Source organism: Crocodylus siamensis, chromosome 6 (assembly GCF_052110815.1).
Source record: "Crocodylus siamensis isolate JL-2025a chromosome 6, ASM5211081v1, whole genome shotgun sequence".
Classification (NCBI taxonomy): domain Eukaryota; kingdom Metazoa; phylum Chordata; order Crocodylia; family Crocodylidae; genus Crocodylus; species Crocodylus siamensis.
Window position 1 is genome coordinate 277,422 of NC_143400.1, and position 127,110 is coordinate 404,531.

The 127,110-nt window shown below is 66.8% G+C and overlaps 17 protein-coding genes across 45 annotated transcripts; 8 read left to right on the top strand and 9 right to left on the bottom strand.

Annotated features, from left to right (window-relative positions):
* Nucleotides 1-279: 279 nt before the first annotated feature.
* Nucleotides 280-3,881, bottom strand: GPR4 (G protein-coupled receptor 4). 4 transcript variants are annotated; one of them, XM_090056205.1, is made up of 3 exons: nucleotides 3,332-3,779; nucleotides 2,233-2,359; nucleotides 280-1,706 (listed from the first exon to the last, which is right to left on the bottom strand). In XM_090056205.1, exon 3 carries the CDS (start codon nucleotides 1,640-1,642, stop codon nucleotides 587-589), a length of 1,056 nt encoding a protein of 351 aa, XP_089912331.1. In that variant the 5' UTR covers nucleotides 1,643-1,706; nucleotides 2,233-2,359; nucleotides 3,332-3,779; the 3' UTR covers nucleotides 280-586. The 4 variants fall into 4 exon arrangements, with proteins under 4 accessions (XP_089912331.1, XP_089912334.1, XP_089912330.1 ...); XM_090056208.1 differs by lacking the exons at nucleotides 2,233-2,359; nucleotides 3,332-3,779 and adding an exon at nucleotides 3,858-3,881; XM_090056204.1 differs by lacking the exon at nucleotides 2,233-2,359.
* A 380-nt stretch (nucleotides 3,882-4,261) lies between these two features.
* On the bottom strand, nucleotides 4,262-9,759 carry EML2 (EMAP like 2). Of its 5 annotated transcripts, none has more exons than XM_090056075.1 (19): nucleotides 9,426-9,759; nucleotides 9,227-9,350; nucleotides 8,590-8,618; nucleotides 8,392-8,521; nucleotides 8,144-8,293; nucleotides 7,757-7,826; nucleotides 7,580-7,690; nucleotides 7,383-7,478; nucleotides 7,177-7,311; nucleotides 6,979-7,078; nucleotides 6,745-6,899; nucleotides 6,161-6,586; nucleotides 6,004-6,071; nucleotides 5,792-5,880; nucleotides 5,604-5,701; nucleotides 5,422-5,509; nucleotides 5,241-5,336; nucleotides 4,824-4,954; nucleotides 4,262-4,745 (listed from the first exon to the last, which is right to left on the bottom strand). In XM_090056075.1, exons 1-19 carry the CDS (start codon nucleotides 9,580-9,582, stop codon nucleotides 4,620-4,622), a joined length of 2,379 nt encoding a protein of 792 aa, XP_089912201.1. In that variant the 5' UTR covers nucleotides 9,583-9,759; the 3' UTR covers nucleotides 4,262-4,619. The 5 variants fall into 5 exon arrangements, with proteins under 5 accessions (XP_089912201.1, XP_089912202.1, XP_089912204.1 ...); XM_090056076.1 differs by having other exon boundaries at nucleotides 6,161-6,292; nucleotides 6,461-6,586; nucleotides 9,227-9,752; XM_090056078.1 differs by lacking the exons at nucleotides 9,227-9,350; nucleotides 9,426-9,759 and adding an exon at nucleotides 8,906-9,028 and having other exon boundaries at nucleotides 6,161-6,292; nucleotides 6,461-6,586.
* A 3,037-nt stretch (nucleotides 9,760-12,796) lies between these two features.
* Nucleotides 12,797-17,837, top strand: GIPR (gastric inhibitory polypeptide receptor). Of its 3 annotated transcripts, XM_090056151.1 has the most exons (14): nucleotides 12,797-14,525; nucleotides 14,608-14,713; nucleotides 14,779-14,878; nucleotides 15,394-15,501; nucleotides 15,625-15,746; nucleotides 15,848-15,951; nucleotides 16,188-16,341; nucleotides 16,427-16,583; nucleotides 16,658-16,718; nucleotides 16,801-16,870; nucleotides 17,024-17,112; nucleotides 17,202-17,337; nucleotides 17,416-17,457; nucleotides 17,534-17,837. In XM_090056151.1, exons 1-14 carry the CDS (start codon nucleotides 14,428-14,430, stop codon nucleotides 17,714-17,716), a joined length of 1,530 nt encoding a protein of 509 aa, XP_089912277.1. In that variant the 5' UTR covers nucleotides 12,797-14,427; the 3' UTR covers nucleotides 17,717-17,837. The 3 variants fall into 3 exon arrangements, 2 of the variants coding, with proteins under 2 accessions (XP_089912277.1, XP_089912276.1); XM_090056150.1 differs by having other exon boundaries at nucleotides 15,394-15,746; XR_016443360.1 differs by lacking the exons at nucleotides 17,024-17,112; nucleotides 17,534-17,837 and having other exon boundaries at nucleotides 15,394-15,951; nucleotides 17,416-17,456.
* FBXO46 (F-box protein 46) lies at nucleotides 17,439-22,721 on the top strand. 3 transcript variants are annotated; one of them, XM_090056138.1, is made up of 2 exons: nucleotides 17,439-17,457; nucleotides 20,281-22,721. In XM_090056138.1, exon 2 carries the CDS (start codon nucleotides 20,334-20,336, stop codon nucleotides 22,137-22,139), a length of 1,806 nt encoding a protein of 601 aa, XP_089912264.1. In that variant the 5' UTR covers nucleotides 17,439-17,457; nucleotides 20,281-20,333; the 3' UTR covers nucleotides 22,140-22,721. The 3 variants fall into 3 exon arrangements, with proteins under 3 accessions (XP_089912264.1, XP_089912263.1, XP_089912262.1); XM_090056137.1 differs by lacking the exon at nucleotides 17,439-17,457 and adding an exon at nucleotides 18,045-18,131; XM_090056136.1 differs by lacking the exon at nucleotides 17,439-17,457 and adding an exon at nucleotides 19,558-19,768.
* Nucleotides 22,722-22,834: 113 nt separating this feature from the next.
* On the top strand, nucleotides 22,835-25,479 carry QPCTL (glutaminyl-peptide cyclotransferase like). Its single transcript, XM_090056199.1, has 7 exons — nucleotides 22,835-23,531; nucleotides 23,705-23,845; nucleotides 23,950-24,237; nucleotides 24,328-24,486; nucleotides 24,593-24,692; nucleotides 24,824-24,940; nucleotides 25,088-25,479. The coding sequence occupies exons 1-7, from the start codon at nucleotides 23,325-23,327 to the stop codon at nucleotides 25,231-25,233; spliced, it is 1,158 nt and encodes a 385-aa protein (XP_089912325.1). The 5' UTR covers nucleotides 22,835-23,324; the 3' UTR covers nucleotides 25,234-25,479.
* MEIOSIN (meiosis initiator) lies at nucleotides 25,367-34,128 on the top strand. Of its 10 annotated transcripts, none has more exons than XM_090056107.1 (14): nucleotides 25,367-25,491; nucleotides 26,474-26,556; nucleotides 27,069-27,159; nucleotides 28,748-28,847; nucleotides 30,218-30,343; nucleotides 30,661-30,813; nucleotides 31,032-31,155; nucleotides 31,300-31,409; nucleotides 31,565-31,708; nucleotides 31,983-32,059; nucleotides 32,251-32,358; nucleotides 32,569-32,870; nucleotides 33,360-33,449; nucleotides 33,641-34,128. In XM_090056107.1, the coding sequence occupies exons 2-14, from the start codon at nucleotides 26,474-26,476 to the stop codon at nucleotides 33,810-33,812; spliced, it is 1,680 nt and encodes a 559-aa protein (XP_089912233.1). In that variant the 5' UTR covers nucleotides 25,367-25,491; the 3' UTR covers nucleotides 33,813-34,128. The 10 variants fall into 10 exon arrangements, with proteins under 10 accessions (XP_089912233.1, XP_089912231.1, XP_089912232.1 ...); XM_090056105.1 differs by lacking the exon at nucleotides 25,367-25,491 and adding an exon at nucleotides 25,605-25,793; XM_090056106.1 differs by lacking the exon at nucleotides 25,367-25,491 and adding an exon at nucleotides 26,253-26,273.
* Nucleotides 34,129-34,281: 153 nt separating this feature from the next.
* SIX5 (SIX homeobox 5) lies at nucleotides 34,282-38,955 on the bottom strand. Its single transcript, XM_090056140.1, has 3 exons — nucleotides 38,011-38,955; nucleotides 36,543-37,423; nucleotides 34,282-36,434 (listed from the first exon to the last, which is right to left on the bottom strand). The coding sequence occupies exons 1-3, from the start codon at nucleotides 38,640-38,642 to the stop codon at nucleotides 35,890-35,892; spliced, it is 2,058 nt and encodes a 685-aa protein (XP_089912266.1). The 5' UTR covers nucleotides 38,643-38,955; the 3' UTR covers nucleotides 34,282-35,889.
* On the top strand, nucleotides 38,955-43,147 carry DMPK (DM1 protein kinase). Of its 4 annotated transcripts, XM_090056164.1 has the most exons (14): nucleotides 38,955-39,561; nucleotides 40,051-40,142; nucleotides 40,403-40,486; nucleotides 40,570-40,665; nucleotides 40,737-40,885; nucleotides 40,948-41,041; nucleotides 41,132-41,338; nucleotides 41,417-41,662; nucleotides 41,757-41,842; nucleotides 41,923-42,025; nucleotides 42,116-42,216; nucleotides 42,306-42,382; nucleotides 42,560-42,628; nucleotides 42,741-43,147. In XM_090056164.1, the coding sequence occupies exons 1-14, from the start codon at nucleotides 39,402-39,404 to the stop codon at nucleotides 42,746-42,748; spliced, it is 1,572 nt and encodes a 523-aa protein (XP_089912290.1). In that variant the 5' UTR covers nucleotides 38,955-39,401; the 3' UTR covers nucleotides 42,749-43,147. The 4 variants fall into 4 exon arrangements, with proteins under 4 accessions (XP_089912290.1, XP_089912292.1, XP_089912291.1 ...); XM_090056166.1 differs by lacking the exon at nucleotides 42,560-42,628; XM_090056165.1 differs by lacking the exons at nucleotides 42,306-42,382; nucleotides 42,560-42,628.
* A 133-nt stretch (nucleotides 43,148-43,280) lies between these two features.
* Nucleotides 43,281-45,900, bottom strand: DMWD (DM1 locus, WD repeat containing). The gene is made up of 4 exons (XM_090056145.1): nucleotides 45,530-45,900; nucleotides 45,266-45,448; nucleotides 44,002-45,168; nucleotides 43,281-43,772 (listed from the first exon to the last, which is right to left on the bottom strand). Exons 1-4 carry the CDS (start codon nucleotides 45,836-45,838, stop codon nucleotides 43,725-43,727), a joined length of 1,707 nt encoding a protein of 568 aa, XP_089912271.1. The 5' UTR covers nucleotides 45,839-45,900; the 3' UTR covers nucleotides 43,281-43,724.
* A 399-nt stretch (nucleotides 45,901-46,299) lies between these two features.
* On the bottom strand, nucleotides 46,300-60,478 carry SYMPK (symplekin scaffold protein). Of its 2 annotated transcripts, none has more exons than XM_090056067.1 (27): nucleotides 60,347-60,478; nucleotides 59,899-60,054; nucleotides 59,448-59,513; nucleotides 59,140-59,193; nucleotides 58,825-58,898; nucleotides 55,784-55,910; nucleotides 55,237-55,486; nucleotides 54,751-54,921; nucleotides 54,083-54,319; nucleotides 53,695-53,849; nucleotides 53,395-53,545; nucleotides 52,939-53,146; nucleotides 52,658-52,808; nucleotides 52,174-52,403; nucleotides 51,912-51,993; nucleotides 51,724-51,837; nucleotides 49,387-49,534; nucleotides 49,083-49,243; nucleotides 48,638-48,746; nucleotides 48,325-48,425; nucleotides 47,948-48,038; nucleotides 47,748-47,849; nucleotides 47,426-47,613; nucleotides 47,084-47,260; nucleotides 46,921-47,007; nucleotides 46,558-46,839; nucleotides 46,300-46,471 (listed from the first exon to the last, which is right to left on the bottom strand). In XM_090056067.1, exons 2-27 carry the CDS (start codon nucleotides 60,010-60,012, stop codon nucleotides 46,343-46,345), a joined length of 3,759 nt encoding a protein of 1,252 aa, XP_089912193.1. In that variant the 5' UTR covers nucleotides 60,013-60,054; nucleotides 60,347-60,478; the 3' UTR covers nucleotides 46,300-46,342. The 2 variants fall into 2 exon arrangements, with proteins under 2 accessions (XP_089912193.1, XP_089912194.1); XM_090056068.1 differs by having other exon boundaries at nucleotides 59,899-60,051; nucleotides 60,347-60,473.
* Nucleotides 60,479-71,443: 10,965 nt separating this feature from the next.
* On the bottom strand, nucleotides 71,444-80,256 carry FOXA3 (forkhead box A3). Its single transcript, XM_090056193.1, has 2 exons — nucleotides 79,971-80,256; nucleotides 71,444-73,256 (listed from the first exon to the last, which is right to left on the bottom strand). Exons 1-2 carry the CDS (start codon nucleotides 80,040-80,042, stop codon nucleotides 72,069-72,071), a joined length of 1,260 nt encoding a protein of 419 aa, XP_089912319.1. The 5' UTR covers nucleotides 80,043-80,256; the 3' UTR covers nucleotides 71,444-72,068.
* A 2,012-nt stretch (nucleotides 80,257-82,268) lies between these two features.
* On the bottom strand, nucleotides 82,269-84,364 carry IRF2BP1 (interferon regulatory factor 2 binding protein 1). The gene is given in 2 exon segments (XM_090056152.1): nucleotides 82,269-82,826; nucleotides 82,828-84,364. Coding segments are annotated over 2 exon segments (1,635 nt in total). The 5' UTR covers nucleotides 84,093-84,364; the 3' UTR covers nucleotides 82,269-82,456.
* Nucleotides 84,365-85,625: 1,261 nt separating this feature from the next.
* Nucleotides 85,626-99,484, top strand: NOVA2 (NOVA alternative splicing regulator 2). Of its 3 annotated transcripts, XM_090056171.1 has the most exons (5): nucleotides 85,626-87,234; nucleotides 87,384-87,474; nucleotides 92,023-92,166; nucleotides 95,329-95,495; nucleotides 96,792-99,484. In XM_090056171.1, the coding sequence occupies exons 2-5, from the start codon at nucleotides 87,444-87,446 to the stop codon at nucleotides 97,803-97,805; spliced, it is 1,356 nt and encodes a 451-aa protein (XP_089912297.1). In that variant the 5' UTR covers nucleotides 85,626-87,234; nucleotides 87,384-87,443; the 3' UTR covers nucleotides 97,806-99,484. The 3 variants fall into 3 exon arrangements, with proteins under 3 accessions (XP_089912297.1, XP_089912298.1, XP_089912296.1); XM_090056172.1 differs by lacking the exons at nucleotides 85,626-87,234; nucleotides 87,384-87,474 and adding an exon at nucleotides 87,496-88,419; XM_090056170.1 differs by lacking the exons at nucleotides 85,626-87,234; nucleotides 87,384-87,474 and adding an exon at nucleotides 88,571-88,773.
* Nucleotides 99,485-101,820: 2,336 nt separating this feature from the next.
* NANOS2 (nanos C2HC-type zinc finger 2) lies at nucleotides 101,821-106,675 on the top strand. 2 transcript variants are annotated; one of them, XM_090056247.1, is made up of 5 exons: nucleotides 101,821-102,829; nucleotides 103,373-103,521; nucleotides 103,912-104,075; nucleotides 104,297-104,330; nucleotides 104,564-106,675. In XM_090056247.1, exon 5 carries the CDS (start codon nucleotides 105,971-105,973, stop codon nucleotides 106,424-106,426), a length of 456 nt encoding a protein of 151 aa, XP_089912373.1. In that variant the 5' UTR covers nucleotides 101,821-102,829; nucleotides 103,373-103,521; nucleotides 103,912-104,075; nucleotides 104,297-104,330; nucleotides 104,564-105,970; the 3' UTR covers nucleotides 106,427-106,675. The 2 variants fall into 2 exon arrangements, with proteins under 2 accessions (XP_089912373.1, XP_089912375.1); XM_090056249.1 differs by lacking the exons at nucleotides 101,821-102,829; nucleotides 103,373-103,521 and having other exon boundaries at nucleotides 103,544-103,942; nucleotides 104,018-104,075.
* A 788-nt stretch (nucleotides 106,676-107,463) lies between these two features.
* CCDC61 (coiled-coil domain containing 61) lies at nucleotides 107,464-113,023 on the top strand. Of its 2 annotated transcripts, none has more exons than XM_090056153.1 (14): nucleotides 107,464-107,568; nucleotides 108,192-108,361; nucleotides 108,479-108,594; nucleotides 109,218-109,384; nucleotides 109,494-109,658; nucleotides 109,861-110,017; nucleotides 110,346-110,428; nucleotides 110,598-110,779; nucleotides 110,877-110,955; nucleotides 111,074-111,186; nucleotides 111,373-111,451; nucleotides 111,665-111,731; nucleotides 112,204-112,267; nucleotides 112,440-113,023. In XM_090056153.1, exons 1-14 carry the CDS (start codon nucleotides 107,483-107,485, stop codon nucleotides 112,535-112,537), a joined length of 1,626 nt encoding a protein of 541 aa, XP_089912279.1. In that variant the 5' UTR covers nucleotides 107,464-107,482; the 3' UTR covers nucleotides 112,538-113,023. The 2 variants fall into 2 exon arrangements, with proteins under 2 accessions (XP_089912279.1, XP_089912281.1); XM_090056155.1 differs by having other exon boundaries at nucleotides 108,512-108,594.
* A 1,524-nt stretch (nucleotides 113,024-114,547) lies between these two features.
* SNRPD2 (small nuclear ribonucleoprotein D2 polypeptide) lies at nucleotides 114,548-115,453 on the bottom strand. Its single transcript, XM_090056256.1, has 3 exons — nucleotides 115,317-115,453; nucleotides 114,966-115,145; nucleotides 114,548-114,871 (listed from the first exon to the last, which is right to left on the bottom strand). Coding segments are annotated over exons 1-3 (357 nt in total). The 5' UTR covers nucleotides 115,319-115,453; the 3' UTR covers nucleotides 114,548-114,696.
* Nucleotides 115,454-120,371: 4,918 nt separating this feature from the next.
* LOC149860283 (forkhead box protein E1-like) lies at nucleotides 120,372-121,272 on the bottom strand. Its single transcript, XM_090055421.1, has one exon. It carries the CDS (start codon nucleotides 121,095-121,097, stop codon nucleotides 120,372-120,374), a length of 726 nt encoding a protein of 241 aa, XP_089911547.1. The 5' UTR covers nucleotides 121,098-121,272.
* Nucleotides 121,273-127,110: the final 5,838 nt, after the last annotated feature.

The following is a 127,110-nucleotide window of genomic DNA, read 5'->3' on the forward strand; positions in this document are numbered from 1 at the left end:
TGGGGGTCCTGCCTCCCCCCAGCACCAAAAGCTGTGGCCAGGGCAGTACCACAAGATGAGGCGCGTGCCGCACCCCTGGCAGGGGGGGACCACGCAGCCCCCAGCCCCGGCTGGTGTCACAGCGGCCTGGCGCAGCACCCACTGCTTGCGGCACTGGCGCCAGCCCAGACCCCCCCCGGCACCCACATCACGAGGCTGAGACTGGGGGGGGTCACAGCTGCTTTATTCATGGGGGGTGCTGGGGTTCTCCAGCTCTGTTCCCTGCACCTGGCAGCCCCCCCCGCCCCCGACATACCCACGAGCACAACAGGGCACTGGCCACCCCTGTCCCCGCACTGGATTACGGGGTGGGCAGAGCGCTGGCCCCCCCTCACCGCACCCAGGTGTCTGGGACACACACGCACAACCCAGTGGTATAGGATACACTCCCAGGGACATGCACATGTGCACATGCACACTACCACATACACACACAACACGGTACTGCGCCCACACACGTGCTCAGAGACACTTGCACAGCTCACTTACATGCAGGCCCCCCCGCAGAACCAGGCATGCCCGCCCGGCCCCCCCTCGTCTGCATCCCTCACGCCTCGGGGGCGGGGGGCACCAGGACGTGCAGCTGGAGCTCCAGGTCGTCGCCCAGCGCGGGGGCTGGCGCGGGGGCGCCCGCCCTCTTGCCCGCTGCCGGCGTGTCCAGCGCGAGCCAGGCGCTGGCCAGGCCGCGGCGGAGGCCGAGCAGGGCCTGGGCCACGTCGTGCCGCGCGCCCTCGTGGGCCAGGCAGTAGAGCACGGGGTCGGCCAGGCAGTTGAGGCTGGTGACAGCCAAGGCGCCGTGGTAGGCGGCAAAGACGCGCTCCTCGAAGCCGCAGTCGCAGGGCCGGCGCAGGGACATGGCGCTGCGGCCCAGCAGCGCGGCGTGGTAGGGCGCGAAGCAGACCAGCGCGATGAGCACCAGGCTGCGCGCCAGGCGCCGGATCTTGGCCTTCTCCTGCTGCTCCGTGGCCACGTTGGCGCCCACGGCCCGCAGGATGCCGCGGTAGCACAGCAGCATCACGGCCCAGGGCACCAGGAAGCCGAGCACGGCGCGGTACAGGTTGAGCCAGGCCAGCCAGGCCTCCATGGGGTAGCTCTCGAAGCAGAAGGTGCGGTTGCGGCGGTCGCGGAAGAGCTCGTCGTGGAAGAGCGGCGCCGCGTTGGCGCCCAGCTCCAGGGCCCAGACGCCGGCGCTGACGGCCACGGCCGTGCGCACGCGGCGCAGGCGGGCGAAGCGCAGCGGGTGGGCCACGGCCACGTAGCGGTCCAGCGAGACGCAGCACAGGAAGGCCACGCTCACGTAGATGTTGGTGTAGAGGACGAAGCCGAAGAGCTTGCAGGCGCCGGGGCCGTGGCTCCAGTCGTCGTGGCGCAGGAAGTAGTCGGCCCAGGGCGGCAGCGCGGCCGCGTACAGCAGGTCGGCCACCGACAGGTTCAGCAGGTAGACGCCCAGCTCGTTGCCCTGCCGCACCTGGCGGCAGGCGGCCCACAGCGCTGCGCCGTTGGCCGGCAGCCCCAGCACCAGCACCGCGATGTACAGCGCCGGCGGGACGAGCTGGTCCAGCTGCGAGCCCACGTCGCAGCGCGGCTCGCTGCGGTTGCACATCCCGGCGCCCGGGCCGGGCCGGGGTCACAGCGCAGGCCGGGGGGCGCCCATGGGGTGCGAGGTCCTGGGGGGCACGGGGAGCGGGTCAGAGGGGGTGCGCGCCCCCTGCTATGCCGGGCCGGACCTAGCCCGCACAGGGCTGCTGTGCTCACACCCCCCGCCCCCGCCACGCGGCTCGCACCAGCACACGGGCCCCGGGCCCCCATGCGCATGTGGGCCACGTTAACACGTGTGCTCACACATGGAACCGGGGGGGGCCTCCAGCTCAGGCCCCTGCGTTCACATACCCACAAGGACACGCAGGTGCTCACGCCTGCCCCAACAGCCGCCCATGCCCCTCAGCCCTGGAGAGCCCCCCCCCAGCACGTGCACTCACATGCGTGCTCCCACCTTGCCCCTCCATGCGCCCCACATCCGGACATGCCTTGGGCACGTGTGCACTCACCCCCCGCCTCGCACTTGTGCCCGCAGCCCATCTCCGCCACGCGCTTCCCCCTGCCCTGGGGCCTCCCAGCTGCCCCCCCACCTGCTGGTGCCCCTCACTCCCACCCTGCACCCCCGGGCCCCAGCTGAAGGAGTAAATGCCTTGCCTGAAGTGGGGGGCAGAACCCAGGCAACCGGGCGCTCCTGGCAAGGGGGGAGGGGGGAGGGGGGCCCGGGGGGGGCATGCCGACCTGGACACCCGGGTGCGCTGCTGGCTCCAGGAGGAGGAGGAGCCTAGTGGGTACAACGGGGGGGCGGGTCTGGGATCCCAGATGTCTGGGCTCTCGCTTCCAGACTTGAGGGGGAGGAGGGGGCTGGGGGGGGGCTGGCAGGCACCCAGGCGGGCGGTTGCCGTAGGGACATGGGGGGAGGCAGGGGTGACCTTTGCAGGCCCCAATCCCTGGGCACCCCCCGCCAGGCACCAAAGGACACGGGCCAGGCACATGGCTCACGTGTGCACACCAGGCTCACACGCGTGTGCACACGGGGGGGGGAATGGCATCTGGAGCTCCTGGGCCATGGAAAATTCCACGCTGGGGGTGGGAGGTGGGGGCCCCCGGGGGCGGGGGGGGACGCAGGCGTCGGGGAGACTGAACCGGGCGTGAGGATGGGGTCACCCCAGGACAGGCCCATGGCGAAGGGGGCGATGGCCGCCCCCGCAGAGGGGACCTGGGCATCGGGCTCCGGCCCCCCGGTCAGCTGGGGAGTTCCCAGAGCTGGGGGGGCCCGGGGGTCTGGGCTGCAGCAGCGGGGGGGGGGCGGGGGGGCAGAGAACTGGCCCTCCAGCCTGGCCGGTGCCCCTCACCCCCACCCGCGGCCCCGCCAAGGAGAGGGGCAGAGCAGGTAGCAGATGAGTCGGAGCCCCCCGCCCCCGCCCCCGCCGCAGCCCCCTTCCGCCCCTCCGGCCGGATTCGCTGCAATGAGATTACCCGGGCTGGCCCCGCCGCCCCCCTGCTGCCGGGGCAGACGGAGCCGAGACAGCCCCACCCCCATCAGGGCCCCCCAGCCCAGCTGTGCCCCCCACTCCAGACCCCCAGACCGGCCCCCCCACCGTGCTGGTGCCCCCCACTCCAGACCCCGGCCCCCGCCCCCGCCCCCCTGCCCTGCCGGTGGCCCCCACTCCAGACCCCGGCCCCGGCCGCCAGGTGCCCCTCACTCCTGCCCCGCAGCCCCCTGCCCCCCAGCGCTGCCGGTGCCCCCACCGACCTGCAGCTCGTGCCCCGCGGGGGGCGGCGGCGCGGGGCTCCCCACGCCCGGGCTGGCGGGGGCTGCGGCGCGGCCGGGCGCGCGGGGAGGGGCCGAGGCGGGGACAGCCCGGGGGGGCTCCCGCCCCCACCGCCCGGGCCCGTCTCCCCCAGGTGCTGCCCCCGCGCTGGGCCACGCCAGGCGCCTGCGGGGGGGGCCGGGAGCGGGGGGCCGCCTTTCTGCCCCCCGCTCCCGATCCGCAACCCCCAGATCGGGGCGTCTCCAGCCTCGTCCCCCATTTGCCCCGGGGCGGCAATACCCCGCCCCAGCCCCGGTAATTGCCCCCTAGCCTGGGGCTGGGCGCCCCCCCGCCGGGAGCCATCCGGGGGCACGGGAAGGGTTGGCCGGGGGGGCGGGCAGCGTTAACGCGGGTCCCCAGAGTTAACCCCCTCCTTGCTGGAGGGCCAGGACCCCTACCCCGCAACGCAGCCTGGCCCCGCCCCACAGGGAGAGGGGGCGTGGCTATGCAAACGAGCTTGAACGGGACCTGCTTGCGGCCGCGGGAACTGGCACCCCCAGCTTGGCGAGGGGGAGACCCCCGGGCACCCCCCGGCACCGGGGGGCGAGCTCGGCTCTAACCACCGGACCCCGCTGCGCCGTGCCCTGGGGCCCCGGCCGCGGCTGTGCTCGGCGCTGCACGGGGCAGCGCTGCCGCTCCGGGATTGGGCGCCGCCGGCTCCGCCCCCTGTGCCGCCCGCCAGCCAATCTCAGCCGGCGCGCCGGGCGGCTCCGCCAATCCCCTGCCCCGGGGCTGCGGCCACGACCCGAGTCCCGCGTGGGGCTCTGGCCGCGGCGGCCCCGGACTCCTCCGTCGCCCCCTGGTCCCGTGGGGGTTACCGCTCCCCAGAGGGGCTCGGGGGATCCGGACACACTCACGCACAGGCCTCCGGGCTCACGCACGTGCTTTATTGGGTGGGGGGGACCCCGCACCCTCTTTGGAAAGGCAGGGCTGCACCCCCCGCAGTGCAAATACAATCAGCTGGAGACAGCAAGCCCCCCCAGGGGGCTGGGATCAATGGCACCCCCCAGGTGCACCCCTGGGGACACGCCGGGCAAGGGGGGCAGCAGGCTCGCACCCCCGTGCCTCAGCTTCCCCCCGTTCCCCATTGCTCGCAGGCAGCAGGGGAAGCGTGCCCCACCCCGGGTGCGGGGCAGGGCCCTGCCTGGGGTCGTCTCCCCCCGAAGTGCTGCAGCCCCCCCGTGCAGCCTCAAGCGCATCCAGCACAGCTCTGCTACCCCGGTGCAGCCCCTAGACGAGGCGCCACTGCAGGACGCTGGTGTCGCAGCCGCCGGCCGAGAGCAGCCCCCGGTCCCCGGGCAGGAAGGCAACGTTGGTGACGTGGCTGCTGTGCCCCCCCGCCGCGTGGCTGGAGGCCTGCGGGGACACGGGGGTCGTGAGGGTCACGGGGGCGCACCGAGGGACGGGGCGGGCTCAGCGGGGGGCGGGGCTCACCCGGGGCTGGCAGCAGGGGTAGCGGAAGAGGCGCACGGTGCCGAAGTCGTCGGCCGAGGCGAGCACGGCGCCGTCCCGGGAGCGGCTCACGGCGTTGATGTCGGTGCCGTCCGCGCCCTCGGGCCAGATCCCTGCGGGCAGGGGGTGAGCGCGGGCCGGCCCCGCCCCCGGCCCCGCCCGTACCGAGCACGCCGAAGCCCAGCACGCAGGTGACCGTGGCCCCGCCCCCGCCCGTACCGAGCACGCCGAAGCCCAGCACGCAGGTGACCGTGGCCCCGCCCCCGGCCCGGCCCGGCCCCGGCCCCGGCCCCGCCCGTACCGAGCACGCCGAAGCCCAGCATGCAGGTGACCGTGGCCCCGCCCCCGGCCCCGCCCGGCCCCGCCCGGCCCCGCCCCCGGCCCCGGCCCCGCCCGTACCGAGCACGCCGAAGCCCAGCACGCAGGTGACCGTGGCCCAGTCCCGGTTCCGCACCGCGTCGGCGCTCGTGATCTGGCGGCAGGTCGCGGGGTCCCCTGGGGGGAGGGGAGGGGAGGGGCGGGGGGTTCAGAGCGGGCCCAGGAGCCCCCCCGCCCCCCCGGCCCGGGCCCGGGCACGCACAGTACAGGATCTCGTAGTCGCCCGAGTTGGTGACGAAGCAGCCGCCGTCGGTCGCCCAGTCCAGGTGCGTGATGAAGCTGGAGTGGCCCTGGGGGGGGGGGGGGAGCGGGTGAGGGGGGCATGTCCTGCCCCCGGCCCCGCCCCCGGGGGCGGGGGGCCCAGAGCCCCCCGGAGCCACCTACCGAGCACCTGCCCACGCGGCTGTAGCGGCGCCCGCCCTCGGCCACGGCGTAGACGTACACGAAGTTGTCGTGGGAGCCCACGGCCAGGTACGCGCCGTCTGGGGGCGGGGGGGCGGGCAGTGACCACCGCAGCGGCGCCCCTCACCCGCCCGCCGCCCCCGCCCCCCGGGGCGCCCGCCGCCCCCTACCCGGCGAGTAGCTGACGACCGAGATGGGCTCGTTCCCGTCCGTGTGGAGGGTCACCAGGTCGCGCGTGTCCGTGTCCAGCACCAGCCACCTAGAGAGACAGCGTGACCGGCCCCTCCCGCCCTCCGGGCAGCGTGGGGGGGCCTTCCTCCCCAAGGGATCCCCCCTCCAGAGCTCGGGGGCCAGCAGCGCCAGCGGCCCCCAGCCCCCTTACCTGCCGGTCATCGTGCCCACGGCCACCACAGCGCCATCGGGGTGGAAGCCGACCGAGCGGCCCGGGTCCTGGCGGCAGAGGGCGGGGGTCCATGGGCGCCGGCCGCCCCCGCCCCGCCCCTGCCCCCGCCCCCGCCCCGCCCCGCCCCGCCCCTCACCTCGATGGTCTTGCTCCAGAGGGGCTGGTGGGTGGTCGCGCACCAGAGATGCGCTTGCTTGTCCTGGCCGCAGGTCAGGAACTGGTCCCGGCTGGGGTGGGCGGCCAAGCCCCACAGCTCCTCGGTGTGGCCCTGAGGAGAGGGCGTGAGCCCCCGCTGCGCCCCCACGGCAGGGAGAGCCCAGGGCCGCTTCGGGCAACGGGGAGCTCCGCGGCCGCGGAAGGAGCGCGGGGCCAGGCTGTCCGCACGCCCAGGCCCCCCGCGGCAGGGTGCAGACCCCCGCCCCGAGCTCGGCCTCACCTGCACCAGGAGCGTGAAGCCGGCGGCCAGCGAGCCGAGCAGCACGGAGTTGCGGGTCGTGCCCACGAACAGGGTGTCCCCGCGGCCCTCGGCGATGGTGCGCACCGGCCCGAAGGCCTCGGGCACCTGCGGGGGGCGCGGGGGAACTGAGGCACGGAGGAGCCGGCGGGGGCGCTGCGGCCGCCGCGGGGGAGCAGACAGCGGCGCTGCCCCCCCGCTCGAGCCCGGCGGCCCGCAGCCCCCGCAAGCGCCCCGCACCGCCGGGCGTGCGGCCCCCGGCGCACCTGGCTCTCCTGCAGGCGCTGGTAGTCGCGGCCCCAGAGCACGACGCGCCGGTCGCGGCCGCCCCCGGACACGGTGGTGCCGTCGCGCCGGACGCAGAGACCGAAGACGCCGCCGTCGTGGGCCCCCGGCACCGCCTGGCTGATGCGGTTCCCGCCTGCGGCACCCCCGTCAGCCCGGCCGGCCCCGCTCCCGGCGGCGGACGCGGCTGGGCCCCGCCCCCCCCCCGCACTGACCTTTGCCCCAGACGTAGAGGTTGCCCCCGGAGTCCCCGGTCACCACGTCGCCGTTCTCGGTGAAGGCCACGCACAGCACGTACTTGGGCTTCTCGTGCTTCTGCGGGGGGGCTGCAGTGGGCCCCGGAGCCCGGCCCGGCCCCCCGCCCCCTTCTGGACCCCGGCTTGCGGCGGCCCAGCCCCCGACGGAGCCCCCACCTCGAAGATGCCCTGGCGCTTGCTGAGCGCGGCGCCCTCCAGGCCCCAGAAGTGGACGTGGCCGCGGCCGCAGGTGACGAGCAGCGCCGGGTCCGTGGGGTGGAAGGTGGCGGCCAGCACCGCCTCGCTGGAGCACTGCGGGGGCTGCGGGTCAGCGCGGCGGCCGGGCGGGGCGGGGCGGGGCGGGGCGGGGGGCGGCGGCTCACCTTGACCTCGGCCACCTTGTGCTCGCGCTGCCAGTCCCACACCGACAGCCCGTGCTCGCTCGCCTCGTCCACGGCGCACAGCAGCGCCCCGCCGTTCTGCGGGGGGGGGGGGGCGGTCACGGGGGCCGCGGGGAGACCCCGCCGCACCCGCGCTCCCACGAGGGGCGGGGCCGACGCCAGGGGAGCGGGGCTCTTACCGCCTTGGAGAAGCCCACGCAGGACACGGCGCGCTCGAAGGGCCCCGGGCCCAGCACGTGCAGCGTGTGCAGACTCACAGAGTCCCAGACCCGCACGTGCGGGGGCAGCGCCTGCGGAGGGGGGCGTCAGTGCGGGGCAGCTCCTCTCCACCCCCCCCCCCGCACAACCGCCCTCACCTTGCCGTCCTTGGAGGTGCCGGCCACCTGCCCGGTCGCTATGGTTACCATGTCGGGGTGCACCGCCAGGCTGGGGGAGGAGCAGGATCAGGCAGGAAGTGTCCCCCCAGCACACAGCCTTATCCTTGTGGGGGGCAAGGACTTCCTCCTCCCCACGGGCGCAGGCCCGATCCCGGGCATAGGGGGGCTCAAGGGCCCGATCCGTGGGGGCAGGAGACATTCCCCCTCCAGGGGGCAGAGGCCCCGATCGATCCGGGGGGGCAGGTACCCCCCTCCAGGGGGCTCTGGGCCCGATGCCCGGGTCCAGGGTGGGGGCCTGACGCTGGCCCCGTGCAGGGCTACGGGGTAGAGGGCCTCCCCCTGGCAGGCCCCCCCGGCCGCGCTCACCACTTGATGTCGTCGCTGTGGCCCAGGTAGTGGCGCTGGCGCCGCTCCTCCACGCTGTACAGCACGGCCACGGCCGCCACGAAGTACACGACCTCGCCCGTGGGCAGCAGGAAGAGGTTGGCCCGGCAGTCGCGGCCCCGGTAGCCGTAGCTCGAGGCGCGGGTCAAGGAAAGCGTGGGGGGCCCGCGGGAAGCGGAGCAGGGAAACTGAGGCCCGGCCCCCCGGCCCCCGGGTCGCGCGCAGGATACACCCAGTCCAGCCTGGGGCGGCGCGCGGGGGGGTCCAGGCGCGCGTCCAGGCTGTAGGAGCCCGCGGCGGCGTCGGGCACGAGCATGGGCACGGGCCGGCCCCGCAGCAGCATCTTCACGTAGCCGTCCTCTGCGTGTGCACGGGTCAGCCCCCGCCGCCCCCCCGCGCCCCCCCGCCGCCCGTGCCCCCGCACTCACCGGCGCTGAACGTGGCCTCGCGGGGTTTGCTGCGGGTGGGAGGGGGGCGGGTTAGAGGCGGAGACGGGAGGCAGCCCCCCGCCCCGAGATATAGCCCCCAGACACCAGCACAACCCCCCCGCAGCCAGAGCAGGCGCTGCGGCAGGGAAAGGGTTAACCCCCCAGGTGTTCTCCCCCCGCTGCCAGGGGTGCAACAGCTGGCCCCGCCCCCCCCGCCGTCACTCCGGGCGGGGGCAGTTGCAACCCCGGCACCCGCCGGGGGGAAGCGGGGCGGCCCCGGGCGAGTGCTCGGCGTCGCAGGGCCGGGGGGTGTTACCTGGGGGCCCCCCCGGGACCCGCTGCCTTGCTCATGGCGGCGATCGGGCACTTCCCGGACACCGGCTCCGGCTCCTCCCCGGGGCGGGCGCAGCCCCCCCGCCCCGGCTCCCCTCGGAGCCCCGCCCCGGCCCAACCTGGGGGCCGCCCCGCATCCCGGCGCGGCGGGAGGAGAGAGGTGCCCCCTGGCGGCGCATCCCTGTCTTGCCCCGGAGCCGCCCGGCGCCCCCTAGCGGCGGCAGGGGCACAGCAGGGCCGGGGGAGGCGCGGACATAGAGCCCCGCCCCCTGGGCCACACACCGCCGGGGCGCCGCAGCCTCACCTCCTGCCGGGCGCGGGGGGGGGCTCCTTCTTAGGCGAGGACGGGGACGTGGAGCAGCGCCTGGGGGGGCCCGGCCCGTTGCTGGGCGCGGCGCGGCCCGGCGGCCCCTTGGGCAGCGCCCACCCTGCGGGGGAGGGCGTCAGCGCGGGCCCCCGGGGCACGGGCAGCCCGGCCCCGCCCGGCGGCTCCCGCCCCGTACCGCGCGGCCCCGCCCGGCGGGGGGGGCCGGGCCCGGGCTCCTCGCAGGCCGCCAGGCGCCGCAGCGCGGCCGCCAGCGCCGCCTTCAGCACGTGCAGCTCCTCGTCCTGCAGCCGCAGCCGCTGCTCCAGCGCCGCCACCCGCTCCTCCAGCGCCATCGCCCTGCGGGCCGCCGCGCTCAGGCCCGGGCAGCCGCGCCCCGGGCCCCGCTCCGGCCCCGAGCACCGCCAGGCATGTGCCCCCCGCACCCAGGCACCTACCTCAGCGCCTCGGGGACCCCCAGCAGCCAGCACCCCGGCGTGTGGGAGCTCCCGAGCACCCAGGGACCCGCAGGATCCGGCACTCCCCCCCTCCCGGACCGAGAGATGCTCCCAGGCTCCGGGCACCCCCTGCATCCAGGCACCACCCCCCAGCAGCCAGCACCACCCAATATCTGCCCCCAGCACCCAGGGACCCCTCCAAGGACCGGGGGACCCAACTCGGCGCCCCAGGAACCCCCCAGAATCCGACCACCCTCCGCCGGGTGCCTGGCTGCAGTCAGGGGGCCCCCCAACTCCAGCGCCCGCAGGGACGCCGGGATGCGGCCCCCGTGCGGGGCGCCGGGGGCCGGCCCGGGGCACCCGCCCCCCCAGCACCAGTGCCGGGGTCTCCAGGGACCTCTGCCTCGCCAGACCCCCGCCCCGCCCCGAGCCCAGCAGGTGGGGGCGGGGTTTGTATTTCAATGAGCTCCGGTATGTAGATGACCCCGGGGATGATGTACATGCGGGGGGGCCCGAGCCTGCCCTGGAGGGATGAGGGGCCCGATCCGGGCTGGCTCTGCCCTCGATGCCCCCCTTCCCCCGACGGGGCGGCCTGGAGAGGATGTTTCAGCAGGAAGGGGTGGGAGGCGAAGCCCCGGCACCCCCCCGGCTGAGGACAGGTGGGAGAGGGAAGAGTCTGCCCTTGACCTACCTCCGGCCGGCCCCGCCCTCCCCGGACACACCCCGTCTGGCCCCGCCCTGCCACACCCCAACTGACCACGCCCCTCCCCAGCAGTCACTCAGCCAATCCGCTGCTGCCATCCCAAACTCCACTCTGACCCCCCAGTACCCCGCAGGGGGCACGCCTCCCGACCCCCCCTTTGGTCACGCCCTACCACCCCACTGCCCCCTGCCCTCGGGCACTGCGCCCCCCCGCCCTCCAGGGCCGGGGGCTCTAGGGTCGGGGGGCTGGCGCTGCCCTGCAGCCCCCCGGGCTGTGCCCCCCACGACCCCCCAGAGCCGGCCCCCCGAGCCCCCGGGCGGGCACCCACCTGCGGCGCCGTTGCGGGTGGGTGCGGGGCCGGTGCCCGCGCGCGGCTCCAGCCTCTGCAGCAGCCGCGTCCGCCCGCTCCTCCCCCCGCGCCGCCTCCTGCCGCAGCCCCGCAGCGCCCGGCACCGCGCCAGCCCCGCAGCGCGCCCCGCGGCCCCGCACCGCCCGGCGGGCCCTGCACGCGGGGCCTGGGGCTGGACTGCGGGGCACAGGGGGCCTGGCGCCTGCCCCCCGGGGCCAGGCGGGCCCGTGACGTCACTGCCAGTGGAGGGAGCTGGGCTGTGACGTCACTGCCAGGGCACAGGGGCCATGCTGTGACATCGCTGCGGGGGAGGGGTATGCTATGACATCACTGCCAGGGTGCAGGGGTCGTGCTGTGCCCACTCTGGGGGGAAAGGGGTTTGCTATGACATCACTTGCAGGGCAGAGGGGTCACACTCTGACATCACTGCTGCTGCGTTGGGGGAGGATGAACTGTGACGTCACTGGGGGGCTGCGCTGTGACCACACGCAGCCGCGGGGAAAAGAGCTGAGCCCCACTCGCTCCTCCCGTCTTCTGCTCCGCCCACTCCAGCCTGACTCCTCCCCAAGGGGCGGCGCTTCCTGCCCCTCAGTGGCTGGGGGCCGTTACCTCGGGACAGCTCCTCGCGTGTCCGTTCTGTGACCCCGCCCCCTCCCTCAAGCCCCGCCCCTCCCCCCAGCGCTGGCAGCCCCAGTGGGGGGCGGCTCCTCCGGGGGACCGAGCTCCGGGCCCGGGGCAGGTCCGAGATCCCCTGGGCCGCCCTCCCCAGAGCCGGCTGCACCTCAGCCCGGCGCAGCCCCAGGGCCCGGGCGGGGGCGGGCCCGGGGGCGGCAGCGGAGCGGGAGCGAGGGGAGCGGCCAGGCTGGGGGGCCCCGCCCCGGCCGGTCCAGCCGTCCCTGCCTCCCGTCGCCATGGCAACCACGCCCTGCATCGCCCGCCCAATGCCCCCCAGCCCCGGAGGGCAAGGCCAGGTGTGGATTGGAGCGTCGCTGCCGAAGCTCCGCCCGCCCCGCCCTCCCGATTAAGGCGGGGAATCAGGGATTCGGGGGCGGAGCGAAGAGCTCGGGGGCGGGGCCGGGGCCGGCTCATACGACCCCCCGCGGGTTGGCGGGCGGGCCCGTGCCCCCTCCTGGCCCCGGGACTGGGGGTGGGTCTGGGCGGGGGGCGAGAAGGCCCCGCAGCTCGTGCGGACCCGGACCCGGACCCGGACCGGGCGGGGCGGGGCGGGGCCGCGTGTCCCTGCCCGGGTCCCACGGGTGTCCGGTCCGTGTGGCCGTGGGAGGGGCTGGGCGCGCCCCCTCGGCTGTCACAACTCCTCCGAGGACAGCCCGCCGTGCCCTGCGCTCCCCCTCCGGGGGGGTGCGTTTGTGCACGTGTGTGTGTGCGCAGATGTGTGCACGTGAGTGCGTACCCGGCCGGCGTCACGTGTGCGTGCGTGTGCCGAGCCTTCTCCGCGCTTCTCGCTCTACATGTGACTCACCCCCGCCCCCCCATTACCAGGGAGCCCCGGGGCAACCTGTGCACCCGGGGGGGCGGGGACAGAAGCGCCCCCCCGCCCCGCCAGGCTGCCCGCGGGGTTGCACCGGGCCCGGGGAGCGGGAGCTGCCCCTGCCGGGGCCACCGCGGGCGCCGTGCGTTGCGGGATGGTCCTGGAGCAGCTCCGGCGCTACCACGGGGGGGCCGCCCCTCCCCCCGCGGCTGCCGTGCGCGGGGCCGCGTGGGCGCGTGTCACCCCGCTCCGAGCTGCAAATAGACCCGGAGCGGAGCCGAGCGCCGGCGGGTCCCAGGGGGGCTCCTGTTTACTGCGCCGCGGCCCCCGGGGAGCCTGTGACTCACGGGGGGGGGCTGCGGCGGGGGTCCATGCCCCGCGGTGCGCCTCAGTCCCGAACCGCAGCCCCTGGCCCCCCGGCTCTGCCAGTGCCCCGCACCCCCCAGGTCCAAGGGGTGTCGGGCGGGGGCACCACAGCGGCTGTGCATGTTTCTATGTGTCCTAGATCCTCTACTGCTCGCTGCCAAGGGGATTCCCCCTCCTGGACGAGGCCCCCAGCAGCTTTCTCCTGAAGTCTACCACCTATGCAGCTGGCAGGGAGCTGGGGATCTCAGCGCCTGGGGGGCAATGCCACCCCCCACCCAGGGGATGTTTGTCGGGGTCTCCCAGCACTTTGGTGCAGGCGATTCTCAGCTTCTGGGGTCTTTATGGCACTGTTCCCATGCACTGTGTAGCATGCCCCGCAGTCCGTCTGGCCACAAAATGGTGAACCAGCCACGAGGATACTCCCTAGTGAATGTGGAGCATCTGTGTGACTGGTTCACATTGTGCCTTACATCAGACCTGCCCCTCGCACCCTGTGAAAACCCCTGGGTGGGGGGGGCCTGGGGCAGCCCAGCGGTCCCAGTTCAGCCCCAGTTGGTGCGTGACTGGGCCTGCCCCTGGCCAAGATTCAGGGGGCTCTGGGTGCAGCTGTTACCCCTCACCAGACTTCCTGGTGGTTTGGGATAAGGGGGGGGGGGCTAGCACCTGGCCCCTGTACTGCCCTGCCTACGGGAGCCGACGTGCCTGGCACTGAGGCCGGCCTTGGCCCAGGTTGTCCCCGGGGAGGAGCTGCCCTGCCTGGTTCCTCCTGGCAACACCGAGGGCACCAGGAGGGGACATCGATTGCGGCCTGGCGCAGGGCCCACGGGCTCCACCTCCCCCAACCCAGGGTTCCTGCCTGAGTTTCACCAGGATGCTCTGAGGGGCAGAGCCGGGCCGGGATCACAGCCCACGGGGCATTGCAGATGGGGTGAGGGGGGTCTTCTCAGCTCTCTCACCGCCCCCCACTCAGGGCTCGGGGGCGGGTCCAGCCGCCCTAGCCCCGCCCCCAGGGCGCCCCCGCCCCGCCCGGCGCTTTAAATCGGGGTGTCGGCGGCTGGGACCCAGACGTCGGGGGAGCCGGGCTGAGCGGCCCCGCTGCGTCGGTCCTCCCAGGGGCTCCGTGCGCCGGATCCGGCCGGGGAAGGTACCGGCCCAGGGGAGCGGCCGGCGCTGGACGCGGGGCCGATGCAGCTGAGTCTGGGGGAAACCCGGGGTCCGAGGTGTGGCTGGGGGCATCGCCGGCCCAGGGAGGACCTGGATCCCGCGTGGGGGGCGGAGCGGGTGTCCTATGGGGCCCCCCAGCCCCTGACAGGAGCTCAAGCTGAAAGGGTTGCTGCTGGGGGAGGCAGCCCACCCCGTGCAGACAGCAGGTGAGACCCCCCCGGGCAGCACGGCACTAGGTAGGACCGGTAGTCACAGGTAAACTGAGGCACGGGGAGAGGGGGGGCTCCGTGACTGCCCCGGGTCCTGGCTGCCCTCCCTGGGGGGCGGCTCGGGGGTTCCCCCTCCCTGGGCCTGTCTGTTGGGGCCGAAATGGGGGCGCGACCCCCCAAGAGCTGCCGGGGGGGCGGGGCGGGAGGGGGTTGAGGGTTACAGAGGAGAGGGGGCAGCTGGGCATGGGACCCAGGCGTCCGGGCCCCCTGCCCCGCGCTGCTGGGGGGGCTCTGGGCTGCACCCCGCTCCGTGGGGGGCTGGGCTTGCCCCGGGGGGAGCTGACACCTGCCCGGGCCCCAGGCGCCCCCCCCACCCGGCCCGGGCGCTGTGGCAACGGGTGACGTCACTGCCGGGCCAGGCCTCGCTCCTTGCTCCCTGGAGGGCTGGGAGCGGGGGAACAACATGGGGGGGATCCCCATCCTCAGCAGCGATGGGGGGGTGGGGGGCTTCGCTTCCTGTCCCAAAGCGGGTCCTGGCCCCCGCGCCGCGTCCCGCAGCAGGTAAAGCCTCCCCCGCCCCACGGGGGGTTGGGGGTCCCTGGGGCAGGTTCTCCAGACCCCTGACCCCCCCGACTCCTCCCAGGCTGCCATGGAGGGGGCCCCCGCGCCCCGCCGGCCCCCGCGCCCCTGAGCCCGCCGGCATGCGGCCGCCCGTGGCCCTGGTCCTGCTGTGGGCCGCCCTCGTGGAGGTGAGACCGCCCCCCACCCCCCCGCGCTGCTCCCTCCACGGCCCCCCCTGACTTGCCCCCCCCAGGCCGGCGAGCTGGAGCGGTCGGCGGCGGACACGGTGGTGGCGTGGCGGGAGTACCGGCAGGAGTGCGAGCGGCGCCTGCGGGACCAGCCCCCGGCCCTGGGTGAGTCCCCCCGCCCCGCCGCGGCTCGGTCTGGCCGCCGAGCCGTGTCTACACTGCCCGCGAGGGGCCGCGGTGTGCCCCTGCCCCTCCCCCTCCGGGGCAACGGCCAGCGTGCGACACACGTGTGGGTGCAAGGGCCGGCGTGCGCGAGCGCCAGGTGCGTGCGCACGTGGGCAGGGCGCTGTGGACACACCAGTCTCATTGCACGCCTGGCAGCTCTCTGCAACCAGGCTTCGCACGCACGCGTGTGCCCTGCTCGAGCACGGGGGCCACGGGCGGGTTGGCGCTCCCACGAGCACGTCCCAGGAGAGTCCGAGGCAGGGCTGCGGGAGCGCTGGGACCCAGGCCCACCTCACACCTGGCGGCTCGTGCGTGGTTCACGCACGCTCCCTGCGTGTGGCAGGTCTGGCCCGCCGGCCCCTCGCTCGCACGCGGGCACGCAGGTGGCGCGGCCGCCAAGGCCTGTGCAAGGCTCTCGTGGGCCAGCTCACACACGTGTGCCCCCTGCCCCGCAGGGCTCGTGTGCAACCGCACGTTTGATATGTACGCCTGCTGGGACGACGCCACGCCCAACACGACGGCCCGGGCGCCCTGCCCCTGGTACCTGCCCTGGCACCACCACGGTAGGGTCGCAAACGCTAGGGCCATGCGGGCCCCTTCCACGCCCCCCGGGGGGCCGGTTCCGTGCCGCCCCACGCGTGCCAGGGAGCCCACGACAACACACGCGTGTGCCCTGCTCTCCGCAGTGCGCGCCGGATCCGTGCTGCGCCGCTGCGGCCCCGACGGGCGCTGGGTGGCGGAGCCGGGGGGGCCGCCCTGGCACGACAACGCGCAGTGCGAAGCCCCCGCCCCCGAGCTGCCCCTGCAGGTCAGTGCCGGCCGCTCGGACGCCTGGATGTCCGCCGGGCGCCGGGGTGTGCGTGTGCTCGGGGGGGCCTCGTGCTGGCGCCGCTGACCCGCCTCCCCCAGCACCAGGCCTGGCTGCTGGAGCGCGGGCGCCTCGTCTACACCGCGGGCTACTCGCTGTCGCTGGCCGCGCTGCTCCTGGCGCTGCTGCCGCTGCTCGCCTGCAGGTGGGCCCCGATCCCGCCCCCCGGGGCCCCGATCCTGCCCTGGAGACGGGGCGGCGGGAGCCAAGCGCGACGCCGCTGTGCGGGGGAGTCGAGCCTGCCTCGGAGGGCGGCTGGGATGGGGCGGTCGAGTCAGCAAACCCGAGGGCCCCGATCCCGCCCGAGAGAAGGGCTCGACTAGGCTGTGGGCTGCAGGCGGGCCCGAGCGGGACCCTGACCCCCCGCCCCCCGCCCCGCAGGCGGCTCCGCTGCACCCGCAACCGCATCCACGCGCAGCTCTTCGGCTCCTTCGTGCTCCGCGCCGGCGCCGTCCTGGCCCGCGACGCGCTGCTGCGGCGCCTCCTGGCGCGCCCCGCGCCGCCCCCGGGCGCCCCCCCCGCGCTGCCGGGCCAGGTGCCGTCGGGCGGGGGGGGCGCGGCGATCTTCCCCGGACAGTGCCCTGGGGGTCCCGCCCGCCGGTAACGCCCCGCCCGCGCAGGCCGTGGCCGGCTGCCGCCTGGCGCAGGTGCTGACCCAGTACGGGGTGGGCGCCAACCACTGCTGGCTGCTGGCCGAGGGGCTGCACCTCCACGCGCTGCTGGCGCTGCGGGGCGCCGAGGACGCCCGCCTGCCCGCCTACCTGCTGCTGGGCTGGGGTGAGTGCCGCGGCGGGCGGCGTCTGCACCAGGGCGCCCGCGCCCCCAGCCCGCACTCACCGCCGCCCCCGCAGGGACCCCGCTGCTGTTCGTGGGCCCCTGGGCCGTGGTGCGGTACCTCTACGAGAACACGCAGTGAGTGGGGGGGGCGGGCCGGGTCGTGCCCCCCGTGCCCGGGCGGGGCCGGGGGGGCAGTGACGCGGGGTCTGCGGGGCAGGTGCTGGGAGCGGATCGACAACCGCGCGCACTGGTGGATCGTGCGCTGCCCCCTCCTGCTGGCCGTGCTGGTGAGCCGGGGGGGATTGGGGGCGCGGGGAGGGCGGGTGGCGGGCGAGGTGGGTCGGGTCTGACTGGGCCGACAAGGGGGAGGGGGTAACTGGGACCAGCGAGGGGGGACGAGGCTGTCCGGGGGCGGCCCGGCTGCCCCCCCGCCCCCCCAGGTGAACTTCGTGCTGTTCGTGCGCATCCTGCGGGTGCTCGGGGCCAAGCTGCGGGCGCCGCACGGGCGCTGCCCCGACTACAAGCTGCGGTGGGTCCCGGTGCGGGGGGCCGCGCCGCGCCGCGCCGCCCCACGCCGCGCCGCGCCGCGCCCCGCGGCTGACCCCCCGCCCCCCCCAGGCTGGCCCGCTCGACGCTGACGCTGGTGCCGCTGCTCGGCAGCCACGAGCTGCTCTTCGCGCTCCTGCCCGAGGAGCCGCGCGGGCCCCTGCGCTTCGCGCGCCTCTTCCTGCACCTCTTCCTGAGCTCCTTCCAGGTGGGCGGGGCCGCCGGGCGGGGCGGGGCGGGGCGGGGCGGGGCCGGCCGGCTCTGACCCCGCCCCGCTCGCCCCCAGGGGCTGCTCGTCAGCGTCCTCTACTGCTTCCTCAACAAGGAGGTGGGTGCGCGCGGGGTTAACCCCTCAGCTGCCGGGGCCGGGGGCTGCCCCCCCGCTCACGGCCCGTCGCCCCCAGGTGCAGGCCGAGCTGCGGCGGCAGCTGCAGCGGTGCCAGCTGGGCCGGAGCCTGCGGCGGGCGCGGGGCCGGCGCCGCGGCCCCGGGGCCCTGGCCCGGCAGCGGCCCGCGGCGGGCGAGGAGGAGCCGGTGCCCGGCGCCGGGGGCCCGCCGGGGGCCGAGCTCTCCGAGAGCACGTGCTAGCACTGGCCGGGCCCCTGCCCCCTGCCCCGGGGCGGCTCCGTGCCCCCTCGGCCAGGCCCGCCCGCCCGCCCGGGGGGCGCCGTGTGCTGCGTTGCATTCATTAAACGCTCCGTTGAACCCTGCCCGTGTCCGTGTGCTGGCGGCACGGCGCTGTCTACACCAGGGCAGCCCCCGCTTCCCCACGGGTCTCCCCCTCCCAGCTCTGGGGCCGCAGTGGGGGTACTGGTAGTGGCGGGGGTGGATCTGGGACACACACACGTGTGTCTGGGCACCCCCTTTGCTGGGACTGCAACTCCCAGGACGCCCCGCGCCGGCCGGAGGGGGCGTGGCTGGGGCTGCGCGGGCGCGGGGCGGCCGGGAGGCGGAGCTGCGGCTGCTGCGGGGGGAGGGCGGCAGCGCCTGGCACCTGCCCGGGGTAAGCGCGGGGGGAAGGGTTAAGGGTGCAGGGGCGGGGGGTCCTGGGGCCCTGCCACCCCACTGCTGCCTGTGCAGGGGGGTCACACGGACCCCGGCAGGTGCCCGCGGGGGCTGCCAGGGTCCATGCCCACGAGCCCAAGTGTTGCCTCGACGAGGGGGGCAGAGCCGGACCCCCGGGTTTCGCCCGCCGCTCCAGGGGCCACAGCTACCGCTGCTCCGTGCCTCAGTTTCCCCAGGTGCCCCCAGGCCCGTCTCCTTCGGCGGGGGGGCAGGGAGTGGGGGGGCGTGGCTTGCCCCAGGAGGGGGCGGGGCAGAGCTCGGGGAATCTGCCCCCGGGCCAATGGCAGGGGCTGGAGCGGGGCTGCGCGCCCATTGGCTGTGGGGCGGGAAGCTGCTTTGCATAACAATTGGGGGGTGGGAAATTCTTTGGTAAATGTCAAACGTGGGGGCTGGGGTGTAGGCTGCAGCCGGGGGGCAGACACGGTTCTTTGGGTGAATCTGATACCTTTTATTAGACAAACTAAATAGTTGGAAAGCTCCCCCCACCCTTGTGCCCACAAGAAACATGGCTGCCAGGCACCTACTTTTCCTTATAGCTCCCCATCCGTGTGCCCGCAGCAAACATGCCTGCTCTGACTTCAGGCACCTATCCTTCCTATAGCTCCCTTGTTCTCGGTGCCCACAACAAACATGGCTGCCCTAACGTTGGGCATCTGCCCTTCCAAAGCTTCCTTGTCCATGTGCCCACAACAAACATGGCTGCCTCTGCTTCTGTAGCCCTTGTAGCTGGCTCCGTGACCCCTCAGTCCCCACCTGCCCCGCGTGAGCGGACCCGGGCACCACACTGCCCGCCCGGGCCCAAGGGGGCTGCTCGGCCGTGCCGAGCCCTGCGCAGCCCTGGGCGTACGGGGCTGCTCCCAGTGCAGGGCGCTGGTCCGGGCCCCGTTCCCGCCTGCGGGGACCTGCCCCAGGAAGCTTGCAGCCGCCCGCGAGCTCCGGCCTGGGTCAGTGCCAGGCCTGGGGGTGCCCCCCGCGATCCTGCTGCCCCCCCGGGCCTGGCATGCCCCCGGTATGGCGGGGAGCTGGGGGAGGTCTCCGCGCGCGACCCCTTTAAACGCGGCCGTCCTTCCCCCGGCGCTAGGGACCGTCTCGCGGTGCCAACCCCGCTGCAAAGCGGAGCGCTGCGGGGAGCCGTTCTTGCCACTCCCCACCCCAAAGCCGCCCCCTCCCTTGGTGTCCACGCCCCGCCGGGAGGTGCAGCGGCCCCGGGCCGGGCCGGGCCGGGAACCCCCGCCCGGTCCCGGGGTGGGAACATCGCCCGGTCCCTGCCGCAGCCGCCAGCAGGCCTGGGCTCCGCTGTCATCCATATATGGGCATGCCCCAAACGCGGCCTCCTGATTGGCTGCCAGCCCCATGCATCTGTCTGTCAACAAATGGCCGTGGCGGGCGGGGGCCCCCGCGATCGAGCCCCTGGCGGGAGGGCGCCGCCGGCCCGGCCCTGCGCGCGCGGCCCCTTTAAGCCCCCCCCGCCAGCTGGGGGGGGGCAGGGGCCTCCCCCGTCCGGCGCCCCCACTCGCCTCCCGCCCCGCCCCGCCCGCTGCGACCTGTGCCGGGCTGGGGGCGCCGCACCCCCCGGTAAGGCACTGCGGGGGGGGGGCCCGCGGGCATCGCAGGGGGTCGCGGGGGGGGGAGCGAGACCCCCCCAAGGCCTGGCCCCGAGCCCAGGCCCGGGCAGCCGGCGGAGGTGCCCACCTATTGCACAGGCGGGGAGCCCCGTGATGTGCCCCAGGCAGGGGGCAGCCATGCCCGGGGGGGGGGGGCTGGAGTGCAGAGGGCCGTGCCCACCCCCTGGTGCACGGCTTCTCGGTGGGGAGACTGAGGCGGGGGAGGAGAGGCTGCAGGGAGCACAGCTGGGGCACCCCCATGGTGGGCGGGGCTGGGGGGGCAGGCAGCCCCATTTCTGACCCCAGGGTCTGTTTAGCTGCAGGGCAGGATCCAGGGGGACTTGCCCCAAACCTGCCCAAGTCGCAGAGTGCCCCGGGGAGCTGGGCCGTGGGCCCGACACCTGGATCCAGGGCTCTGTCCTCGCCGGAGCGGCCCGGACTCGCCCCTGTGCTGCGCTCACCCTTGGTGCCTCCCTCCCGCAGGCTGTGAGGACCCTGTCAGAGCCATGAGCTGAGCGGACCCCCCCACGTGCACCATGGACCCCAGCGCCTTCCCCCACATCCAGCTGTGGTGCCCCCGGCCCTTCGGCACCTACTCGCAGAACAAGTCGTGCCAGGCAGCTCCGGCCCGCAGAGCCTTCTGCCGCGCCAAGGAGGACGGGGCAGAGGCCGAGGCCTGCTCGGAGAACACCCCGCCGGCGCCCGCGCCCCCACCCGGCTCCCCAGGGGCCGGCCCGGTGGAGGAGGGCCGGGTGCTGCTGGACACGTGGTACGTCATCAAGCCAGGCAACACCAAGGAGAAGATCGCCTTCTTCGTGGCGCACCAGTGCAGCAGCAGCCGCGCAAGCACCATGAAGGTCAAAGGCCACTGGGGCAGCGACAGCTCCAAAGCCAAGCGCCGGCGCCGCTCCCATGACCCCAGCAAGGCCAAGGCCACGGAGGCCGCGTGCCCGGAGCCGCCGCCCCCACCGCCGCCTCCCGAGCCCAGCACCGCTGACACCGACCTGCTCTCGGTGGCTGAGATGGTGGCGCTGGTGGAGCAGCGGGCGGCTCTGGCCCTGCAGAGCTGCCCGCGGGCCTGCCCGCCCGGCGCGCCCGGCCCCATGGTCTTCGTGGCATCGGAGCAGGAGGCAGGCGGCGCGGAGCGGCGGGCGAGCACCGACTGCCGGCGTGTGGCGGAGGCTGTGGCGCGGCTCGAGTCGCGCGAGCGGGAGCGGCAGAACGGCTGCGGCCCCGGCGAGGTGCGCATCGCCTTCCGCATCTCCAGCACCCGCGACCCCCGCGCTGTCCCGGATCCGGGCGCTGGCGCCCGCCCCAGCTGCATGTTCGTGGGTTGCGGTGCGCCAGCTGCCCGCGCCAAGGACAAGATCACCTGTGACCTCTACCAGCTCATCAGCCCCTCCCGCGACGCACTGCCCACCAATGTGGACTTCCTGCTGGCCACCGCCGCCGCCTCCCCCAAGGCCGAGGGGCCGCTGGAGGCAGCCAGTGGGGATGCAGGCGGGCGTGAAGCCCCCCCGGGGCCCGGCAAGGCGGAGCTGGGCGCGGGCGAGAAGTCGGCGGGCCGGGACTGCATGGCCGGCTTCCACGTGGACGTCGTGGTGACAGGCGTGGTGGACGAGTGCGTGTTCTTTGGCAAGGACAGCACCAAGAACATGAAGGAGGAGACCGTGTGCCTGGTGGCGGGGCCCGAGGTGCTGGGCGAGGACCCGCCGCCCGGCCAGCTCTTCTTTCTGCACCCGCCTGAGGACACACGGGCGCCCGAAGCGGGCGGCACAGACGGGGCCCCGGAGCGCAGCGGCGGTGCCGGCGCCCCCGACCCGGCGCCCCCCGGCGACCCCTCGCTGTGCCGCCTCTACCGCCACGTCTCGCACGACTTCCTGGAGATCCGCTTCAAGATCCAGCGCCTGCTGGAGCCGCGGCAGTACATGCTGCTGCTGCCTGAGCACGTCATGGTGAAGATCTTCGCCTACCTGCCCACACGGTCGCTGGCCGCGCTCAAGTGCTCCTGCCACTACTTCAAGTCACTGATCGAGACCTTCGGCATCCAGGCCACGGACTCGCGCTGGACCCGCGACCCGCTGTACCGCGACGACCCCTGCAAGCAGTGCCGCAAGCGCTACGAGAAGGGCGACGTCTCGCTGTGCCGCTGGCACCCCAAGCCCTACCACCACGACCTGCCTTACGGACGCTCCTACTGGATGTGCTGCCGCCGCCCCGACAAGGAGGCGCCCGGCTGCCGCGTGGGGCTGCACGACAACCACTGGGTGCAGCCCTGCCTGGCGCGGGACCGGGACCGGGACCGGGACCGTGGGGGCGGGCGCCGCGAGGATGCCAGGTGAGGGGCGGGGTGGGGCTGGGCCAGGCCCCACCCCCCACAGCTGACATGACTTGGGGGGGTTATTGCCCCCTCCCCCTTTTGGGGTTTTTTTTGCCTGTGTTTGATGTTGAGATTTGGGGGTGCAGAGGAGTGGGTGCAGCAGGGGGTGCTGGAGGAAGGACCGCACCTGCCCCTCCCAGTGCCTGGGGGCAGCCCCAGCTCTTGGGCAGGGTCAGGACCCTCAGAAGGGCTCAGCTGGGCACGACCCTCCCTTGGGGGTGGGGGCCGGCTCCCCCGTCCCTCCCCAAGACCCTCACCAAAGACCCCCATCTCCGTCCCCCCGGCGAGGACACCTGGGTTCTTCCCTTCTCTCACAGCCGCTCCCCAGTGGCTTATGGGGGGCCCTCAGCTCCCAGCCACCACCACCACCACAAGTGGCCTTGACCCCAGCCCGGCCTCCCCATGCCCAGCTCGTGCCCCACAGCACGCCCATCAGACCCTGGGCCTGCAGCCCCTCCCATATTTATATGCCTGTCTTCGTGCATGTGTGACATTGCAAACGACTGTTGAGTGGGGAAAAACGATTAAAGAGAGGAAAAACTGAGGCGGCACACTCGTACCTTCCTCACCACGGTGGTGATCACCCCCTTCCCCGGGAACACGTGCAGGTCACTGGCAGGGCCACCCGGGGAAGAGAGGGGCACAAGCCGGGTGGACGGGCCAGGCCCTGCTGAGGCTCCCAAGCCGCCGGGCAGCAGCTCAGGCTCTCTGCAGCCAGGCAGCTGCAGCCCTGGGCAGTCTGCGTCTCCCACAGCGCGCCGCCCCGGCTCCGGCCGGTGCCGCCTCGGCCTACTCACAGCTCCGTTACACCCCAGAGGTGGCTGCACCTACCCGGGGGGCCCGGAACGAGGCGGGGAGGAGCCTGGAGCTATTTCTGGGGTGACGTGTCCCGAGTGCCCCGCCCTCAGTGGCCGTGTCCCGGTTCGGCTCCGCCCCTGCGGGAAGCCACCCAATCAGAGCCCGTAGCGTCTCATCATTGTCTGACGCCCCATCTAATCGCGTCCCTACGGGCGGGCTCAGCCTGGCGCCCCGCCCCTTCCTGCCGTGAGTAGGCGTGGCTATGTAGCGCCCCGTGCAGCACTGCTCGTTGGGGGTGTGGCTCCGCCGGGCCCCGCCCCCCGGGGCGTGGCCGCTGCCCGGCCGCACCATGCGGAAAGGCTCACGCCGGGCGCGGGCTCGCGGTCCCGATCCGGGCCCCGATCCCGGCCTCGCGCTGCCCCGCGGGCCCCGGCGCCGCTTCTCGCTGCTGCTGGCGCTGGGGCTGCTGCTGGCGCTGGGGCTGGCGGGGGTCGCGCTGCTCTGGGCGCCCGGCGGGGACCGGGACCGGGACCGCCCGCTGCCGCCCGCCGCCCCGGTGAGCGGGGAGCACGTGGGGGAGGTCCTGCGGGTGTGGGCCCAGGGGGCGGGGTGCAGGGTGCACATCCAGGGGGTGCAGGGGGAGCCCCGGGGGGGTGCAGGGTGGTCCCCGGGGGCGTGGGGCCCAGGCCGGGCAGCGCCCCCAGTTCCGTGACACAGCGGGGCCCACAGCCGGCCCCACGGACCCTGCCCAGCGCAGAGCTGCGGCGCGTGGCCGCCCTCGTGGACCTGCAGCGCCTCTGGACCGACTTCCTGACACCGCTGCTGGTGGAGCGCACCCCAGGCAGCCCCGGCAGCCGGCGTGCGCGGCAGGTGGGCACGGGTCTGGGCCCATGGGTGCAAGAGCGCTGCGGCCAGGGGCCGCAGGGCTGGGGGGGGGTCCTCTGTGACGCCGTACCCTGACACCCTCCCCCTAGCACATCGTGGACAGCCTGCGGGCGCGGGCGGCCGGGTGGCACGTGGAGCTGGACGCCTTTGAGGCGCGCACGCCGCGTGGCCGCCTGCCCTTCACCAACGTGGTGGCCACGCTGGACGCGGGCGCGGGGCAGCGCCTGGCCCTGGCCTGCCACTACGACTCCAAGGTGCTGGCGCCGGATGCCCACGGCCGCCGCTTCGTGGGCGCCACCGACTCGGCGCTGCCCTGCGCCCTCCTGCTGGAGCTGGCGGCCGCCCTGGACTGGGACCTGCAGCGCAACAAGGAGCAGGTGGGGCTGGGGTTGGGGCTGGGCCGGGTCAGGGGCCCAGACGCCTGGGCTCTCCGGGGTGCTGAGCTCGCCCCGTCCGTGTGCCCACAGGGCGCGGAGGTGACGCTGCAGCTACTGTTCCTGGACGGCGAGGAGGCCTTTGGGGCCTGGAGCGACAGCGACTCACTCTACGGCGCCCGGCACCTGGCGCAGCACATGGCCACGGCCCTGCTGCGCCCCGGCGCCCGGACCACCCAGCTGCAGGCCATTGTGAGCAGAGGGTCGGGGCATGGGGGGTGCAGCCAGGATCAGGCTGCCATGAGTCTGGACGGGGGGCACTGCCCCAGCTCATGCAAGCCCTTGGTGCCCCTTCCAGAGCCTGTTTGTGCTGCTGGACCTGCTGGGCGCCCCCGAGCCCTCCATTCACAGCCACTTCGCCCAGACGGCCCCCTGGTTCCAGCGCCTCGTGGCCGCCGGTACCTACCGCGCTCCCGGGCTGGCGCGGGGCAGGGGCCGCGCTCCTGGGCGTCCCCAGCTCTGGGAGCTGGGGGGGTTGGAGCAGGGGAAGAGCCCAGGAGTCCGGCCCCAACGCGGCTCTGTCCTGCAGAGAAGCGGCTGCACCGCCTGGGGCTGCTGCGCGCCCACCCGCGGGAGCAGCTCTACTTCCTGCCCGGCGCGCCCTACGGGCCCGTGGAGGACGACCACCTCCCCTTCCTGCGCCGAGGTACCGGCCGGCCCGCGGGGAGGGGCGGGGTCCGGGCCCACCCGCGCCTCGGCCCGGCGGCGTCCCCGGCACCCGCGTGGGCCGCCGCCAGGGTCCCGAGTGGGGGGCGGGGCGGGGCGGGGCGGGACTCGCAGTCGTGTCCCCCAGGCGTGCCCGTGCTGCACCTCGTGCCCACGCCCTTCCCCGCCGTCTGGCACACGCCCGCGGACACGGCCGACAACCTGGACCCGCCCACGGTGGAGAACCTGGCCCGCATCCTCGCCGCCTTCCTGGCCGAGTACCTGCGCCTCTGACCCCGCCGGGGCCCCGGTGCGGCCCGGCCCCGCGCGGTGTCCGTGGCGGCAGACGCGTGCGGGGGGGCAGAGCCGGCGCTGCAGCGCGGGCCCGCCCCGCCCCGCCCGGGACCCCCGCCCCTGCCGGTTACCCCGGCGCCGCCAGTGCGCTCTGCGGGCGGGGCGGGGCGGGGCCAGGCCGCTGCGGGCGCCACCGGGTCCTCCTGCCCCCCCCGCCCGGGCTCAATTAAACTGGAGCTGGACCGACCCGCTGCGCAGGTGTTGCTGGGGGGCGTGCGCCGGGGGTTTCTCACGGGACAACGCCGCCGCACGCAGCAGCTGGGGCTGGCGCCGTGTGCGCCTGCGCCGCGCCCCTGGGCCGGGGGCTGCGCGCGCACGTGACCCTGCCTGACGGACGTGTCCGGCCGCGGGGCAACCTCGGGCCAGCGGGCGGGACCCACCAGCGCCCTGCTGCCGCCCGATTGGCTGGCGCTCCGCCAGGCCCTGCCCACGTGGAACGCGCGGGTCTCGCGGGACCGCCCCCCGCTGTCTGAGGGGAGCGCCCCCCGTGCCCCCCCACGGTACCGCCCCCCCGCGGCCCGAGGGGAGCGCCCCCCGTGCCCCCCCACGGTACCACCCCCCCGCGGCCCGAGGGGAGCGCCCCCCGTGCCTCCCATGGTACCGCCCCCCGTGCCCCCCCACGGTACCGCCCCCCCGCGGCCCGAGGGGAGCGCCCCCCGTGCCCCCCCACGGTACCACCCCCCCGCGGCCTGAGGGGAGCGCCCCCCGTGCCCCCCATGGTACCGCCCCCCGCGCCCCCCCATGGTACCACCCCCGCGGCCCGAGGGGAGCGCCCCCCGTGCCCCCCATGGTACCGCCCCCCGTGCCCTCACACGGTAGCGCCCCCCGTGCCCCCCCACGGTACCACCCCCCGTGGCCCAAGGGGAGCGCCCCCCGTGCCCCCCATGGTACCACCCCCCGCGGCCCGAGGGGAGCGACCCGCGCCCCCCCATGGTACCACCCCCGCGGCCCGAGGGGAGCGCCCCCCGTGCCCCCCCACGGTACCACCCCCCCGCGGCCTGAGGGGAGCGCCCCCCGCGCCCCCCCATGGTACCACCCCCCGCGGCCTGAGGGGAGCGACCCCCGCCCCCACACCTGACCCCCCCCAGCGCCGGGTCAAGGTCGCATCAGTGTCGTCAGCGCCCCGGGCTGGCAGCATGACCCCCCCATGCCCCGACCTCACTCCCTCTTCTCCCCTCAGATGTGGGACCCGGCCTGGCGCGCGGCCCCCCCGGACCTGCCCCCCCGCACCAGCGTCTGCCAGCTGCACCCCCCCGGCCGCGGGTGAGCACTGGGGGCGGGGCCCGGCCGGTTGGGGACCCTGGGGCGTGGGGGGGGGCAGCGGCCACGCGTGACGGACGGGTTGGGACACGGCAGTGCGAGCGGGGCGATCGCGAGAGTGTCGCGGGGCGGCTCTGATGCGCGTCAAGGTCCTGGCATCGTTAGAGCTCGTTAGCGCCGTCTGGGTGGGCAGCACGCCATCCCGCCTGACTTGGACGGTGTCGCTGAAACAATTCCCGCGCCTGAGCGAGCGTCGGCACGAGGACACCCTCGCACCGAGCTCGCGTCTTGTTAGAGTTCGAGAAGAGCTGGCCCAGGCGGGCTGCGAGCGGGGAGCTCACGGAGCCCCGCACCGAGCTGCAGGAGGTGCCGCGAAGCCCGTTGCAAAGGGCCGTTCCCGCCTCGCGGCAAAGCGCCTAGAGGAGTCGGCCGAGCCTGTGCGGCACTCCTAGATCCCGACCTGGATCCGGCCCCGCCGCGAGTGGCTCACCGCTTGCTCTCTCCTCCCCGAGCAGGAGACGACGCAGCAATTACACGGCTGTGCTCCGGGAGCTGGCGCAGATGCTGCCCGGGCCCCTGACCTCCAGCTACAAGAAGCTCACCAAGGTAAGGCTAGCGGCTGCCGCTGGGGATGAGGGGGAGCAGGGCAGAGCTGCGTCTGGGGTGGGGGCCGCTGAGCGCCCGCTCGGGCAGCAGCGCCTGCCGGTCCCGGAGGCCACGGCCTGGTCCTAACTGCTGCCCCCTTTGCAGGCTGCTGCGGGGGCAGGGGCTGTGCTGTGGGCTCCAGCGCTTTGCAAAGGGAAAGTTCGCTGCTGGAGCAGCTCCCTTCAGACACCACAGCTAAAGGGAGGCCGTGGGTGTTGGCCTGGTACCAGGCAGGATGCAGGGGAGGGCTGCACCTTAGAGACCAGCTGAATCCCAGAGCTGTGGGGCTGGAAGGGAGCTCCGGGGGTCACATCCAGTCCAGCCCCGGCCTGAGGCAGGATCAGCCCAGACAAACCCAGCATCAAACCTCTGAGCAACGCGACTGCCAGCCCTGACACCACCCCAGACACCACCCAGTCCTGGCCTGAGGAAAGCGGGGGGCGCAGGGGCAACGTCCTGCTGCTGTAAGAGGTTGTCAGTAGATGCTGCAGGGAATCCAGGCCCAGGCCAGGCCTTGCCCCCACTGCAGAGGAAGGCAACACCCTGCAGTGTGGACCAGTCTGAGCAAGGGGGAAACCCCTTCCTGCCCCCAGTGTAGCATGGGGCTGAGCCTGAGCGCAGGGGTGAGACCCTCCAGCCAGGACTCTGCGGGGTTGGTGCCACAACAGCACTGGCACAGCCCAGCCCCAGCCCCAGCCTGGGCTGCAGCGGCACCCAGTGCTTGAAACCCCCCTGATACATGCAGCAGAAATGGGGAGAGGATAACTAGCAAAGCTCAGGAACCTGGGACACCCCCGTAGTAGGGGGGTGGGTCCCCAGTGATGTGGCCCCCAATGATCTGTGGTCCCAGTTCAGACGTGGAAGGGAGCTTCGTAGCAGGTAGGGAGCATGGGTCCAGACCCCCTGCAATCACGTGGTTGGGATGTCTGGGAGGCTTTCCTGGGCCGTGGCCAGGGTTTCTGTGATGGGAGGTGGGTGGGAAGTGGCAGTGCAGGGCCAGGGAGGCTGGCTCAGGGCGGGGCTCAGCTGCTCTGGGTTAAGAGGTGGCGCGCACACGCGTGCACATGCAGAACCCAGATGTCTGGGACGTGCAAATGCACCCCCACGCCAGCATGGACACATGAAACCCTCCCTGGCATCTGAGATGCACATGCCCACACAAAATCCCAGATGTCCTGGACACACCTGCGCACACACTCCTGCAGCCCAGATGCGCAGGACATGCACACAGAACCCAGGCATCCAGCACACACATGCCCACACACACAACCCAGGCATCCAGGGTGTGTACACAAGCACACACAGAACTCAGGCATCTGGGGAACATGTGCAGAACCCAGGCCAGGCATTTGGGACACGCACACACATATGCACATGCTCCCCCCACCGTGGGCGCGGGCAGTGGAGATGCTCCCAGGGAGGAGGAGGGCAGAGGCCCTTGCCTGGCACTTGCCCTGCCCAGGCCCTGCTCCGAGCTGCAGGCCCGGGCAGGGGCTCCATGTCCCCAGTACTGACGCTGAGGCCATCCTGTGTCCCACCCCCGTGGCAGAAGGAGATCCTGCTGCAGGTCCTGCGTTACATTGAGCACCTGCAGGCCAGCATCAGCACTGCCAAGGCCCTGCTTCAGCTCCAGCAGGCGGACAAGGAAGGTGAGGGTCTGGGGGAGCGGCGGGTGCTGGGCAAGAGCAGACGGAAGCTGGGTGGGAGCAGATAAGCTCTCAGCACTCTCCATGCACAGGGCCACGTGCACACCCACTCATTCCAGCCCCCCTGCTTCTGGCTCCTTGTTCCCCGGCCTGTCCCAGGTGCTGCCTCGTAAGAACAGAACAGCCATGTCTGGGGTCAGACCCTGCGTCCCGTAGGGAAGGAGGCTCTGGCTGGGAGGGTCCCCGGGGACTGCAGGGCAGCTTTCCTCGCCCTGTTTTCCTCCTGTGTCTGAGCAGAGCATCACTGGGCAGCGTCCCTGGCCCCTTGGACTCGTTTGCAGGCCAGTGGGCACTGTCCGGTGCACCCTTGGCACTCTTGTTTTGAACCTTTTAACCAGAACTCCGATCCCTTTTCTTTATGATTTGTCCCAAGGAATCTGTTGTCATCTTTTCTTGTAGCCTCCCCGCCTGAGGGAAGCCAATTAGAAACTTGGTGGGCTGGGCCCACATGACTGAAGGACGACAAATGGGCCTGTGTCCCGTGGCGGCTGGAAGGGAGAGCGACTGGGTCTGAGCAGGGTTTCCCCTGCTCCTCTCTCCCTTGCAGCCTACAGCAGCGAAGGTCCAGGTCGCTCCAGTTTGGAGGCCGTGCCCCTCACTCCCATGCTCAGTAGGTCCCAATGCCCCTTTCCCCCGGGCACATCTCCAGCCCCATTGTGAACCTGGCTGAACTCTCAGCGTCCCCCACATCTGGTGCCCACAAGCTCGCCCTTTCATCCCGCGCTGGGGGGAAAAGAACTTCCTTGTGTCCATATTAAACTGCCGCCCTGCTCGTTTCATGCCACGACCCCTCATTCTCGCGTGGTGAGAGAGTACATCCCTCTCGACTTTCTCTTCGCCTTGAAGTGTTTTGCAAACCCTCGTTCCGTTCCCCCTCGGCTGTCTCTCCTGAAGGGAACAGGCCTGGCCTCGTAGCCTCTCCTTCTATGGAAGCCCCTCCAGACTGCCAGACGTCCTTGTTGCTCTTTCCTGTAACAAGGATGATTCATGGTAGGAATCTGCTAATGAGGCCAGGCCTGCTCAGTTTAGGGGGATGCGATAAAGGTTTACATGGTAACCACTGCCTCCCTGGGGCTCGTAGGTCCCTTACTGCTAGAATCAGTGCTGTGAGCTGTGCTGTTCCCAGCGCTGTGGTGCTGAGGTCACCTGCACCCATGAGGACTCGATGGCTTCTGACTCCCTGCCCTGCCTTGTTCTGCAGGAGAGATGAGCAGCAGAGGGGTCCTCTTGGCCTGTGCCCCCCGCGGTCGCTCTAGGCCCCCCGGTGCCTGCACTGGGGTTCCCAACTGCCTCTTCTCTCCCCTGCCATGCAGGGTCAGGGCCCACGGAGCCGGGGGCCCACAAGCGAGGCCTCTGTGATGGCACCCCGCACCGGAAGAGGGCCCAGGGCCTGGCCCCCTGCACCAAGCCCCGCAAGAGGAAGCGGGCCCACCCCCCAGGTGAGGGGGACAGGAGGGCAGCCCCTCAGCTGGGAGCGCAGACCCCTACTTATGGGGGGAGTAGCAGGCAGGACTCTGGTTCTGCCCCTCTCCCTGCCACTACCATGTTGGCACCCATCCCTTGTGCCTCAGTTTCCTCAGCTCATCCTGCTGAACTTGTGGTCAGGGTGGGCGTCTGCCTGGGGTCCTGCCCCCCCAGGTCCCTTCCAGCCCTGGGGTTCCTGGGTTTGTGGGAACTGGGGGCAGCGAGCCCGTGACCCGGGCTAGTGCCTGGCACTCTGGAGCTGTATCCTGCCCTGGTGACTTTGCCTTCGTAGAGCGGAGAGTGCCAAGCAAGGCCACACGCCAGCTCCTGGTCCAGGCACCTGATGCGGAGCAGGATGCGGGTGATGCCGATGAGCTGCTTCTGCCATGGTTTGACACCACCTTGCTGGAGATGGCTGAGGACGGGGTTCCCTTCTGCACAGCAGGTCGGACTTGCACCAGCCCTCGGGGGGTGGGGGGGGTTGTCCTCTGGGCTTGGGTGGGTGGCAAGGGGCTTTTACCCCCACAGCACATTGCCAGCGCGAAGGACTGTAAGCCCACCTATGTCAGCGGGGCCAGGCTAATCCAGCCATGGACCCAGAGAAGCCGTCAGTGGGTGGCATCAACCTGGCTGGGCTGGCAGTGACCTAGCACCTTGTCATAGGCTGGCACGTGAGCCATGACCCCCAGGGCAGCCAGGACGCTGACCTCTGTGCCACCTGCGAGGCCCAAATGGCAGGCAGCGAGCAGATACGGGACCAGGACAGGCCGCAGCTCTCAGTGCAGGGGTAGGCATTTGAGTGGAGGGGGGACCTTACCCCCTGGGGCCCTGAGAGCAAGCCAGAGATGGACCCCACAGCTGAGTGCAGCCTGTGGTGCATGGGGGGCTGTGGGAGGCCTGGTAGAGCTGCCGTGGGGGCTGTCTCCCGCAGGCAGGGGCAGCAGGAGCTGGTGCACTACCATTCCTGCTGTGAGGAGGAGGACACGGAGCCTGACGCCGGCCCCTGGCTCTCAACCCAGTCCCCTGCATGGAGCTCCTGCGGTAAGTGGCCAGGGGCACCCCCAGCCGGTGCTGCCCGCATCCCCCCCGCCCAGCTCAGTGCCAGCGGCTCCATGGGGAGACTGAGACTGGGAGTGGGGCAGGGCAGGGTGGGAAGGGGACACCTGCCCCATGGACATCTCTTCCTGTGTCTGCAGGGAGCTTGTTCCTGTGCTCCCCAGGCAGCAGAGATCCCGGCCGGGCTGGCTCGGACCTGGGCTTGAGCCCCTCGCTCCTATCCTCGCCTGGACGCCTGGTCCCGCACCACTTCTTGCAGGCTAGCCCCGAGGAGATGTCTCAGGGTAAGGGGCGCAGGCAGAGGCACCCATGGAGGCAGCCTGGAGCTGGCCCTGGCCCTTCTCCTGCCTCCCTGGTGTGATCACGTCATCGTGGGGCCCCCTGCTTATGCCTCCATGTGCCAAGAAGGGGCAGCCCCACGATGCCTCCCTTCCTGGCACAAGGTATGGCCCCATGATTGCCACCCCAGTGCTTCCCCTCCCTGAGGCCACGGGCTGGGGTCTCCTAGGGAAGCATGTAGGGGCCCCTGTCTGGATGCCCCCTCTTGTGCCCCTGCAGTGCTGTTCCAGGATGTGGTTCTTAGCCCACCACCCACCCCAGCCTCCCGGAGCCTTGCAGGGCCCCTGCAGAGAAAGGTAGGTGGGGGGAGGAGCCCCCCCCAGGCCTCCACTCCCCTGGGCTCAGGGCCTGTGGCAGTGATGGCACCTGGGCTCCTTTGCCAGCCGTCCCAGGGATGCTTTCCCCTTTCCAGACCCCCCCACATCCTGGACCCCCTTTGACTCACCCCCCCATTCCAGCCCCCCACCGAGCTTCCTGTCTTGCCCAGGCGGCGATCTCGCTGGACCACTGCTACCTCTCGTATGGTGAGGCGAGTAAAACCAGCTCCAGCCCCAGCCCAAAGCTGATGTCCTGGAGCAGGCAACTCCTGCAGGAGGTGAGAGCAGGGGGCAGAGGGTAGGGGATGGCTGCAGGGTCTAGGACCCTGCCTTTGGGGCTGGCGTAAGGGACACTGGCTGGGAACAACTGGCTGGGACTGAGGAGGGTGCTCAAATGCCGTTCCCTTCCTTGGGGCCCAGCCTAGCCTAGCCTTTCCCATGTTTCCCCTACAACTGCTCCACCCCCAGCCCCATCTCTGCATCCACAGGCCCCCTCTCCATGTTGTCAGGTCCCACCAGCCCCATCTTTGCAGTCCCCAGCCCCGTCTCTGTGCCCCCAGGATTCCCAGCACGGGCTGGACGGCTCTGAGTCCTCTGGCGACGAGGCCGGCGATAGCACGTGGACCCCACCCAAGCGGACCAAGGTGGTGCAGGCCCCAAGCCGCAAGAGGAAGAAGTGGGTGAGCGGGAAGGCACCGATGGGCACGGACAAGCCCCGCTTGCCCCTGAAGAAGAAGTGTGTGAATGGCTTCATCATGTTCTGCCGCCTGAACCGCAAGCAGTACATCCGGTGAGTGGGGGGTCCTGGCCCTGCACACATGGCCCTTTGCTTCCAGCCCTTGTCCCCGGCACCGCCGCTGGAAGTCACTAGCAGGGCCCATGCAGGAGGACCCCTCTGGGGTCGGGGTCCAGGGGGATTGCTGACGAGCCCCGGTTCCAGGTCGGCCGCCCATGCGTGGAGTCAGAGCTCCAGGGGCAGCGGGAGCCTGCCCAGTCGGTAGGGGAGGGGAGCGATGGGTGCAGACACACAACGTTGTCTGGCAGGGGAAAGTGGGGCCACTCCTGCTACGTGCTCACTGCCTCTTTCCACGCGTGGGCTGGATCAGCCCAACCCTCTGTCTGTGGGACTCCCATCCCCCCACGCCAGCCCGCTCTCGGCTGGCGGAGGAGAGTGGCGGGGGGCAGCCTCACCGCTGGGGTGGTTGAACCCCGTGGAGGGCAGCAGGCTGCTGGCGTCGGGGGCACCTGGGGTCAGTGGCCTGTGTGTGCCATCCCGCAGTGCCTGCCCGGGCCTGGCATCCACCGCAGCTACCAGGGAGCTGGCGCAGCTGTGGCGTGCCATGAGCAAGCAGGAGCGCAGGCCGTACTGGTGAGCAGGGCCGAGCCGGGGCAGGGTCGGGGGGTTACACCCTGGTACCGCACGGGGAGATGGATGCGGGTCCTGGCTCCCGGCCCTGCCAGGCTGGACTTGTGGGCAGGGCCGGCCCCGGGGCCCTTCTGGGATCTGGGTGGAGGCGGGTGGGGGTCACACTAGAGCCCCCCCCCACTCTGCCCCTGCAGCGTGCGAGCCCGGAGATTCAGCCAGCTCAACAACCGCATTGTGCGGCCCGACTCCGCCAGGGCTGAGGACGAGGACGAGGACACGGAGCCCCCGAAGCCACTGCACATGCTGCTGGCCGAGAAGGCCCTGGGGTCCTGGGCGCCCTGCGGCCTGGCCCCGCCCTCGGCCTGACGTGGTCGCAGCCCCGCCATCCCCCCCAGTGCCTGGGCCATGCGGGAAGGACCAGACCAGGGCTTGAACCCTGACCCTATTTATTCTGCCTGTTTGCAGCCTTCTCTCCCCGCGGCCCCGTTAGTGCTGGTATTGCCACGGCTTGCGGGGCAGCAGGTTTGGGTGCCTAAGGCCCGTGGGCCGGCGCTAGTCCCCTGCCAGGGGTTGTGAGCCAGGGCACCCTGCAGCACCCCCAGGCACGTTGTCGGTTTGAGCAGTTCCCCGCCACCACATTGAGCTATTTATTGGGTTTTGAATAAAAGTGAGCGGGATCCTGTCTCCTGTCTGACTGAGCTCTCCCATGCCTGGGCCCTGGCAGGGAGCCGCTTGGCGGCACGTGCTTTCGGGGTAACGGCCGACCCGGGCAGGGCGGGGGGCTCGCGCCGCCCCAGCGGGGGCTGCACCTGCACCCCTGGGGCTTCCCCAGAGCCAGGAGGGCGAGGAGCCAGCAGTCCCTGCGGGCACGGCGGGGTGTCGCGACCCGGGGCAGACGCTGGGCGCAGGTGGGCAGCAGAAACGGCGCGGGGCGGAGGGACTGCCGCGGTGGCGGCGCGGGGCGCTCAGGATGGCAGCGGGCACCGCTCAGGGCAGCAGCCGCAGGCGCCCTGTCCTGTCCTGTCCTGCCCGGCGAGCCCCGCAGCCGCGAGGCCTGGTCCCGCACGGGCTCCCAAGATGGCCGCGCAGGCCCGAGCGGGAGCCCTGCTGCAGGCACTGGGGAGGGGAAGCTCCGAACAGCGACCCCGGGGCCTCAAACCACCGGGATTTCCCCCAAAACGCAACTTCCCACCACGTGGACGCCTCGCACCGTCCCAGGGTCGCAGCAGCAGCCGCCAGACAGTTTATATAGAATATAGATATATTTGTGGATATATAGACTTCGTACAGTACCGGGATGGACAGACACAGGCGAGGTTAAAATAAAACAAAAACGAGAACATGGGGACACGACCAACGGAGAAACCTTGTAAAAAAAACGAAAAGTAAAAACAAAAGAACGAAAACCATCGGGTAGGAATGATTGTTCTTGACACACAATGGTGAAAAAAATGACCGTGAAATGCACGAGTACCTGGGAGCGGGCCGGGCGGCCGGGGGCCGCGCCGGCGCGGGGCCGCGAGCGTGTTTCCAGGGCTGGCGGCTGCTCCTTGGGCGCTGCGGGCGGCACGTGGACGGAGCCGCGGGCGCGCGGGACGACGGGCCCGGGCGCGGGCTGGAGCCGGTCGGTCCCGACAGGGGCTCAGCCCGTGGCCTCGGGGAGAGCAGGTCCCTCGCGGCGGGATCCCGAGCCATTGGGATCAGCACCAGCCGGCGTCATGGGGCGGCCCCGGTAAGTCTCTGCCTGCCCGGGCCCCGCGGCTGCCCCTTGTAGTGGAAGTTAAAAAAATAGTTAAATACAATTTTCATACAAAAAAGGTCCCGTTTCCGGGGAGGGGGTTTGATCCGTGGAAAGTCTCGGGCTCGGCCGTCCCAGCCGTGGCCGCAGAGCACATCCGGTGCAAGCGAGCGGGCGGAAGACGCGGCCCCACGGGGCCTGGAGCTGCTGGTGCCCAGAGGCGAAGGCCACGGGGAAGGGGAGCAGTGACCAGGGCCTGGGGGTGGGGAAGGGCCCCTCCCCCAGTATGGGGGCGCGGGCTGGGCTGGGCGCACAGTGCTGCGCGTTCCCCTGCCCACGGCTGCACCGGCACGGGCAGGCAGGGTCCAATCGATGGGGAGCAGGGGCCCGGTGGGCCGCAGCCCCAGAGACCTGCTCCCCTAGCACCAAGACCCCCGCCCCGTGCAGCCGCCAGCCCGGCCCCCTGCTCAGGGGCGGGCAAGACACTTAGTGTTTTAAGGCAAGGGGTTGGGGGCTCCTCGGCCCGGGCAGCAGCCGGGGGCAATAGGGCGCTGCTGCCCCCAGCTCCGTAGTGTTTGCAGGCGGGCCGCTCCGCTGCTCTGTCCTGCCCCGGGGCCAAGGGGGGGGTGTAGTGTTGGGGGGCAGAGGCCAGGTCCCCCAGCCCCTGCCCAAGGCACGTGGGGTCAGGACCCCTCCCTGGAGCCCTCACAAGTCCAGGGGGTCCTCCACGGGCACGGCCTGGAGCTGCGTCAGCACCTTCTCGCCCGAGTCCAAGGCCTCGGGGTCGAGGGGGTCAGCGCCTGCGCTGCCCAGCAGCAGCCCCTCGCCCTCAGGCAGGCGCAGCAGGCCGCCCTGGCCCCCGTCCAGCACCTCCACCGCCCCCTTTTCCAGCTCGAACAGCCCCTCGGTGCCCGGCTCCATGCCCGCCGCGCCGGGCCACACCACCATGCCCTCCTGGGCAAAGCTGGAGAGCAGGCCTGGCTGCTCCGCGCCGAACGCCAGGTCGGCCGGGGGCCCCGCCGCGCTCTCCGCGGACAGGCCGGAGCCCTGCAGCCTGGGGGCGGGGGCGGGGGCGGGCAGCGCCTCCTGCTTGATGGGCACGGCCAGGCCGGAGGCGGGCGCAGGGAGCACCGGGGACACCAGCATGCTGGCCGGGAAGGTGGCGGTGAGGATGAGCTTGCCCTGCTGCAGCGTCACGCCCGTGAGGATGGTGCTGCCCCCGGGCACCGGGTTGGTCAGCAGGAAGTTCCCTGTGGGGAGGAAGGAGAGGCAAGAGCACGGGGGTCAGGCAGGGAAGCCGAGGCGGGCTCCCCCCCCCTCCCCGACCCGTGCAGGCCCGCAGGGCGCGCGGCAGGTACCTGGGCCGGCGGAGGGCAGCTGCAGGGTGGTGACGCCCACGTTGGTGTTGATGAGCTGGACGCTGCCCTGCCCGCCGGCGGCCGCCGGGGCCCCCACCTTGAGCGGGGCGGCGCTGGCCAGGATCTGGATGGGCCCCACGCCCTGCTGCAGCGTCACCACCTGCGACGTGGGCACCACCTGGGGCAGCGAGAGCAGCTGGGAGCCCTGCGCCAGCGGGGGCAGCGAGACCAGCTGCGGGGCGGCCGCGGGCCCCGGGCCCCCGGGGGCGGGCGACACCTGGGACAGGGGCAGGTGCACCACGGCCGGCAGCACCTGGGGGGCGGGCGGCGGCGAGGCCACGGCCAGCACCGGGCTGGGCAGCGCCTGGGACAGCGGCACCAGCTGGGGGCCGGGCTGAGCTGGGGGGCAGGGGGCCTCGTCCCCGGAGGGCACCGCCTGGGGCACCCCCTTAGCCTCGGGCGCCTCGGCCAGGCCCGGCGCCGCCTCCGCCTTGGCCGGCGGCTGCTGCCCCTCGGCCTTGGGCGCCGCCGGGGCGGCGGGCGGTGGGGACGGGTGCCGGGGGCCAGCGCTCACCAGGGCGGCACCGTTGAGCAGCACGGGGGGGCTGGGGGCCACCGGGCTGAGCGTCAGGGCCTGGCTCTCGCCCAGCGCCAGCCCGTTGAGGAGCACGGGCCCAGCCGGCGCCCCGTTGAGGAGCACGGCGGGGGAGCCGCCCGTCAGGAAGTTCCCGTTGAGCAGGATGGGCGAAGCGCCCGCGCCCGCCGGCAGAAACAGCCCCCCCGCCGCGGCCGGCGCCCCCTCCGCCACCCCCCCGCCCGCCTCGCCGTCCTCGGGGCCCCGGCTCGACTCGTCCTCGGTGCTGGGGTTCCCGTCCGACTCGCTGCGGGGAGAGAGAGGAGGGCCACGTCAGGGGCGGGCACCAGCTGTGCGCCCCCCACCGCGTCACCCCCAGCCTGGGCAGGCAGGGACCCTGGAGACCCCGAGACGGGGGAATGCGGCTCTAGGGGCGCCGGGCCTCTGTGGGGAGGGGCTCCGGAGGCAGTTGTGGGATCGGGGGGGCTGGGCTGGGACCCTGGCGCGCGTGGAGCCGGGCGGGGGCCCTGGGAGCACACCGCACCTCCGCCCATATAGGGTCCGGGGCTGTATGGGGTCTGCGGAGGGGGCAGGAGTGGCGCCGCGGCTGCGCGGCATCCGGGAGGGCCGACAGGGGCAGGGGGGTCACGGCCTGCTCGGAGGGGCCAGAGCCCTGTAGGTGCAGCGGGCGCACGGGGCCGGAGCCACGGCTCTGAGGGCGGGCGCGGGGCCCGGGCGGGCAGGGCACGAGGTTGCCGCCAGGCAGCGGGCGCGGAGCAGGATGGGGCGCGTGGCCAGCCCGGGACTTCCGTGGCGGAGGGGCTGGGGGTGCTGTAAGGGACCGCGGGGGCCAAGAGCCTGCAGCGCGGGGCCGGGGCCGGCGCGGACACCCACCTCTTGCCGGCGGCGCCGCTGCGGTCGCGCTGGCGCCGGTTCTTGAACCAGTTGCTGACCTGCGTGAGCGAGAGCCCCGTGTCCCGCGCCAGGCGCCGCTTCTGCTCGGGGCTCGGGTAGCGGCTGCGGCCGTAGGAGGCGCGCAGCGCGGCGCGGGAGCGGCGCTTGAAGCAGTACACCGTCTCCTCGCCGTCCCAGATGGTGCGCGGCAGCGGGAACTTCTTGCGCAGCCGGTACTTGTCCACGGCGCCGAGCGCGCGGCCCCGCGCCGCCTCGGCCTCGCGGTAGCGCGCGCGCAGGTAGAGGTCCTGCAGGAAGGCGTGGTGCGGGGCGCCGAAGGGCCGCGAGCGCACCAGGCGGTACAGCTCCGCGAAGTCGCCGCGCTCGAAGGCCAGCAGCGCCCGCGCCTTGGCCAGGCTGTCGCCCGCGCCGCCGCGCTCCGCCCGCGCCGCCTCGCCGGCCGGCAGCGAGCCCACGAAGCGGCCGAGGCGCGCCGAGTCGCCGGCCTGCAGCAGCGCCTCGCACACGCACGACACCTGCTCGGGCGAGAAGCGCGGCGCGGGGGAGCGCGGGGCGGCCTCGGCCCCGCTCGGGCCGGCCTGCGCCGCGGGCTCGGCGGGGAAGGAAGCCATGTTCAGGGCTCGGCGCCGCCTCCCGGCCCGGCCCGCCCCCGCCGCCGCCCCCCGGCCCGGCGCCAGGCCCCCGCCCGCCCGCCCGCACAAAGGGGCCGCGGGCCGCGCACACGCGCCAGCAGCACCCGCAGCGCCGCGCGGGCCGGGCGGACACGGCCCCCGCGCCCCCCCGCGCTGCGAGCGCCGGGCACGGGCGGGGCGGCGGAGCCGGGGCCTGCCGGGCTCGGCCGGAAGCGCCCAGGCCGGGCCCCGGGCCGGGGGGGGGGGGGGCTCCGAGGAGGAGGAGCCGACGCCTGGGGGCCCCGGGGGCCGGGGGCCAGCCTACAATGCGGAGCCCCCCCGCGCCAGCGCCCCCTGGAGGAGGCCCCCCGCACAGCGCGGGGCTAGCCGACCCCGCCTCTTCCGAGCTCAGCCCCGCCCCGTGATGAGAAGCCCCGCCCCTGGAGGCGGGTCTGCCCCGCGCCACCCAGCCGGGGAAACTGAGGCAGAGCCGAGCCGGGCTCGTCCCGCGGGACCTCCGGGGTTAACGCGCCCCCCCGGCCGGGGGGGCAGACGCCGGGCTGCCTCGCGCAAGGCCCGCCCCGCCGTGGTGTCAGGGCTAGCGGGGGCGGGGCAGAAGGGGTTAACCCCCCTCGCCCCCCCGCCCTGCCCCGGGTCTTCCCTTTAAATGGGCAACTGGTGTCTGCGCCTGCGAGGTGCCCGCCCCGCGCCCCCCGCCGCCGCCGCGCGCAGAGCGGGCACGGCCGGGGCGCGGGCGCGATGTCGGCCGAGGTGCGGCTGCGGCGGCTGGCGGCGCTGGCCCGGGACCCCGCGGCGCTGGGGCTGGAGGCGCTGCTCGACCTGCTGCTCTGCGTGACCCGCGAGCTGGGCGCGGCGCCGCTGGCCCGCGAGCCCCACGTCGCCGACTTCCTGCGCTGGGGTGAGGGCCGCGCCGGCGGCCGGGGCTGCGGCGGAGTGAGGCCGGCCCCGCGCCGCGATGCCCCGCACCCGGCCGGAGCCCCCCACTCCCCAGCGCCCCGCGGGCTGGTGCCGATGGGGCGGGGTGGGGCTGCGCCCGCGGATGCGGGATGGAAACTGGGCCCGCGGCCCGGATCCTCCCGGGACGGGAGCTGCCCCGTCCCGAAATAGCCCCGTTTATTCCTGTTTATTCCCAGCGCTGGAACTGGGATGGGACCCAGGCGGCCGGGCCGCGGCAGCCGCTGTTTCCATTGGGGGCGGAGAGCGGGCACTGCTGGAGGGCGTCCGCAGCCCCTCCCCGCGCTCCGGGCCCGGGCTGGCGCGGGGGGCACACGCGCGGGGGGAGGGAGCGAGGTTAACTCCTTCCCTGCCGCGGCCCGGGGGATGTCCGGGGCCCCGGCCGGGATGCGGTGCTGAGCTGCCCCCACCCCACCCCACCCCACCCCCGCAGCGGAGCCGGTGGCCGCCCGCATCCAGGAGCTGCAGCTGCGGCGCGACGACTTCGAGGTGCTGAAGGTGATCGGCCGCGGCGCCTTCAGCGAGGTGAGGGGGGCTGCGCCGAGCACCCCCGCCCCCCCTCCCGGGCCTTTTGCGGGGATTCGTTAAAAAAAAGTTTTAAAAGTTTAAGAGTGAAAATAAAAGGAGAACAGGTGCGGGGAGCGGGTATCTGAAGCCCCCCCAAGCGGGTGCGGCAGGTCCCGGGCCCCCGTCACAGGGTGGTCCTGGCCGGGGGGCTGTCTTGGCCGGGAGGGTCTCTGGGCGGTCCTGGCTGGGGAGGGGGTCCATGCCGCGCCCCCCCCCAGGTGGCCGTGGTGCGGATGCTGCGGACGTCGCGGATCTACGCCATGAAGGTCATGAACAAGTGGGACCTGCTCAAGCGCCGCGAGGTAGGCGGGCGGGCGGGCGGGCGGCGGGGGACCGGGGAGGAGCCCCCGGTGTGGTGCGGGGGCTCAGCCCCGGCGGCCCGCAGGTGTCCTGCTTCCGCGAGGAGCGCGACGTGCTGGTGCGGGGCGACAAGCGCTGGATCACGGAGCTGCACTTCGCCTTCCAGGACCACGACTATCTGGTGAGCGCGGGGCCGGGGCGCGGGGCGCGGGCGCGGGGCGCGGGCGGCGGGCTGAGGCCGCGCTCCCGCAGTACCTGGTCATGGAGTACTACGCGGGCGGCGACCTGCTGACGCTGCTGAGCCGCTTCGCGGACGGGGTCCCGCTGGAGCTGGCGCGCTTCTACCTGGCCGAGCTGGTGCTGGCCGTGGACTCCGTGCACCGCCTGGGCTACGTGCACAGGTACGGCGCGGGGGGCGCGGGGGGCCGGGGCGCGGGGGGGCGCTGACGGCGGCTCCCTGCAGGGACATCAAGCCGGACAACGTGCTGCTGGACCGCTGCGGCCACCTCCGCCTCGGCGACTTCGGCTCCTGCCTCAAGCTGCGGGAGGACGGCACGGTGAGTGCCCGGGGGCCCGGGGGCCGGCCCGGCCCGGCCCGGCCCGGCTCGGCCCCGGCGCTGACCGCGGCCCCGCCCCGCCCCGCCCAGGTGAGCTCGGCCGTGGCCGTGGGGACCCCCGACTACCTGTCCCCCGAGATCCTGGCGGCCGTGGAGGCCGGGCCCGGGGCCGGCTCCTACGGGCCCGAGTGCGACTGGTGGGCGCTGGGCGTCTTCGCCTACGAGCTCTTCTACGGGCGCCCGCCCTTCTACGCCGACTCCGTGCTCGAGACCTACGGCAAGATCCTGCACTTCAAGGTGGGGGGCGCGGGGGGGCGCGGGGGGGCGGGCCCCCGCCCCCCGGCCCGGGCTGACCCCCTCCCCCCCGCCCCCCAGGAGCACCTGCGGTTCCCGGCGGGGCCGGCCGTGCCCGAGGCGGCGCGGGCGCTGATGCGGGGGCTGCTGTGCGGGCGCGAGGCGCGGCTGGGGCGCGGGGGGGCCCCCGACTTCCGCCCCCTCGGGCTCTTCGCCGGCCTGGACTGGGACGGGCTCCGCGGCAGCACCCCGCCCTTCGCGCCCGGCTGCGGCGCCGCCGCCGACACCTCCAACTTCGACGTGGTGGAGGAGCGCCTCACCCCCGCCGTGAGCCCGGGGGCGGGGGCGGGGCCGCGGAGGGGCCGGGGCCGGGGCCGGGGCGGGCCCGGGGGGGTGTAGACGGGCGTGCCTCCCCCCCCAGGAGACGCTGTCGGACGTGCTGGAGGAGGCCCCGCTGGGCGTGCACCTGCCCTTCGTCGGCTACTCCTACACCTGCTCTGCCCTGCAGTAAGGACCGGGGCGGGGGCAATGCGGGGCGGTGCAGGGCGCGGGGGGCGCGCGGGCTGAGGCCTCCCCCGCCCCCGCAGGCAGGACGAGCCCCAGGACCAGGACCAGGACCAGGACGCTGCCGAGGAGATGGAGTGTGACAGGGGGGCGCCCCCCCAGGGCCCGGCCCCCCCGGAGGAGCTGGTACGTGGGGCAAGGGAGAGGGGCGGGGGCTGGCGGGCAGAGCCCCTGCCCCTGGGGGCGCAGGGGTCCAACCCGCTCCTCGCCCCGTAGCCGCCCCCTCCGCCCGCCCCGGACCTCGCCGCCCCCCCGGAGCTGCAGCGGTGCGAGGGGCTGGAGCCCCCCGGGGCCGGCGCGGCCGCGGCCCCGGCCAGGTGAGGGGGGCCCGGGGGGTGTCGCTGCCCTGTGCCCCGCGGGCGCTGAGGGGCTGCCCCCGCCCCCTGACGCTCCCCGACCCCCGCAGCCGCCTGCACGAGGCCGAGGCCCGCGACCGGGAGGCGGAGGAGGCGGCGGCGGCGGGGCCGGCGCAGCCCGCGGCAGGCGAGTGCGGGGCCGCGGCCCTCGGGCGGGACGTGCGGGCGGGGGGCAGGCCGCGGGGGCTCGGCTGCCAGCACCGCGCCCGCCTGCTGCTCACGCCGGGGTGCGGGCGAGCGCGGGGCACGGCCGGGCGGCTGCAGCCACGGCGGGGGGGGGCGCTGACCGCGGTGTCTCCGCCAGGCCGGGCCGCCCCGGCGCCAGTACCCGCTGGGGGTGCCCCTGGCCCGGCACCTGCCGCTCTTTGCCCGGGTAGGTGGCACTCCCGCCCCGCCCCCCACCGCCGTCCGGGGCCTCGGGGACAAGGCCCCGATCCGGGGCCACGGCCGGCGGGCGTTGGCTGGATCGAACCCCCTCCTTGCAGGTCCCTAGGCCGCGCGTGGAGGAGGCCGGGTACCTGCTGCTGTGCACGGGGGCCGCAGCCCTCCCACCCCACGCGCCCTCCTGAGCCCTGGGTCCCCCCTCCCTGCGGGGGAAACTGAGGCACAGAGCAGAAGCAACTGCACCACGGGGCTGAGGGGGAACCCAGGAGTCTGAAGTGCCCCCACCAGCCTGCCCTGGGGGGACCCAGGCATCCAGCTCTGTGCCCCCATGACCGCGCAGCCAGGCGCGGAGGGGCCCCCCCGCCCTCGGGACCGCCCCACAGGCACCGCCCCCCCATGGATGGATGGCAGTGTTGGCACCTGCCTCTGCTCCCCCAGAACTGCCCCCCCGCAGCAAGGGGGGCGCTGAGAGTGGGACATGGTGGGACACTAAAAACTGAACAATGGAGCTTGGCTGGAGCCTGGTTTGTGGGGGGGGGGCTGATTCTGGCGGGGGGGCAGGATAGGGCACATGAGCTAAAACGCAATTAGCAGCTGAGGGCTTATTTGCATCAATCTGCATACAGTGTGGGGGCAGCACCCACCACCCACTGTCTCAACCACCTTGTGCACCCCCAGGCTGCAGGTCAGGAGTGAGGGGCACCGGTGTACATGGTCCAAGCCCCCAGCCGGGAATCCCTGCTGGCAGGGCAGTGGGGCCAGGTTACCCCCCCAGCCCCACAACCCCCTTGAACAGTGTCCCTGCCCCCGTCCCGAAGGTAGCACTGAGACCTTGTGAAAATCGTGTCTTTAGTATAAATACGAGTGTGTGGCGCCCGCCTGGCCCAACCCCAGGGCAGGGCCTGTCCCGCAGCTCCTCGTGCGCTGGCCGATGCAGGAGAGCAGGCGCTCCCAGGGCGAGTGAGGGGACAGCCTGGTGCCCACGAGAGCCTGGAATCGCCGTCACTGGCTCTTTAAATAGCAGGTAGGGGCCTATGTACAGTTCTCAATATATTAAACCTCTGTTAGTGGGGGGAATGGGGGTGCTATACCACGGTGCCACTGGGGGAGCCGCCGTTCTGCGAGGTCACGGCCTGCAAGGCAAAGGGACAGCGTCAGCGCAGGGCTGTGACGCCAGGGGCAGAGGGCAGCAGGGCCGGGCCCGCGCTGCCCCCACCCAGTACCAGGGCCCTTGGGCACTCCCAGCTCCCTGGTGATGCCCCCCAGGCCTGGTGCCCAGAGGGCCTCCCAGCCAAGGTAGAACCCGCACCCAGGGGGCCACGCTCCCCTCCCGGCACTGGGCCCAGGCAGGGCGGCACTCACCGCCTTGCCGGGCCGGGCCCAGGCGCAGATGAGCCCCTCCTGGCAGGCGGTGACGATGCAGTCCTCCAGGAAGAGCAGCACGGTGAGGCGCTCGTGTGCAATCTTCTTGCACACCAGCGGCTCGAGCAGCGGCACCTCGTGGATGCGGGGGCACAGGGCCGTGCCCAGCACCTTGGCCGTGTCCAGGCGGGCACGGGCCGGGGCGGGCACCAGCTTCTCGCTGCTCTTGCTGATGTTGCCCAGGCTGTGGTAGCGCTTGTGCTCCTTCTCTGCCCCCTTGTCCCGCTGCTCCTGCAGCCCCAGGGTGGCAAAGCGCCCGGCCCCGTAGCCTGCGCCCACCTCGGCGCCCGCCCCTTTGCCCGCCGCGGCCCCGCTCACGGCCGGGTGGGGCAGGCTGTTGGAGCGCGACAGGGATCGCGGCAGGGCTGCGGCACCGCCCCTGTCCTGGGGGGCCGTCAGCGTCCGGGCACGGGGCAGGGGCGGGCGGGGGAACAGCACGTCTTCAGTGAGGTCCCACAGGCAGAACTGCGTGTCCTGCCCGGCCGAACCGAAGCGGTAGCTCACGGCCGGTGCCGCTGCGCCCAGCCGGCCCTCGTCCTTGTCCTCATCGCTGCCGCTCAGCTCTTCCGAGCCCTCCGTGCCAGAGCTGCCTGTGTAGGGGTCGAAGGCCACGGCGTTGACCCAGGACTTATGGCCGTGGCCCCGCGCCACCACGCGGCCCTCGGCGAATGACCAGACGGTGACCAGGTCGTCCTCGCCGCCCGTGACCACGTAGCGCCCGTCGGGGCTCCAGCACACACACAGCAGCCCCCCGAAGTAGCTCTTCATCATGCCCTGCAGCAGCATCGAGTCGAAGTGGAAGACGCGCAGGCAGCCGTCCTGGCTCACGCAGGCCAGGTAGCGCCCGTCGGGCGAAAAGCTGAACTGGTTGAGGGCGCCCTCGCCCACCGCCCACTTGGCCAGCGGGTTGCGGGCGCCCTTGGCCTTGCCGGCGTAGACAGCGAAGCCCTCGCCCGCCTTGAGCAGGCTGTAGTGGGGCGCGGCCGGGCCGCAGGGCTGCTCCGCGTCGTACAGGTACAGGTGCCCGCTGGCGTGCGCCGCCACAAAGAGCCGCTCCGTCTCCGGCACCCACTTCAGGTGCGTCACCTTGGTCTTGTCGATTAGCCGCTGCGGGGAGGGGGAGGCTGGCAGCTGAGAGCGGAGCCCCACGGCGCTGCCCCACGGCTCGCCAGGACCCCGCGGCACGCGCATGGGGGGGTCTCACCTCCTCGTTGAAGAGGCGGCTCGTGTCCTTGCGCACCAGGTCCAGGTACTGCACCTGCCCGGCCGAGAAGCCCACGAGCAGCGCGATGGTGTCGGGCGCAGCCGTGCGCTGGTTGAAGTCGTGGCACGTGGGCTGCGTGCCCTTGTAGATGCGCTTGTCCACGGGCTTGTGCAGGTCCAGCGCCTGCGCGGAGCGAGCGGCGTGAGCGCGCCCCCCGGATCCCGGCCCCCCCCGCCGCCCCCCCCGCCGTGCCGCCCCCGTTACCCGCCGCCCGCGGGCCCCCGCGTAGAAGTGCAGCTCGCGGCCCAGGTTGCAGCAGACGCGGCTCCGCTCCCCCTCGCCGGGCTCGGCCGCCTCCGCGTCAGCGGGCAGCGCGAGGCGCACGAGGGAGAGGCGCACGGGCGGCGGCGCGGCGGGGCCGGGCGGCGGCGGGGAGGGCCCGGGCGCGGCGGCGGGTGCGGGCGGCGGCGCGGGACGCGCGGGCAGGAGGCGGTAGGAGCCCTCGCGCGTGCGGAACTGGCTCTTCAGCTCGAGCGGCCGCGCGGGGGCCCCGTCCGCGCCCGCCGCCGCCATCGCGCCGCCGCCGCCGCCACCGGAAGCGCCCTAGGACCCCGCCGCCGGAAGTCGGATGCCGGAAGCCGCGCGGGGGCGCCTGGCAACGGCCAAGGGAAGCCCCGCCCACCCCGCGGCTACCCAATCGGCACGGCCACGCGTCACCGTTCGCGGCTCCGTAGACACGCCTCGCCAGGGCCAGACACTACGGCCGCCCAATCTGCGTGGGCCCCGCCCCTAACCGCAGACCGAATCCCGCCCCGCGGGCTTCAATCACCGGCCGACCAATCCTCCTGGGTGCCACAGTCGCGCCCCCGCACACCCGCACGGTTCGTGGGGCTCTCTGACGTCACGCCCGGCTGCCCAACCCGTACAACATCACTGGAGCCCCCCCTCATTAAGCCCCGCCTTAACCACGCCCCCCGGCCCCACCACGGCGGTGCCCGTGTGCCCCCCCGCGGCGCAAGGGACTGCCAGCACCGGACCGGGCCAAGTCTTTATTCACGGCTGGCCCCCCCGCCCCCCTCAGCTCTCCTTCGCCTCGGGCTCGGCCGGGTCCGCAGGGGCACTGGCAGGCGACTCCTCCAGCACCAGGGCGCCCGTCTTGCCCGCGGCTCCGTCACTGGCGCCCGCCGTCTCCTTGCCCTTGGGCTCCTGGCGGTAGAGGATGGGGGCTGGGAGGGGCCGGCGACAGGAGGCCTGGCCCGCCCCTTCCCCCCAGGGGGCTCATGGGGACGTACCTTGGCAGGGGGTGCAGCATCGTGTGCGGGGGCTGGGGTGCTGCCCACGCCCTCGTCCTCGCTGATGAAGATGGTGGGGGGCTCAGCCTCGGCGCCCTCCTCCCGCAGCTCCATAGGCTCCTCGGGGGGTGGCAGGGGGGGCGCGCGAGGGGGGCCGCCCGCTGCTGCCTTCAGCTTCTGCTGCTCCTCCTCGGCCTGGCGCTTCAGGGCCTTCTCCTGGGCCAGGCGCAGTGCGATGGCGTCCTGGGGGCCGCGCGGCAGGGCCGGGGGCTCAGGCTCCTCCTGGAGGAAGGGGGCAGCTGGGGCTGGGGGCACTAGGCACAGGAATTGCCCCATGCCTGCCCGGCCCAGCCCAGCACTCACCTCCAGGGGCTGCACGTCCTTGACCTCAGCCTCCTGCTTGGCGCTGGCCTCCAGGATGGCCATGGTGGAGTGGGGCACATGTGCTTGCTGCAAGGGGCAGGGAGAGGTAGGGTGAGCGCAGCCTGGGGCTGGTGGTGGGAGGGGGCCGGGAGCGACGCAGTACCTGGTGGGGGGTGAAGGAGCGGACATGGGCCAGCAGCGGCTCACGCAGCTCGGGGCACTTGTCGAAGACGGCGCTGAGCTGGGGGGGTGGCAGCTGCAGGATGACCTGGAAGGACTGGGGCTTGGTGCGCTGGCAGCACTTGATGAAGCCTTCCCACACCTTGGGGTACTTCCACACCTGCGGGGGTAGGGGGGGCAGTTAGGTTGGCCCTTGCCATGTCTCCTATCCCCAGAGTGGAGCAGAGGCACGGTGAGCACCTGCTTGTTATTCAGGGTTTTAATTCTTCTCGGGGATGCCCAGGCTGCCAAGGGCAGGGGGGGTAGAAGAGGGCCCCGTCCCCACCTGCTTCATGATGAGGCGGGAGAGGATGTTCATGACGAAGCCGCCGAGCCGCGGGTACATGGTAAGCGCCTGGATGACTGTGCGCATGAGCAGCATGGGCAGCGGGCTCTGCTCCATCAGCTGCTGCATCACCACAGCCAGTACCTCTGACGTGTACACGTTGCGCTCCGCAAAGCACAGGTTGGTGGCTGGGGGGGGCACATGGGGCTGTCAGGGGGGAGCCACAAGCCTAGGCCCCCCTGGGCACCTGTCTCTGGCCTGGAGCCCCCCCCCCGGGCACCAGCCCCCATGCAACCAGCTCCCCCAAGCCCCTGCCCCCCACCTTTGATGATGGACTTCATGTCGCACTTGGCCGAGTCAATGTTGTGCAGCGCAATGAGCAGCTCCCCGGGGTTCAGGGGTGACACAGCCGAGTTCCCCTCACCTGGGGGATGAGGTGGGGGGTGAGCCAGGCTGCAGGGGGGCCCCCATACCACCCGCCAGACATCCAGGCCCCCCAGTGGGCCTCCCCCCAAATCATACCATGCTGGGTACCCAGGAGCCGGTTGAAGACCTCCTTCACCACGATGGGGTTGAGCTTGATGAGCTTGGGCAGGGCCTGGATCACCTCTTTCTGGGGCCGAGAAGGGAATGGGAGTCACAAGGGACCACTGCCCCCTGCCCTGCCCCCCCCCAGGGGAAACTGAGGCGCAGTCAGCCCCAGCTGACTCCTCCAGCCCTGTTACCCACCAAGCCAGGGTACAGCCCTTTCTGGAATGAAAACCCAGGTGTCTGGTCCCCCAACTCCACCCTCTTCCTTCCCAAACCAATACCCGCCCGCCCCCAGTGTGGGACCCATGAGTCTTGCTCCACTCCCAGGAGGGGCCCTGAAGGTGGGAGGGGGCAGCAGGGGACAGTACCTTCTCCAGGCCGTTGAGGACAGGGATGAGGAACCGGACATCTGGGAGCCGCTTGTGGTAGAGGTCACGGACCCGCTTCACCAGCTCAGGGGAGGGCGGCACTATGGTGAGGGGGAGCAGAGGGGAGCATTAGAGCTGGGGTGGGGGTATCCCAGTGCTGTGGGGTACTGCCCTGCACTTTCATGGGGGGGCCCTCCACGAGGCCCAGAAGAGAACCCAGGAGTCCCGGTGCAGCCTCTGGGCACAGCACTGGACCCCAAGGCGGGAAGGGGACCCAGGCATCCAGCTCCAGCCTGACCCTGGCCCTTCACACCTTTGTCAGTCAGGCTGTGCAGGCAGCGCGTCACTAGCGTCTCAGCACCCTTGGGGCAGTTCTCCACCAGCAGCAGCAGCTCAGGCGAGTTCATTCCCATCCCACGGATCTGGGGGTGGGGGCAAGAGGGCATGAGGGAGCAGATACCAGCGCCCCCCTCATAGCAGAACAGGGTGAGTGCCTCCCTGCCCCTTCCCTCTTTATTATCTCATGAGCCAAGATGCCACCCTTAGACCCCGAGTCCAGGCCCCCCACCCCACAAAGGGAGGGGCTCTCGGGAGGGGGTGTTGGCAGAGGCATCACTGCCCTAACAGCCCATGCCCATGTCAGTGGCCCCACTTCCCCCTCAGGAAAGAGCCTGCTCCAGAAGCTTTACTGCCCCCACCATGAGCTGGGGAAGGTGGGTAGAATCATGCCCTTACCCCCCCACACACCCTGCGCTCACCGGCTGCTCAATGACACGCAGCACCGTGCGCTTGATGTCAGCGATGGCCTCGGTATAGACGGATGCCAGCTCATGGATCAGTTTGTGGTTCTGAGGCAGCAGGGCCAGGTACAGGTAGAGGCACTGCTTGATGGTCTCCTCTGTCCAGGGCGCTGCCACCTCTGCCAGAGGGAGAAGGGGGTGGGCATGGGGCTGCAGCAGGCATGAGCCTGGGGCAACCCTGACCAGCACCACGGCACAGCCACCTCTGGGGTGGGACCCGGCAGCTGCATGTTAGTGACCAACAGGCCCTCCCGCCCATTACCAGTGTCCTTGTCAGCCCCGAAGAGCACGGATGGGGGGTTGGGGTGCACCAGGAGCTGCAGGTAGTTGAGGGCAAACTTCTCCACGTACTCTCGCAGCTGCTCCTTTTCATACATACGCTTGATGAAGAGCAGTGCTTGCTGCCGGACCTGCGGGTGTGGGGCAGTAGTCACTGCCATGGCCCCTCTGGGCAGGGCTCCCATGCACCCACAACGGTGGGCAGCACCACAATGCAGCCACCCCTGGGGTAGAGCTGGCAGCTGTCTATATACCATATTCACCAAAATCTCAGACAACTCTGAATTTAAACAACCCACAGATAATGTACAGGACCCATCCTGGGCAGTACCACAATGTGGCCACCTCTAGGGTGGAGCCAGCTGCCATGTATGCACCACATTCACTCAAATCTAGGATGACCCTTAAATTAAGACAATCCCCAAATCATTAGGTTCTGTATCTGGAAAACATATGAATTCATTATGAGTTTCCAGGAAGAGGATCTAATTATTGGAGGTTTGTCTTAAATTTGTCCCCCTCTCCCTGCCTTGCTGTCAGGTCTTGCTTGGCCTTAGTGTGCAGGGAAAGGGGTGGGAGCTGCAGGGAGCAAAAACCAGTGCAGACCAAGAACGCATGGACTTTGAAACCAACACACCTGTTCTCATTTGCATAGATGTAAATGGATACAGGAACCTCCAGGCTCAGTGCATTGAGCACTGATGAAACCACCTGGTGACCGGCGCTTTCATGTCCACTTACGCACACGTGCAAGACCAGCCCAAAGCTAAAAGCCTCATCATTTATGAGGCACAGTCAGCACGGCCCAGCCCTGCTCAGCAACACCCCACAGACAACTCCTGTGTGAATTACACCCTTCCACACACAAACTTGTGACAAGCTACTTGTTCCGGTCACAAGCCCAGGGACCTTCCAAACATTTATATGCAGATGATGCAGGGCTGCCTGGCCCAGCTTCACCACATCACAGAGGGTCCCAGGGCTCGTGCTGTGGGTTCCAGGGCTATGATAGGCTGTAAGGGGGTGGCAGCCTCTTGTCTACAGACAATTGATGCAGTTTGCCAGATGTTTACAGCTGGGGAAGAAATGGGAATCAGGAAAGGTGGGTGCTGCTCTGTTGCAGGAAGAGGAGGAAGCCCAAACACATCTGATGTGGTGGCTCATCATGAGCTGGAAGAGGGCAGGTGCTGAGTGCCACCATCCCTATAGCCTCAGATAGGCTCAAAACCTTTCACCACAGCTCAGCAGCCAGCCCAAAAGGCAAACAAGTGGTTAGGGATTATCATGGGTTTGGACTGGGCTGATCCAGCCTCAGGCAGGGGTTGGACTGGAAGTGACCTGCCAGCCCTGCAGCCTGGGGATTCTGGGATTAATATGTGAATTGTGAACAAAAACGGGAGTATCACAATGCCCCTTCATAAATCCACAGGGCGATCTTGGACACTGTGCCCAGGCCTGTCCCCGCACCCCCAACAGGAAATAGAGGAGCTTGGGAAAGTGCAGAGAGGGGCAGCAAGGAAGATCAGTGCTGGGGGTCTTCCCTAGGAGGGGAGAGCAATGAGACCAGGCTCAGTCAGGTCAAAAGAAAATGTGAAAGACAAGGATTTACACTGTACTAAGAGAAAGTCCCAGGGATTGACCCCTGGACAGACAAAGGATGAGGGGTCAAGGCAGGAAGCAAGCAGGCCAGCAGTGTAACACTGACACCGAGATGGTCATTTCCCCCTGCGTGGGGTGAAAGGGGGAGCTCATGGGGCATGGGGAGGCAGCCCCCAAATTGGAGCTGCCTGAACCTTCAGAGGCTGGAATGGAGAGAGGGTGAGCTCTGCTGCCGCAGGACCCCGGGTCTAACCCAGGATCCAGCCCTGCACATTTCCCCAGTGCAGCCGTGTGTCACCAGTCCACTCCGTGCTCCCTTGGGCTCCTCAGCCAGCTCCACAGTGAGCACATGGAGAGATGATGCATCGAACAAGGAGTTTCCTGTGGACACATATAAGAGGAGGGGCTTCTTCCCCCCAGCTCCCCACCCCATGCTGCTTGGGGAGAAAAAGCCTCATCTTACATTCAAGTCAGCATGGCATCCAAGACCCACCCCAGGCACCACCACAATGTGGCCACCTCTGGGGTGCAGCCAGCAGCTGCATGTATAGGACCCCCCTGCACCCAGCACCACACTGCAGCCACCTCTAGGGCAGGTGTGCACAGCTGCATGCATGCATCAGACCCTCACACAGACCTGAAAGGCAGCCACCTCTGGGGTGAAACTGCACCCTCAACTCCCTCCCCCACCCCCGGCACCCTCTTGCTCCCGGGGCCACACCTTGTCCTTCTCATGGGAGCTGAGGTCCAGCAGGACATGCAGATACTGAAACTTGCGGGCCGGGCGCTTGAAGATGAGGTCACGCAGCGTGGACATGCCCAGGTAGGTGCGGCTCTGCAAGGCACGGCCATGAGCAGGGGACACAAGGGACAGGGGTAGGGGTGGGGGCAGGGGGCTACAGCACCCACCTCATCCTCGCAGTACTTGCGGATGACCTCAAGGGCACCCTCCGTGATGAGTGGTGCCTCCAGCACCACTTTGGTGAAGAGGCTGCAAGCACACACACGGTCAGTGCTCACAGCTCTGGCTGCCACACAGGGCACTGCTGGAGCAAGCTTGCAGCACTAGCGTGCTGCTGGGAGGCAGCTGGGATTGGGGGGACCCATGGCCCAGGCAGCAACTCCCCACCTGCCTCACGGCCCAACCCCCCCACACCACGGCAGACCCCACCCGTCCTTCTGGTCCGGTTTCTCCTGCAGACCGGCGAGCAGGCCAAGGAGACAGCGGTCGTAGGCATCAGGGGCACCAGGGGGTGCGGGGCGGGCACTGTACTCGCGGTACAGCCAAGCAAAGGCCAGGTCCAGGCGCCCCCGCACATCTTCCAGGATGTAGGGCAGCAGTTCGGCCCGTGGCGGCACATCCAGCCGCGTCGCCAGTGCCGCCACGATCCGCACCCGGTCCTGGGGGGTTGCAATTGGGGCATGAGGGGGACACGGCAAGGCCGAGTCCCTACCTGGGGGCCACTTGCCCCCCCACCCCCCATCCTGCTCCTTTCTCCCATGCCGGTGCCCCCAGGGCAGCTCTGTGGCCTCCCCTCCCAATGCTGGTGCCCACCTACGTGCTCTCCCCCAGCCCCACTGCCTACCTAGGAAGCCCTGCTGCCCCCTTCCAGCAGATGATACCCCCTGGTATCCCCCTGAGCCCCAGGACCCACCTGGGCAGCCCCGCTACAGGCCACAGCTTTCTCAGCATGCAGCACCCGGCGCCCCGCATCCAGCTTCAGCTTCTCCATCTGGGCAGGTGAGAGTGGCTTGACCACATCGCTCAGCCGGAAAACCTTCTTGCGCCCGCCCGCACCCACCAGCCTGCAGGGATGGGCGGAGGTCAATGGAGGGAGCTCATGGAGATGTCCCTAGGACCAATGCTGTCCCCAACCTCCCCGATCCAGCCTGGGTGCCCCCCACCCTTGCCAGGCCCAGCCCCACCTCCCCCAACCTGGGCTGGGTGGATGGGATGATGGGCTCAGGGCGCCGCTTGGCCTGGGGCGCCTCCTCCTCCAGTAGGCTGGTGCCGGCGCCCTGTGCCCCCAGCACCGAAATGGCCTGGCCCTGGGCCGAGATGCGCCGCTTGATGAGCACGCTCTCCGGCTTGGCCAGCTTCTCCTCCTTGCGCTCCTCCTTCAGCAGCTTCGTCTGCTCCACGCCTGGAGGAGTTTGGGTGTCACACACCTCCAGCTCTGCCAGTGCCCCCCCACTCCTGACCCACAACCCCCTGCTGGTGCCCCCCACTCCTAACCCACAACCCCATTCCCCCAAGCCCTGCACTTGTCCCTCACTCCTGACCCACAGCCTTCCATCCAGGGCAAGAGACTCCTGCAGAAGACCCTCCCTCCCCTTCTCTGCATCACTGAAGAGCAGAAGCCCCACACCCCCCTATGCCCTTCCCCGCTACCTGGGCCCAGTCCTGCAGCCGTCATCTGCGTGGCCATGAGCCGGGACAAGTGCTTGATCTGGGCCTCAGTGCCGGCTGATTCCACAGGTGTGTAGGTGGCTTGGAAGGAGGCAGGCATGGCCTCGGGCAGGTACACCATGCTGATGAGCACCTGGCGCAGGCCGGGGGGCTGGGGGTCAGTCTCCAGAGACCCCCAAGCTGGTCTCCCCTCTGCCTGCTGATCAGGCCTGGCCCTGCTTAGCTTCAGAAGCCCCCTGGGTGCCCAGCTCCCAGCCTGGCTGTGCACCCCCCTGCACTCACCAGGTTGGCCACGTTCTCAGGGGTGAGCAGGGGCTGCAGGAACTCAGCCGTGATGTCAATGTCTGACTGGGCACCTGCCGCACCCGCGGCTTTGGGGGTCGCCACTGCCACCGGTTCCAGGTCCTTGTCTTCATCGTCCTCCCCCAGGTTCGGCTCTGGAGAGTGGGATAAAATGGGGAAGTCAGTCTGGGGGAAGCTCCCAGCGCCCCTTCCTGAGGTCTGGCAGCTCCTCTTAGTTCAGGGGATGCCCCCAGTGCAGCCCCCTGCCCCAGGGCCCATCCTCATCCCCCAGACCCTTCATGCCCCCAACCTCTGCCCCTCACCCCCCAGCCCCCTGATCTGTCACCTCCTCCACTCCCATACCCCTCAGGCCCCAGCTCCCACTCACCCATCTTGATCTTCTTGAGGGAATCAGGATCATCGCGGGGGCGGCGCCGCAGGTCACGGGGGCTAGGTGTGCTGCGGGCAATCTCAGCCTGTGGTGTGCCCAGGTCCACAAGCAGTGTGGTGATCTGGGCGTGGAAGCCCAGTGCCGCCGGGTGCCGCAGCACGCTCAGCAGGTGCAGCTTCAGGTTTTTGCGCACGCTGCTCACCTGCGACTTGGCCAGCGTCGGCGGCAGGTTGGCTGGGGTGGGGGGGGGCATGGGGCTGTTATGAGCTGGGGCCAGGGAGAAGGGGGAGCAGGAACCAGGACCTGAGTGCAGGGTGGGGGGCTGTCAAAGGGCCAAGTCCAAGCTGGGGCGGGGCGGGGGGGGGGGGAGCCTGAAGGAGTAGAGGGTCAGGCCAAGGGCTGGGAATGCTTGCACTTGGCCTGGGAGGAGGGGGCAGGCAGGGCTGTGGGCACCAGGCACCCAGACTCCTGGGTCCCAAGCCCAGCTCCACATAGGAAGCAGGATCACGGGGTAAGGGAGGTAGGGAGGCCGGACTCCTGTGTCCCCAGCCTGGCTCTGGGTGGGGAGGGAAGCAGGAGGATGAGGGGACAGGGCGCCACTTTCCTGGGCTCAGGCTGGAAGCCAAGACACCAAGGTTCAGCTCCAGGGGATGGGCAGGGCTTACCGTGCAGGGTCTCGTAGGCCTGGATGACCTCAGCCATGAACATGGGGCGCTGGCGGGCGATGGTGGCCAGGGAACCCAGCGCGGCTGTGAGGTTGATGCTGGAGATGGCCGGGTGTACCATGAACTTCAGCAGCTGCTCCAGTGCTGCCTTGCCCTCGTCCCACAGCACATCTGCAGGGCAGAGGGACCGGGTCACCAGGGGAGGGGATGGCGGGGGTTGTGCCAGGGGCTAGGAGTCATGCTGGGGCACTGGGGGGCGGGGCACATACAGTCCTGACATGGTACAGAGGTGATCCAGGGGTCATGCCATGGCACTGGATGGGCACAAGAGAGTCATGCTGTGCACCAAGCGGGTGGAAAACAGGGATCATGGGGACAGCATGGAATTCACAGTGGGATCATGAGGGGGGGATAAAGGATGCTGTCAGGGTCTGGGGGATCCTGGGCCAGGGGTCACACCAGGGTCTCCACTGGAGTGAAACTCACTGTACTTGATGTAGGGATGGTCACGGGGCACACGGTCCAGGCTGACATCGCCCTCATGGCGCCGTGGCACATCTGAGTCAGGCAGACGTGGTGAGAGAGTGATGATGAAGGCCTCCACAAACTTAATGGCATGGGTGCGCACACCGTCGTTGTCCGAGTCCAGCAGCAGGATGATGTCAGCCGCCATGGCCGACACCATGTCCCAGCAGGCCTCCTGCAGCTCATTCAGCACCCGTGACTTCACCATCCACTGCCAGGACCATGGGGGGTGGAAACAGGGGGTGTCAAAGCCCCCGGGGCGGGGGCAGGCTGGAGCCCCCCTCTGATCGCAGCTCACGCAGCAGACAACACCCTATCAGCTCCTACCCTCACAGCTGGGACCAAAGGGGCTGGGAGACCCCCCTGAAGCAGATCCTACCCCTGAAGCACTGAATTTGAGAGGATCCCCCTGCCCAGGCAGATCCTGCCCCCCCAGCACACCCTACTTGGAGACGGCCCCAGGCAAATCCCACTCCCCAAAAACAGCAGCACCCCACAATGGCCATACCTGCAGCGCCACCTTGTAGAGCTGGGTCATGGTGAGGATGGCCTTCTTCACCACGTTCACATTCTCATCCTTCAGCAGCATGTTCAGGTTGGCAATGAGCTTCAGCAGCAGCTCGATGTCACGCTTGCTGAGGGGTGGCAAGTTGGGGGGTGGGGGGAGGCGTCATTGCCGACAACCACCCTCCTGCAGGCAGCAGGGTTAGCCTGGACCTCAGGAAAAACTAGGGCAGTGTCTGGGCAGCAAGGCAGGGGACAGGCACCAGGGCAGAGGGGGATACTCAGTCACTGCAGGGTTTCAGAGGGGTGGGGGGGGCAGCTGCTGGTGTGGGGTGATCCAGGCACACCAATGCCCACGTTTTGCTCTGGGGATGTCCCAGGCTTCTGGACTCTCCTGGTTGTTGCAACCGGTTGGGAGGGACCTAAGTAGATCATCTAGTCCGACCCCCTGCCATGGCAGGAAAGAGTACTGGGGTCAAACGATCCCAGCAAGGTGTACATCTAATCTCCTCTTAAAGACCCCCAGGGCAGGAGCCTGCACCACTTCTCTTGGAAGTTGGTTCCAGATCCTAGCTGCCCTGACTGTGAAGTTGCGCCTCCTGATATCTAACCTAAATCTTCCATCTACTAGCTTGTGACTGTTATTCCTGGTCACTCCTGGCAGTGCTCGGGGGAACAGGGACTCCCCCAGTGCCTGCTGGTCCCCCCTGACTAGTCTGTAACAGGCCACAAGATCCCCCCTCAGCCTTCTCTTGTGGAGGCTGAACAGGTTCAGGTCCCGTCACCTCTCCTCATAGGGCCTGCCCTGCTGCCCCAATCATATGAGTGGCCCTCCTCTGGACCCTCTCCATGTTGTCCACACCCTCCTGAAGTGGGGCCCCCAGAACTGGACACAATACTCCAGCTGCGGCCTGACCAGTGCCGCACAGAGGGGGAGGATCACCTCCTTGGACCTGCTCGAGATGCATCTGTGCATGCATGACAAGGTGCGGTTGGCCTTCCTGACTGCATCCCCACACTGCCGGCCCGTGTTCATCTTGGCATCAATGATGACTCCAAGATCTTTTTCTGCCTCTGTACTGATGAGAAGGGAGTTCCCCAGCCTGTAGGTATGGTGCCAGTTGTTTCTCCCCAGGTGCATCACTTTGCACTTGTCAGTGTTGAATCCCATCCTAGTCTCATCCGCCCACCCCTGTAACCTGTCTAGGTCTGATTGCAGCCTATTCCTCCCTTCTAGCGTGCCCACATCCCCCCACATCTTAGGGTCATCAGCAAATTTGAACAGGGTGCTTTTTACCCCCTCGTTCAAGTCGCTGATGAAGATGTTGAATAGTGCAGGCCCAAGGACCGAGTCCTGGGGGACCCCACTGCCCACATCCCTCCAGGTCGAACGTGACCTGTCCACCACCACTCTCTGGGTCCGGCCCTCCAGCCAGTTGGCGACCCAATTGACTGTGTGGGTGTCGACATACAGCCCCCCAGTTTCTTAATGAGAACAGGGTGAGAGACAGTGTTGAAGGCCTTCTGAAAGTCCAGGAAGACTATGTGCACTGCTACCCCTGCGTCTAAGGATTTGGTGATCTGATCACAGAAGGCCACCAGGTTGGTCTGACAGGACCTGCCACTGATGAACCCGTGTTGGTTGCCCCTAAGCATGAAATCCCCTGCTGGCCCCTCCTGGATGTATGCCAGCATAATTTTCCCGAATAGCTTGCCTAGGATCAAAGTAAGACTAACTGGCCTATAGTTTCCCCGGTCTTCCTTCTTACCCTTTTTGAAGATGGGGACCACGCTGGCCCTCTTCCAGTCCTCTGGCACCACACCAGAGTACCACAAGTGCTTGTAAAGCTGTGCCAAGGGTCCCGCAATGACCTTGGCCAATTCCTTTAGTACTCTAGGGTGGAGATCATCTGGACCGGCTGACTTGAATACGTCCAGTCCCTCCAGAAGCTCCCTAGTTCACTAACCCTTGGCCCAGCCAGGGGGTGGCTGTTCCAGTCCTTGCTTAGGAAGATGGAGAAAAAGCCTCCTGGCTGAAGGGTCTTGCCCCTGCACTCAGGCTCAGACCAATGCTGCACTGGGGCAGGAAGCTATTACTCTCCTGCTCAGACCAGTCCGCATAGGGCGGGGGGGGGGGTTGCCTTCCCCTGCAGCGGGGGCACAGCCTTGGCCTGGGCTCTCTGCAGTATCCACGACCCCCTGGCAGCAGCAGGATGTTGGCGGCCACAGCCCCTCCTGCTTTCCTGGGGGCGAGATCCATGCTGACAGCCGTGTTGCTCCAAGGTCCAATGCTGGGTTTGTCTGGGCTGGCTTGGACAGGGCTGATCCTGCCTCAGACAAGGGCTTGGACTAAATGTGACCGGGGCGGGGGGGTTTCTATCCACCCCCCACCCCATGCTCTAGGATTAACCAGCCTCACAGCATCTTCCCCCCAGACCCCTGGGACTTGGATGGAAACTGAGACGTGCTGCTTGGAGGCAGAGCCAGGAAGCCATGCTCCCAATTATAGTTTCAAAGTAGCTAGGGTCAGGAGGCACCTGAACAGATCATCTAGCCTGACCCCCTGCCACAGGCAGGAATGAATGCTGGGTTCACAAGACCCCAGACAGGTGATCATCCAACCTCCTCTAGAATTTGCCCAAGGTAGGAGCAAGGACCACTTTCCTGGGAAGCTGATTCCAGATTTTGGCCACCTTAACTGTAAAATATTGCCTTCTGATCTCTAACCTAAACTTATTCTCCATCAGCTTATTACCATTGCTCCTTGTCACCCCAAGTGGTGCTGGGGAGAAAAAGGCTGTACCCATTTGCTGTTGATCTCCCCGATGAGTTTGTAGGCAGCCACCAGGTCCCACCTCAGCCTCCCAAGCCACCTGCTCTCTCCCCAGACATGTCCCTGGCCCCCTGCCCTCACTGCTCATGCAGAGCTGGGGTCTTAGCCCTATCACTAATGAGCATGCCAACATCCAAGAAGCCCAGGAATCGCTGGCTTCCAGGGGAATTGCAGCCTGGGTCCCCCAGTCCAGAGCCACCCTTGTTCCTTACCAAGCCTCCTCGATGAAGCCCACGACAAACTTGCGCACCTCCACGGACTTGTCAGCCTGGAAGGCGATGATCTCCTGCGTGGGGTGCAGGGGGAGCTGTTGGCGGCACGCAGGGGGGTGCCCAGAGCTGCCCAGCAGGGCTGCACCATATGGGTGAGAGGGGGCAAAGGGCTGAGTTGCCAGCTCTGTGCAGGACAGCTGCAGGGCAGACTGGCAATACCCGTGACACCCTCCCGCAAACACACAGCAGTGACAGGGCCGCGAGGCATGGGCACACCAGGCTCCTCAGGCCTGCCAAGGGTGCCCGGGGACTCACATCCAGAAAGTTATCCAGCAACGTGGGGTCCTTGTTGATGATGAGCTCCTGGACCTGTAGGGAGGCGGATGGGGACAGGACAGTGGGGGGAGTGTTACACAGCCAGCTGGGGCAGGCGCCAGTACCACCCTCTACCCCACTGCACAGGGTCTGCCATGATGGGCTGGGGGCCTTCCAGGCCGGGAGGAGGCCGAGGACTAGAGCTGAGCAAAGAGGGGCCATCTTTAAAAGAAGGAATACAAGACCCCACCCCCGGGTTGAGACCCCAGGCTCTTGTCCCCTCCAGGCCAGGGCAGCACTCCACACACCTGCTTGAGGATGTTGATCTTGGAGTCATTGCCAATGAGGGCAGCCTGGTTCAGCAGATCCACGACCTGCCAGGGACAGGGGCAGGTGAGTCCTGGGAGCCCAGAAACCCTCGTGCCACCTCAAAGTTGGGGGCTTGCACACCCACCCCTACCCCTGCCTGGGGGAATGACCCCCCCTATCGTGGGTGCTGGCAGCAGGAGCCACAGCGAGGGCCCCATGCAACACGTAGACACCAGGCCCTGACACGAGTCCCGCACCCCCGTGGCAGTGCAGGAAGGAGTGCACGCGTCCCCAGGTCCTGTGCTGCCAGGGATCGTATCAGAGCCCATGGGAACGGGCCTGTTGCACCCGGAGCTGCACACGCACAGGCCGGGAGTCTGGCCGGCTGAGACAGGCCCCAGGAGGAGCAGGCACCAGGGAAGGAGTGAGCCAGAGCCCGCAGCCGCGCACCCTCTCCGAGGTGGTGGTGCTGTCAATGCCACCGCTCTCCTCCTGCGTGAAGAACTGCGAGGCCACGCTCATGCGGGCCGTGCCGCCGTCCCCGGAGCCGCTGGTGCTGGCCATGGTGCGGGGGGCCTGGCCCTGCAAGTGTCTCAGCTGAAGCTGCTAATGAACCAAGCTAATTAGTGCCTGGCCCCTGCCCTGAGACCCCGCCCCTGCCGTGGAGCCCAGGCTTGACCCCCGAGGGCCTCCCACACCCCCCCTCCCAGCCCGGGGCTGCCCCTGCCCCCACTGTGCCCCCCCAGCCCAGCCCAGCCCAGCCCCGCCAAACCTCCAGTCCAGCTCAACCCCCCCACACTCCCAACCCCCCCCAAGCCCCCAGCCCAGCCGTCCCCACTCCCAGCCCCCCCCCCCCCACACACACGCTCAGCCCCCCAGGCCGCAATCCAGCCCCCACCTCCACCTCACGCGCCCTCGCGCCTAGCGCCGCCTCCCGCCGCCATCTTCCGGCCCGGTCCCCACACACTGCGCAGGCGCGCGCCACGCTGCCTCCTGGGAAATGTAGTCTTCCCCCTCTCCTGTCGCCCCGCCGCGCTGCATGCTGGGATAAGTCATCTGCGGGACTGCGGCATCACGGGAGGTGCCTTTTGACCCCCGTCTTCCCCTGCCGCGATTGGCTTGGACACTCCCCCCAAGCCTGACCCCACCAGGATGCCTTCTCACCTTAGCCTTGACCCCGCCAGCGCATCCTGTGGCACACGTAGACTTCTGCACACCCCCCACCCGTGACACACTAGCCCCTCCCATGGCGCATACACAATCACGCACACGCAGGGTGGGATTTCGTGACCGGCGCACTCGTGCGCACGGGTGTAGACATGTCTGCTGGATGCATTGGCCCCCATGGCCGCCTCCCTGGCAACTGGGGCCCCAATGCCACGTCTCTCCCAGGCCTTGGCCCACGCAGTTCTTGCCAGTGGCAAACACGGCTCTCGTGTCCTGGCTCCGGGCAAAGTCCAGACTTGGCGCCTGCTGGGCACAGTGGGGGAAAGGTGCATCCTGGCCGGTGGGGGCCGGGGCTGGCGGAGCGGCTCCCCGACCCGCCCCAAGTGCCGCCCACCGCAGGGGAAGGGGGGCCCGGAAGCTTGGGTCCCCCCACAACCATGAGAAGGGCTGGGGCCAGGAGCCCGGACGCCTGGGTTCTGTGGCCGGCATGGCCGCAGGCTTCCTGTGGGACCGAGTGGCCTCTCTGTCCGTGCCTCAGTTTCCCCTTTCTGTGGCCTGTATGGGCGCGGTCGATGTAAGCTTGGCCCAGGTGAGGGCACCCTCACCGTGTGCTGGGAGGGGGGAAGCAGGCCCCAGACCGCCCTGCCCGGGGCGGAGCAAGCAGGCAGGGGTGTGGGGAGGAGGGAGGAGCAGCTGTATCAGTGAGGCTCTTGCAGCTAAGTGAATGGAGTTGTGTCAGGGTGTGCCAGGCATGTGTACGTGTGCACAAGTGTGCGGGGAGGCACAAATGATGGGGCACAGGGACTGGGGCGCAAAACATGCGTGGGCACAGGCATGCAAAGCAAGAAGGGGTGTGCAAAGGTGTTCAAGAATGCAAAAGTGTGAGTGTGCACAGACAAGTGCACAAAACAAAGCGTGTGCATGGGTATCCAAGGGCAGGTGTGCCAAATAAGGGTGACTATGTATGGGCATGTGAGGGCAGGTTTGCAAAGCAAGTGTGAGTGTGCACAGGTATGCAAGGAGAGGTGCACAAAGCAAATATGAGTGTGCATGGGTGTGCAAGAACAAGTGCCCAAAGCAGGTGTGGGTGTGCACAGGCATGCAAGGACAGGTGTGCAAAGCAATGGTACGTGTGCATGGGCAGGCAATGATGGGGGTACACACATGATTGTGCACAGATGTGCAAGGACAAGTGTGTGGAAGTAAATGGTGGTGTGCCCAGCTGTGCAGAAGTAAGTGTAAGCATGCACAGACATGCAGGGACACGTGTGCATTGGAGTGTGTAAGTGCGTGCAAGAGTGACAACAGAATAGCAGGCACAGGCGTGCAAAGCAAGTGTGCATGAGGGCGGGTGGAGGTGTTCACTGAGCCCAAGGCGGCAGGGGCAGGCGGGGGGGTGGAGAGCAGCAAAGTGCTCCGGTGAGCTCCCTCCTGCCCCCACTAGGGGGTGCTGCTGCCCCATGGGGCAACTCCATCGACTGGGGCATTTGCTCCAGTCTGACCTGGGCCGGGGCAGGGGCAGGGGCAAGGGCCCAGCTGGGGAATTGAGCCCGGGGGGCGGCATGGCTGGCAGTTATGGGGGGATCCGGGCGCCATGGCCGGGCGGGGCCTCATCCCACCGCCACCACCGGCTGCTCCTTATCGGGCGTCCTTGGCCCGCACCTGCCCGCGGTGCCACCGGCTACTCATTAACCAGGACTTCCTGTTGGCCTGGGGGGATGCGCCAGGAGGGGAGGAGGGCACTGGGGCGGGGGGCCGCTGGGGGGCCTCTCCTGGCACCGTGGGCACCAGTGCAGGCAGGGGGAAGCAAAAGGGGCCCCCAGCCCCAGGGCACTGGTGCCAGCCCCCCACGCCGCACCAGGGCCCCGGTGCCAGCCACGGCTTCCCGAGGGCCGCGGGGCGTAGCAGCTCCTTCCTGCCGGCCAGGCCCGGCTGTAAAATCATCACACACAGCTTGTAAACGTCAGAGGTGTTTTGGGCGGGTGGGGGCCGGCTCCACACAAAGAGTGCCGTGTGCCAGCTGTCCAGGGGGCATCAGGGCAGGGGTCTGGCCAGGGTCCCCGTTTGGCCTGGGGTGTGGGGCCCATGGCGGCAGGACTTGCTGCTGACACCAGGGGCTTTGGAGGCAGCGGGGTGGGTTCTGTAGGGGCCAGGCACAGACCCTGGGGTACCACCCCGCCAGGCTCCTGGCCCCTTGCCAAGAGGTCTGTCTGGTCACCCACACCCTGCTTCGGTCGACCTGGGTGGGACAACATGGCTGCCTCGTGATGCAAGGGATGCTGGGAATATTGGGGGGGAAGGGTCACGCCAAATAAAACAGTGGTGACAACTCTCCAAGCCCCAAGGGATTCTGGGAGGGAAAAGCCCCCCCCAACCCCTAGGATCATGGCCACTGGTAAAAATGGCTGGTCGCGGGACCCCAGGGGATGGTAGGGCCCGGCCTGGGCCCAGGGGTCAGCTCCAGGACAGGAGGGACCCCTCCAATTCATGGGGGTAGCATCCAGCCATGCCGCCAGGGCGCGGCCCAGCACTCGTTAACCATTAACCCCAGGGTTGGCTAAGCGCCGTTCCCACCCCCGGCTGGCGCTATCCTCCCAGCCCCTGGGACAGGACGAGTCGGGGCCGGCACTAGCTGGGTTCGGTTCTGACCCAGCCTGGCCGGAGCTGGGCTCCCCTCCCCGTCTGCATGCACAGCTGTGCAGCCAGCCGCGCCAGGCGCTGTACGCACCAGGGCAAACACAGGCTCCTGCTCCAGGGGGTTGTGGGGGGCGCAGCTGTGGGGCAGCCTCAGCCCGGACGTGCCCCCCACTGCCCCTGCACCGTGGCTGTTCAGACCCCCCCCAGGGTGGCAGGGATGGAGTGGGGCCTGGAAACCCAGCTCGGGTGAATCAACGCCGCCTTCTTCTCCCTGCGTCCCCGCCCCCCCAGGGCTGTCTCAGTGTCCCGCTGTCTCACACCTCGGGAGGAAGCTGGCAAGGCGCACAGGAACACCTTTATGCTCAGGGCCGGGCCACGCGCCCCACCACCGGCCCAGCGCCCCGGCCACAAAGGCCCAAGTGTTCGGAGCTGTGCCCCCGCCCCTCACGCGCGGCCGGCCTGGCAGCCCCCAGGCCCTGTGTTGACTCAGGGATGTATGGATATATATAACCCGCCGGGCGGGCGGATGTTTTCAGGGAAGCCGCGAGGATGTGAGGGCGGCTGCATCGGCAGCGGCCCAGTGCTGCACACACGGCGGCTTGTTCCCCCCCAGCCCTCGCCTCTGCTCCGGGGCTTTTTCCCAGCTGAAGGTGTTCCCCAGCTCTTTCCCGGAGCCGTGGCGGGCAGGGGTCCTGGCAGGGGGCAGGTCCTTGCTGAACCCGAAAGGAGCAGGGCTGGCTGCGCCCCCCAGTAGGAGGAGCTATTCTCCCCTGTGCAGGGGCAGTACTGCCTCCCCAAGCCACGCTGGACAGACATCCTGCCACGTGGACGAGCGGGATATCCCCAGTGTTGCCAAACCCAGTGGGGCATGGGGGGCTTACCCAGCTAACTGCCCCCCCCCGCTCTGCATTACGGGTGGGGGTTCCCGTGGGTTGGGGGGCGGGTGGTGACGGGGTCAGGGTGGCAGTGATGAAGGCCGCAGGCACTGGGAGCTGCAGCCGTGTGTGCCGGTGTCAAAGGAGCCATTGTAGTCTCGCCCAGAGCCGTGGCCCCGGCGCGCCAGCCACGGGGCGAGGGCAGGCTGTCGTGCCCTTCTGCCAGTTATTTATAACCTCCAGCAGGTATTCCACATCCCCAGCCTCCCCCTCCTGGCCACCCGGCCCGAGCAAAACTCACCTGATCCGCCTGGCCGTGCCCATGCCAAGCCTCCGGGAAGCCAAGGCTGGGTTGCCTGGCCCTGGCACGGCCCTGCCACCTGCCTCCCTCCAGATGCCCTGGTATGAGGCACAAGGGAGCCCTGAGCTGGGCCCTGGGGCTGGGGTCATGGAGCCCCCTCTGCCTGCCCAGCAGGTGTGTAAGGGTGTGAGGCTATATGCCTGCGTGTGCACACAGGCAGCTACATGAGTGAATCACAGCATGCTCAGGAGTGAGTGCGTGTGCATGTCTGGAATAGCATGCAAACGTGCAGCTTTGTGATGAGGCGAGTGTGAGCCACGTGTGTGCTGAGTGGGGTGTGACAATGGGGGTGCCTGTGTGTGATGTTGTGAGCATGCAGACATCCCTGGGGAACTCTGGGGGTATGTACGCGCACACACATACACACACACTTGTGTGTGACCAGATGTGCATGAGCACACGAGTAGGATTACAGTCGTGTGTGACTGTGTGGAGGCATGCAGATGTGTGCATGACCACGTGCGTGTGTGCCCAGACACCTGTCACTCTATGAGCGGGTGTGTGGAAGCCCGCAAGCATGTAGTGGAGCCACTCTATGCACAAGTGTGCGTGCACGAACATGTCCATCTGTGACCCATGGCACCCCCAGCTGCCAACCCCATTGCCCCTAGCAGCCCCGGGGTGGGTATGGTGGGCTCCCCGGGCACCTGCTGGGCCTGGCGCCATCCTGCCCCACAGATCCGGGGCGGACCCGGGCGGGTGGGCGGTGGGGCTTGATGCAGCTGGCTCAGGCGCGCCCCAGGGCTTGGCTCCGTCCCCATGGCAGGCGGGGCCCGGTCACACGCAGGTTCCCTGGGGAGCGGGGCCAGGCGTGTCCGGGTCCCGGGCGTTCCCCAGGATCCCTGTGTTTGCCCTCGTGCCCGCGGGGAGGGGCCTGGCAGGGAGCAGTCAGCTGCGGCTGGGAAGGCCCTGGGGCACAGAGCCCATGGGCGGGAGGGGAGGATGGGGGGTATTCCCAGACCCCCCTTGAATAACTGTGGAGGCAGGGCAGAGACGTGGGCAACCCCATCCCTGCCCTCACCACTGTCCTGCTCCATCCCCCCCAGGTTAGACCAGGACGGAAACTGGGATGACCAGACCAGGGCTGGGATGGGGCACACGCTCTGGGAGGGTGTTGGGAGCTGCATGTCCTGGGGGCCTCTGGGCGTCTGTCATGGTTTCACAGCACAAGGAGGGTCAGAGGTATAAGTATGCACAAGAGCCACTGCCCCAGGGCCTCTGGGCGTCTATCACGGTGTCACAGCAAAAGGGTGGGGGTGTTCATATGTGTGCATGTGTTCGTGTGCATCATTGTCCTGGGTGCCTATCACAGTATCCCAGCAGAAGGGGATACACGAGTGTGTATGTATGCATGTGCATCACTGCCTGTGTCTGAGTCCCAGCTGGTATATCAGTGTCTCGGTGTGTCTGTTTCACAGCAGGCATGTGAGTGTATGTGTGTGTGCATCTGTGAGTGCTTTGCAGCATGCGTGTCGATGTCTCATGGCGTGTGTGTTGGGTCTCAGCAGGTGTGTTGGGGTCTTGCTGTGTGTGTGGCTGTGGGTGTAGCTGTGCATGTCGGTGTCTCTATGGATGTGCCAGAGTTTCTGTGGACTGGTGCCAGTTTCTACATGTGAGTGCTGGTGTCTCATGGGGTCCGTAGGTCTCCTGTCCCACAGGGTGTCAATGTGCATGTGTGTGTGTGTATGTGCAGGTGCCAGTTGTGGGGGAGGGGGGTGTCAGCATCCCCGTGCATCTTTCTGTAGGGTGTCTGCATGGTACATGCCTCGGGGGGTGTGCGTGTTCCCCCTGGGGAGGGGGATGCATCTGCGTCTCCATGTGCATGCGCCCCCAGGGGTGTCAACATGTGTGTCTGCATATGTTTGCATGCATGTGTTTCAGTGTCTATGTCTCCATACACAGGTGTGCTCTCGGGGTGTTGGTGTCTCAGAGTGCATGCATGCATGTGTGTGTGCCAGGGTGTCAAGGTGCATGTCTATGTTTGTCCATGTGTGCTGGTGTCTTGTGTGGTGGCATGTCTGCTTATCTCTGTGGGTGATCTATCTGGTGCAATGTCTGTGTCTCCATGCGCCCATGGGGTGTCAGTGTGTGTGTGTGTGCACATGTGTGTCCAGGTCTTCCTGTGTGCACCCCTCCTGGCTGCCAGCACGCATGGGCACATGCCTCTATGTGCATGCCCAGGGGGGCGCTGGCCGGTGGTGCTGCTGTGTCCCAGCCGTGCCCGCCTCGGTGCCCTGTACTTTTCCATTCCTGGCCACGGTGTGTTTTCCTTTCCAGGCGGGCTGCTGGCCCCTCCTCACTGGCCCCCACCCACCCCAGCAGGCCCCGATGCTGCCGCAGGCTGTGGTGAGCAGGCTGGCCCGGGGCTGCAACGTCGGAGGGGGATTGTGGCTGGGCTGGGTGGAGTGGGGTGAAGCCAGGTCCGATAAATTTAGCAGCGGCTCTGACCGGGGGGGGGTGGGGGGGCAGGGAGTGGTGTTGTGGGTGGGCTGGGACAAAGCTAGCAGGGAGAAGAGGCAAGGCTTGGGGTCAAACCTTCTCGACCTCCGGGGACATCTGAGCCAGACTCCATGCATGAGCATTTGCACTAGTGCAAAGTGAGCATCAAACACAGTCAGAGCCACGGCACAGCCTGGAGCATAGTCGCATGCCTCACAAACCCTCCCAGGGGGTAGCACCCGGGGGCACCCCATGGAGCTTTGCAGAGCCCCGGCATGGACCCAGGCTGCAGTGACCTGAACCCCTCCGGCAGGGGGTGCCGTGCCCGCCCCGGGCGCGCCCTTGACTGACGGCAGGGGCAGGCAGGGCTGGTCTCGCACCCGGGCGAGGCCACATGTCGCAAGCGCACCAGGATGCCGGTTCCTGCTCAGGGATTTACAGCTCCCGACCGCAGCCCTGCCAGGTCGCAGCTGCCCCCCGCCCCCTTCCCGGAGCCCAGAGCCTGGGAACAGCCGAGACTTGCCCAAGCCAGCCAGGAAACGGGCTTGCTGCACCAAACAGGGCAGGGCCTGGTGCCAGGCACTGCATAGGTGCGAAGAGAGCTCATGGGGGGAAACTGAGGCACAGAGCAGGGTGGTGACTCACTCTGGGTGAGTCTACCCACCCATGGCAGTGGGTAGGCCCCTTGGGTATTGATTCAACGCCCCAAGCCATGGGGGGGTAGTCCTAGCCAAAGACGCCTCATGGGGCACAGGGCACCTACAGCCCTGCTGCTCCAGCCAGGCTGGGCCCTGGCGCAGAGCTGTGTGCCCGGGAGGCTGTGCCCGCCTCCAAACTGCTCCTTGCTGCATCTCCTCCCGGGAAGAATTGGGGGGCTGGGGGCTGTGTCCTGCCCCTGGCCGGCTCACTGGAAGCTGGGAGGTATCTGGAATGGGCTCAGCCCAACCTTTCTAGCCTGGTAGCACTGACAGCTGAAACAAGCTGGGCAGGGTATGGGAGGGGGACTCAGACTTTGGGTATGAGAGGGAGGCAGTCCCTACTGAAGGGACAGCTAGGGGCACCCCAGGAGGCTTGAGCCAAGGGTGCGAGGAGTGCACAGAGGGCATCCTCAAGTGAGCTGGAAGAGCCCCCTGTGCAAAGAGGGTCCGACAGGTAAGACTCAGGCTGCAGAGCCAAGCAGAGGCTGTCACCCGCCAGGGGAATCCCCCCAGACCTCCCCTGTGCCCAGCTAATAGATCCCAGACCGTCTATTCCCCCAGCTGCAGATCTCCAGCTGACATCCCTCCTGATACTAGATCCCTGTGCTCTCACCGGTGGACCCCGAATCGCCCCGGCTGGGCTGTGGCGCCCCACCCTGCCTGCCCCGCAGCCCCGGCCCTCTGGAAGGTGATGAATGACCTTTTCAGGCGCCAAAGCGCAGGAAATCCATGTGCTGGGAGCCGGGGAGCTGGCCCGCGAAGGGAGGGAGGGAGGAGGGGAGGCCAGGCACAGAGGGGCCCCGTCGGGTCCAGGCCCAGCAACACCACAGACCCCAGCCATCTGGCGCTGCAGTGCCCAGTGCAGGCACCAGCACCAGCACCAGCCAGCCTCGGGCCCTGCCTTGCATGGCAGAGAGCCCCCATGCATGCCCACCCTGCGCCAGTGCAGGGACTGGGCTGCTAGACATACCCTGCTGTCAGGGAAACTGAGGCTCCCTGAGAGGAGCGTGGTGCTGCAGCCACTAGCAGGCAGGGGCAGAGCCAAGGGGAGATCCCAGGAGTCCTGAGCTCTGGTTTCCCCTCCAGTATATCTTGGTCTGCCGCCCTGCTCTCACCATTAGGTCTCATTCCCTCCCTGCCCTGGAAATGGGATGCCAGCGTCCTGCCCCCGCCCCCGCACGTGGGCAGCACCCCTGCCCGTCACCAGTCTGGGGGAGCCGGTTCTTCCTGGCACTGACTCCTGGGGGCCAGGGGAGCTGCAGGCAGTATCTGGAGGCTGTTGTGGGACCAGCATTCACTCCTTGACCCTTCCCCCAGCTCCTGCAGGGACCCCCTACCTCATTTCTAACCCCTCTCCCCTCGCTCTGTGTCTGCTGGACCCTTGCTCAGGGAGCCCAGCTCTGTCCCCCCAGCCAGGGCAGGGGAAACCCAAGGGGCAGCAGGATGCCCGGGGAAGGGGCCTGGAGTGCACCCTTGGGGGGGGACTGCAGGGCCGCTGTCCCTGGCAGAGCAGCTCAGGCTGGGGGGGGTGGGCTGGGGGGGGTGGCTGCGGAGCAGCTGCGTCACAGAGGGGCTTTCTACTGCCGTGTTGTTTTTTCCAGGAATGCGTGGAATGGCAGCATGGCTGACGCGGGCGCACACTGGCCCCATTCACGGAGCCGCCACCGCTGGCACCCCTGCCCCCGCCCGGCCCCCCCACCCTGCCCCGCGGGCCGGAGGGGACCCCAGACACGGGCAGGAGCCGGCAGACGCGCATAGCAAGGGGGCATGCGGGGATAGCTGGGCGCAGGGGTGGGCTGCAGGGATGGCGGGCAGGAGTTGGTGAGCTGGGGATGGATGGGGAGAGGCAGATGGGGTGGGGGGGGTTGTGGATGCACAGACAGATGCACAGAGCACAGGTAGATGGACAGGCGCACGTTGCTGCACTGGGCCAGTGAGGGCGGATCCAGCCCATGGGGTCCATGACTGAAGTGCCCCCCAACCTCCAGACCCTCCACCTTTCCCTCCTCCCCCATTGCCCCCGGCTGCTCCTCCAGCCCCCCAGGTGCAACCCCCCAGACCCTCTACACAGACCCCGCACTCCAGGGGAGAGCCCAGGGCCAGACTGGGGGTCCATTTGGCAGCCCCCATGCCCCAGGTGGGCGCTGGTTACTGATTAACCCATGGGGTCTGCGTGGGTGTCATGTTGGCTCCGCAAACAGTCCCTGCGGTCATGACCCGGGGCAGGAGGGGTGGCGGGGACAACGGTCAGCAGGGTGGGGGCAGCACGTCATCCCTGCAGCCCCCAAGGGTCGGCCCTGTGGGTCCATGCAGCGCCCGGCGTGATGCAGCCCCAGTCCCCATGGCGGTTTGGGGGTGCCATGACACATGGCCACCATGCCAGCCCGTGCCCTGGCTGGCAACATGGATGGCTGGCCTTGCAGAGCAGAGGGCACCCTGGCTGGGGACACGCAGGCCCGGGCAGCTCCCCCACCAAGGGCAGCAGTGCCCTCATGTCGCCTCCCCTCGCCTGGGGTCTTGCCTGCAGCCGCCTGTCTGCCATGCCATGTCGGAGGGAACGCGCTGGGCTCTCCAAGGCACGCAACGGTGGTGGAGGGGAAATGCTACTTCTGAAGGACATGCAGAGGGGTGTTTTAGGGGATATACCATTTGAGCTCTTTTTTGAGAGGGAAAATGTTGCTTTTGAGGAAGAAACATTTTTTCTAGGAGAGAAAGCGCTAACAGTTTTGCAGGAAAAGTGCTACCTTAAGAGGAAAAACACTTTTTTTTTGTGAGAAAAAAGCTGGTTTTTGAACGGAAAATGCTGTTTTTGAGGAGGAAAAGCTGTTTTGATGGGAAAATGCTCTTTCATAAGAAAAAATTCCTTTTTTTTAAGGGGGAAAAAAAATCTCTTTTTTGAGGGAAGCGTGCTGGTTCCATTAGCAAAATGCTATTTTTGAGGAGCAAATGCCCTTTTTTGATTATCTTTTGATCTTTTCTCCAGGAGAATGCCTTTTTGAGGAAAAGTGCTGTTTTTTGAGGGAAAATTCCTTTTTTAAAGGAAAAAGTGTCTTTTGTTGAGGGAAAACATGCTGTTTTCATTAGCAAAATGCTGTTTTTGATGAGGAAATGCTCTTTTTCACAGAAGAATGCTTTTTTGAGGAAAATCACTTTTTTTCTGAGAGAAAAATGGTTTCTGAGGAAGAAATAACTAGAGGGAAAAAAGCTCTTTTTTGAGTAAAATTGATGTTTTCTGAGGAAAAAATTGTTTTTGAAGAAGAAATATTTGTTGAGGCAAAAATGCTTTTTTCTGAGGGAAGCATGCTGTTTTTTTAAGAAAGCCTGCTGTCTTTGAGGGAAATTGCTGAGCTTTTTAAGGACAAAATACTATTTTTTCAGGGAAACATGGTCTTTTGTGATGGAAAGATGTTGTTTCTGTGGAGAAAAAAAATGTTGTTTCCCCTGGGGAAAATGTTTGAATTTTGCCCAAATTCCTTGGGTTTCCCCTCAGGACAAGCTGGCGGGGGCATCTCACCAAACGCCATGGTGGCCTGTGGGACGCTGTCACAGCTGCCATCTCCCTGCTGGACCAGCCGTGGTGGGGCTGAGCCCTCGCCCTCGCCCTCGCCCTCGCGGCCCTGGCCCCTCACACGGCCACTGTTCAACATGGAAACCACCTTGTGCTTCCCCCAAACTGCCCCAGTCTCCTCGTTTCCCTGGCGAAACCCACGCCGGCCCTCTCAGGGCCAGGGCTGGGGCCGGGTTTGGCCCCGCTCAGTGGGGTTGACAAGCATGGCAGCAGCCGCCCCTTCAAGTGGAGAAACGTAGCCCCCAAATGCTTCATTTTAATGATCTTTAATACCAAAAAAAAAAATAAAAATAAAACAACCATAGACACGCACAAAACAACCCTGTGAGATCCCAACCCATTGCTACGGTACCATATATTAACCCATCTCTACAATGCCCCGTTCCCAAAGCAAATATTTAAATATTGAGCCATTTACAAAACAAACCAAAAAAATCAACCCAGCCCCAAAATGGAGAAGGGCTCCCCGCCACCAGCCCCCGCTCTCCCAGCTGTCACCAGGCCCGTGAACGTAACAGTGGCTCCCGCCGCGCGTGGACAGGACACCTCGGCGATCCCGGTGCGGGGGCAGAGAAGGGGCTCAGGTGTGAGGGGCCATTCCTTGTCCCCTGCAGGGTCTGGGCCGGGTGTTGAGCCGCCCGATCTGACATGGCCCCCACCAGCCGTGGGGCCCCTTCCGCTGGGGCCGGCCTTGGCAGCAGCATCAAATGGCACGAGACAACAGAAAAGGGGCCATGCCTGTGGCCTGGGCCAGGTGCAGGGAGGAATGGAGGACAGGGGAGAGGGATAGGCATGTGTCATGGCAGGGGCAGACAGCAACGCCGTGCGTCCATGCCCCCGTGCTGTATTGCGTTGCGCCGTGCCGTGGGACCCTGTTACGAGGCATTGAGGAGGGAGCGGCTGTAGAGGCTCTGGTAGTAGGGACCAGTCTCAGCCAGGGAGGTGGCAGGCTCGTAGCCGTGCTTGCTCTCGGCTGCTGGCGGGGAGCCGTAGCCATTATAGGCCATGACTTGCTCGTAGGCCTTGAGGTCGACCTTGTGACTCTGGTCAGAGGACATCAGATTGGTGATGGAGAAGGGGTGGTTGAAATTATACTGAGGGTCCATTTTGAGGTCCCCTGGCAGCTCCAGGCTGGCGATGGAGGGGGAAAAGTAGTGGCTAGTGATGGACGTTGAGATAGGCACCGGGGAGGCGGCGGAGCCTGGGGATGAGCCCTGCACACCCGAGCAGTCCAGCTGCACCAGGCCCCGCTGCTCCTCTGACCCGTGTGAGGCATCTGAGTGGCCTGACTCGGCCCCCTCCGAGCCCGTTGGCGGGCTTCGGCCCTCAGGGACCACCTCGGGGCGCTTGGGGGCCTGATCCTGGGCAGCAGAGCCCTTGGCACTGGGTTTCTTGGCCTTGTCCTCGATTTTGAAGCGCTTCTGGCGCCGCAGGTAGCAGCCATTCTCGAACATGTTGCCCGAGTTGGGGTGCAGGGCCCAGTACGAGCCCTTGCCCGGCTTGTCCGGGGACCGAGCCACCTTGACAAAGCAGTCATTGAAGGAGAGCGAGTGGCGGATGGAGTTCTGCCACCGCTGCTGGTTCTCTCGGTAGTAGGGGAAGAGGTCCATGATCCACTGGTAGATCTCATTGAGGGTCAGCATCTTGCTGGGGGCCTGCTGGATGGCCATGGTGATGAGGGAGATGTAGGAGTAGGGTGGCTTGGCATGGGTCAGTGTGCGCCGGTACGACTTACTGAGCTCCTTGGGCCGGACGATGCCGGCAGCTGGGTACCCCAGGGGTGCCGCGGACGGGCTCACACTCTGGTAGGGGGACAGGGCGTTGATGGAGGGTGCCTGGGCCCCCAGTGGCGTTAGCGCTGGGCTGACAGGGGAAGCCACACTGCCCAGGCCCATGGCACTAGTGGTGCCAGTCAGCCCGGGCAGGGAAGGGCTGCTGAGGCCCCCACTGGGGTAGGTCATGTTCATGGAGCCAGGGGAGCTCAGGGAGTTGAGGGTCATGTAGGAGTTGATGGTGTTCATGGGGCCCAGGCCGGACGTCATGGTGCTCACAGAGGGGTAGACCTGGGGGAGACAAGAGAGTGGGAATTAGCCTTGCTGACGGGCTCAGCCGGCATCATCCCTGGGGTTCACGACCCATGCAACCTTCTCCCCCAGGGAGCCGTGTGGGCCATGAGGTGCAGGTCTGTATGGGATCCCACCATGCTTGTATGGACCAAACACGGTCCACAGTAGCAGCAGGGCCCTTGAAATCAGAATCTGGCCCCAGCCTCTTTGCCTTGGAGCAGCTCCACATTCACGCCCGTGACATGGAGCCCGGGACCGGGGGCAGGGCTGAGCCGAGCCTGGGGCCCCCAGCCGCCCCCCTCCCCCAGCCACCTTCAAGCTGCAGCGGGTTGAACAAACAGGGCTGCGCAGTTCAAGCCGGGACCGGCAGCCGCAGGGCTGGAACAGCAGCTGCTGTTTGCACAAGATAGAGGAGAAGGGCACAAGCCCAGCGCCGATCGATGGGGCTGGTGCCACCTGCCCCCGCCTGCCAGATGGGCCCTGCCGGGTTGCTAAGGCAGAAAGCTGCCCGCTGGCAGGGAGGCAGCCACAGGCCTCGGTGGACAGGTGTCAGATCGGGGGGCAGGACGCCTGGGTTCCTCTCCCCCAAATTGCTCAGACCCTTTCCCCACTTGCTAAGTGAAAAGTTTGGGCTTAGAAGGGGGAGAGTCTGGTCCAGTCTGGTGGCCAATAGGGCTGGGGCATTCTGTATGTCTCACAGACCCTCCCCGGACCACAAATTCCCCCCACAACCCAGGCTGGGTCACCCCCTCGCAGCCCCTCTCTGTGCCAGACAGGCTCTGCCTCCCAGGCAAGCGTCAGGGCCTGGTGCTGCACCTGCACCTGGGGCAGGGCAGCCTCTTGGGGCAGGGTAAGCAGGCCCTGCCGCTGCTCTCCCAGGCAGCGACTTTCTCCCCCCCACCTTGGGGGAGTCCCTGGAGCAAGGCTGATGCCCCCAGGGGCACATGCGGACAGGGCAGTACTTATGCAGACCCCTCTCTGTGGGGTGACCCAGGCTGAACCCCAGCTTGGCTGAGCTGCACAGCAGCACATCACACACACATGCACACTAGCTTGTGCACGCACGCACACACACACTTCACTCTCCTTTGGATGAGTATGGGGAAACTGAGGCACAGAGCAGGGACATGGTCGACTGGGGGCCATAAAACCCTGTCGTTTGCAGGGCCTTTCCCCATCAGGCAGATGCTTGTTGTGGGGCAAAGCAGAGCTAAAATGGAGGTGCAGGGTTGGAGCTGTGAGGGGAATCGGGATTTCTGTGCCTCGGAAATCAAGGAGCCTCTGAACTGTGCAGACTTCTGACCTTTTAGTCCCAAATCCAAAGCCCCCTATGCATGATGCTGCTATACAGCCTGGCCCCTGGAAGTTGCCCTCCACAAGCCTGTCCCCCAGTTGGACTACAACTCCCATGATACACTGTGGCCTCCCCTCATAGGGCAGGGAGAGGGCTGTGGCAGAGAGCATCATGGGAGATGGAGTCCTGTATCCCAATCCCATGAGCCCCTGGGGCAAGACAGTCCAATCGGAGCCCTCGTCTCCCTGTTTGGGGGTGCTTTGAGTGGAAACAGAGAGGCTGCGGGAAGCCCTCATGTTCCATCTGTGGCCACTGGAACAGAGACGCTTCCTGCCCTCAGCCTGTGTGGCAGGATCGGGTGGTGCTGCCCCCACAGAAATCTCCAGCGAGGAATGCAGCCAGCTCTGGGGTGGAGCATGTCTGCAGGCAATGTCCTCAGGGAGGAGCGGAGGATACAGCCCCCTAGAAAATCAGGGGAAGGCACACACAAAAAGATAACACCTTGGGTCCTTTTGCCAGCCGGGCTTGGGGCCTAGAAGGGCCCCTTCCTGCATCCTGGCACAGGGCTGGCAGGGGCAGGAGCTGTGACATGCCCTTCCCAGGGCTGACCTTGCACTGAGATCCTCAGGCAAAGGCCAGAGGGGGCTTGGCCCACATGCCTGCACAGAAATAAAGCCTGCTGGGTCCTGTGTGGGCAGGAGTCCTGATGCCAAGAAATGCGGGTCTGTGCTCCTGGTCCTCCTCCTGACAGCGCACAAGAAGCCAGTTTCTCCCCCTCCCTAGCTTTGCCTTCCTTTTCTTGATGCCCCTAGCTCTCACCCCATTGCTCCCTAGGCTGAGGGGACCCAGCAACCCCCAGCAACCCCCAGCCTGGCACAGCTGAACTACTGCCATGGGGGCTCATCCACCAGGCAGCGGAGGGGGATCTAGGGGTGGCGAAGGGGAAGGGGGAGAGATGGAGCGGAGGGGCAGGGGGATAGACAGAGAGACAGCGGATAGGGGGACACACAGACAGACAGACAGACATAGGGATGGCTCAACTGGACAGGTGGCGTGTTTGGGGGTGAACAGAGAGATGGAGGGATCCTGTGTATGGGGGGAGAGGGCAAGTAGAGAGACAGAGCTGACAGGGAGAGGGGGGCAGACAAATGAGCTGTACATCAGTGGTTCTCAGCCCTTTTGGATCTGCAGCCTTACCTCATTAGATTCAAGGCCCCTCTCATTAACTCTGCCATTGGCACAACCAGCAGGACTAACATGGCACCCTGTGCAGCGCTCCGAAAAGGATCTCGTGGCACCCCAGAACCACTGGTTTGTGTGGACAGGGGGTCTGCGTGAGGACAGACAGATAGACAGACGGGCACAAGGCCAGGTGCTGGCAACACCCATGATGTGGCTTACACCCCTCTCCCTGGGCCTGGTCCAGCTTTGAGACCCACTAGATCACGTCAGATCAGGGCCACAGAAGCCCCTGCTCGCCAGCCGAGTGCATGACGGATCCCCCACATGTTACACGTTTGCTCACATGATCACCAAGCAAGATCCAGCTCCAAGACCTCTAGCTGTGGGGAGGGCCCCAGACATGGGCCTGGCTGGGGCAGACTGCAACCAGTGCCATGGGGACTGTCCGCCCCCACAATCTCAGCCCCCACAGCAACAGGGATGGACCCCAGGTCCAGCCCTGCGCTTGCCAGCTGGGGTGGGGGTTTCAAGCCCATTTGGGGGACAGGATGAGGTCACCGGCCCTGGTGACTCATGCGCATGCAGCAATTGCAACATGGCGGCCAGGTCCAGATAGCGCCGAAGCCTCGGCAAACAGGGCTAGGTTGTGCAAGGCGCCTTGGACATTCGAACCAGCTGAATTATGTGCGGGGCGGGGGGAGGGGGCAGTCTGGATGCCGGGGTCCCCCCTGCATTGTACAGGGCTCTCTAACCCTTGCCTGAACAGGCCGCCTACGACCCCCATGCCCTGTCCAGACCAGGGAGTTGAACCCAGGACCTTGAGATGGGGGGGGGCTCCATATACGCCTGATGTGCCCAGCCCTCCTCCCCGCTCTGCTCATCCTGCCTATCCCAAAGCCCCAATATGGACACAGGAGCCTCTGGTCCTACCCCCACTGCCTTGCTGCTTGTGCCCCCCCAGCCACAGCCTGCCCTGGCCCGTGGTCATTTCAGGGTCAGTGAGACCCCCCAGTGACCTCAACCTCAGGACCCCGCAGAGCCTCTGAGCATGGGCCAGAAGCTGATTTCTGGGGTATAGGGGAGGTCTCTGCCAGCCCAGCCTCTGCCCCCAAAGGGGCCCGCTTGCCTAGGAACGCACTTGGGAAATGGTTCTGCGGCAAACAAGGTCCCGCAGGGCCTGATCCGCCCCCAGTGCCACCTCCGTGCCAGGCACTAGCTACGCAGCAGCTTTGTACAGTGCCTGGCACGAGGGGCCCAGGGCACATCTGTCTGGGCAGAGAGGCTGCGTTACTTCCAGCAGGGCTGGTTTTCAGGCAGAAGCTGTTGCGAGCACCTGGAGCCAGACATGGGGGTTGTGCCTAAGAGCCCTGATGGGCGGGCAGCATGTGGCTTCCCCAGTGCAGGGATGGGCAGAGGTGGCCAGAGACCAAGCAGGTGTCTCTGAGCAGGGCTGATTTCCCCTCCAGGGCTATGTTATTGCTGTTACTATATTATTACAATTATTATTATTTGTTGCTGTCAATAGCAATAATAATATAATCATGTTATTATCATTCTCATCATTATGTCATATTATTATTATTGTTACTGTCACCATCATCACCTAATCATCATAATAATCACATTCTCATAATCATCACATCATTATTATCATCAGCATCACCGCCACTTAGGGTTGGCAAGCTGCTCAATTGACTGGTCAAATATTGCCAATTGTCCCATCAACTGACTGCATATTTTTTGACTGGTCAAAGATGACAGCAATTTTACTAAAAGAACACTTTTTCTTGTAGTTTTCCTGACAGACATATGCTTTTTTATTGTTTTTTGACACATTTCTTAATGGAAACATTTGTGCTTTTCCTATGTATTAGCTGGAAGTTTTTTTACAATTTTTGCCCTGTATATGAGCAATCAATTCACCAAACTTTTTTGACCAGTCAAATACTGAACCCTATTACCACTATCATCATGTCTTCCTTGTTCTGTCGTTGCTGTCATTATTAGTGTTTGCTGTTGTTTTATTATATTATTATTACTTTATTATTATTCTGTTATCCTCATCATCAGTACTATTGTTGTGCATGGTGAATTCCTTGTTTTATCATGATTATTAATCAAATATGATATTTGATCAGACACATAACCCTAAATAACAATATAGATGGTAAATGAATAACTACAGCAGCCGCAGCCGCAGCCAGCGCCCGCCGTCTGTTCCAGCTCGGTGACAATACACGTAGGATCTTTGATCCTGTTTCCGTCCCGGTGGATAAAAGTGAGGATCCAGTGGCTCTGGGTTTTCCAGTGGGTGCTGTGCTCCCACATTAGCCCTGTGCCTCAGTTTACCCAGGAAGAACCTAGATGGTTGTTTGTTCAATGGGGAGCTGGCAGAGGCAGGTACTCCCCATGTCAGGGCCGCGTCACCACAAGGCGCCATTGTGGTCACCATGCGTGTGCACCACGGGCCCACGTCCACCTGCTGAACCCTGTCTCTGCTGCTTCCTTCCCCTGCCTGGTTTGGGTACAGACAGTGTTCGTCTGTCTGTGCTTTGCCTGGTGGATTCAACCCGAAGCCCACCCTGGTTCAGCAGACCCTGGGGCTGCAGGCAGGTGCCGCAGGGGTAGTGGGGGCAGCATGGGATGGAGGGACCCAGAAGACAGGGACTAGTGGTATTTTGTAGCTAGTGGCCCTGCAGACGTGGCAGCCCCTGGTTAAACCCTGGTAGGGAGGGGAGGCTCACGCTATGGGCAGGCGTATGAGACACCCCAGCTGCCGGGGGTGGGGGGGTGTCTGGACATGGAGACCCCAGCCAGGGCTGCGTAGCAAATCCCTGGCCAGGAGGGGAAACTGAGGCACAGAACAGCCTGGAGCAGGAGGGGGCAGAGAACCCCTCTGGATGAATGCCAGGCCTGGTGCAGGGAGGTGGCCTGACCCCAGCCAGGCTTGCACTCACCCCTCCCGCCCCGTGTTTGCCCAGGAGTGCTTGGCCCCGGGCCCTGGGGGTGACGTCACTGGGACAGGGGAGGGGGGCAGGGCACTGCCACGCACCCCCCCGCCTGCTGCGGCCTTGGACCCAGGGCTACCCAGCAGTGACCAGCCCCTTACCCTGCCCCAGGCCTTGGGGGGATGTAGGCACCTCCGTTGGGGGGTGAGGGGTTCCTGGAAGAGCCCCTGTCCCTGGTTGCAGCTCCTCCCACCAGTACAGACCAGTCTGAACTGGGAGAAACCTGGCCCCAGGGCAAGACCAGGGTCACTTCCAGCCCTGCTCCCCAGTGTCACCCCCACCCCACAGGTTTGTGGGTCCTGAGTGAGGTGTGTGTGTGTTGTGGGGGGGAGGGGGGTGCTCTGCTTTGCCGCGAGCTAAGTGCACTCTCCTGAGGCAAATCCCAGGGGCAGGAGCCAGCGCAGTGCAGCTGTCTGGGTCCCCCCCCACCTCACAGTGTAAATCCAAAGTAGCCCCAGAGTCTAAGACCCTTCAATCAGGGCCCAGGGGTGGGGTGGGGGTATAAGGGCCTGATCCTGGGGAGGGCTGTGTTTTCCTGGCCACCTGCCCTCCCCATTGCCAGCTTCCACCTGCACCACTCACTGGGAACACCTGGCTGGGAGAGAGAGTGCGTGCGCGCGCACACACACACACACACACACACACACACACACCAGCCCAAAGTCTTGTGCCCTGTTCACCTCCCCCCGCTGCCTGCACCCAAGCTCCCACCGAGCACTTGCACACAGACCGCCACACCAGCGCACACGTACATGTCTACATGCGCCAGGTCCTCTCCGCAGCCGCCTGTGGCAGCCCACAGGAGCCCTCTAACTATGCGGATACAGCCATATGTATGCACACTTGTGGGGGGGAACACACTCAGGTAGGCACACACAGGTGTGTACACGCTTAGGCCGAAACATATGCACAAGCACACGAAAAAAGAATGTGAAAACTCCCCATTTACCGGGTCGGACATGGGTGCATCTTGCTCCTTCTCCCATAATCCACACAGGCATGCCCGTGAAGGGGGGGGTGGGGGGCCACACATGTGTATGCACACACGCACCCTCCACTCCTTACTCTGGAGCTCACAGCCTACCCCCTCGCCCCCAGGCACCCTGCACAAAGGGGGAGGCCTCGAAACTACCACAGCCAGATAGAAACCACTGCAGGCGACTCTGCACCCCTGCCCAGGGAAGGGGCCACAGCCATGCCAGGGGGCCATGAGGCCCAGGCACCTACCTCTGTGGGCTCGCTGTAGTAAGAGTTCCACTCGGCCAGGTCGTGCGTCTCCATCTTGACGGAGCCCAGCATGCCAGCCCCACGCCCCCTTCGTCCCTCTGGGACCCTTCCTCCTCCTCCAGGCCCCAGGCAAGGTGGGGGCAAGGGTGTGCAAGCCCCCAAGATGCCACAGGCTAGGGGCAGGCTCAGGGGGCCAGGAGGGTATCGAGGGGTACAGCCATGCAGTGCAGCAGGCGCCGCAGGGCACAGGTGGCCGTGGCGGCGTGCGTGGACCCCAGCGCCGTGCGTTCCCCCCGGGGCTCACTGGGTGCCCAGAGCTGCACCAGGGCTTTATAGGGCTGGCTGGTCCCACCTCCTGCCCTGGCTCCCCTGTGGACCCGCGGCCCTGGGCCCAGCGCGGCGCTGCCCCCTGGTGGCCCATGCAGGGCTCCACGGGGTGCCCGCTCCAGAGGGGTGCAGATACAGCTGGGGGGGGCCTCAGGGCAGACAGCCCTGGCATGGGGGGCACAGCTGAGTCCCAACCCCCTCCAAGACAGAGCTGGGGCAAGCCCCCTTCACCTCAGGCTCACAGGGGTCCACACATGTGCCCACGTGTCTGCAGGCTGTGTCCCCACTGGGGGGCACTCTGGGCTGTGCAGTTGCAGGGGGTGGCTCTGTGGGATCACAGTGCGGGGAAGCACATTTGGGCCTGCAGGGGGGTGACATGAGCACCCCCAACAGCACCCAGCTGCCTCAGGCCCTCCCCCCAACTACCCGGCACCTTCTGGCACACACCTAATGTGCCAAGTCCCAGTCCCCCAAACACCATGGCTGGGGCATGGTGCTGGCTGTGCAGGGCCAACCTGGACCAGGGGTTGCAGGAGGCCAGGGGCTAGTGCGGGGGGGGGGGGGGGTCAGAGCTGCCTGCCCCCCCTGCAGGCTTGTGGGTGGGGCTGGGAAGGTGCGAGAGTCTTAGCGCAGGGAGGGGTGGCTTTTATCTCAGCATCTGGCGCTTATCAAGCTAGCACCTGGTGCCGCCCAGCCCAGCCCAGCCCTGCCCAGCACCCTCCCCCCAGTGCAGCACCCCCCCAGCAAGGCCCAGCCCCTGCTATGGTCTCCGGGGGTGGGGGCTGGCAGCTCAGCGGGGACTTAGGGAACCCTACCCGCAGTTCCCCTATGCCCCCTCCTAAGGGTGCAATGACTTTGTTACCTCTCAGCAGGCCCCAGCTCAGATACCAGCTGCCCAGGGCAAGCAGGGGACAGGCTACACCAGGGGATGCTGCTAGGGTCTGCAGCGGGGTCCATCCCACCCTCAGGTCAGGGGGGAGGCAGGGACCAGGTCCCACCCCAACAGAACCCAGGCGTCAGGAGGGAGCCCCGACTATTGCCATGTGGCACCCCTTAGTGCTATCGGCTGCAGCCTGCTGGGGGAGGGGTGCCCCCCACTGGGCTTGGCCTCCCCCCCAACCCAGGCTGCTCCCCTTCCCACCCCCACAAATGACCTGCTAGGAGCCAGCGGTAACCAAAGCCAAACAGAAGTAGAAGTTTATTGACAAAAACCAAGAGAAAACACAAATGGAGAAGACCCCCCACCCCCGTTATAGCCCCCAGAGCATATTGCGCCCCACCCCCCCCAGCCCTGGCATCACAGGGCTGTCCCACCACCCTGGCTCTCCCCCGCTGCCTGGGGCCCTCAGTCCAGAGACCAGCCCCTCCACAGTCCTGAGTCCCATCACGGGAGCTGTGATGCCCCCCCATTTCCAGCTGCCCCCCATGGGATTTGGGGGGGGCACAGGTCCACAAGGACTCAAGGGGCCACATCCAGACCAGCCCCCCACCCCCCAACTTGGTAACAGGGGGCTGGTCTGCTACCCTGTGGCCCTGGAGGAGGTTTGCAAACCACCCCCCCTCAAAGTCCACCAAGGAGGGCTCCCCCCCTAGCCAGGCTGAGAGAAACTGAACCAGGGTGGGTAGTGATAGTGGGTCTGACATGATCTCCAGCCCATTCAACCTGACCCCCCGGAGTCCTGGCTCCCACCTGCTCTGGAGGACTGAGGGGGCATGAGTCAGGAGGGAGGGAGGGGCTCCAGATGCCCCAACTGACCACTACCCTGTGCCTGGCCCCAGCTAACCTGTTTTCTACCCACCTCTGTACCCTGGGAGGGGCACAGGGAGCCTCCCCATCTGGTCAGTTGCATCTGGGGTCCCCACATCGCTCCCCTATATCCCTGCCCTGGTGGCTTGATACAAGTTCATCCATTCTCAGCCATGATGCCCCCTCCCTTTGCCCCCCCCCCCCCCGCATCAAGCTGCTACAAAGCAAGCCCCACCCCCCACCCCAGTTATGCTGATATGGCCTTCGATATAAGATTGCTATGGGAATATTAAAAAATAAACTATGTACAGGGCCCCGGCCGGGGGCGAAGGCAATAAGTTAGCGGTGCCAGTCCCTCCGGCCCCTCGGTGCAGGCGGCACGCAGGATCCCCCTGCCACAGCCTGGCGACGCTCAGGGGTCCCGCTCCTTCTTGACACGGACGTCGCCCGCCAGGATGGTGGCGATCTCACCCTGCATGAAGGCCCAGGGCACGCTGGAGCCCACCAAGGGGCACTTCTCGCCACTGGGGCAATACACCTCGCCCGCCGCGCCCTGCGCCTTGATGAAGTCGCGGGAGCAGGGGAAGCAGAACTTGTGGCCGGGCACTGAGGGGCACTGCACGAAGTGGGTGTCCTCCAGGCGCTCGTGGCAGATGGTGCAGCACAGCGGGGCACTGGGGGGGGCCCCCAGACGAGTCGGGGGTGCTGCCGCTGGGCTCGGGGCCACCAGAGGAGTGCGCCGCCGAGGAAGAGGAGGAGGAGGAGGAGGGGGCCGCAGCCGTGTCGCTGCTGCGGGGCACCAGGCGGTGGGGGCCGGCGGCAGCAGGCGAGGCAGGGCTGGCGCTGCTCTGGCGCGTGGTGGAGTGCACTGGGTTGGCCTCCTTGGGTGACTGGCCGGCGCCCAGCGCGTCCGCCACGTTCTTGAGCGCGGCGATGGGCGAGGGCTCGTTGCGTGGCGCCGCCTCGTAGGCCCAGTGCTGCCGCTGTTGCTGCTCCTCGCCCGTCAGCTTCCCGTTGCCGCCGCCCTCGTCCGGCTCCGGGGACGCCTTGCGGCGCCGCAGCAGGGCCCTCGGCGGCACAGCCCGCAGCAGTGCGCCGGGCAGCACAGCGCAGGCCCCGTCCAGGTGCTGCTGGGGCAGGGCCTCGGGAGCTGGCGCGTCCCGGAAGAAGCGCACGCCCTCAGTGAAGAGCTCGCCCAGTAGGCGCCAGTCGCCGGAGCCGTGGCGCTTCTCATACTCCAGGTACTTGTAGCCCGAAGAGATGACCTTGCCGGGGTCCTTGACGCAGTCCTGGAACATCTGCTTGGCCAGCCCCAGCGCACCGGCGTAGACACTGCCCGAGCCGCACGGGTACTCGGTGAAGAGCTTGAGCTCAAACTCGTAGCCGGGGCGCGGGCTGGCGTCGAAGGCGAAGACGCGTCCCACCAGCGCGTGGTCCTTCTTGAAGCGCACGTTGAAGGGCGCGCAGCCCACCAGTGCTGCCAGCTGCTCCCGCACTGCCTTAGGCTTGCCCAGCCAGTCCTCGGCGCGGCCTCTCATGGCCTCGCTCAGCTCGGCCAGGCACTCGGCGTTGCGGTGCCGCTCACGCTCCTTGGCCTCCAGCCCCGCGCGCCCGCCCAGCCCCGCCACGGCCGCCAGCAGCCCCGCCGGCGCGCCCAGCAGCCCCAGCCCGGGCCCGGGCCCGGCGCCCAGCAGCGCGCGCCGCGCCGTCGGGCTGCCGCGCTCCTCCTCGGCCCGCGCCAGCCCGTTGGGCAGCCGCGCCAGCCCGAAGCGCTCCGCCTCCTTGGGCGGCTTGGGCGCCGGCGGCCCCGGCGAGCGTCCGTCGGGCAGCGCCTGCGAGCGCCGCAGCTGCCGCGCGGCCTCCAGCAGCGGCTCCACGCGGTCCGCGCCCTCGAAGTTGACGCAGCCGCGGCACACCGGCTCGCTGAAGTCCCACAGCATCGCCCACGGCATCTTGGGCAGGTCGCACAGGTAGCACCACTGCCGCCGCGCCGCGCCCGGCCCCGCCACCGCCAGCGCCACCGGCCCCGGCCCGGGCAGCGCCATCATCGCCCGGCCCCGCCGGACCGCCGCACCGCGCCGTGCCGCACCGCCCCGTTACATAACCGCGCGCGGCGCGCCGGGACATGTAGTCCGCGCCTTAAAGGGGCCCGCGCCACGCCGCGCCGCGCCGAGCCGAGCGCCCCCGCGGGGGACCCCGGCGTTTAGTGCCCACCCCCTCACGAGCGCCCGGACCTGGGGATGGAGACCAGCGACCCCTCATAGCCGCTAGCCAGCACTCCCCACCCTGCCAGGGGTCCGACCACCCCCACTAACCACTAGCCCGCACTCCCCCGCCCTGCCAGGAGTCCGACCCCCCCACAACCACTAGCCCGTACTCCCCTCCCCTGCCAGGGGTCCGACCCCCCCATCACTAGATCCCACTCCCCTCCCCTGCCAGGGGTCCGACCGCAGCCACTAGCGGGTAGAGAACCCAGGCGTCCGGTCCGGGTGGGTGGGGGGAGCAGGGCAGAGACCTCCCCCGTGAGAGGGGTGCGGCAGCGAAGGGGTTAAGCTGGCGCACTACGACTCCCGGCATGCCCCGCGCTGCCCGCGTACTTCCCCTTCCCGCTACTCCTTCCGCTTTCTCCCCACCCTCCGCGCTGGCTGCTCCGCGTCACGTGGTTTCTCCTGCCGCCCCGCCCCTCAGCCGCGGATCGTGCACGGTCCGAGCGCCGCCAACTTTCCCCCCGCCCGCTGGCGGCTGCGGCCTCGCGTTGGGGGCGGGGTTCTGCGCGTGGCTGAATGTAGGGGTGGGGGCGAGTGGGGCCCGGACGGACGTGACCCGTGGGTGCAGTTCAGAGCAGACAACACCGCCCCGTTCCCGGGCAGGTCCCGAACCCAGGACAGCACACCCCTCGCCAGCCTGGCCCCTGGGCTGGGCCAGCACTGCTTCCCCGCCCACTGCTGCTTAATGCCCAGCCCCCAGGGGGGTCCCTGCACCCCGCGTGCGGCCGCCGGGGCTCCCCGGGGGGGAGTGGGTCCGTGCCCAGCCTGTCCCCGCCGCGCAAGCGTTAACCCGGGCCGGGCTGCAGTCCCCGCGGCAGCCAGCAGGCGGCGGCCGAGCGCTGCGCGGGGGCGAGGTCCTGCTCTAACCACTAGCCTCAGCTCCCAGCGCTGTACAGGGAGCCCCGGAGTCCTGCTCCCCCCTGGCCGACATTTCCCCTGTGACGTCACAATAGGACCCAGGTGTCCGGGGGCAGTGACTCCCCCTTGGAGGTGGGAGTGGGGGGCCAGGGGTCGCCGGCCTCAGCCCCCCACCCCCCGCACACCGGGGTGAACGGACAGACTGGGGGGCAGCCGCCCCGGCGCATCCCGTGCTGAACAGGGGGGTGCGGGCCCCCCCGCGGGGCAGGGCCGGGGACCCCGGCGTCCAGGCAGACAAAGCGGGGCGGGGCGGGGCGCGGGGCCCAGATGTGCGGCCGCGGACAATGGGCGGCGGGAAGGGACAGATGGGGCAGCCGCACAATGGAGCCGCGCGCTGCTCGCCCCCCCCCAAGGGGCCATCTGCTCCCCCCCCGCGGGCCCAGGCCGGAGCCTGGCGGGGCCGAGCTGTGCTTCCAGGGCCTGGGCCTGCCCCGGGCCTTTCTGGGGAGCCGGGGGGCCCAGACGGGGTCCCAGGGCCGGCAGGCAGACATGGGGGGCAAGTACTGGGGAAGGGACCCTGCATCCAGGCCCGTCCTCCCAGCAGCCAAGGCCCCTGGGAAGGTCCAGGCTCCTGGTTCCCCCCAGGCCTGGCCCTGATCCCTCCGTCACGGCCAGGAGAGAGCCCAGGTGTGCGGCCCCCTCCCCACTGACCTCTGCCCCCAACTGCCCTCCCTGAGCCGGGGAGAGAGCCCCAGCGTCCTGATCTGTCGCCGCCTGCTCCAGCTCCCTGCCCACTCCTGCCCCCCACGGTGCCCTGGCCCCGGGAGCACACTGCCCCCAGCCCTGTCCATCTGTCCGGCCTCAGGACTCCTCCTCCCACGCCAGGAAGCCAAGCCCAGGTCACGTTTCCTCCCTGCGGCTGCTTTCTGCCCTGTGCGGGGGGGGGAGCTTTGTTGGGTGCCACAGGCCTAGGTTGCCCCCCCCCACTGGGGAAACTGAGGCACAAAGGGGAAGGGCAGTTCTGCAAGGCCCTGGCCTGCCGGTGTGGGGGGGGAGGGTCTGGAGAGTGGAGTACTAGCCCCCCCACACACACACACCAGGACCCTGGGACCCCTAGCTCTCAGGCTGGCCCCAAGGGGTGCAAACCCCAGAGTGGAGCTTTCGACCCCACCATTGCCCAAAAGAGGGTCTGGGCCCTAGGTTCCCTCCCTCGGCTCTAGATGAGAGGAGGCTGGGGGGTCAGAGGGAGGGGCTTCCGGTTCCAGTTGGGTGCCATCCCCAGGGTCCTCCCACCCCCTCCCAGGGACGCTCCCACCCCTCCCCGCATGCCCTGTGCTCCCTCTGCCCGGTGCTCTCATTCCTCTTGAGCTCAAGGTGAGTTGGAGCAACCGGGAGCCCCAGGGCAGACGTGGGGTAAGCACGTGTGGGGTGGGGGGCAGGTAGATGGGTAGGTGGGGGATGGAGGGAGAGATAGTTTCGTAGGTAGTAGGGTCGGAAGGCACCTGAGCAGATCATCTAGTCCGACGCCCTGCCATGGCAGGAAAGAGCACTGGGGTCAAACGACCCCAGCAAGGTGTTCGTCTAGCCTCCTCTTAAACACCCCCAGGGTAGGAGCCAGCACCACTTCTCTTGGAAGTCGGTTCCAGATCTTCGCCGCCCTGACCGTGAAGTCGTGCCTCCCGATATCTGGCCTAAACCTACCCTCTGCCAGCTTGTTACCATTATTCCTGGTCACTCCTGGCGGTGCTCGGGGGAACAGGGATCCCCCAATACCTGCTGGTCCCCCCTGACTAGTTTGTAACAGGCCACTAGATCCCCCTCAGCCTTCTCTTGTGGAGGCTGAGCAGGTTCAGGTCCCGTCGCCTCTCCTCGTAGGGCCTGCCCTGCTGCCCCTGATCATGCGAGTGGCCTCCTCTGGACCCTCTCCATGCTGTCCACATCCCTCCTGAAGTGCGGCGCCGAGACCTGGACGCAGTACTCCAGCTGCGGCCTGACCAGTGCCGCATAGAGGGGGAGGATCACCTCCCTGGCCCTGCTCGAGATGCATCTGTGGATGCACGACAAGGTGCGGTTGGCCTTCCTGACCGAGTCCCCACACTGCCGGCCCGTGTTCATCTTGGCATCAGTGATGACCCCCAGATCCCTGCCCGCCTCTGTGCTGACAAGAGGGGAGTTCCCCAGCCTGTAGGTATGGTGCTGGTTGTTCCTCCCCAGGTGCATCACCTTGCACTTACTTGTCTGTGTTGAAGCCCATCCTATTCAGATGGACAGACGATGGAGGAATGGATGAATGCCGGATGGACAGGTGGGTGGATAGATGGATTGATGAATGGATGATGGATCGATAGATCAATAGGTGGATGGATTGATAGCAAGAGTGCTGGATAGATGGATGGATGGACAATGATAGGTCAATACATAGGGATAGATAGAGAGCAAGACGGATGCTGGATGGCTAGATGGGTAAACAGATGTATGGATTGGTGGATCCTGGATGGAAAGAGAGAGAATGGATGGTGGAGTGAGATGGATAGATAGCAGGATGGGTGGATGAATGGGTAGGTAGAGGGATGCTGGACGGATGTATGGGGCTAGATAGATGACCACATAGCCGGGTGGGTAAGTGATAGGTGAATAGACAGACAGATGGATGGATAGCAAGATGGATCCGGAGGTGGATACTGGCTGGCTGAATAATGATGGGTGGATAGCTGGATCGGTCAACGGATGGTAGATGATGGAGAGATGGAGGGAAAAAGACAGGTCAATAGACAGCTGGAGAGGGATGGGTGGGTGGATGGATAGATGGGGGACAGACAGCAAGATGCATAGATGGAAGGGGGCTGGATGGGTGAGTGGATGGCCAGGTAAGTAGATGTTAGGTGGGTACGTTGGATGGACGATGGATGGAGACGGAGCAATCGGCTAATAGACAAATGCACAGACAGGTGGATGGGTGGATGGAGTATGACAGATGGCTACAGAGCGGTAGGTCAGTAGACAAATGGACAGGTGTGCAGCCAGGTGGCCGGCCGGCCGGTAGGTCCCAGGGCAGGCGAGCGGGGGCTGCCGGCGGGGAGTGGGTGGCGGGCGCCCCGGCAGACACGCAGGGCCGGCGGGAGGATGGAGCGATGGGTGGATGACGAGGGCGGCGGCAGGCGGATGCTGGGTAGGTCGCGGGCAGAAGATGGAGCGAGCGGGCAAGGACGGGAGGTGACGGGTGGCTGAGCGGGACATGGCCCGAGGATGGGTAGGTGTCCGGGCGGGGCGGGGTGACAGGTGCGCGGGCGGGGGGCGCGGGCCCCCGTGGGGCGGGGGCGGGGGGAGCCGCGCGGTGCCGCCCCCCCGCTCCGCGCCGCCCCCCGCGTCTCCCCGCCCCCGGCGCCGCCCCCCCGGCCGGGGATCGGCAGGATGAAGATGCTGCCCGGCGGCCCCGCGCCCCAGCCCCAGCCCCAGCCCCCGGCCCAGCCCCCGGCCCCGGTCCCGGGCCCGGCCCCGGCCGCCTTCCCCGCGCCGCCCATGGAGCCCGACCCGCCCGACTCCCGCAAGCGGCCGCTCGAGACGCCCACGGAGGCCACGAGCACCAAGCGCAGCAACACGGGCGGTGAGTGCGGCCGGAGCCCCCGGCCCCCCCGGCCCGGCCTCTCGGAGCCCCCGGCCCCGGCAGACCCCCCTGCCCGGCCCCGACAGCGCCCGCCCCCAGCACAGCCCCCCACCCTCTCCGGCCATGCCGCTGCCCCCGCACCCAGGACAAGCCCCCCCCGCTGCTCCCCGTCTCGCCTCCGCTATTGCCCCTGTCCTGCCCGCCCCCCCGCCGCCGCCCGCCACGGAGCATCTGCTCCCCGCCGTCAGTGCCACCCAAGATGGAGGCGGGGGTCCGGGGGGGTCCCGAGGCCGGGGGGGGGCAGCAGGGAACAATGGGGGGGAGCGTAATCCCTACCCAGCCCCTCCCGAGCACCGGGCGGGGGGGGGCATCGCCGTGTTTCCATAGCGACCCCCGGGCGAGGGGGGGCCGGGCCCCGGGGGGTCTTTGTGACGCGGCCGCTCGCATCATCCCCGTGATGTCATCGGGCCGAGGCGATAAATCCCGCGGCTCATCATGGGCTAATGAATGTCGGCGGGGGGGTCGCCCGGGTGCTGGGCGTGAAGGGGTTAATGGGGGGGTCTCTCTGTCTCTCTGTCTCTCCCTCCCCGCGCCCCAGCAGCTGCCAGGGGGGTTGCGGCCTGTTGCCAAGGGGATGCTGGTTGCCAGGGAACAGCATGAGGGGGTCCTCCCATCCCACCCCATCGCAGCACTGGGGGATCCAGAGCAGGGGGAGGGGGTCCAACTGACCCCCCCTGCCCCCGCCTGCCTCTGCCCCTGGGGCATCGTGGGGTTTTTCCATCCCAGGATGCACTGCGGGAGGGGGAATTTCCCAGAAGCCCCTGATTCAGCATCCTGCCCCCCCAAGGGTCCGTGGCTCCAGGATGCTGATGCTCGGAGGAGTTTCCCAGAAGCCCTTGCTCTGCAAGGGGGGGCATGTCCCAGGATGCACTGGGGCAGCTGGGGCTTGAGGGATCGTGGTGGGGTAGAGGCTGCTGAGGGGGAATGGATGGTGGGGGCAATCCTGCCCCCCAGCCAGGGCAGGAGCCCAAGGGCCTCTGGGAGATTAGGACCTGGGGGGCAGCTGCCAAGGGCTGGGGAGCCCGGGCTTGAGCCCCCCCGCCCTGGAAGATCGCAGCAGCACCCGCCAGGGCCCAGGAGCAGGGCTGGGTGGTAGGGGGCTGGGGCCGGGAGTGAGAGGTACCTGTGGGGCTGGGGGTTGCAGGGGCTGCAGGTCAGGAGTGAGAGGCGCTGGCAGGGCTGGCGGGGGCAGAGGCTGCAAGTTGAGAGTGAGGGTCTTTGGCAGGGCTGGGGGTGCCAGGGGCTGCACGTCAGGAGCGAGGGGCACCAGCGGGGCTGGGGGGCCTGGGCAGGGCGGGGCTGTGTGCAGCTCAGCCGGGATCCACGGCTGATCCTAATCCCCGGGCGCATGGTGCCTGTTTAAGTGGATTGGGGGCCAGGGGTGTGGGGGGGGGGGCTGTGCCAACCCGGCTCCAGCAGGTGGCAACCGCAGCGGGCAGGAGGCCTGGGCTGGGGCTGGAGCACCTACCCCAACTGTGGACCCAGGCGTCTGGGCCTCCATGGGGCTGGGGTGGTCGCAGCAGTGGGCCAGTCCCCCCGCCCCCGCTCCATGGGCACAGACCCCAGGAGTCCGGGCACCCAGTGGGGGAGCAGGGGCGCCCTGCCCCCTCGCGCTGTCCATGGTCCTGGACCAGGGCAGTGGCGCATGCCCATCTCCTCCCACTGGTGGCTTTATTGCTCTCTGGCTCCTCCTACATGTGACATCACAAGCCCTTCCATCCTGCCATTGGTGTCAGTGTGGCCTTGCCAACCCTCATGAGCTGTACTTGGTGGGGATAACAACTTACTGTGGGGCAAGGTCTGGTGGGGGCCACAGGAACAAGCAGGGCTGAGCCTGGGCACAATGGCAGTCACGAGGACCATGTCTAGGGTAATGCTGTCCAGTAGGGTCTCATCTAAGGCAGTGTTGGCCAATGGAATTGTATCTAGGGCACTGTTGGCCAATGGGATCGTATCTAGGGCAGTATTGGCCAATGGGATCGTATCTAGGGCAGTGTTGGCCAATGGAATCGTATCTAGGGCAGTGTTGGCCAATGGATCATGTGTAGGGCAGTCTTGGCAAGTGGGAGCTCATGTAGGGTTGTGTTGGCCAATGGAAACACATCTAGGGCAGTACTGGCTGATGGGATCATGTCTAGGGCAGTGTTGGCCAATAGGCTTGTGCCTGGGGCTGTGCTGGCCAATAGGATCCTGAAGACAGATGTCAGTTGCCTGACTGGACTCTTGGCATCCAATAATAGCACAACGCGTGGCCAAGTGCCCAAAATCTGCAGATGTCAGGTTGTCCCTGTCATGGGATGGAGGTGCGGCTGGGACATGCAACTTGGGGCATGCACAGCACACGCCTGAGCCATGCCTCCACATGTAGCACACACCTGAGCTGGGCCTGCACACACAGCATGGACTGAACACACACCTGAGCCACAGTTGCACATGCCACATACAGTCAGCACACACCTGAGCCGGGCCTGCACATGCAGCACATGCCTGAGCCACACCTACACGCACAATGTATGCTGAGCCTATGCCTGAGCCATGGTTGCACATACAACACAGTCTACACATGCTTGAGCCATACCTGCATACGTGACACCTGCTCAGCATACTGTTGTACCATGCCTGCACACAGCACATGCCCAGCCCACACCAAGCCATACTTGCACATGCAACACAAAGGACAGCACAACATGTGCAGCACACCCCCTCGAACACACATGCGCACACACACTGACACACCCCATAGCCATGCCGTGGGGGGGACAAGCCACGATGGCACCATGGAGGGCAGCTTGGCTGGGGGGGGTGTGGTAAGGGGTACAATGCCGAGCACGGACCAGTACCCTCCCTGGCAGCTGGGGAGGGAGGTGCTGGAGCTGCCCTGGGGTATGGAGGGTGAAGGCAATGATGGGGGCCCCAGAAATGCCAGGACCAGGGGTCTCATTTCCCTTGTAAGAGGGAGGAGGGGCAGGAGCCAGGCGCCTGGGTTCTGGGATGGGGAGGCTGGGGCTAGAGCAGGGGCTGGGGGCCTGGGCATCTGGGCTCCCCCCAGGTCTGGGGGCGGGAGTCAGGCTCTGCAGCTGCCCTGGGCCCTGGCTGCGTGTGCCTCAGTTTCCCTGGTGGCGCCGGCCCAGCCCCGTGGCGGGGGGTCACACGGCCTCTGCCCTGGTGCTGATGACCCCACGCCCCCAGACGAGGGCGAGTACTTCCTGAAGGTGCTGATCCCCAGCTACGCGGCTGGCTCCATCATCGGCAAGGGCGGGCAGACCATCGTGCAGCTGCAGAAGGAGACTGGGGCCACCATCAAGCTCTCCAAGTCCAAGGACTTCTACCCTGGTGAGCACGGGGCAGGGGCCTGCACAAGCGGGGTGGGGGTGTCTATGGGGAGGGAGGGATGGAGCCATCCCCACAGACCCAGATAGATGGGGGATGGATGGATGGATGGATGCAGGGGTGAATAGAGGGGTAGGTGTATGGAAGGGTGAAGGGACAGAGGAGGATGCCTGAGTAGATGGATGGGTACGGGGATGCAGGGATGGGTGGATGGATGGGGGCCAGCGGAGAGATAGGTGGGTCCAGGGATTGAGAGAGGGAGGAGCGGGTAGGTGGATGGACAGATGGATGGATGGGTGAAGGGACAGAGGAGGATGCCTGAGTAGATGGCTGGGGCTGGGGATGCAGGGATGGATGGGTGAGGGATGGGTGGAGGAATGGATGGATGGATGGATGGATGGATGGATGGATGGGGGCCAGCGGAGGGATAGGTGGTCTAGGGATGGAAAGAGGGAGGAGTGGGTAGGTGAACAGATGGGTGAAGGGACAGAGGAGGATGCCTGAGTAGATGGCTGGGGCTGGGGCTGGGGATGCAGGGGTGGATGGGTGAGGGGTGGGCGAGGGACGGAGGGAGGGGTGGATGGGTAGAAGGATGCACAGGGGCAGGGATGAGTAGAAGGCCCGTGGATGGAGGAGGGATGGAGGGGAGGGAAAGGGATGCACGGGTAGGTGGCTGGAGGGATACAGGGAGGGATTGCTGGGCAGACGGGCGGAGGGGTGCGGAGGGTGGATGAGCCGGGAGGGGTGGACGACAGCCCGGCTGGACGCAGGGCTAGAGGGGCAGACGGACGGCAGTCGGGGGCAGGGGGTCACACCCTGATGGCCAAACCCTGCTCCAGCCTCACCCCTTGCCCAGCGTGCTTGGCTGCCCACCACGATGTCTGCCCGGGGGTCACCGGCCCCCAGCGCCCCTGGGCTGGAGGAGCGGACCCCTCCCCGGCCCGGACGCCTGGGTCTCTCCCAGCTCAGGAGCAGGGCTGGGATCTCGAGGCCAGACCCCTGGGGTCTCTCCTGGGGGGGAGGGGGGGGGCTCTGAGGTTCAGAGCTGGGGGCGCAGCGCGGACTCCTGGGTTCCCGGCCGCCGGGCTGAGCTCTGCCTGGGCCTGGGGGGGCTAATCCGGCCCTGCTGCGGCAGGGAAAGCTGCCCCCGCCCCGCTAAGCGGCTTTCCCGTCTCCTGTCTCCCGAGCCGGGATTAGCAGCGGCAAATCCGGCGGGGGGGGGCTGGGCCCAGCTGCCGGGGGCACGTGGGATGCGGGAGGGCTCTGCCCCGGGGGACATGAAGGGGTTAAAAGGCTCTGGGACGGGCTGGGGTAGCCCAGCTCTCGGGGGACACCAGCCCTGGGGGGGGGCGGCCTGGCTGGGGGGGCTAGGGCTGCCTAGGCTCTCGCGGGTGGACAGTGGGGGGCGGGGGGGCACGTCCGGGCGGGGGCAGGGCCGGGAAGGCGGCAGGAAGCGGCAGGGCGGGGGCAGGAAACGGCCTCAATAGCAGGAAAGGCTCCGGGACGGCCAGGCCCCCCCGCCAGCCCCTGCCCCACCCCCAGAGCATGTGCAGCGCCCTGCACCCCCCCCGCAGGGAGAGCCCAGGCGTCCCGGCTCCCAGCCCCCCCCCGCCTCGTCTTAGAATCGGGAGAGGACCCGCGTCGCGCCCCCCGCCCCCCCAGCAGGGAGAGAGGCCAGGCGTCCGGGCTGGTCCCAGGGGACCCCCCCGCGGCGGGGGCGGGCCCGCGTCTCCATCCCCGGACAAAGGGTCCCCGGTTGCCGCGGTAACCGGCGGATGGCGGATGAGGGGGTGCCGGTTGCCACGGCAACGGGCCCTTGAGCCCTTGGCTCCGAGCGGCCGCTGGAGGGGGGCCGCCGGTTGCCATGGAAACCTGGCCGGGGCCGGTTAGGGGCGGAAGGGGATGGAAATCCCCGCCCCCCCCGCGCAGGGTCACGGGGTCAGAGCAGGGAAACTGAGGCACGGGGACGCCTGGGTTCTCCGCAGCTGGGAGGGCGGGGACCCTGTGGGGGGGTTAACCCTTGTACACTCAGCCCCCGCCTTGTACGCGCCCTTATTTGCACTCCCTGCTCTGGGATCCTTTGCACACCCAGGGGCAGGGACCCCCTTGCACATACACCTCCTCTTGCACTCTCAATGGCATGCACACCCCTGCTCTTGCACACACAGTTCCCTCTTGCATGCACAGTCCTCTTGCATGCTTACTCAATTGTATGCACACACCCCTTGCACACATCCCCTCTGCACACTTGGTTCCTTCTTTCACATGCATGTAATTGCATGCACGCCTCCCCTTGCATAGCGACCCCCTTGCACACGTGCCTCTACCATACACTATTTCTTGCACACTCAGTGCCACGCTTCCTTGCATGTTCAGGTCCCTCCTGAGCATGCACATCATTGTATGCACACTTCCCCTTGTACCACCGCCCCTCCATCTTGCACACTCTCTTGATGGCAGACAGCCCCTTGCACACTCAGTTTCCTCTTGCACACACAATTGCATGCAGTTCCCTTTGCATCCCCACCCCCTCGTGCACACTCGCTCCTCTTGCACCCTGCTCTTCAGTTGCATGGACACACCCCATCACACACCGGGTTCCCTCTTGCACACACATACACATTCCCTTGCACCCCTTTGCACGTATACCCTTCTTGCACACCGCTTACTTGCACACTCAACTGCATGCACACACCCCTTTACATGCTTGGTTCCCTCTTGCACACACATTCCCTTACCCACACCGTCTTGGAGACATGCCCATCTTTCACGCCCATTTGCACACTCAGTCCCCCCGGTGCATGAATTGAATTGAATGCCTGCTTCCCCTTGCACACCCACCCCTTTTTGCACTTACCCCACTTCCTCCCCCTCTTATACATGTGCCCCCTCTTGCACATCCGTGCCAACATATACATGCTTCCCCTCATACCCCGCCTCCTGCACACTTGTCCCTCTTGCTTCCCCTTCTTGCGCACACCCCCCCTTGCACACATGTCCCCTCTTGCATACACCCACCAGCGCATACACGCTTCCCCTCGCACCGTACCTCCTCTTGCACACGTGCAGGCCCTTCCTCATGCGCCCCCCCGTGCACGCACGCACACACACACCAGGGCAGACGTGCCTCCCTGGCCCGCGCGCTGACGCAGCGTGTCCCCGCAGGCACCACGGAGCGCGTGTGCCTGGTGCAGGGCACGGCGGAGGCGTTGGGCGCGGTGCACAGCTTCATCGCCGAGAAGGTGCGGGAGATCCCGCAGGCCGCGGCCAAGCCCGACCCCGTCGGCATCCTGCAGCCCCAGACCACCATGAACCCCGACCGCGCCAAGCAGGTGGGCCGCGGCGGCGGGGGGCGGGCAGGGCTGCGGGGGGAGCTGCGCCAGCCCGAGGGCACGTGCAGGGGAACGGCCCGCTGGCGGGGGAGCTCCGGGGGCTTGGGGGGGCCCGGCCCCTGGAGACCAGACTCTGGCACGTGAGTGGGGGGAAGGGGCCGCAGCTCCGCCCCCACCGCCGCTGGGGCTGCAGCCGGGAGCTGCAAGGTGTGCACACGCGTGTGTTGGGGGTGCATGTTTTCACGAGTCTGTGCACCAGGCATGCACGCGCGCGTGTGTGTGCACACGTATCTGCATGCACGAGGTGTGTGTGTCCATACGTGTCTGTATGCCAGACATGCGTGTGTGTGTGTACACGTCTGTGTGTGTGCATGCTCATGTGTCTGCCTGCATGAGGCATGTGTGCGCGCGCGTCTGTGTGCATGAGCCACCCGCGTGTGCATGTCTGCACGTGTGTTCATGTGCGAGGTGCATGTGTGGGTGTGCGTGTGCACGGTTGACTGAATGCACCAGGTGTTTGTGTGTGTGCGCTCGCTGCTGGGTGTCCCTGTCTCCGCAGGCTGGGGGGTGTGCGTGGGTGCGCACGTGCGTGTGTGCGTGTGCCCGGCCGTGCCAGGCGCTGCGTGTCGTGTCCGCGCTCGTGTCCGGCGGTGCCAGGCGCTGTCGCTGTCCATGGTGCTGAAGCCCCGGCCCGGCTCCCCGGCACCTCCCCTCCCCTCCGGGACCGGCGCCAGCTCCGAGCTCCGCCCGCGGGGGCGGCCCCAGCGCGCAGGAACCGCCGCCCCCCGCATCCGGCTGCATCTCGGCACCGGTGTATCACCACCCTGCTCCACCCCAGAGCTGGCTGCACTTTGGCACCGGGACAGGCGTCTCTGTATCACCAACCCGCCGTCTCCTCCCCTGTGCAGAGCCGGCTGCATCTTGGGGCCGCCGCATCGCCAGCCCTTGATCCACCCCACAGCCAGCTGCATCGTGGCAGTGGGAGAGAGAGCCCGCGCAGAACCAGCTCCTGGGCCCCAGAGCTGGCTGTGTCTTAGTGCCTGCATGTCGCCAGCCCCACGCCCCACCCCAGAGCTGGCTGCATCCTGGCAGTGAAAGAGGAGTCCTTGTATCACCAGCCCAGGGCTGCCCCTCTCCAGTGCTGCTGTATCACCAGCCCCCGATCCACCCCAGAGCCAGCTGCATCTCAGCACCGGTGTATCGCCACCAGTGCTCCACCCCAGAGCTGGCTGCCCTCAGCCCCAGGCGAGGAGGGAGGGCCCCTCCGGCCCCTATTGACCCTCCTCTCCCCCCCAGGCCAAGCTGATCGTGCCCAACAGCACGGCGGGGCTGATCATCGGCAAGGGCGGTGCCACGGTCAAGGCCATCATGGAGCAGTCGGGCGCCTGGGTGCAGCTGAGCCAGAAGCCAGACGGCATCAACCTGCAGGAGCGCGTGGTGACAGTGAGCGGGGAGCCCGAGCAGGTGCACAAGGCCGTGGGGCTCATGGTGCAGAAGATCCAGGAGGACCCACAGAGCAGCAGCTGCCTCAACATCAGCTACGCCAACGTGGCCGGGCCCGTGGCCAACTCCAACCCCACCGGCTCGCCCTACGCCAACGCGGCCGACGTGCTGCCTGCCGCGGCCGCGGCCGCCACCGCCACCGGGCTGCTGGGCCCCACCGGGCTGGCGGGCGTGGGTGCCTTCCCTGCCACTCTGCCTGGCTTCTCGGGCAGCGACTTGCTGGCCATCAGCACGGCGCTCAACACGCTGGCCAGCTACGGCTACAACACCACCTCGCTGGGGCTGGGCCTCAACTCCGCCGCGGCCTCGGGGGTGCTGGCGGCCGTGGCTGCGGGCGCCAACCCGGCCGCCGCGGCCGCCGCCAACCTGCTGGCCTCCTACGCCAACGAGGCCTCGGGCGCTGCCGGCACGGCCGCCGCCGCGCCCGCGGGCGCCTTCGCGCTGGGCTCGCTGGCGGGCGCCGCCAACGGCTACCTGGGCACGGCCGGGCCGCTGGTGGCCGCCGGGTCCTTCCTGGCCACGGAGAAGCTGGTGGAGAGTGCCAAGGAGCTGGTGGAGATCGCTGTGCCCGAGAACCTGGTGGGCGCCATCCTGGGCAAGGGCGGCAAAACGCTGGTGGAGTACCAGGAGCTGACGGGCGCCCGCATCCAGATCTCCAAGAAGGGCGACTTCATCCCCGGCACCCGCAACCGCAAGGTCACCATCACCGGCTCGCCGGCCGCCACGCAGGCCGCGCAGTACCTCATCAGCCAGCGCGTCACCTACGAGCAGGGTGTGCGTGCCACCAACCCCCAGAAAGTGGGGTAGGGCGGGGGCCGGGCCGGGCCGCGGGGCGGCGTGGGGGGCTCTGCGGCCGTGGCCGACCGACGCAGGGACAGCAAAGAAACCCCCCTCTTCCTCCCCCTGCCCCGCCCTTTTTTTGCCCTGTGCTCTGCCTCCTCTGTGGGGGCGGGGCTGAGCTGGTGGGGGCAGGGGGGAACCCCGCCAGCGCTGTCTGATATGTATATATTGCAATTTTTTTTTTTAATAGAAAAAATAAGGACCTGGGTGACGTCGGCCTGCGATTTGCCCTTCTTTCCCTCCCCCACAATGCCCCAGGTGCTTGTGGCCCCCGCCCCCCCCCCCTCCTCCCAGCGTCCTCAGGATTGGGCCGTCAGGTCTTGTGGGGGGCGGGGATGACCCCCCTAATGTAGGGTCTCTGGGGGGTCATGTGACATGGGGGGGCAAGGGGGCTTGGCTACATCCTCCCGTGGGGGAGCAGCTGGCTGTCGTTGTTGTGGGGCGGGGCAGCTGCTTCCTGCACTGTAGGCGGTGACTTCCTGCGCCGTAGGCAGGAGGCTTCCCGGGATGTGGTGGCGCATCGCTGTGAGGTCACAGGCGAGGTCTGCTGACCTTAGAGGTGACTTCCTGTGAGGGCTTAGGCGACTTCCTGTGACATTCTAGGCAACTTCCAGGGTGGTCATTGGTTACTTCCTGTGATGTTGTAGGCTGCTTCCTATGAGGTCATAGGCTACCTCCTGCTAAATTGTAGGCACTTCTTGTAAGGTTGTGGGCTACTTCCTGTGAGATCACTGGCTACTTCCTATGAGGTTGTAGGTTACTTACTATGAGTTCATAGGCTACTTCCTGTGAGGTCACTGGCTACTTCCTATGAGGTTGTAGGTTACTTCCTATGAGGTCATAAGCTACTTCCTTTGATGTGATGAGCTACTTCCTATGAGGGCATAGGCTAGTTCCTGCAAGGTAGTCAGTTATTCTTGTGAGGTCATAGGTCGCTTCCTGTGAGGTCATGGGCTACTTTCTGTGGCAGGTGGTGAGGGTCTCACCCGGGTGTGGGTCCTCACAATGCCGTGGTCGATCTCTCGGGGGGGGGCACATAGGTGCTGCCTGGTGCCTGGAGGGGGAGGGAGCCAGCCCCCACCCACCCCATCAGTGTTAAGTCCCCATTCAGTCACCACGGTGACCACCCAGCCCCTCCTCCACCCTCTGGAGCGGGGTTAACCCCCTCTCCTGGGAGGGGCCAGAGCCCCTCTCCAGCACTGAGGGCAGCAGGGGGATCAAACCCCGCATATCAGTGGGAGGAGCCCCCTCCTTGTTTACAGCCCTCCCCACCCAAGTCAGAGGGACCCCCAGGGAGGTAGGGAAACCCCGGCCACTAGAGGGTCTCCTGGCCCTACTGTAGCTCTGCCCCCTGACCTCTGACCCCTTCTCCCCTCATGCGACCCCCTTCTCACCACCCAGCCCCCCCGCCCATAGCATCAGCACTTACCCCCTTACCCCCACCCACGAGGGCACTTACCCCATAGCCCCCCAGACACCGTGCTCCCCCCATGGTGAGCTGTGGATCTGTGCAATATTTTACCTCCCCCCACACCCCGGGCACCAAGCAGGGGCATTTGCCCCTCCCCCTAGCTGGGGTCAGACAGAGCCGTGGGGGGGGTTGTGTCCTTGTCAGGGGCTGAGATCAATCACTTTCCGTTCATTAATGGGGGGAGGTTTTAATGGGGGGTGGGGGGGAACCGAACAATGTGAATCTCTTTGACTGCTGTCGGGAAGCAATAGCCCCGCATCTTGCACTGACGCAAGTGGGGGGACAGGGGGTGGGGGGGACCAAGCCCCCCGCCGGACCTGCATATCAGTCGAGGGGGGGGTGGGGGGGGTCGTGCCAAAATCTTCGTCTGAGTCTTTTTGCCATAAAGTCAGGAGGGTCCGGGCAGCTCCCAGGGGGCTCCAACAATAGCCCATAATACTCCACCACCAGCCCAGGCTGTTCTAATAACACCCCATAATACTCTGGCAACAGCCCGTAATCCCATCCACGGCCCACAATACTCCAGTAACAGCGCGTGATACTGACACGCTGGCTACAGCCCAGAATACTCTGCCAACCCCCCCCCGGTATCCTAGCGACCTGCGACCTGCCCCCATGCCCCAGCACAGCACCGCCCGGTGCTCCACCCCGATGCCCTGTGACCCCCAGTGTCCCATAATGCTCCAGTGCCCGCCCCTAACCCCACCAGACTCACCCTGCACGCCCCCCCACCCAGGTCCACGCACTAAGTGCGACGTGTGACCCCTGTGGACAGGCCACGCCGGGCGCTCGGGCCGGCAGGCGCCATAAATGTCACGTGCCCAGGCCACAGGCAAGGCCTGCTGGGAGCTGGAGCACGAGGCCGTGACTCCCCAGGGCTGGAGGCCGCGGTGGGAGGGGGCTGCCTCAGTTTCCCTGACTGACAGCGCTCATGGGGGCAGACGTGGGGTGAGGAGCCGCCCAGCGCCTCAGTCCCCTGGGCTGAGCACATCCATGGCCTGAGACCAGACGGTTTTTGTTGTTCTTTTCTTTCTGGAAGTGCCAAATTCCTGTTTCTAGAGACTGGGCAGCTACTCCCGTGCGGGTCGGGGTTGGGGTTGTTAAATACTAATAAGACTTAAAAAAAATCTTTCAAAAAAGAAAAAAAAAGGCAGGGGTGGGGGTGGGGGGGAGCCTCGGGGGTTTTTAGAGGATTTAGAGATGAAAAGATAAAAAACGGGGCAAAAAAAGCTGAAAAAGGCCACACAAAAAAAGCAAAAAAAAAAAAAGACATAAAATGAGGCTGAGGCAGCTGCGCCCGGGCTCCGCTTGTCCCCCCTCCTGTAGCAGCTTTTAAGGGAAAAACTAATGAAAATAGTTTTAAAAAATCGTAACGCTCAGTGCAGCCGAAGGGGCTGAGGCCCTGGGCAGCCGGCGCCCCACTCCCTTGGGCTGGAGGAGCAGGGGGGTCCCCTCCTCTGCCCCCCCAATGTAGCCAGCATGTGGGGGAGGGGCAGGGGGTGAGAAGCCAGGAGGGGACCCGGGCGTCTGGGGGGCAGGGGGGGTTGCCCTAGCTCACATCTGCCCCCGCAGCCTGTGCCCCTGTACATACCCCGGCAGCCACCCGTACGTGGCGCACCAGCAGCCGCCTGTATATAGCGCTGGAACCCCCCCACCTCCATCCCAGTGCCGCCGTGTCCATCGCTGTCGTGGGACATGTCCCCCCCTCCATCCTCCATTGCCCCCCGCGCCCTGTATGGCCCCCCATACGGGGGGGTTGGTTCTGGGGGGGAGCCTGGCCCCGCATGGGAGGGGCCCGGACGCCTGGGCTCTACCCCCAGGGTTGCGGGCTGGGGGGGCAGGGGGCAGGGGCTGGTCTGAGCGCGGAGGAGGCCGGAGTCCGGATGCCCGGGTCCCGTCTCCCCGCCAGGCTGCAGGTCCCCCTCCAAATGCCCCCCAACCCCTGCCCCCCGCCCCCCCGGGGTGGGGCCCGCGTGTGCGTCGTGGTGACTCGTGTTGTGGGCGCGGGCGCGGGCGCTAACGATTTAACCCCTCGCTGTCCTGATAAATGTGCGCTCCCATCCGCCGCCTCTGTCGTTCTTTCTGCCCATTTCACAGCTCCTGTAACCCATTGAGGACTAACGAGCCTGGGCCCCACCCCCCAGCCCCACGACCCCCGGGGCAGAGCAGGGCCAGGGCCAGGGCCAGCAGGAGGAGGGGGCCCAGCTCCAGACGGGAGTGCAGTGCAGTGGGTAGAGCTGGGGGGCGAGTGTTTAGAGCAGGGAAGGGGGTGAGCCTGGCTACCTGGGTTCCCTGGAAGGAGACTAGGGACGTGGGGGGAAGCGGTGTGGGGCCAGTGTTGGGGGTGAGCCCAAACGCCTGGGGTCTCTGCCCAGGGCTGGGGGGGAGGGGAGAGGGAGGGAGCCCGGATGCCGGGGTCTTGTCCCGGGCACCGGGAGGGGAGCGGTGTTGGAGGGCTAGAACAGGGGTGGGAGCCCAGATGCCTGGGTTATTGGGGGGGGGGGAATGCCCCATCTCTGCCCCGGTCGGGGGGGGCTCAGCTGGCCCCCATGGGGGGCTCCTCTGCTCACCCCATCGCTCATCCTCATGCTCCTGCCCGAGCCCCCATCGTCTCCATCGCGCCATCCACTGTCTGTGCCCATCCCCTGTCCGCCAGGCCCTGCGGCGCCCCTCCCTGCTGCTGGGGGGCTGTCATGTGACCAGGGATTGGGCCCGTGGGGCAGGATTAGGCCCCTGGGGTCTCTGTGGGGCGACTCCAGACTGTGGGGGGGCAGGGAGCAGCTCCCACCCCCTTGACAGGCCCTGGGGACAGAATAGGGTGACCCTCCTGCCCCGTATCCCCATGGCAACCACAGGCCGCTGTGTTGCTGTGGTAACCCCAGGAAGATGGCTGCCCCCCCAAGCCAGACCATGAGTTCTAAGGGGGTGGTCACAGGTCAGGGGGTCAAAGGTCAGCCTCCTCACCAGCAAGGGCTGTATACTTGCCCCCCCTCCCCTGCATCACCCAGGGACCCCCCCCAGGTCATCAGCCCCCCTCGCAGCTGGCCTGGAATGCCGGTGGGTTCTATGACCTCACAGATGACATCACAAGGAGGGGGAGGGGGCAGAGAGGTTATTGGGCCAAGCCAGGGGGCAGAGGCCCGGGAGCAGGTAAGGCTGGGGGCAGGCACCCCAGGGCCAGGTCGGTTCCAGGGGTGACACCCCATCTGATTGTCTGCATGGGCGGAACAAGACAATCCCCTAAACTCCTTTGTCTCATCAATGGCGGGGCCAGCCCAGAGCCCTGGACGTCGAGAGGTCTCCCATCCACATGCTGCACGAGGCTGACCCTGCTGGGCTTGGGAAGCTGCGTGGGGCCCAAGCCTGTAGCACCACAGGGGCAAAGCGGAAGATGCTGTAGGCCCCGTGGGGGGGGGGGGGGCAGGGCCCTGGCTTACAGCCCCCGCTTTCCCAGCAGTGCCCCGGCATGGCAGACCGCGCAGGGCGCCTCCTCTCTCTGGAGCGGCGAAACCAGGCACTGGTGAGTGCCCCCTGCCCTCCCCCGCTGGGGGGCCTGGGGCAACCCCCCCACTGGTGGAAACTGCCCCCCCACATCTATTCCCCCCATAACCCTCCTTCCACCCCTAGAATACCCTGCTACACACCATAGGGCCTCCTGCCATCACCAAGGCCTCAACGGATTTGGGGGCATCCTGTAAAGCCCACCCTCCAGAGGACCCCCCCAGCGCTCTCACTGGGACCCCCGTGGACTGTGGGCTCCAAGCACCCTACTGGGGGGGGCAGTAAGGCTCCCTGCAAGCCCCTTTGGGGAACCAGCGGGGGGAAGGGCGCAGAAGCCGGGATGCTGGGTCCATTCCCAGCTCGGGGGCGGAGGGGGGGAACCGCAGTGCAGGGGAAACCCAGGAGTCCGGCCCCAGCTCAGGGAGGGCAGCACGGTCCCATGGACAGAGCAGGGGGGCTGGGAGCCCTGTGCCTCAGTTTCTCCTAGAGATAGTAGCAGCCCTGGGGGGCCGGGGAGGGGAGTTTCCTGCCCCCCCCCACTCACCCTGCTTCCCCCCCCAAGATGGAGAAGGTCACGTCCCTCCGAGCTGCCAATGCCAACCTGCAGCGCATGGTGAGTGGCCCCGAGGGGAGCACATGGGGGGCAGCCGCCCCCCACCCCCCTGACCCTCATCTGCTTGCAGAACGCCCGGCTGAAGGAGGAGAACCAAGGTGAGGGGGGCAGACCCCCACATACCCCCTGGGGGTATTACCCCCTAATTGCCCTGGAGGTCCCCTGCCCTGTCCAGGTTACCCCCTCCCCTCAGGGATCCCCGCACTTCCTATTGGCTCCAGCCCACTCGTGATCTCACTTCCTGTGGGCTTGGGCCCACTTGTGAGGCAACTTCCTGCTTGGTCAGAGCTGCTTGTGACCTCACTTCCTGTAGGTTGGAGCCCACTTGTGATGCAATGTCCTGTTGTGCCCCCATTTCCTGTGGGCGCTGCAGCCTTTCCCTGGGGTTGGGGCAGGGCACAGGGAGGGTGACCCCAGGGCCCAGCTGGGCAGGGGTGCAGCTGGCTCTGGGGGGCACCAGTCCCGTAACGGGCGTCTCTCCTGCTCAGTCTTCAGGTCGACAGAGGACATCCTGCTCCGGTACGCGGGGCCCAGCGGGTCGAGCGGGCGGGGGTGTTGGGTGCTGGGTTGAGGCCGACCTCGACCCTGATCCAGGGACAACCGGAGGATGAAGCTCGAGGTGCAGGAGCTGCGGGAGCTGCAGGAGACGCTGGTGAGAGCCTGGCCCCCACCCCCCTCTGGGCCTGATCCTGGCCAGTGCTGAGTGCCGCCCCCAAAAGCTGAAGGAGCAGGGGCACTTTGTACCCCTGCCTCTTTAAATCCACCCCCCACCTGCCCCAGTTTGTGAGGGGCAGAAGCAGCCCCCTCACCCCAGCCACTGAGCCTGGGGGGGTCCTTGACCCCTGACCTTGCTCTCTGCACCCCCCCCCCCAGCAAGATGACCTGTACGTGCTGGAGGAGCAGCTGTGTGAGTAGCAGCCGGGTCGGGATCTGGCCGCTGATGTGGGGGCAGGGGGCGGTTGGGATCCCAGCCCCCCTCCCTCTGGGCGTGCGGGGGGGCAGGAAGCTGGAGGTGGGGGGTAAAGTCCCTTGCCCCAGCTGGGGGCTTGGGCCTGGTGGGGGGACTGGGGTAAGCCTCCTGTGCCCCCTCCCTCAGGGGGGGAGCTGGCGTAACCGCACTACCTCTGTGCCCCCTTCCAGGCACCTGCAGCTGCCACGAAGGGCCCAGGTTGGATGTCTCATTGACCCCCCCATCAAAAGCCCCCCCCCCCGCTGGATCCCCCAAATTGTCCAGGGGCATCTCCCAGGCAGCCTCCTGCCCACGCAGGGCAGGGCTGGCACTGGGGGCGGGCATCTTCCTGCCCCCCTCAGGCCCCCCTTTTCTCTCTGCAGGGAGGGGAGTTCGGAGCCATCGGGGGCATGAGGGGAGCCGGGGGGGGGTAGCTCCCCCACTCTGCAAATAAACCTCCTGTGGGGTCTGCTCTGCCCCCCATCAATCAAAGCTGGAGGGGGCAGGGCTGGCAGGGCTCTGGCCCCACCCCCACTCCCTGAGTGGGCCTGAGCCTGGCTCCTCCTCCCTTTGGGGGGGGCAGGATCAGGGCCCCTCCTGTTGCCACAGAGATGGGCAGGGGAGTGTGGGGGGGTCTCCTTCAGGCCCCCATGACCTCCCCTGCCCAGACAGGGCGTCTGGATTCAGACTGACCTCGTGGCCCCCTCTCACCCTCCCTCTGTCTGCAGCCTCCTTTCGTGGAGGGGGGGGCTTTAACTCTTCACCTGCCAGACAATCAGAGCCCCAGACGTGGGCAGTGATTGACAGCAGTCGTCCCCCGCCCCCGATGGGGGTCTCTGGCCCAGTCCGACCCCCTGGGGTGACCCCTGATGACAGGGATTCACGTCAGGGCAGGGGCAACTCAAACTGGCCTCTCCTTGATGCCCCCACCTGAGACCCCAGGTCTTGGGGCGGGGGGGTGGTCTGCAGAGCTGCAGCCAGCCCCCCCCCAGCTCGGGGCCGGGGCAGGATACAGTTGCCATCTCTTTGTCATCTTCCCAGGCATCTGATCCCTTGTTGCCCCCCAAACCTTGTGGGGGCATCAAGGGGCTCCCCCCACTCCCTGCACCCCCGGTCGTCTCCTCTGCTTCTCCCATGTCCGGGGGGCCCTGAGCCCCACCAAGCCCAACTGTTGGGGGCAGGAGGGGGTATAAACACCCCTTGGGGTCACAAGCATGGCCCCCGTGGGTGCAAGAGGGGTCCCAGTGGGAGACCTGTGAGTGTGCAAGGGAGTCTCAGTGCGGTCCCAGTGGTGCTCCCATGAGTGTGCAAAGAGGTCTCAGTAGGGGTCCTAGTGGGGTTCCCATGAGTGAGCAAGGAGGTCCTGGTGGGGGGGGTCTCTGCTCATTATCACCCCCAGCCATTCAAGATGGGGGGGGACACTGTGCAGTGCCCCCTCTTCCCCTGCTGTGCCCCCCAGTTACCCCAGAGCTGGGGGAGGGGGCAGGAAGCCCCTGTGGATGCCCCCAGCTCTGGAGCTAGATCCACCCCATGGCTTTCCTGTGGGGGGAGGGTGGGCACCATGGGGGGCGGCCCCCTGCCCTGCACTGGCCCTTTAAATGCAGACTCCACCTCTGCCCTGGGGGGCTTTAAAACCACCCCCACCGGGGTCCCGGGGGCAGACATGCACCATGTCCTGCTCCACTCTGGATCTGGCCCTGGCTTTTGACATGTGGCGCGACTACCTGGGCCTGGCGCGGGTGGTGCAGGCGCTTGCGCAGGCACGCAGGGCCCCGGAGCCCCCCCCCGCGCTGGGTGGCGAGACCCCCACGCCCGAGGTCCTGTGCAGCTTCTGCAAGAACAACGGGGAGTCGCAGCACGTGTACACGTCGCATGCGCTGCGCGCTCCTGGCGGTGCCGTGGCCTGCCCCATCCTGCGCCGCTACACGTGCCCGCTCTGCGGCGCCACGGCCGACCGCGCCCACACACTGCGCTACTGCCCCGCCGGCCCCCGCCAGCGCTCCGTCTACCGCAAGGGCGGGCGCAACGCCGCCGGGCACCGTGTCCACCGCTGACCGGCTCCCGCCGGACGCCCCCGGAGCCGCGCCGCAGCCCGTGAGTGCCTGGTCCCGCACGGTCCCGGGACATGTCCGTCCCCCGGAGCCCCCCCTGCATGGGGCAGTGGTGCAGCCGTGACCTGCGGGGTCCCGGGCAGTTGTTGGTTCTGTTGTTGGGGGTGTGGGGGGGCAGCGGCGATGCCCACCCCTCCGCCTGTTGCACCCCTGGTTAATAAAAGTTTGTGGCAGCATCCGGCTGCGTTGGCTCTGGCTTGCTGCGCCTGTCCCCCCCACAGGGTGTCCTTACCAGGGTGGGGGGGACAGGTGTGAAGGCCTGCACATGTGCGTGCTCACACCTGCAGGCTCCCAGAGGGGCCCTGCAGCCCATGTGGCCCCTCCCCTTGCTGTAGAGCCCAGTGGGTCCTGGGAGGCCTTGCACACTCACTGCTTTTGCACGCCAAGTTGCCCTGGGCATGCACGCTGCCCCTTGCAGAGTTGCCTCTGTGTGCAGACTGCTGCTTGCATGCTGCATGCACACTTACTATCCCACACACCCTCCTTGCACGCTGCCCCTTGCAGAGCTGCCTCCCCTTGCAGATTGTGCACCCTCCTTGTCCTTGTGCATTAGCCTGCATGCACACACCCCTCCTTTACACGCTCAGCTCCCTCTTGCACACACACGTGGGTGAGGGCCAAAAAATGAGGCATGGGAAATATAAACGGGCGGGGCGGGGCGGGGCGGGGCGGGGCTGGGCAAGAAGGGAGGGGCGGGGCCGGGAAATTCTCAATGACGCGGGCAGGCCCTGAATTAGACTGCTGGGCGGAGTGAAGGTGACGTCTGGAGCTATGTGGGTGACGTAAGAATCGATGAATATGACGTACGGATTCCCAGCAGGTCCCGGCTGGCGCTCGAGCCCATGGGCGGGGCTGGCGATGACTGATAGCATTCAACAGCCAATGCCCGTCCTCGAGGCGGGCCTCCGCTCGCAGCCAATCACGGCCCCGCGCCTGGGCGGGGCGGGCCAATCGGCGTGCTCGCTCGGGCCGAGTGGGTGGGGCGCATGGCGGGAGCTAATGGGCTGGCGCCGGCGGTTGGGCGACGGCCAATGGGAGCGGGCCGGGCTGGGCCGGACGGTTGGGCCGCGGCGGCAGGAGCGCAGGTGGGAGCGGGGGGTGCGACCCCCACGCGTGACCCGCGCCCCCGGGGAACCCCGCCCCTGCCCCATGTGTGACACCCCCATGGGGAACCGCCGCCCCTCCCCCACCTATGACTCTCTACGTCCTTCCCTCGCCCTGGGCACGGGTGGCCGGTGCCCTCCACGCCCACGCGTGACCCCTCGGGGAACCCCGCCCCCCCAAGTGTGACCCCCCCCGCCTGGGGAACCCTCGCCCTTCCCCCCACGGGGATCCCCTTCGTGCCCCCCTACGCGTACCCCCACGGGGAACGACCCCTCCCCCACCTGTGGCACCTAGCGCGGGGAGTCTCCCGCCCCTCCCCCCACGGGGACCCTGCTCCTACCCCTCCCCACCAGTGACCCCCCCCACGGGACCCCCACCCCATTCCCACCCCAGGATCCCCCTGCACGTGACCCCACATGTGACCCCCACCGCCTGGGGAGCCTCCCGCCCCTCCCCTCATGGCGACCCCCATCCTGGCGCCCCACATGTGCCCTCATGGGGAACCCCGCCCCCCGTGCTCCCCCACATCCCCTGCTCCCCCCCGTCCTGCCGCCAGCCCGTGGCCCTGTGACGGGGTCCGACCGCACTGACCCTTGCCCCGCAGCGCGGCGACGGCGATGGCGGCGGCAGTGTCCGTGTCGCGGCTGGAGGCGGACGTGCCGTTCCGGGGGGGTGTGCACGCGGTGCGTGTGGCGGCGGGCGGGGGGCAGCTGGACGTGGAGGTGGAGGAGCGGCGCACGGCTGACATGTGGCGCGGCCGCTTCGACGCCGCTTGTGAGTGTCTGGGCTGGGGGGGTCATGGGGCGTGTGGGGGGAATACCAGGGGCAGGGGCAGGGGTTGGGCCCAAACGCCCAGGTTCCACCCCAGCTCGGGGTGGTCTCGGACTCCAGGGCCCCTTGGGCAGCTGATGTCCCTCCCGCCAGTCGTGGAGGACCTGACCCACAAGACGGGAAACTTCAAGCAGTTCGAGATCTTCTGCAGCATGCTGGAGTCGGCGGTCACCCAGGTCAGCCCCCCAGCAGCCTGGAGCATGCTGGGAATTGTTGTTATGCCCCCCGCCCCGGCAGGCCCAGCAGGGGGCCCCTGCTCCCCCCAGCCCCAATCATGGTGCCAGCAACACCCTCACCACAGGTGCAAGTTCTGGCCTCTTGCAAACTACAACTCCCAGCATGCCTTGCCCAGCACAGGGGTGTCTTGGAGGGCTATTCCAGAGCATGCTGGGTGCTGTAGTCTTTGCTCCTCTCCCATAGGCTCAGCAGGGAGCCTGGTCCCAGCACCCCTGCCTCCATGTCACCTGTCAAGGGTGTTGGGCCCCCTCCCTGGTTTTGTTATTTCTAATCTCTCACAAACTACAACTCCCAGCATGCCTTCCTGCTCTGCACAGCATGGGCATCATGGGCATGTGGCCAAGGGCACGCTGGGAGTTGTAGTCTTTGCCTCCAAACTCTGGGGGTCACCTGGGTGCGTAGTCCTGCGTGTCATCAGCCAGGGTCAGGCGTGTTGGGGCTATTTCTGTCCTCATGAACTACAACTCCCAGCATGCTTTGATGCTCTGCTGCACAGCACAGCTTGAGCGTCACAGGGTGGTCCCAGGAGCCTGCTGGGAGCTGTAGTGCGTTCTCCCCCCAGAGCAGCGAGGCAGTGAGCCTGGACCTGCTGACCTACGATGACCTGGAGGCACTGCGGAGCCGCAAGGCTGGAGCAGGCCCCCGCCCTGCACCCCCCCCGGCCGCTGCTGCTGCGCAGCTCCGCGCCAAGCGCTACCTCATCCTGGTCTACTCCGTCGAGTTTGACAGGTGGGGGGGCATTGGCCTGGGCCCGGTGGGTGGAGCGCAGGGGGATCTCCAGCCGGAGGGGCTAGGCCTACACCCACACCCCAGGACCCAGCACCGGTCTGACCCACAGGATCCACTACCCGCTGCCGCTGCCGTACGTGGGCAAGCCGGACCCCGCGGCGCTGCGCCAGGCCGTGCGCCAGCTGCAGGCCGAGGTGGCGCGGCTCCGGGCCCAGCCGGGATCGGGATCGGGCCGGGACCCCCGTGATGCCGAAATCCGCCAGCTCCGCGATGAGTGAGCGCGGGTGGGAGGGCGTGCATTGGCTGGCTGGTGGGTTCTGTCCCAAATTGGGGTGGGGGGGATGCTGGGAGCCAAGACGCCTGGGTTGCCTGCCCAGACCACTGCCCCCCATTCCTGTGCCTCAGTTTCCCTCTGGGTACAGTTCCTCCTGCCAGCCAGGCACTAGCCCTCCCCTGTCCCCCCGTCCCCACCCCAGGCTGGCGGAGGCACGGGCAGAGCGGGGGTGCAGCATGGAGGTGGCAGCGCTGCGCCGGCTGGCACGGGGGCTGGAGGCCGAGCTACTGCGAGAGAGGACGCGGCACCAGCGGGCGACGGCCCAGCGCCTGCACGAGGCCCAGCAGCTCGCCAGCCAGGTGCATCCGGACACCTGGGTTTGCTCCCACTGTGGGGGAGCCATGAGAGGGTGGGGCTGGGAGCCTGGATGCCTGGGTTCCAGCCCAGCGCAGGGAGGACACCTGGGGGGCAGGCAGCCTGAACGCCTGGGTCCTCTCCCAGCTGGGGGATGGCAGATCTGCCTGAGAGCAGCTGGGGAGGGGGTCTCTTGGAGCCTGGACGCCTGGCTTCTCTCCCTGCTCCTGGCTGTTCTCAGCTCTGTCAAGATCCAGATTAAATAGAATAAAAAGGGGGGGGTCTCAGGCTGAAGCCCCCTCAAGTTCAGTGGTCCTAATCCAACCCTCCCAGCTGGCCGAGGCAAAGGCGGCAGAGAGGAGCCTGCGGCTCCGCGTGAAGAGCCTGACCAACGAGCTGGCACTGTACAAGCGGGGGTAAGTGTCTCCCTCTGGCATGATGCCCCTGCCCCGACTCCCACTGCTGGGGGCATGGGCTGCGGGGGGATAGGATGCTCCTTTTGGCACGCACCATGGGCTGCTCTGGGTACGGGACCCTTGATCTGGTGGGGGCATCTCCAGGCAGTAATCCCAGCTGTCCCTGCAGGCGTCTGACCCCACCAGGCCCAGGCCCCCCATCCCGAGCCATGGCCCCCACCCGGGGCAGCATAGGGCAGCCCAGGGGGTGCTCCAGCTCGGGAGAGAGGGGCCGCGGGGCCCCCACTCGGCACCGCTCCAGCTCTGGGGAGAGCCGCAATAGCCGGCCCCGCCAGTCCCCCTCACCCACAGGTGAGTTGCAGGGGAAGTGGCAATGGGGGCCGTGGACTGGTTGGGGGTACCAAGGGCTTGGGGGTGCCAGGAATCTGACTCCCGGCCCTCCCCTCAGGTGCCCGCCCACCACGTTTCGACCCTACGGCCTTTGTGCGGGCCAAGGAGCGCAAGCAGCAGGAAGTTGAGCTCCGGGCGTAAGTGCCTCTCCCTCCTGCCCTATTCTCTGCAGCTGCCTCACCCCACCCCAGAACCAGCTGCATTTGGGGCTGAGGCAGTGCTGACCCCCATTATCACCCCCTCTCCCCACCCCAGGCAGCGGCAGGTCCAGCGTGGTACAGGTGCCCTCCCACCCAGCTGGGGCCGTGCACGCTCCCGGGGCCCCCCCATGGACGGGCCAGGCAGGACACGCGGGCGCAGCTCATCTGGTATGTGGGGGGTGGAGAGGGAGCTGGGAGTGCAGGGAGGGGACAAGGAGGTTTGGGGAAAGATAGGTGGAGGGATCTTGGGGATGGCAGAGGGTCTCAGTGGGCTGAGTTTGGGCTTCGGGGAGGTGGGAGGTTTGTGGGCAGCCAGGGGCTGAGCCCCCTCTCCCTCTCCCTCTCCCTCTGCAGCGGAAAGCTTCCGGAGCCAGCGCTCCTCGGCGAGCGAGCTCAGCTCTGCGGATGAGCTCTCAGAGCCGGTGCCCCCCAGGTACCTGCTGCCCAGACATCTGGGTTCCCTTTCTGTCCCCCTCCCACCCAGGCAGAGCAGGGAGCCTGGGCGCCTGGGTTCTCCCCCAGATCTGCCTTGGGGGTGGCGTTGATGGAAGTGGGGGGGAAGAGAAGTGGTGGAATTGCCTTGGGGGTGCAGTTCTCAGCACTGGGGCCTGATGCTGCCCTCACTGCTGCCCCCTGCTCCCTGCAGGGGCCGGCGCCGTGGTGGCCGTGGCAGGAAACCCCTGAGCTCCGCGTCCTGGAACAGCCCCAACCCGGTGCGTCTGGCTCTGATCGGGCGGGGGGCCTTGCCCTGCCCTGCCCCACAGTGCCACTGGGCAGGATGGCTGGAAGCAGGGGATGCCTGGGTTCTGTCCACTGCTTTGGGGGGGTGACCGGGGCTTGGAGCAGGGGCAGCAGGACACCAGGGATCTCTTGAGCTTGGGGAGGGCGCCCCACATTCCCTGCCCAGCTCTGAGAAGGGGTGATGACTACTGGCTTAGAGTAGGGGCACTGGGACACCTGGGTTCCCACTTGTTTTGGGCTGGGGAGTGGCTGGGCAGCTCCGGACACCTGGGCCCTCTCCAGTGCTGGGAGGCGCGGGCTGGAGGGGAGCAGGGGCAGAGGGCAGCAGCCTGGACGTCTGGGTTCTTTGCCAGCCTTGGGAAAGGAGCAGAAGGGGGGGTGGGGTCTAAGGCTAGAGCAGGGGGCTCGTATGGCTCAGTTCTCAACCTTGCTTCTGCCTGCCAGGGGGGCCCCGGGCACCGCAAGTACCTGGTCAGCAGCCCCGTGCTGGGCCGGCGGGCAGGGAAAGGTGAGTGGGGCACAGGGGTGGGCACTGGGGTGCAGCCCCTCCCCCAGCTGCTGGTCTTTGCTGCCCTGTTCCACCCCAGAGCTGGGTGCATTTCAGCACTGAGCTGTGCAGGCTCCAATCCTGGCAGCCCCACCTTGATGCCCACTGATCCCTGCCCCACCCCACCCAACAGAGAACCGCTCAGCGGAGCCCCCAGCCGACTTGGCCGAGATTGATGCCCGGCTGCAGGCGCTGCAGGACTACATGAGTGCCCTGGAGACTCGCACGTAGTCACTGGGCCTGGGGCAGTTGTGGGCAGGCCCCCCCTGCTCCAGCTTGGAGAGCAGCAGAGGATCAAGAGAGAGCACCCCCATGGGGAGAGGGGCCTCCCATCCAGCCCTTACCCCACAAAGGGAAATGCTTTGCTCCTGATGGGGCAGCAGCTGCCACTCTGCAGGGGTTTAACCCCCTGCTTCCCAGGCAGGGCTGGAGCTGGGAGGGCCCCTCTTGCCTCTGGGGGCCAGTCAGGGGGTCTGAAGAATCCCCACTCCCCTCCAGCTGACCCCAGGGTCCCCCCAGGCCCATCCAGCCACATGCACATTGGGTTTCAGTGTTGGGACGTGTCAGCTGCTTTTCAAGGTGTTTTAATTTTGGGGGAGGTTGTTTTCCATGGGAACAGAAGGGGGGGTGTAGTGAACTACTAGTTTCTCTCAGTCCTGGCCCCCTGACTTTGCAAGTTGTGACACCCCCTTGTTGTCAATAAAGCTGTAGAGAGTGGCCGTCTGTCCTGGGCTCCTGGAGAATTGCTCCCCCCCCCCCCATGGCAGAGGGGCCGTGACATGCACTGTGGGGTAAGGGCAGGCTGGGTCAGCCAGGAGGACCCCATCCTCATGCAAGCCCCAACTGGGGCTGGTCCCCACTGGCAGGGGGAAGGGAAACACCCTCCCCCAAGTTGGGGGTGCTATTTCTCTAGTGGCCACCAGTGGGCAGCAGGTGCCTTTTGTCTGGCCCTAGGGAAGGGGGTGCTGTGCTCCCCCTTGAAGTGGCTGCATCTCAGCCCCTGCACCCAGTGGTTCTTACAGGCTGGGGCTCATTTGCATGTCAGGGCCCTTCTAGCACTACCAGCTCCGAGTGTGTGTGGGGGGGCACGGTGCTGATTCCGCACCAGGCATCTCACTGCTGTGAATTGTACCCAGGGGGGTGGCAGTGCCCCCCTCCCCCCGCTTGGTCTTCTTGGGATCACAGTCCTGGGGGGAAGGGACCCCAAAGTGAAAACCAGCTCCCTCCAGTACCCTGCTGGATCTGGAGAATCCATCAACCTTCAACTGTCTCCCCCCCAGGATTAGGAGCAGGGACTCAGCTGCCCCTGCTTGATTACCACTCCCCACCCCCAAACCAGCTTGCTCTACTTAGTCACTGGAGTTGCTGGGGGCTTTGGGTCTCATGCGCTGCAGCTGGGGGAGGGCAGGCAAAGGCTAAGCTGGAGCTGGGGGGCAGGTTAATGGGATGGGGACATTTGTCTCTTACAAGGCAGTGGGAGACTTAGATTTCATAGACATCAGGGGCTGGAAGAGACCTCACGAGATCATGGAGTCCAGGCCCTCTGCCAGAGAGGCAGGAAATTTGCAGGGATCAAATGATCCCAGCAAGATAAACATCCAGACCCCTTTTGAATGAGGCCAGAGTAGTGCTTGCACCATCTCGGGGGGAGTCTGTAAAGAAGTTTTTCCTTATATCAAGTCTGAATCAACCTGCTAGATGTTTGTGGCTGTTAGATCTAGTTACCTCTTGGGGAGCCCTGGTAAACAACTGTTCTCCCAGATCCTGGTACACCTCCCCCCTTGTGTACTGATAGGCAGCCACCAAGCCCCCCTGAGCCTTCTCATCTCCAGGATCCACAGTCCCAAGGCATCGCCTCTCCTCTACTTGTAGGGCCTGCCCTCCAGGCCTCAGATCATGTGGGCAGCTCTCCTCTGGCCTCTCTTGAGCTTATCCACATCCCTCCTGAACCGGGCAGCTGAAAACTGGACTCAATACTCCAGCTGGGGCCTCACTAAGGCCGAGTCAAGCGGGAGGAAGACGTCCCTGGTTTTACTAGACACACACTGGTGAATGCACGCCGGAGCGGGGTTTGTTTTCCTGGCCACAGCATTGCACTGGGGGCTCACGTTCATAGTGTGGTCAACTGAGCCTGACTTGGGGGAGGGGAGATCTGGAATCACTGCACCTGCTGGCTCTGGAGAGGAATGTGTCAAGACAGGCTCCTCCCTGCCCCCCTGCCCCCAGGAAACCAGATGGGGCAACAAATCACATAGTTTAATAGTAAGCAAAACCATAGGGCGGGGCAAGGGGGGGGGGGAAAAGAGTCCTAGCCGCGGCCTGCAGTTCGGCAGGGGCTGAGGCAGCTCAGGCCTCAGGGTGACCCCTCCCCAGGCAGGCAGCAGCGGGGGTCACTTGCCGGCGATGAGGGGGTTGCGCAGGACAACGATGACGGAGTCGCCGCGCAGGAACATCTTGGAGATGTAGCGATCCTTGTTCACCGGCTTCGACTTCTTCTTGCCCTTCCCGCTCTTGGGCACCTCGGTCCACATCTCCTTCACGTTCTCCAGCACCATGTTGCAGTGCCTGGGGGGGGTGGGGACGCGCGGGTCAGGGGGGCCCTGGCAAGCACGCACGCGTGGGCAGGTGCGGCACCCCGGGGTCCCCGTGGCCGCGGTACCTGTCGAAGGCCTTGACGCGGCCCAGCAGCTTCTTGTTGTTGCGGCAGTTGATGAGCACCTGCGTGTTGTTCTTGACCGACTGCGTGAGCACGGACAGCGGCCCCGTATTGAACTCCTCCTCCTCGCGCTTCTGCAGCTCCTCGGGCGTCATCTCGCTCTTCGGCTTGTTCAGCAGACTCCTGGGGGCGGCGGGGCAGCTTGGCCGGATGCACACGGGGCACCACGGGTCGGGCCCCCCGCCTTAGGGCTTCTCGGGGGGCGCCTCCACCCGGACCTCCCCCACCCCCTCCTTGGCGACCCTGCCCCCGCTTCCTCGCCTCCCCTCGGTCCCAGGCCCCCGCCCCCCTCACATGGCTCCACCGCTCCCGGTCCCTTGCACGCGCGCCGCCGCTCCCGGGTCTCCCCGTCGACTTCCGTTTCCGGGTCACCAAGGCTTGGGGCCACTTCCGGGTAGGCCTACGGAGCGGCGGAGGAGCCAAGAGACCGCGAAGCGCGGAACTGTCTCCGAACTAGCCTAGAAGTACGGGGCGGCGGAGGAGACATGTAGCGTGAGGCGGCCGCGGGGTCAGGAGGTCTCGGAGCGCGAAGCGGTGTCTGGCTCTGCTCCCCCTCCTTCCCAATGCACTAACCCCCGCCCCGGCTGGGGGGGACTCCCATGCGACCCCCTCCTCCGCACAGCGCCCCTTGGTGCCCTCCATTGCCTCCGGCCCCCTGAGCCCTAGTGTGGGGGACAGGGACAGGACCGGACAGGGCAGCCGTGGCCCCCGCACGGACCCGCTGCCCGGGGGGGCCAAGGTCATTCAGTGCTTGTTGCACCCCAGAGGTGGCTGCATCTCAGCCCTGCTCGAGCGGTCCCAGCTGACAGGTGCTGGGCCCTGCCCCCCCAGAGGTGGCTGCATTTTAGCCCTGGCTGAGTGACGCTTGTCTAAACAGCTGCCCTCTGCACCCCAGATGTGGCTGCCTCTTGGCGCCCGGCTGAGTGATCCCTGTACAAACACCCCAGAGCCAGCTGCTTGCGAGGGATTCTCACTGGCCTGCGGTGCCAAGGGCTCGGGGGTCAAACGCGCCAGTGAAACCTGAGAGCAGGTGATTTTTTAACAAGCTCCGGGCTCCTCTTGGCAGCGCCCCCCCGGCCTGTCACTCCAGCCCCACTCTGACAGACAGCTCCTGTAACCCCATTCCCCCCCTGGGACTGGAGGCCAGGGCCTCTTAAGGAGGCAGTGATGAGCAATTAATCCGGGGCCTGGAAGAGCAGTCATCTGGGGGTCCCTGGGAAGGCATAGGCTGGGAAATGCTGTATTTTCTTGCATACCCCATGCACTCCCCCCGCCATGAAAAAAACAGGCAGTAGGGTTGTGTCTTGTATGCAAAAAATATGGTAAGATCAATTTCTGACACTGGTTGGGTAAGACAGAAGTAAACTTGTCCATGATCCGCTTGGAGAAAAGTCTCCCTTGCTGCAGCTCTCTTTGTACAAGGGAAAAGTGTTCTTCGTTCTGCCCTTCAAAAGAAGGGGTGTCTTCTATTGTGGGGTGCGTTGTATGTGAGGAAATCCGGTAATGCACAGAGCTGCACTGGTCTCAGGCCATGTCTTCCCCGCGCTGTTGGATGTGCCGCTCACCCCCATGCTGCCCGGTCACCATTCAAACCCAATGGAAAATAAATGCCAGCATCTGGAGAGATGGGGTCAGTGCTAGAGCTTTGGGGTGACAGGTCCCCAGACAACTGGGGCTTCCAAATACCCACTCAGATCCAATGCAAATGAGTCCACCCCCCACCCACGCCCAGACCTTGGGACAGAAAGAAACGAGCTGGATGGTACAATGATGCGCAGTATATACACAATAAAAATGATACGCAACATATACACTGTGAAATAATACACAATGTACACATAAAAAGCATACACAATTTTTATACACAATAAACATGCCACACAACTTATATACAATAAAAACAATACACAATATATGCACAACAAAAATCCTACACAATTTTATACACAATAAAAATTATGCATCATTTATACGCAGTAAAAATGATGCACAATTTTTATACACAATAGGTCCAGTCCATGGAGTTTCTCCACCGTTGGTTTCTCCCCTGTTGAGGAGGGGGAAGGGGGAGAGAGAACACCCACCCAGGAGACCCCTCGTGTCCCTGCTGCTCCGTCCCGGGACGTCGGCGATGTACAAGAGTCGCAAGGACTTGATCACTCGTCCAGCGGAGACGAGAACACCAGCAGCAAGACACGCAAGGCTGTGTTTCCAAGAGCTTAGGGAGTTTTTACCCAGGGAACTATCTCAGCAGGTCCACGTTCTGCCAGGGAGAAAGCAAAGAAGAAGCCGCTGGATTAGAAATATTTGGAATTATCTTGAAAAAAAAGGATCTTTTCCAAACGGGGACATTTGAGACGCGTTCAGTGACTGAAGGAAAGGGCAAGTTTAAGGGGAGACAGAATGGACCTGGAGACCATTGAAGCGGTAGCAGAGACCCCGGGAAGAAGGGTTTGCTTTAGAAAGCTCGTCTGCCTGCAGGGACGATGGACGCAGCCCTAAGAAATCCTGCCTCTGAAATCGGTGCGGCAGTGGCACCGTGCTGATGGCAGGGAGATCTGTGCTATGCATAGTGTGGAGGGGGAAAGAGCCGGAGGTGAGGGGGGTTTAATTAGGGAAGAAATGCAAAAGCAAAAGAAATGGACAGAGATGTGGAGGAGCCAAGGGATGCCGAGAGACACCTCTGGGCACAGCCCTGGGCTCTTCTCCCACCTGCTCTCAGCCTGGCACATGCGCGGGGGCCTGGACGTGCCGCTCTTCTGGGGTTCGGTGATTGGCTTCATTCATAAATAAAATGAAAAAGCAAAACCCCAGAGCTGGGAAATGTGAGGTTTTGAGCTGTGGGTCCCAGGATGGAGGTGGGAGGTTGGATCCATGCCAGGACCAGGTCCTACCCCCGGGCTGTGATCTGTGCAGGATGAGGTGTAGGAGGGACTGAATCCCCACTTGGCCCTGGGGGTCCTGGCAGGGCTGCGGGCAGAGGAGCGCGATCTCTCCGCGCTGTAAATACCCAGTGACTGGTTTGAACCAGCTCCTCGGGAGAGTTTCCCTGACTCTGCTCTGGGACCCTGGCGTCTGGGCTCAGGTGGCCCCGATCCCGGCCAGTGCTGGCCCCTGAATCCCTGGGTGGGGTGAGATCTCCAGAGGCTGGAGCTCTTGATTGAGACCAGCAGCTTTTCCCCCGCTGACGATTTGCCTCAGCTTCTGGGCCCGACCCAGCAGCAATGAGGGGCCTACCCTTGGCCACTTGGAGCTGGACAGGCCAGCGTTACACCCCCGGTGGCTCCAGGGGCTTTGATTTTACCTGGAGAAGGACAAGAGAAGCCAAAGCAAGTTCCTCCTGTGGGACCCGGGTGGATCGGGGAGTCATTGGCATATCATTGGGGGTGTGCATCAGGAAGTCAGTGTATGGGGGGGTGTATTGGGGGGGTGTCAGGGGGTTGGTGTATGGGGGGGGAGGTGTATCAGGGTGTCATTTGTGTACGGTGGGAGGTGTATCAGGGTGTTGTTGTCCCCCAGACCCTAGACCATAAGAACCAGGCTGACCATGCCACGGTGAGACAGGACCCTGCCCCCAGCCGGGGTTGAACATGGGCCCCGCAGGGACTCTGGATCCCTTTCTCGTGACCTGGACAAGCGGCTAGTTGTCCCCGAAGGGGTTAACAGTCTGGTTTGTCCTCACTGGTCTCTCCTCCCCCCTTGGCCCCATTCTTTGGCTTTAAAGCCCCTTATAGACCAGCTAAATCGGAGCCGGAGCAGGTGCTAAACATGGATGTGCCTGCCCGTTACCATATTGTCCTGTATATAACGCGCCCCCTTGAATGCCGTCTGGTTTTTGGAAGGCAGAACGAGGGGGGGAGGAGAGGCACTCTTTTCTCATCGTGGGTAGCAGCCGCAATGGGTTTGGGCCTGATCCCTGGGCTCCTGGGCAGATCCAACAAAACTGACTCATACTGTATTTCTCTCTTAGAATGTGCCCCACAATGTCCAGCAGGGTTTACAGAGAAGGTACAGTATACACTGTACACCTTGGCAGTGAAATCCCAGGGAGTCCCATCCAGTCCGCCCCCAGGCAGGATCAGGCCCATCTGACCTGGGGTAAGTGACCTCTTCCTTAACAGAGCGCGATCCCCCCTCCCAGCCAGCTCCTAGCCCTGGACCTTTAAGGGGTCCAGGTGAGGTCGGGGGCCAAGGACCTGGCTGTGACCCGGCCACTAGTCCCGTCCCCAGCAGGCACAGGGAAGTGTCGGCCCCTGGCTCCGGCCCAGGGGGGCCGAGGCGCTAAAGTGGCTCAGAAAAACCCCATCCAGGCTGGTACTGGCCCTGTCCTAGCCCTTCCCCTGCCCCCTTTACACCCCACAGCTCCTCGAGATGCACTGGAATGACTTGCACCCGCCAGGCATTTGATCCCCTCGGGTGAAAATTGGGGTAAAAAGGGTTTGGATGGGGGGGAGTAATTGGGCTTTTTTTTTTTTTGGCTTGGAAGGAAAGGCTTTTGGCCACCTGGATGACCCTGGCACCCTGCGAGCAGAGGCTGTGATTCAGCTCTTGGGTTTTTCCTTAATGAGGTGAATGGCTCCTATTTGCATATATGCAAATCAGAGCCATGTGAGAAACAAAGCAACCCCAAAGTCAGCCCCGTCCCCTGCCAGCTCCAAGGCGACTGTGATCTTTGTCCGGTCCCAGCCCGTAGCTTGCAGGTAGTGCGGCCGCTGCCCCTCGCAGAAGAGCCCTCCGGGGTCCCGTGTTTTGCGGGGGGGGGTCCATGCTGGGGCAAGAAAAGGGTTAATGTAGCAGAAAACTCCTTCGTTAGTCTGTCCCCGTGTAGGGTGGCTTTCCCCAGTGACACCAGACTCTGGCCTCGTGCCCTCCTTCTTTTGTCTTTATTGAAACCCGAGCAAAGGAGAAGTTTCCTAAACAACAATGCTCTCTAATTGAGGGCCTCGTTAACAAGAAACGGCTCGGAAATAGTAGAGGCCACAGATCTGCCCTGGGCTGAAGGCGCCCAGGTCCCGCAAAGCCTTCTCCTGGCGGCGGTGGCGCTCAGGGAGCCGGCTGCATCGCTGCGGCTCCCTCCTTCCAGCTGGAGACTCCTGGAGAAAGGCTCCCTGCCCGGGGCACAGACAGGACGTGCATTTGCCTTTGCCTGGCAGAAAAGCGGTGGCAAGGTCCCCCAAGGCAGCCGAGATCGGTGCCCGCTGGCCGGCCGGTCTGGACCACGACCCCTCCCGATAATCATTCCAAGTGTCTAATCCCCCTGGGCGATGTCCAGGTGTCACCGGGGTCCCCCACCATTAACCGAAGCCGCCTCCAGTACCTGAGCCCCCACGCACGAGACGCCGGGCCCCCCTAGCTGGGGTGCGTCGGCATGGCCAGTCCCGCCAGAGGACGGGGGAGGCCGTGGGGCAGCCTGGGCAGGGGGACGGGGCCCGGCAGGGCCACGCCGGAGGGGGCGGCCGGGTTTGGGGAGCCCAGCCAGGCAGGCGGGAGGCGGTTCAGGGGGTCCCCGGGCGCCTCCGGGGCTCTCCAGGCCAAGACGTGGGTGGCCGCGAGGTGGCCGGGGCAGGCGTGGCCGGACAGGCCGCAGCAGGGCAGCGCAGCGGCGTAGGGGGGCCATCCCGGCGCAGGCGGCAGCACCAGGCAGGGTGGCCAAGCCCAGCCGGCAGCGGGCGGCCTCCGGGCACCGCCGTGGCCGCCGTCCCGCGCCCGCCTGCGCAGCTGCCTGGCTGCGCCCCCGATGACCACGTCCTCGCCGGCGGGCGCCAGGGCCCAGTAGCCGCCCTTGCCTGGCTGGTCCCTGGGCCGCGGCACCTTGACAAAGCACTTGCTGAGGCTGAGGTTGTGGCGCACCGAGTTCTGCCAGCCGCGCCGCCCGGCCTGGTAGTAGGGGAAGTGGCGCGTGATGAAGTCGTAGATGCCGCTGAGGGGCAGGCGCCGCTCGGGGCTGCTGCGGATGGCCATGATGATCAGCGCGTTGTAGCTGAACGGCGGCTTCCCGGCGCCCGGCTCCGGCTCCCGCAGGAGGCTGGAGATGCTGAAGGGCGACGCTGCCGCGGGGTCCCCGGCACCCGCCATGGCCCGTGGAGATGTCTCCCCTGCCACGCGCCCGCCTAAGAGCCCCGGCTCCCGCTCCTCCCGGCCTATCGGGCCCCGAGTGGGGCTCTGGGCGGCCAATGGGGAGGGGGCGATTAGCCTAGCACCGCCCCACTGGCTCCCGTCCCCCCCTTTGGCGTCCCTGGGGCCATGGCTGTGGGCTGGACCACGCTGTCCACCGTCCAGGCTGGGCCCTACGTGAGAGCGAGACCCGCACGCGGGCCCGTGGTGCCCCGGGGGTCACTCTGGATTGGCACAAATGGGGGGGTTGGTGGCTGGAGGGTGAGGTCAGTCGTGGGCGATGGAGGCGGTTGCAGGGTGACAGTGGGGCCAGGCCTCCCGGTTTGGTCAAGTGACACCTGTGTCCTTGGGGAACCCCCCAACTCTGATTTCCTCCCCAGCTTTCTCCACCTGCTTCGCTTCCCACCCCGGGAATCACCCCCGCCCCGTCCCCCGCGTCCCCTGAGCACCCGGGGACGTCTTTTTATAAAGCCGGAGAAGAGGGAAGCAAAGCAAGGAAGGAAGAGGATGTCCGTGGGTGAGTGGGATGGGCATGGAGCATGCAGGTGGAGGGGGATAATCTGAATAGATGCAAAGTATTCAAATCAATGCAAACTATTCTAATATCTGCTGGTTTTTCAAATAGATGTGGATTATTCAAATGGTGCAGTTATTCAAATAGAGGCGGGTTTTCCAATAGATGTGGGTTATTCCACTAGATACAGATTATCCAAATAGATGGAGTTATTCAAATAAATGTAGATTATTCAAGTAGAGCCGGGTTATCCAAATAAATTCAGATTATTCAAATAGATACAGGTTATTTACGTAAATTCAGATTGTTCAAAGTAGATGCAAGTTTTTCAAATAGATGCAATGATTCACATAAATGTGGGTTATTCAAATAAAGGTGAATTATTCAAATAGATGCAGATTAGTCAAATAGATTCAGGTTATTGCACTAGATGCCGGTGGCCCAAGCGGGGGCGGCTCCAGGCCTGCACTCCTGATCGAGGGTGGCGGAGGAACGGAGCCTCTGCCGTGCAGGGGGTTGGACCCAGTGATCTTCGAGGTCCTTTCCAGCCTCGCAAGCTCTGAATCATGTCCCTGGCTACCAGTCCTGGGCCAGCTGGGACGACAGCAGCGAGGACCGCGCTTGGGGAGAGCTCATCCCTGCCGCCAGAAGCGCCAAACCACCGGTGAGGGCCAGGAGTCTGAACTGGGGCCCCCGAGGATGCTCCTGCCCTGATGTGCACGGGTGTCACGGCGCACCAGAGTCCCAGCCCCAGGCGCTCTCCCGGCGGCACGGAGCTGGCACATCTGGGCTGCTCCCTGCTAGGGAAGCCCTTGAAAACCATCCGCTTCTTGTACACTCGCATGGGTTGTTTTTTTTAGGTGACGTGACGGAGCCGGGGAGGATGGGGAAAACCCTCCAAAATCCCCCTGGCACCACAGGGGAGCCTGCGGCCTGCTCCCAGCCGCGCTGGTGGGCGCCAGCTCTCGCCCGGCGCTCGGGTTTGGGCTTAGAACAATCCCGCAGCCACTCTTTGATTGACTGCAAAGAGCTCGGGCGACTCGATGGGGCAGGAGGTTTGGGAGCCCCTGGGTGTCTTCTGGCTGCGCTGACGCCCGGAAAAGGCTCCACGGCACCCAGGACGGGGGGCTGGGGGAGCAGGGCTGGCCGGGGCAGGGATGAGGGCAGACGGGCTTTGCAACCCAGGGCACGAGGCGCGTCCCCTTTGGGGAGAGACTTGTCATGGGGAAGGACAAAAAGAAACGGGAGGTGAGAACCAAAGGGCTGGAAGATTTCAGGGTGGATGTGGTGAAAAGGCTGGAGAGTGCCGGGGCCGCGGAGCCGGAGCCGGGGCGCAGGAGAGAAGGGAGCGGGTCTGTGGGAAGGAAGGGGAGTCGAGGGCTTCCCACGGGGTTTGGGGTTTCGTACGGCACAAGGACAGAGACGGACGGACGGACAGACTCATTTGACTTCTTTAGACCTGCTTTTCGTGTTTTTAGAAGGAAGCCTTTTCTCTTTTTTTAAACTTGCCTTTAATCTTTATATATGCAGGGAAGAAAGAACAAAAGAAAGGAAGAAAGAAAGAATCTTTTTTTTTACTTTTTAAAACTTGCTTTTAATATTTATTTATGCAGGACAGAAAGGGAAGGAAGGAAAGAAAATAAAGAAGGAAAGACTTTTTTGACGTTTTTAAACCTGCTTTTAATATTTTTAGAAGGAAGGAAGGAAGGCTGTTGACTTTTTTTTAAACTTGGTATTAATACATTTTTAAGAAGGAAACCTTTAATATTTTAGATAGATAGATAGATAGATAGATAGATGGATAGATTTTGCGGACTTTTTCTTAATCTGCTAGTAATATTTTTATGCGAATGAAGGAAGCATGACTTTTTAAAACCTGTTTTAATAATCGCAGAAGAAAGGAAGGAAAAAAAGGAAAGAAAGAAAAAACTTTTCTTGTTTAAACCTGCTTTTACTATTTTTAGAAGCAAGATAGAAAGAAGGAAGGGAGGGAAGAGACTTGCCTTTTCTAAATGTGCTTCAAAGAAAGAACGAAAGAGTCTTGTTTTTTTCTTTGTCAAAACCTGCTTTTAATATTTCTGTATGCAGGAGAAAGAAAGAAAGATTTTTTTTTTATTTTTTAAAACCTGATTTTAATATTTCTTGAAGGAAGGAGACTCGGTTAAATCCTCTTTTAATATATTTAATATTTTTATAGGAAAGAAAGAGAGAAGGAAATAAATAATTTTAAAAACCCTCTTTCTTTCTTATTTTAAACCTGCTTTTCCTCTAGTCATCAGGAAGGGAGAAAGAAGAAAGGAAGGAACGAAAAGGAAAGACACTTTTTGCCTGTTTTAAAACCTCCTTTTGATATTTTGTCGGCAGGACAGGAGAGGGAGACTTGTGTCGTTTCTAAAACCTGCTTTTAATGTTTGGACTAGGAATCATGCCGGCAAGGAGACTTTTAAAAATCTGGTTTAATATTCTGAGAAGGAAGGAAAAGAAAGACACTTTTTGGAGGTCTTTAATTCTGCTTTTAATATTTTTAGCAGGCCGGCTGGCAGGGAGTCTGGGACAGGCTGGAGCCCCGCAGCAAGCATCCCCGGTGCCTCTGCTGGGCTCTGCCCCGTGGCGGCTGGTGCCCCGCGGACCCCGCGGACCCCGCAGTGCTGCCCCTGGGAGCCGACCCCGTCGGGCTGCAAGACCGGGGGCGTTGGGCTCTCGTGGGCCAGGCCTGGCGGAGATGGAGCCGTGGGGGGGTGTCTGGCCTGAGCACCCCCACCCTGGCTGCCCGCCGGGGTGTGGACAGCTCCCGAAAGCTGAGCCTGGTGCCAGGTGCACAAACACACACGTGGCACGGCTGTCTCCATGGCTCTGTTTATGGCTCTATGTGTGTACAAACACACACACACGCAGCCCCGTGTCTCCATGGCTCTGTTTGTGGCTCTCCGGGTGTGCAAACACACACACAAACAGCCCTTGGAAGTAGATGCACCCTCACATTTGCTATCCTGGGTGGGGGGCACAATAGCAGGGCGTGGGGGTTGTGTGGTATGGGGGGTTGTGTAGCATCAGGGTGCTGTGGATGCCCAGCTGGAGTGTGTGTGTGTTGTGTGCTGTGTGTGTTGCACATCGAATGGCATCTGATGTGGGTTCCTGACCTATGGAGTGGGCGGGGGGTTGTCCCCCATGTGTGTTGTATGTCCTTGGTCTGGTGTCTAGTGCACATCAAGGAGCGTGTGCTGCAGTGTCTTGTTTCATGTCAAGACGTCGTGTTGTGTGTGCAGCACCTCTGTGGGCGTGTCACACTTTGTGTAGCACATTCTTACCCCGTTTGGTGTCTTGTGTGTTTTGTGCTTCCAGGGCAATGGGTGTTATGTTCCCGTACGTGTGTGATACTTTGTGTATCACACCCAGAGCTGTTTTGTCTGTCGTGTTTCAAAGGCGATGGGTATAATGTGTGGGTTGTGGTGCTTTGTATATCATGCCCATAACCCATTTGTTTCCCAGACAATGGGTACAATGTGCGTGTATGTGGAGTATATGTGTGTGAGTGTTTGTGTGCATCAGACCCAGAGCCTGTTTTGTGCATTACATTTCCTGAGCAATGGGTACTATGTGTGTGTGCCACTTTGTGTATCATGCCCATAACCTTTTTCTTTCCCAGAGGCCACCTACACACACAGCGTGTGTGTAATGTGTGTGCACATGTGCTCAATGTGTGTATGTCCTGCTTTGTGTATCACACCCATAGCCAGTTTTGTGTGTTGTGCATGTTGTGTCTTGGTTCCTGGACAATGGGTATAGTGTGTGTGTGTGCATGATGCTTTGTATAGCATGTGCAGTTTATTTTGTGTGTTGTGTTTCCCAGCCAATGGCTATAGTGTGTGTATGTGTGTGTGTGGTGCTTTGTGTATCACATTCATAGCCTGGGTTGTGGGTTGTGGGTTGTGTTTCGGGGGGGGTGCTGCTTTTTGTATCAGGCCCATAGCCTGCTTTGTGTGTTGTGTTTCCTAGGAAACGTATAACGTGTGTGCTGCTTTGTCCTGCCCAGAGCCTGTGCTGTGTGTTGCATTTCCCAGGCAATATGTACTGTGCGTGTGTGTGCGCGCGCGTGTGTGCACATGCTACTTAGTGCATCGGGCTCATAGCCTGTGCTGTGCGTTGTGTTTCCCGGGGGTGGTGTATATGTGTGTGGTGCTTGGTGTGTCCCCCCCCAGTGCCCGTGCTGTGCTGTGTCCCCTGGCTGACACCTCCAAGCCGAGGGGGTGCGGTGTGTGCGGTGTCCTGCGTCCCGTGGCCGTGTCGTGTGGCGCTGTGTGTCCACCTTCTCCTGACCTGCCGCCGTGCTGACCCCTGACCCCCCCAGCACAGTCCTGACACGCCCGCTCCATGCTGCCCCCAGACCTGCCCCTGCAGCCTCTCCCATTGCCCCAGCTGGGGGTCCCCGGGCCTGGGGGCTTGGAGTCGGCTCTGGACAGGAGCGGGGGGGGCGGGGGGCCTCCGGCTCCACACTCCCAGTCCAGCCTGCTCCCCCCATGCCATAGCCCCCTCCGTGTGCCTGGAGAATCCCCCTGCATCCCAGCAGCGGTGATAGGGTCCCCTCTGAGGGCTGAGCCTTGTGGGGGGGTCAGGGCCTTGCAGCCCCCGACCTCGCCCCCGGGCATCTTTCGGCTCCTTGTCCCCCTACCCGTCTCTCAGCAGCCGCACAGCTGAGCCCCCGGCCCTGGCCCCGGCCCCTCCTGGGGGCAGATCTGGTTCCCACAAGCATCCCCTGTGGCTCTGGCCCAGCTGCGCGTCCCCCCCAGGCCCTGCGGGCCGGGCCGGGCCAGGCAGACAAAGCGGGCGGCTCCGGCCGGGTATTTTTAACCCGTCTCCGGCCCAAGGATGGGGACGGGGGCCAGCTGGGCCTGTCCGTCCGGTTGCCCTGGTCCAGCCCGTGCCTGCATGTGCTGGCCTTGCAGCGGATATTTGGGCATGGCTGGGGGGGTGTGCATGTGTGCGTGGCACTGTGTGTGCATGCCTCTGTGTGACCCTGTATGTCTGTATGAGAGTGTATGTGTGACCACATATGCGTGTGTGTCAGAGCATGCGCAAGACACTGCTGGCGTCTGTGTGGGAGCATGTGCGTGGCTTTGTGTGTGCATGTGAGCCAGGCTGTGTGTGCCTGTGTACACACTCATGTGCATGACACTGTGTGTGTGTGTCCTGTGTGAGGGCATGCGCATGGCTCTGCGTGCATGTGAGTGTGTGTGTGCATGGATCTGCGTGTCTGTGAAAGCATGTGCGCATGCATGTGCATGACTGGGTGCACGACTGGGTGGGCATCTGTGTGAGAGTGTGTGCATGACTCTGCATCTGAGAGTGTGTGTGCATAACTGTGAGAGTGAGAGCCTGTGTGGTTTGTGTGTGTTGAGAGTGTATGCATGACTGCGTGTGTACACGTGGCTGTGCATCTGTGTGGGCAAGAGGTTTTGTACA

Excerpts from the sequence above, each read along its gene's own strand:
- GPR4 (XM_090056208.1), bottom strand. The coding sequence starts at position 1,642 with ATGTGCAACCGCAGCGAGCCGCGCTGCGACGTGGGCTCGCAGCTGGAC.
- EML2 (XM_090056074.1), bottom strand. The coding sequence starts at position 9,582 with ATGGCGCTGGAGGAGCGGGTGGCGGCGCTGGAGCAGCGGCTGCGGCTG. Across the intron at positions 8,522-8,589 it reads CGAGGCCACGTTCAGCGCCG|AGGACGGCTACGTGAAGATG; the intron begins GTGAGTGCGGGG and ends GTGCACACGCAG. Across the intron at positions 7,312-7,382 it reads ACAAGGTGGCCGAGGTCAAG|TGCTCCAGCGAGGCGGTGCT; the intron begins GTGAGCCGCCGC and ends CAGCCCCCGCAG.
- GIPR (XM_090056150.1), top strand. The coding sequence starts at position 14,428 with ATGGGGGGGATCCCCATCCTCAGCAGCGATGGGGGGGTGGGGGGCTTC. Across the intron at positions 14,714-14,778 it reads TGTGGGCCGCCCTCGTGGAG|GCCGGCGAGCTGGAGCGGTC; the intron begins GTGAGACCGCCC and ends TGCCCCCCCCAG. Across the intron at positions 14,879-15,393 it reads GGACCAGCCCCCGGCCCTGG|GGCTCGTGTGCAACCGCACG; the intron begins GTGAGTCCCCCC and ends CCTGCCCCGCAG.
- FBXO46 (XM_090056138.1), top strand. The coding sequence starts at position 20,334 with ATGGACCCCAGCGCCTTCCCCCACATCCAGCTGTGGTGCCCCCGGCCC.
- QPCTL (XM_090056199.1), top strand. The coding sequence starts at position 23,325 with ATGCGGAAAGGCTCACGCCGGGCGCGGGCTCGCGGTCCCGATCCGGGC. Across the intron at positions 24,693-24,823 it reads CCAGCGCCTCGTGGCCGCCG|AGAAGCGGCTGCACCGCCTG; the intron begins GTACCTACCGCG and ends TCTGTCCTGCAG. Across the intron at positions 24,941-25,087 it reads CCTCCCCTTCCTGCGCCGAG|GCGTGCCCGTGCTGCACCTC; the intron begins GTACCGGCCGGC and ends CGTGTCCCCCAG.
- MEIOSIN (XM_090056101.1), top strand. The coding sequence starts at position 28,121 with ATGTCTGGGAGGCTTTCCTGGGCCGTGGCCAGGGTTTCTGTGATGGGA. Across the intron at positions 30,814-31,031 it reads GGTTCCCTTCTGCACAGCAG|GCTGGCACGTGAGCCATGAC; the intron begins GTCGGACTTGCA and ends ACCTTGTCATAG. Across the intron at positions 32,060-32,250 it reads CAGGGCCCCTGCAGAGAAAG|GCGGCGATCTCGCTGGACCA; the intron begins GTAGGTGGGGGG and ends TGTCTTGCCCAG.
- SIX5 (XM_090056140.1), bottom strand. The coding sequence starts at position 38,642 with ATGGCTTCCTTCCCCGCCGAGCCCGCGGCGCAGGCCGGCCCGAGCGGG. Across the intron at positions 37,424-38,010 it reads AGCGGCGCCGCCGGCAAGAG|CGAGTCGGACGGGAACCCCA; the intron begins GTGGGTGTCCGC and ends CTCTCCCCGCAG. Across the intron at positions 36,435-36,542 it reads GCTGCCCTCCGCCGGCCCAG|GGAACTTCCTGCTGACCAAC; the intron begins GTACCTGCCGCG and ends TCCTCCCCACAG.
- DMPK (XM_090056164.1), top strand. The coding sequence starts at position 39,402 with ATGTCGGCCGAGGTGCGGCTGCGGCGGCTGGCGGCGCTGGCCCGGGAC. Across the intron at positions 40,143-40,402 it reads GCCGCGGCGCCTTCAGCGAG|GTGGCCGTGGTGCGGATGCT; the intron begins GTGAGGGGGGCT and ends GCCCCCCCCCAG. Across the intron at positions 41,339-41,416 it reads GCAAGATCCTGCACTTCAAG|GAGCACCTGCGGTTCCCGGC; the intron begins GTGGGGGGCGCG and ends CCCGCCCCCCAG.
- DMWD (XM_090056145.1), bottom strand. The coding sequence starts at position 45,838 with ATGGCGGCGGCGGGCGCGGACGGGGCCCCCGCGCGGCCGCTCGAGCTG. Across the intron at positions 45,449-45,529 it reads CGGGGGCCCGCGGGCGGCGG|GCGCTGGACCTGCACAAGCC; the intron begins GTAACGGGGGCG and ends CGCTCCGCGCAG. Across the intron at positions 43,773-44,001 it reads GGGCCCGGCCCGGCAAGGCG|GCCGTGACCTCGCAGAACGG; the intron begins GTGAGTGCCGCC and ends TTTGCCTTGCAG.
- SYMPK (XM_090056067.1), bottom strand. The coding sequence starts at position 60,012 with ATGGCCAGCACCAGCGGCTCCGGGGACGGCGGCACGGCCCGCATGAGC. Across the intron at positions 51,838-51,911 it reads GCAAGTACTGCGAGGATGAG|AGCCGCACCTACCTGGGCAT; the intron begins GTGGGTGCTGTA and ends CGTGCCTTGCAG. Across the intron at positions 47,261-47,425 it reads CCCGCCTCATCATGAAGCAG|GTGTGGAAGTACCCCAAGGT; the intron begins GTGGGGACGGGG and ends CTACCCCCGCAG.
- FOXA3 (XM_090056193.1), bottom strand. The coding sequence starts at position 80,042 with ATGCTGGGCTCCGTCAAGATGGAGACGCACGACCTGGCCGAGTGGAAC. Across the intron at positions 73,257-79,970 it reads ACTACAGCGAGCCCACAGAG|GTCTACCCCTCTGTGAGCAC; the intron begins GTAGGTGCCTGG and ends TGTCTCCCCCAG.
- NOVA2 (XM_090056170.1), top strand. The coding sequence starts at position 88,581 with ATGAAGATGCTGCCCGGCGGCCCCGCGCCCCAGCCCCAGCCCCAGCCC. Across the intron at positions 88,774-92,022 it reads CAAGCGCAGCAACACGGGCG|ACGAGGGCGAGTACTTCCTG; the intron begins GTGAGTGCGGCC and ends CCACGCCCCCAG. Across the intron at positions 95,496-96,791 it reads ACCCCGACCGCGCCAAGCAG|GCCAAGCTGATCGTGCCCAA; the intron begins GTGGGCCGCGGC and ends TCTCCCCCCCAG.
- NANOS2 (XM_090056247.1), top strand. The coding sequence starts at position 105,971 with ATGCAGACTCCACCTCTGCCCTGGGGGGCTTTAAAACCACCCCCACCG.
- CCDC61 (XM_090056153.1), top strand. The coding sequence starts at position 107,483 with ATGGGCTGGCGCCGGCGGTTGGGCGACGGCCAATGGGAGCGGGCCGGG. Across the intron at positions 107,569-108,191 it reads CCGCGGCGGCAGGAGCGCAG|CGCGGCGACGGCGATGGCGG; the intron begins GTGGGAGCGGGG and ends CTTGCCCCGCAG. Across the intron at positions 108,595-109,217 it reads TGGAGTCGGCGGTCACCCAG|AGCAGCGAGGCAGTGAGCCT; the intron begins GTCAGCCCCCCA and ends TTCTCCCCCCAG.
- SNRPD2 (XM_090056256.1), bottom strand. Across the intron at positions 114,872-114,965 it reads CGCGTCAAGGCCTTCGACAG|GCACTGCAACATGGTGCTGG; the intron begins GTACCGCGGCCA and ends CACCCCCCCCAG.
- LOC149860283 (XM_090055421.1), bottom strand. The coding sequence starts at position 121,097 with ATGGCGGGTGCCGGGGACCCCGCGGCAGCGTCGCCCTTCAGCATCTCC.